Source organism: Hesperophylax consimilis, chromosome 23 (assembly GCF_061612785.1).
Source record: "Hesperophylax consimilis isolate HC1 chromosome 23, BYU_Hcon_1.0, whole genome shotgun sequence".
NCBI lineage: Eukaryota > Metazoa > Arthropoda > Insecta > Trichoptera > Limnephilidae > Hesperophylax > Hesperophylax consimilis.
In genome coordinates, this window is record NC_142858.1 from 21,027,296 (window position 1) to 21,154,964 (window position 127,669).

At 34.1% G+C, this 127,669-nt stretch overlaps 4 protein-coding genes, 1 long non-coding RNA gene and 1 pseudogene across 5 annotated transcripts; 3 read left to right on the top strand and 3 right to left on the bottom strand.

The window, feature by feature from the left end:
* Positions 1-5,161: 5,161 nt before the first annotated feature.
* Positions 5,162-5,902, bottom strand: LOC149412439 (uncharacterized). Its single transcript, XR_016304576.1, has 3 exons — positions 5,638-5,902; positions 5,368-5,529; positions 5,162-5,246 (listed from the first exon to the last, which is right to left on the bottom strand). It is a non-coding gene; the product is annotated as an uncharacterized LOC149412439 (long non-coding RNA).
* Positions 5,903-29,239: 23,337 nt separating this feature from the next.
* On the top strand, positions 29,240-60,072 carry LOC149412440 (uncharacterized). Its single transcript, XM_089645713.1, has 6 exons — positions 29,240-29,363; positions 32,492-32,644; positions 34,061-34,191; positions 56,343-56,598; positions 58,743-59,093; positions 59,945-60,072. Exons 1-6 carry the CDS (start codon positions 29,240-29,242, stop codon positions 60,070-60,072), a joined length of 1,143 nt encoding a protein of 380 aa, XP_089501839.1.
* Positions 60,073-62,150: 2,078 nt separating this feature from the next.
* On the bottom strand, positions 62,151-67,710 carry LOC149412441 (guanine nucleotide-binding protein subunit beta-1 pseudogene; annotated as a pseudogene).
* Positions 67,711-73,951: 6,241 nt separating this feature from the next.
* Positions 73,952-89,755, top strand: AsnS (asparagine synthetase). The gene is made up of 12 exons (XM_089645924.1): positions 73,952-74,095; positions 74,235-74,363; positions 76,407-76,532; positions 78,616-78,856; positions 80,146-80,319; positions 81,223-81,395; positions 83,429-83,606; positions 83,898-84,042; positions 84,130-84,192; positions 86,220-86,393; positions 87,060-87,203; positions 89,448-89,755. The coding sequence occupies exons 2-12, from the start codon at positions 74,244-74,246 to the stop codon at positions 89,572-89,574; spliced, it is 1,665 nt and encodes a 554-aa protein (XP_089502050.1). The 5' UTR covers positions 73,952-74,095; positions 74,235-74,243; the 3' UTR covers positions 89,575-89,755.
* A 4,839-nt stretch (positions 89,756-94,594) lies between these two features.
* On the top strand, positions 94,595-98,407 carry beta3GalTII (beta-1,3-galactosyltransferase 6). Its single transcript, XM_089646105.1, has 3 exons — positions 94,595-95,258; positions 96,148-96,338; positions 96,898-98,407. Exons 1-3 carry the CDS (start codon positions 94,644-94,646, stop codon positions 97,178-97,180), a joined length of 1,089 nt encoding a protein of 362 aa, XP_089502231.1. The 5' UTR covers positions 94,595-94,643; the 3' UTR covers positions 97,181-98,407.
* A 1,904-nt stretch (positions 98,408-100,311) lies between these two features.
* LOC149412444 (uncharacterized) lies at positions 100,312-113,449 on the bottom strand. The gene is made up of 7 exons (XM_089645799.1): positions 113,013-113,449; positions 110,541-110,665; positions 109,819-109,902; positions 108,798-108,884; positions 107,632-107,781; positions 106,529-107,099; positions 100,312-101,686 (listed from the first exon to the last, which is right to left on the bottom strand). The coding sequence occupies exons 1-7, from the start codon at positions 113,191-113,193 to the stop codon at positions 101,628-101,630; spliced, it is 1,257 nt and encodes a 418-aa protein (XP_089501925.1). The 5' UTR covers positions 113,194-113,449; the 3' UTR covers positions 100,312-101,627.
* Between the last annotated feature and the right edge of the window lie 14,220 nt (positions 113,450-127,669).

The window sequence follows — 127,669 nt, forward strand, 5'->3', positions numbered from 1 at the left end:
GTTTGATGGATGGCAAGGGCGCTTTATTTGTTGAAAATATCATTACTTTGTGCGCAATTTAAAATTACCGGTAAGGATAAGGCGGCACTTTTAGACGTTTGCCTGTTCATAGTAACATCCTTTGTCAAGCCATGGCTACAATAATAATAATAGCAGTTAAAGCACCTTGCCAGGACTTGTGCTTTTTGAAATCGATGAAAGCTTACGAAAAAATTGATGAAAACATCTCAATGGCAGCTTTACAGAAGTTCATTTAGCATTTATGGTATTTGACCGATGAAATATCTATTTTATCGCTGTTTGACGACGCTGTGAATCAAACAACTAAAATAAAAATGATCGAAAATATCAAAAAGAAAAAATTATCAACCCATGACAAACGTTAAATCCCACCGAAGGAAGATATTGATGGTAAATTGTATGGTAAGTTTAATAAGTAGTTGCATTTATGTTTTGTATTGAAATTTTTGTTCATATCATAATTTAGTGAATTGTTTTTTTCAGAGAAAAATATTTACGACTTCAGTCAAAAGCAAGTCTTCGTTTGATCGTCTGAAAATAGATGCCAGTTTTCTTAACGAATGCCCTTCGATGTGATCAAATAATGCTTCGTATCAAGAAGCCAGAAAGAAGGTGTCGTCGCTGAGGGTAGTGAATGATACAGCTGAAAGAGCTGTTAAGTTAATGCAAGATGTCCATGGCCTTATCACGGTCGAAGAGGAACAAAAACAATTTTTGTTACGATGCGTTCAGGAACACCGGAAGATTTATCCTGACTGTAAAAAACAAACTTTGAAGAGAAAATTTAATCAATAAACTACTTTTAAATATAAAATTCTCCATAATTGAACATTTGTGCATTTTTAAATTTTATTTATCCGACAAAAATGAAAGTTTAAAATCCTTCCATATTAACCCTATACAAATTTTTGGACCATATGTTTGGCATCAAATCGGCACGGGTTTCCGGTGTTTAATCAAAATGCTATTTATTATATGAGTTATTGGAATCAAATGGAATAAAATAAGAGGGTATGCATATTTAAATTCATGAAAAAAAAATCTCCCTTATGTCCTGGGACACCCTAATATATATATATATATTTTTTTTTTAATTCCCGACAGCAAACATGAATCTATCCATCGATATACGTATTCGATAAGAAAAATATATTAAATTGTGAAAATGTTAAATTAATATACTTTTTGTGAAAAGACTCACCTTAATGGCTAACGTACTTCTAGAATCTAGATCATTCTAGGAGGGAAAGTGGGATCCCGCACCCTGCCGACCGGCGCTGCGTGCTCCGTTTCCGGGCGCGTTACATGCGCAATCGAATTGCGCACAAGCATTTTGTTCTAGCTTACGTTTTAAAATATTTATGTATTTATTAATTGACGACGTTCTGATGTGCTTTTATGAGATTTTTTTTACTATTTACCTATTTAGTGTGATTAATTGAAGATATTTAACTCCACCAATATTACAGGTTTCGCGGATGACTACTTTATTAAAGAAAATAAATATCGGCCTCAATGAAATCCAGAATTCAATTGATCTAGAATATTCTTTACTGGCCTAAACGAAATCGGGCGAGATTTAATATCAACGCATTTAAATGTGAGATATGTATATGTCATATTTGATAAACCGTATTTAAATGTTGTAAGAGGACAAAAGCAAACAAAATTGTTCAATTACTTTCAGAAAAAGTAGCATGATGAAACAAAATGGCGTCGTACAAGCGGTCGCGTAGCTGCCGGAAATCCATCAGAATCAGTCAAGAATCTATCCATCCATGAGGATGAATTCTACTTAAAAATGATTTTAATCTAATAAATGTAACGACAAAAAAAGACTCACCGAATAGCGAACTCTTTCACTCTCAACACTCTCATTCGTGTTATGTTCCGACGCGATCGGGTATTTGGATTGGCACCCTTCAAAGTAATCGTTGGTCTGATACGTGGCACAAAATCACAGAATATATATATATATTTTATTAAAACAATTCTCGACAGCAAACTTGTAAAACTTTGAATAAACTTTCACTATAATTAAAACGATGGACTTGCACTAAGTAATGCGCGGAGAGATGCGCGGGCGACCTGCAGCGGGTTGCGAGAGTAAATGGGAGGAAGTGGGCGCTTTCCACGGCCACCATGCTAGTTTTCCCTTTCCTTACATTCCCTAGTTTTCCCTAGATTTGAGAATGATTTTATTCAAAATTTTCCCCGAATATATTGAAATTTCCATAGAATATTGGAAATTCGTCCGAATTTTGTGTCCTTTGATCCGATCACTATGTGATTTCATTATTTAATTTTATTGAAAAGACAATTAACTTAGTTTGCATGACTTTATTTTTATATACACAATCTACATGTTCCGCGAACAATGTTCTTATCATCGGTATTAATATATTTAGCACAATAAATAAATAGTTTTAACATCGAACACCTTTGGAGAGGGATTAGAAGTGGGGGAGGGAAGAGCGGCAGAGAGAGGAGAAAGTTTATTTGAATTAAAAATTATATTGTCAGTAGAAGGGAAAGATTGTTTAAGACGAAAAAATATTTAAAAGTGGGTTAATATTTTTTTACTTATTAATTATGTCTGCAATGATCTATACATTTTTTGTAATTTTTAGTATTTCAAAATTATTAATCTGCTATGCTCTGCGAGAAGTATTGCTAACCCCGTATTTAACTCGAATGTGTGATCATTTTCTAATAAATGATCAGCAAACTAACAATCACTATTGTTAAGGCGATGCACTACGTCGTGTAATATTTTGAATCCAGCCGCTATCAATAACACACCTTACTTAGATAGCGATAAGGCTTAAATTCCCGCTTAACACCATCCATCTATTTTGATTTATGCAAAAAAAAAACATGGACAAAAAGTGCCTTTTATTTTATTTTGTGGATATTCAGGTACAAATATTTAAATGTTTTTCCATCATTTTATAAATAACTTAATTCGCCACATTATACAATAAAACCATAACCGAAAATGGGTTCGTAAGTAGGAGATTTTGAACTTTAAAGCAGTTTTCATAGGCCTTATACATTATTTTTTTATGGGCTCATAAAAAGACTTATCTAAAAAATACTCGATTACTTCAAAGGCCAGAATGTATTCTACTCCCAGTATTTAATTAAAGCATCTGAAACATTTCTAAGCGACAAAATTTTCAAACCAAAAACTCATGATTTGGCATTACTACGTATTGCATCGCCTTAACTAGAAAACAAACGTCGAATAAATTAAGAAAATTTAGTCGTTGATCTGCAGTCATGCTTGGGAACGATGACAAGTTACCGACATTTTACAATATTTATCTATCTTCCGTGCTATATACCCTGAGTCCTTACGATAACGGTTTATTCAATTCACTCAAAAACAGAACAAAATGAAGCTAGTATAACTTAATAAAAAACTAAAGATATAAAGGTCTTAATTGCTAAAACCATCAAAATAAAATTGTTATTTTATTTCTTTTTCGTTAATGTAAATTTTTAAGTTCCTCAGTAACATTTTGTGGAAAAGTGATAGATTAAAGCTTAATGATTTTTTTTAAATACAATCGTAGAAATTAATTATAAGTTATGGTAATATGTATGCATATTATATGTATGCAATATTGTAGTGAAAAGTGAAATAAAAAAGGTGTTGCAGAATCTAAATCAATCGGATATAGTTTGAATATTTTATAAAGTACCTATAACATTTTTGTTGTTTTTTTCTGTAAAGCGAAAATTTGGAAACAAAGTTCGATGAAAATAAGATTACATGTACATTTTTTATTCAAAATAATATCACCGAGTCACTGGCAGAACTGTGAGTAAAGTCAGTCACTAGATTCGGAGATGCGTATCTTAACAGCCGATACATAATCTAAATTACTGTACTTAAGTTGTGAAAGTATTGCAAAAATAATATTTAAAAAAAAAAACAAACAAAAAATATTAAATTTTTTTACAAAAGGGACGTTAATATGAACTGTTATTATTATTATCAAGAAGTTTATAATATGAAAAAAGTTAGGTTTTTTCAATATTTTGAGGCTAAATATTGAAATAATATTAATAATGATGAGATTTTATCTACGGTTTATTCGAATTCAATTTAAAGTTTTTAATATGTTAGTAATTTGTAAAATAAAAATTATTTCAAAATTTAAATAATGAAATAATTCTATATTCACATTAAAGACAAACAAACTGTAGTACAGTAATGGGGTACAACTGACCTTGAAAAGACATTCGATCACCTCCTGTGACTTTGTCGCAGACTGCACCATATGCCATTTTTGCAGCTTTGTGGGTAGGCAACCTTGGTGTCCTGGTGTCCAAGTTCAGCAGTTTTACATCCCGCGGCCCACTCCACTACTGCTTACTGTCCTAAAAAAATACAACATAGACATTAGGCTAAGGTACATATCATGTTTACAATTATATGATTCTCTTTATTCCCATCATTCCAACGAATATCGTTGTTCTTGCAGATATGGTTTGCAACTGACCTTGCAAAGACGTTTGAGCACCTCCTGTGACTTTGTTGCAGACTGCATCACATGCCACATTTGCGTATCTGGGGGTAGGCAACCTTGGTGTCCTGGTGTCTAAGTTCAGCAGTTTTCCACCCGGCGGCCTTTTCACTCCACACTAACGGTGGCGTAGATGATCTTTACTGTCCTAAAAGCATACAACATAGACATTACACTAAGGTACATATTATGTACATGACAATAATGTAAATCTCTTTATTTTTGTTAAAGTGAAAAACGTTGTTTGCGTAGAGATGAGGGACAATTGACTTTGGAATAACATCCAAGCACCTCCTGTGACTGTTGCAGACTGCACTAAATAGCAAACTTGCAGCTCCGTGGATTAACAACGTGCCTTTATTCCGCAGTTTATCATCCCTCACAGTAGCGTAGATGATCTTTACTGTCCTAAAGTATACGAGATGAATACGTATAAAAGTTCCACGTGTTATGTGCAAAACAATAATTAATTTATATGTATTCCTATTATTATAACGAAAACGATAATTTGTGAGAGACGGGGTACAACTAGCCTTGGAAAGATGTTCGAGCACCTCCTATGACTTCGTTGCAGGCTTAACCACCTGCCATTTTCGAGGTTCCATGGAAACACAACCTCTTCTGGTGTCTATATTCCGCAATTTGCAATCCCTTGCACCATCATCAGTAGCGTAGTTGTCCTTTACCGTCCTAAAACATAAGAGATAAACATAAGTAATAATATATACTATGTGGATTACAAAAAAAATTGTATTTATTCTCATTATTACAACGAAAATTGTTGTTCGTGCAGTGATGGCATTCAAATGACCTTGGAAAGACGTTCGAACACCTCATGCGATTTTGTTGCAGACAACATGCCACTTTCGCAGCTCCATGAGTAGGTAATTTGGTGTCCTGGTCTCCTTATTGAGCAGTTTGCCACCCCGCAGTCCACGCCACAATGACAGTGGCGTGGATGTCCTTTATTATCCTAAAATAACACAAAATGGAATGAATATTAGGTACAAACGTAAAAATATAATTGTCGTTATTCCCATAGCGAAAAACGTTGTTCGTGCAGTGATGGGATTCAACTGACCTTGGAATAACGTCCAAGCACCTCCTGGGACATTGTTGAAGCATACACAACATGCCACATTTGCTTCTCCGTGCGTAGGCAACCATGGTGTCCTGGTGTCTATATTCAGCAGTTTCCTATCTTGCGGCCCAGCATAGATGATCTTTACTGTTATAAAGCATAGGACAGGTACAGTGATGGGGGAGAACTGACCTCGGTTTCTTTAGTATTACCGATACCTCTAACAACAATGATCCAAACCTGAAGCCCATATTCAGTAGTTACACGTTATATGTCCCCCCTGATAGCTCTCTGCGTAGACGTGTGAGTCTTCCCTGATCTCCAGGTTCAGCAGTTCGCAGTATTACTGTCTGCACTAACAGTTTCGTGTGAAAATGTGAGAGGCAGCCCTGATGCTGATGTTCAGCAGTTCTACGTTCTACTTTCCAAATAGCTCCGTTTATACACGTATCAGTCAATCCTGATGTCCAGGTTCAGCAGTTCGCAGTATTACCTCCTGCACTAACAGCTCCGTGTAAAGACGTATGAGGCAGTTCTGATACCAATGTTCAGCAGCTCCACGTACTACGGCCTCCCCTGATGGCTCCGTTTATACACGTGTCAGTCAATCCTGATGTCCAGGTTCAGCAGTTCGCAGTATTACCTCCTGCACTGACAGCTGCGTGTAAAGACGTGTGAGGCAGTTCTGATGCCAATTTTCAGCAGCTCCACGTACTACGGCCTCCCCTGATGGCTCCGTTTATACACGTGTCAGTCAATCCTGATGTCCAGGTTCAGCAGTTCGCAGTATTACCTCCTGCACTGACAGCTGCGTGTAAAGACGTGTGAGGCAGTTCTGATACCAATGTTCAGCAGCTCCACGTACTACGGCCTCCCCTGATGGCTCCGTTTATACACGTGTCAGTCAATCCTGATGTCCAGGTTCAGCAGTTCGCAGTATTACCTCCTGCACTGACAGCTGCGTGTAAAGACGTGTGAGGCAGTTCTGATGCCAATTTTCAGCAGCTCCACGTACTACGGCCTCCCCTGATGGCTCCGTTTATACACGTGTCAGTCAATCCTGATGTCCAGGTTCAGCAGTTCGCAGTATTACCTCCTGCACTGACAGCAGCGTGTAAAGACGTGTGAGGCAGTTCTGATGCCAATTTTCAGCAGCTCCACGTACTACGGCCTCCCCTGATGGCTCCGTTTATACACGTGTCAGTCAATCCTGATGTCCAGGTTCAGCAGTTCGCAGTATTACCTCCTGCACTAACAGCTCCGGGTAAAAACGTATGAGGCAGTTCTGATGCCAATGTTCAGCAGCTCCACGTACTACGGCCTCCCCTGATGGCTCCGTTTATACACGTGTCAGTCAATCCTGATGTCCAGGTTCAGCAGTTCGCAGTATTACCTCCTGCACTAACAGCTCCGTGTAAAGACGTATAAGGCAGTTCTGATGCCAATGTTCAGCAGCTCCACGTACTACGGCCTCCCCTGATGGCTCCGTTTATACACGTGTCAGTCAATCCTGTTGTCCAGGTTCAGCAGTTCGCAGTATTACCTCCTGCACTGAGAGCTGCGTGTAAAGACGTGTGAGGCAGTTCTGATGCCAATGTTCAGCAGTTTGTTGTACTACGGCCTGCACCGTGTGTAGACGTGTGAGGCAACCCCAATACCCGTATTAGTTGTTCGAGCTGGTATAGTCCACGCTGTCTTCTCAGTGTCTAGCCCTGATCTCCATCTTCAGCAGTTCGCAGTAATACCGCTCGTATTGACTGGTCCGTGTGTAGATGTGATAGGCCACCCTGATGCCCACGTTCAGCAGTTCGTTGTACTACGGCCTGCACGGACAGCACCGTGTGAGGCAACCCTAATGCCTGTATTAGTTGTACATGGTCCGGTCCGCGCTGTCATCTCCGTGTGTAGCCCTGATCTCCATCTTCAGCAGTTCGCAGTAATGCGGCCGACACCAACAGTTCCGCAGATCTTCTCTGTTCTGAAAACATACGACTTGGATATGAGAATTACATTGTATTATTATGTATAGTATATAACGAAATTATAATGCACTTTTTTGAAAACATTAAATGGTAAAGTCAGAATATAATATTATAGTCACAATTGATTTCAAACACTTGATTTTGTATTTTACTGCAAAAATTTTTTTGTTGGGTATATGAAAATATAAGAAGACGCGTAGATTCGTTGCATTCATTTCATTAAAACCAATAGAAAATTATATTCAGTATTTCATAATAATGATTTTATAATTGGATTATTATGGGTTATTATGTATTCTGCTGTCGTAATTAAAAACACGGTAATTTATACTTACTTAAATTTAAATACCATTTTTTTTAGTAAAAACATTTTTTTTTTATACACATTTCCTACGGTGAAATTATTGCGTATACTGTGTATTACTGCGTTACACGTACTAACTACGAACACATGTTTTCATCTACCAATTTGAAATACTGTACGGTTAAATAATTTATGGTTTTTCGCATAATTAATTAATTATGAACACTAGATTGTTCAGCTTACAACAACCATACCTCCAAAAGAACCACCACAACACCATAAATCACAATCACCATAATAACCACCACCACAACCACCGCAAACACCACCATAATCTCCTAATAACTGCCACCACAATATCACCACCAGGTGGTTATTGTGGGGGATATTGTTTAAACACGCCTAGTATAAATTTGCTAAAAGGTTAACCAAAACTGCAAAACCTTGACCCATGATTCCGGAGAATGATTCCCATGTTTACTATGTATTTACTTACAACGGCAGTATTATTCCAAAAATGCAGATGTAAGTAGTAGGTATACAGTTAAGAAACAGTCAACCTTTTTATTTTAACACAAGGCAATGTTTGTAGCGCGTTTATTCTATTATTCTGCAAGGTATTCTACATAGTTCCAGAACATGCTGCGAGGAGGGAGCAGGCCCGTACTTACCGAGTCACGGGTGTAACGGAAATCAGTGATGGTACACAAACTACCCGAGACCGATGGGGAAACAATTCCTTATACAGTTAGTTTAGTAAGAGGTAGCTAGATAAATTTAGTAATTATTCGGTTCTTGAGATAATTATAATTATTCATTTTTCTTTACTTCATTTTTTTTAATCCAACTGGAATCGGTTTCTGAGAATAATAATGAAGTAACAGTGACAACAAAGTCACCGGATATGAATATTAACCATATTTAACGGAAATACGTAGGCAAATTAAAGCTCTTTTGAAACTACCAATTTCCGCTTTTTCTCGAATTTGAATTGAATTAAAATGAGCATTTGCGTTAGCTAAACCCGTGCAGAAATTCTCGATCTGACACTATAAATAGTCATATTATAAACAGTTAAAATGATTTTAGGTAGTTCTAGAAGGAAGAACATTCATGATGAAACAAAATGGCGTCGTGGCCACATCATACACGCGATCGCGACGCAAACTGGAATCTATCAGAATCAGGCACGAATCTATCCATCGATAGGCGTATTCGATAAGAAAAATATATTAAATTGTAAAGATGTTAAATTAATACATACTTTTTGTGAAAAGACTCACCTTAGTGGCTAACGTACTTTTAGAATCTAGAACATTCTAGGAGGGAAAGAGAGTAGTCCCGCACCCTGCCGACCGGCGCTGTGTGCTCCGTTTCCGGACGCGTTACATGCGCAATCGAATTGCGCAGCAACATTTTATTCTAGCTCACGTTTTAAAATATTTATGTATTTATTAATTAACGACGTTCTGATGGGCTTTTATGTGATTTTTTTTTACTATTTACTGGAATTTGTGCAATTAATTAAAGTTATTTAATTCCAGTGAAAATATAAAATTTTGAACAATTTTACAGTTTCTAATAAATATAGGCTATAACGCAAGACAGATTTCTACTGTTCTAGAATTTTCTTTAGGAAATCGAAAAATAAATCGGACGTCATTTAATATCAACGCATTTAAATATTAAAGATTTATTTGTCTAATTTGATTAAACATGAATTATATCAATATTTTTTTTTCTGAGAGGACTCACCTGAATGGCTAACGTATTTCTAGAATCTAGAACATTCTAGGAGGGAAAGTGGGAAGTCCCGCAACCTGCCGACCAGCGCTGTATGTACCATTTCCGGGCGCGTTACATGCGTAATAGAATGCGCAGAAACATTTTATGCAAGCGCGCGTTTTGTAATGTATTTATTTTCAACTCTCTGAGGGGTTTTTACATGATTTTTACATTTTACATGGGGCGCAATTGATTAAAGATATTAATAATGCCGAAAAATTGCAATTACTTTGAAAAAAAATGGTTTACGAAACAAAATGGCGTCGTAAAAAAGCGGTCGCGACGCTGCCGGAAAACCATCAGAATCAGCCAAGAATCTCTCCACCCATGGGGATGGATTCGACTAAAAATGATTTTAATTGTACAAATTTTACGACAGTAAAACAATATGCAAAAAGACTCACCAACAGCAATTTCTTAGTTCGTATGATGTTCCGATGCCATCGGAAAAATAAATTTGCAGCCATCACAGCAATCGTTGGTCTCATCTTTATGCGTGGCACAAATTCACAGAATATATTATTTTACTAAAAACAATTCCCGACAGAACACTTGAAAAACTTTAAATAAACTTTCTTAACTATAATTACAATGGCGGATTTTCACAAGGTAATGCGCGGCAAGATGCGCAGGCGACCTGCAGCGGGTTCCGAAAGTGAATGAGAGGAGGTAGGCGCTTTCCACGGTTCCTCGGCTGCCTTGCGCCCTCTACAGCCTCGCGTAGTATCAAGACGATAGGGAAGGGGTTTTCATATTGCAAAGAATACTCCTTCATTAATTTCATGTATGGGTCATCTTTTTAAATCACTGTCTTGGTGTCTATGGTTTTCGCATAAATGGAAGCACAAATGCAAATGCAAAGACGAAATTCAATGGTGGATTATATAAAACAACACATAAAAAATTACCATTTTGGTTCGTAGAAAATTGTTATAAAGGCAAGTACGAAAACTTTTTTTAGATGTATATAATTAAAAATATCACAGCTAAATATGAAATTCTCGGTGGAACCAACTTTCTTTGTTCAAGTAATTATTTTATTTATTTATTCAAGTGTTTAACCTAGCAGGACTGGTAGGACAGTGAAATATCAGTCATATTACATGAAATATTTATTTAATTATTATGGTTTTTGAATAGATACTATAGATTAGTAATTTTGCATTTTTATTTGCTCTGGTATGTAATTCGCAGTATCTTCACTGCTCCATACATCAATTACAATTTTGGGAGGCGGGTATGGGTACCGCCACACCGGGAATCATTTATTGGATATTTCTAAAAGCTACAGAAGACATAAATAATCTAAAAATATGGTTTGACAATAACCTCTTGTCGTTAAATAGTGATAAAACATATGTCATTCCTTTCGAAATTAACACTAACATTGTACCTCCAAATCTTCAAATATTCTTACATAATCATTCTCTCGCACAACACGATACTAATCACTGCCAACAAAAATGTTCACTTCTGAAAATAGCGGATAAAATTACATATCTTGGAATAATCATAGATAAAAACCTAAAATGGAAAGATCACATCGACCATACAATAAAAATAGTTAGGAAGTTAATTCATATATTCTTACGGATACGAAACTTTTTATCAACGAAAAACCTATACTCAATATACTACGCATTAGTACAGTCTATTCTTCAGTATGCCATTATCAGTTGGGGAGCAGCTTACAAAACTAATCTGACCCCCATAGAAATTGTTCAAAAACTAATAATAAAAATTATACTAAAAAAACCTCCAGACTTCCCAACTGACAGCATATTCGAAGAATTCAAAGTTCCAACATTTAAAAACTTATTTATCAAAAATTCAATTATACAAATTATAAAAGAAAAAGATAAATACGCATTCATAACTGAAAATCGTACTAGACTTAAACATGTATTTGTGTGCCCCAAATTAAACACTTCTTTTGCACAACACCATTATACTCACCAAGGAAAATTCTTTTTCAATAACCTACCAATAGAAATCAGAAGCATTAGGAACAAAATTCAATTGTTGAACTCCATCAAAAAGTATTTTAGAGAATGTCACACTAAAAATCTTACTTGTTTTTCTTCTTACTGAATACATATATGTTTACATATTTTAGTTAACGGGTCTGATTGCCATGTGTCTATATTACCTACACATACATATATATTGAAATACATGATTATAGTAAATAGTAATTATAATTATATGAAATGTATTAACTGTATTAACTGCATTGTATTAACTGTACACGTGACTTTATTTGTACATAATATGTGAAATATCTTAGCGACAGATGCGTCTGCCCACAAACAGCGTGGCTGTATTGGGAGAGTCTGGTTGAGGAAGACCTTTTGACCTCTCCATAAACATAAACACATATTACATGTACAGAGAAAAAATGAAATAATAATTATAAAAGAAAATTAAAACACACGAAGTAAGTAATGACAACGTAAAATAAAAAAATAAAAAAATTGAAGAATCTCCTGTTTGATAAGAGTGAATATCATTCACCAAAAGGCGAACAAAGTGAAATAAATACATATAACCCAAAATAAGTCTAACACTAACGTCTAACGTCCTCATTTTAAAAGTTATTATCTATAATTATTAGAATTTTGTAAATAAATAATTAATATAATAATAATTATAAGAATTGGAGAAAAATAGTATTTTTAAATTATCATGCTTCACATTTAATAATAAAAATATCCCAAAGACAACCTACAAGCTTTTTATACTAATAACAATTTTTTTAAATATATGTATATATAACAAGATAATGCCGATATTAAATCGTTCTCTATAAATTCAATTGTAAGGATTGTACCTTTCTTATATAGGTAAGACATCTAGAAATTTTAATATAAGAGTTCAGGAGCACGTAAGGTGTTTTAATAATAATTATTATTCTGTATTTGCCAACATTTTGAAAACAAATCATTCTTTTGATCTTAGCAAATAGTTAAAAAAATTACGTAGCAATACAATGGGTTTACAAAATATATTACTTTTAAATTTTAGAAACTAGAAAAAGTGTTATTAGTCAATTTAACGATATTTTTTTTAAATTGCCAATTCTTAAATTTATTTTCACATTGATAACTATGCCTAGTAATACCCGTAGTGAGCCGACAATTTTGTACCGATAGTGTCCGGAATATCGGTTGATTTAAAGCTCGGCTTGGTTGGAATGTGGTCTGTATATTGGTCGGAAGCCAAGATATTAGAAATACTTCACTATTGTCTATGGTTTCGTTAAAGGAAAGTACTGGATTTAATTTCTGCGTGATTGGTGAATATCTATGCTCATACGTCGTCGGGAGATCGAGATCTTTTAAAATGTCAAATGTTTTTGGCGGGCTAATTTACAAGATGATTTCTGATAAAGTTCCTCACTTTAATCAACATGAAGTTGTTACGCGAGGATACTAAATACACATTTTAAATAGTATTTGCATTGCTATATTCAATGCACTATTCATGTAGGTAATTCTGACAAACACTGTCCTGACGTTTAAAAATCCCTCGTATAATACCTTACTAGACTATTTGTCTATTTTAGATTGATTTTCAATTAATAACATCGGTTCCTTGATATTTAAACAAGAAAACAAACAAAATTATCTTTTATGTAATACTGTATACAGTCCATATTGCAGTATTGCATTACTGGGTGGGGCGCCTTTAAAGCTACCTTATAGACCTTAATAACAATTTAAAGAATAATTAATAAATATAACGCCAGGAAACCATATGAAATCACAACTTAAGAGATATTTAGGGAATTTAATGATTCAGCAATCACAGAATTGTATAAAATAAACGCATTATGTAAAATTAAAAAAAATATATTTCATGAATTAAATAATAATAATCACCCCAAATTCAAAATGCATATTAACTCGCTGAGATTGGATAATGATATATTGTACCCTTAATATACGTTTACTTAATTTAAACTATCTGGCATTTAAAAAAACTTTTAATATTGTTGTATTATTAATTCTCTTAAATTGTGTTAATGGAATTATGTTAACAAATTATTATATGCAATCTCTTGTAATATCTATTTATTGAATATCAACGGTATAAATATAACATACACCATAATTCATGTCACAGAATAACAATTAACTATGGCATTTGATCATAAAATGACCACAGAAAGTATAAAATTAATACTAGAAGGAGATACGAGTACATACAAAATATTATCAACAAGCATGAGTAGACTATATAATTTAAGTAATGATTTAGAAGATATGATAGTAAAGCCTTTTTGTACCTAGCTTCTGTGCAGTTAAACAGATCCGCTACATCTGCGTACCTATTACTAATTTCATGTAATCTAGGTACAAGCTAGTCTTTGAAATGCTCAGTCATGAAATTGTTACAATTAAACAGGGTTTTGGAACGAGTAGCTCCAATGGGGACATGAAATTCAGTGAGGTTAATTAAATCAATGCTGTCTACACTACCATTTGCAATATCCATACAAATTGAAAATATCTCCTCAATTTGTATGGATATTTCAAGCGACTAATTATTGCTTATAATAATTTGTTATCCTTTGTGCTATGCATAAAAAACATTTTCTTATAAACATAGGTTTATCATTAAAAAAATAATTAATTATGTTTGTATGTTTATTTATTTATTTAACGCCCAGAGGGCTTTTACATGTAGGTGGTACAATTTTGATGACAGACAATTTTGAAAACATGAGAAAGAAATAATAAAATAAAATTACATTAAAAAATATATGCAAGAAACAAAAATAAATAGAACAAGAAAATAAATTAAAAAATAATACGATTTGACTGGTGTACAAAAATACAACTTCCATTTATTTATTTAATATCAACGATATAAATATACCATAAACAATGATAACATGTCACAGTTAAAATCGTAGAAATATTTTTAAAAAAGAATTACAAATATATGTGGCATTTGATTGTGAAATGACATTAGAGAGTAAGTAAGTAAGTAAGTAAACAAGAGATACAAGTACATAAGTTTCTATAGTGCAAATAAGGTAGAATTAGATTAAATTAATATTGAATGAAAAAAACATACACTTAGTAAGACACCACTTTATTTTTGAATTAATAACAATAGCCAACCGGGTTTCGCTTGTCCCAAGCTTCATCAGGACTACATATCAACTAAAGCAAATTAGATACAGGCACATATAAATATAGGTAAATGAAAACAATGAGTGAAAGAGATACAAAACAGATAGAAAGAGATGCAAATAGAAAATGTGGACCCGGTAACCCGGTTGGCTATTGTTATTAATTCAAAAATAAAGTGGTGTCTTACTAAGTGTATGTTTTTTTCATTCAATATGTCACACCCCAAAGTATTTGCTTCCTTCGAAAAACCCGGAAACCCGGTTGGCTATTGTTATTAATTCAAAAATAAAGTGGTGTCTTACTAAGTGTATGTTTTTTTCATTCAATATGTCACACCCCAAAGTATTTGCTTCCTTCGAAAAAAAAAAAAAAAAAAAAAATTAATATTGATTGAAAAGATTTGATAGCATAACCCTCTTGTACCTACCTTGCGTGCAGTTAAATAGATCTGCCACATCTGCGTATCTATTACTAACTTCATGCAACCTAGGTACAAGCGAGTGTTTGGAATACTCAGTCCTGATATTGTTGCATTTAAACAAAATTTTAGAACGAGTAGCTCTCGTGGGTATATGAAATTCAATGAGGTTAATTAAATCAGGACTGTCTATACTACCATTTACAATTTTGAACATAAATATTAAGTCGGATATTATTCTTCGATCTGAGAGTTTTAATAAATTTAGATTTTTCATCTAGTAATTATAATTTATATTTTCAATGGGAATACCGAGTTTAAAATTAATGTGTCTTAGGAATTTATGTTGAATTTTTTCGATTGAATCTGAATGTAATTTGTAGTGGGGGGACCAGATCGAGGAGTTATATTCGACTTGACTACGAACCAGGGATGTATACAAAATTTTTAATGTTGAAATATTCATGAAACAATTTAGGAATAGTGTTGAAATAAATCTTTTACGTAATCCACAAAATTCGCAAAGTTAACATTAAATATATCGACATCGCCTAAGTATTGGTTTCCCATAGTGTGAAACCGTTGTATTGGGGAGTTCGCAATGTAATTGCGCTTATGTGTGTTGCAGTGGAATAGTGTATTTTGTCGTGTTGTTATTGTAGGTAAGTTTATGAGTTGCAGAAGTTCGCAACAGTAGAATTAAGAGTTTAGAATTTTGAATAAAAAAGTTAAGTCGTTTATGTTACGCCTGTCTTCCAATGTGTGTATTTTTCGAGTATTTATGTTGTATGTTATTTTTTTATTTTTATTTATTTTTTTAAAGAAAGACAAACATTCCCGGGTTACGAATAACCTGACAATATTTGAAAATCTCCTACTACCACCACAGTAAGCTGAAAATGTTGCTTGTGTTGTGATGGAGGACTTAGCCAGCCAAGGAATTGAACACACTACGCCTGGGTGGGACCCAAACGCGATGTCAACTCGGCCACCGACCGGTCATCATCATTTAACTTTGAATATTGTTTACGCCTTTTAAGCATTATTTTATTTTTGTATATACCTACTTATCCTTCCCATAAACACGATCTCTTGGAGCTCACCTTGCGGAGTAGTAGAATAATTAGGAAAAAAATATATTTTGCACAATATTATAACTTGAAATGTTGTATTATTTTATAATAAATAAAAATGGTGTCAGCCGGCGTATGGCCGGCATTTAATCTCTGGCTCACTAAGGAGTGCTAGGTCGCGGGACTACGACATTCCAAGGGTTAAGGGTTACGACGACACAATACTAATAAGTTAAGTGAAGAAGTTAAAAAATATTTAATTACGTTCGAATTTGCCTTAGCAGGACCATGAAATTGATCACTCCGCAGGGTTTATTTTATATTATTCTGATAAGTGTATTACTAAAATCTCAGATGTTTCTAAACGAATACCTCCGGGAGTTACTAATTCATCGTCTAGATAAATAAAATCTGATGCTTACCGCTAATTTTTAAACCGTTTTACGTGAAATATTTTGGTAAGGTATTGTTTTTACTAATATTAAATATAAATAAATTACATCCGTGGATATGGATCTGAAAAATGAAATTATGATAACGAATTTGTCAGAATGAATTAAAATGTGAGCCTAGAGCAAACCCCCATTATTAGATCCCGAGACAATAACTACATTGTCTGAGCACACAGCACATGAGTAGTTCTATCATTAGAGAATAGCAGCGATTGACGTGATACATAATTATTATTTTGTTATGTTTCAAATATATATTACTATTTTTATAAATTTTGATATTTTTTGATATGTGCGTATTTATTAAATATTTTTTGGGACGTGTGGAATAACCTATCCTTCCCGTATTCGGGATAAAGGACAAAATAATGGTGATTGGAATCGTAATATTGTATGCGAATCAGTGTATGGTTTTATTGTGGAACTATTGGGGTAGCCGTGGCTAACAGTTAGAATTGGAAAGGATTCTGACTTACCATTTGTCTTTTCGATTAATATTATGGACTTGAAAGGCACAAGGAACCTTCCGTAATAGACTCGCGGTTTTTTTAACAGACTGGTAATGAATAAATAAATTATTGCAACGTCACTGAATGTGGGTACTCCACACTGTCAGACAGGGACAGGTAGTTTGTTGGAGGAATTCAGGAACATGTGCTAAAGGGATAAGCATTTAGTTGAGTCAACAATAATGTTTATATAATTCTGTTATGAATTGAATTTGTGACCATAGAGTGAGTTTTTGTAGTTGTTTTGTATAATTCTGTATTGAACTTAATTGATGTTATATCCCGTCTTTTTATCCACCAGCTGACGTGTTCCCCGCGTTGCTCCATTTTTCTCTACTTTCTATAAATATAATATGCATGTATTATATGTTTAAGCCTTTTGGGAGAAATTCTCTAAATGATAGTGAAAACCCTATCAAAATCAGTTGCGTGGTTTAGAAGTACTAAGCGCACACACAGACAGACGCGGATGGCCACTTTATTTTAGTATAACAGAGTGTTAATATGACACCTCCAATTTCTACCAGAATAAGCTACAAATCTACTTGACAAGAAGGATTTTTGTTTATTAATATAATTTTATTACAAATTTCATTGCTTTTATTTGTTTATTTATTGTCGTTTTAGACGTTAAGTCATAAGGAAAAAATTCTTATTTATCGGTTTTATTTGGTTCTCGTACATACTGCACATGTACAAATTGAAGAAAAATAAAAAATAATTGATGAAATCAAAATTTATAATATTTTTGTGTCACCAAACACCCTGTAGTACATTGGTAATCATTTTGCAGGGGAAACAATGTTATATGTTTTGGCTACGACGCGCGACGCTTTGTTAGTTATAACTTCTAACCTGTACACAATGAAACTCTTTATGCATCCAAAGACCAAGAGAAATATTAATATTAGCAGGACCCGAGGTCAGACAAATAACACTCGAATTCCTGGCTTTCCAATTGCTAGGTTAACTTCCACGTGCTTAAAGAATGTATTAACTTCACCAAGAAATTAATGAACCGCGAGTAGTCAACCTCCAATTCGAATACTTTTGATGTATTATGAATTTATATTTTTATTGATTTATTCAACTGTTTTTTTTAAACTCATAATGTACAATTTATTTGTGTCTTCTTGACCACCATAGAAGACTCCGTACGATTACCGTATCACGGTATTCGTACACACTCGTAGATTATAATAATGCAATAACTTCAATACATTATGTACATCGACACAATATATATATTTATGTTTATTTTACCTGTACAAATCATGGTAAAAAATTATCCCGTTTTAAATATAATACATCTGTTTTTATTAATACATATATTTAAAGATTCTTATTTTTTTGGTTTGGCTGAGGATTGAATCTACCTCCATGACGACTGACTCATAACTGCTGTGAACTTTTAAAATGTCTTCAAAAAAATATGTATATAAATATTACATGTATATATACATACTTTTTTAATGACATTTTAAAAGTTCACAGCACTTATGAGGCAGTTCTCATGGAGGAAGATAGTACCGAAGATACCGTAAAATATGTATGCATATATGTTGTATACATTATATGCATATGCATACATATTATTCATTTTATATATATAAATATATTTCGGTTTAACCGCGTTGACACATGAGCCAAATCCCGATTTGGAGGACAGGCATTTATTTTGTATATAATCTGCTATAATGTCATCCAATTTCAGAGAAATGCGTGTATGTCCACGTGTGGTGCGTAATAGCCACTAAAAGTTGATAGAATGCATTGTCATTTTTGAAGTCGAGAAGCCCGAAGAAGACTTAATGCAGTATCTCTGCATTGGAATGAGACGCGGAGATGAATAAAAGTCGATACAGTCACATAGTCACATGTGGCATACAGTATAGAATGGTTGTAGTCGGGGAAGCACGAGGAAGACGTGGTAGTATCAAGTGAAACAAAACTTATTAAAAGTAAACTTTTTCAATTCTTTAGAATAATCTTTTCATCTTAAAATATTTTTTAAGTCTTAAAATATCAATTTTTCTGGTTCACTAGAATTCACCAACGCTGAAAATTTCAAATTTTATTCTTATTAGTGTGAGGTTTTTAGAGAGTGGTTTGAATGATAGGAGTCGGGGACGCCCGGGGAAAATTTAACGCATTTTCTCTGCTCTAGAATCAGATACGGAGTCGAATAAAATGGTAACAATGTGGTACACAGTAACTTTTTATATTAGCTTACCACAGGAGGCCCCGAGGAAGCAAATTACCCTCAATGCATATGTCATCTTTGGAGATAATGTGGGGAGAGTCTTTATTTTTCGGAAAAAGAAAATTCTGGGAAGGAAAACTCCCATCTTCAAGAATGGTAAAAAAAAATGTTAAAAACTATAGGCCATTATTTGCAACGTTTGAATATGTATTGCAAAGCCCACTGTCTGGAAATAAACGTCTCTAAATTTTTTATCGTCCGTTTTACCAGAAATAAAAAAGTGAAAAGAATTGGTTTCTTCATCCGTGCCTTAGCACTTTCAAAACATCATGGAAAGGCAAAGAAGAGCGATATCCGTTAGAGCAGATATGCTGTCAAGGCGTTTTCACTATTGCAGTACAAACGTGAAAAATATACTTTTCAACGCATTTTGCATTTCGTTGTACACGTCAAAACTGTGGGTGGATTACACTGCATCCTAATGGTATAGGCTAAAAGTCGCTTACAATAATGCTTATCGCCAACTATTCCGCCTACCGAGATACTGCAGCGCCACGGAAATGTTCCTGGGGGGACGAGTACACTCTTTCAGAGCACTTCTCCGCCATCACATGGAAAGCTTATGGCGCAGACTACGCCAATCAAGTAATAAAATCATCACTGCCATGGTTGCCTGGATGGAGTCCCCTCTGATGGCCCTCTAGAGAAGGAAGATCTGCAAATATCCCCATAAACGGCTGTTCACACGTATTTTTGTGTTTATATTTTAATTTTTTCACTTAAACTCCGCTTTTTTGTGCCTGTCGGAATCACCTATGTTATTACCTACCTTATTATTATTTTGATTACTTATTATGTATATTATTTCAAATATGGAATGTATTGCATTGCACTACCCCTTAGAATGTGTGCAGGGGTAGTGCAATGCAATATGCAATTTTATTTCAAATATGGAATGTATTGCATTGCACTACCCCTGGATACATTCTGGAATAAATTTTTTGTCTTTTCCGATTTTATGTCCGGGTTAAATCTTCCCCATAGAAAAAACTAAACCCTTCCACACACTTTTCCACAAATGATCATCTAGTCGATCAACATTATGCAAGTGCATTATATAAGCAAAATAAATACAAAACAATACAAGAACAACACGTCAACTCACCAGAGATCAAATGGGAAAATAATTCACCGACTCCAGATATTTTCATATCAGAGGGTTCGGCTCGGTAGAACTCCTAACAGGGCCTATAAATCCTACTGATCCCTCAACATAAATATTTAAAAAATCTTTCATTATCCTACAGGTATTTAAAATGACTGATTTTTGCATTTTTATATATGAATTCTTTGACAGATCTAATACGCCTACATTATTAATGAGAGATCTAGGTATAAAGCCAGTAGCCCAAATAACAAATGGTAATATTTTTATAGTCTGAGAATGCCAAATTCTTTCATTTCCTAAATCTGTATATTTTCTTATTTTTTCAGAAACAAATTTTTGAATATTACATGAATTTGGAATAGCGGCATCAATGATATAAGTTATTTTTTAAATTTTGTCATGTAAAACTATTTTCGGTTTATTATGACTAATCATTCAGTCTGTTAGTATAGTTTTATCATCATATATCTTATAAAATTCATTTTCTATAAATGAATTTGGTTCGTATTTATAATATGGTACTGTATTACGGCAGTCAATCAAGTTATGTTTAATTACCAAACTTTGGTGAATTATTTTCAAACCTTGGTTGTGCCAACAGATTTTTTAATATTACAGGATAATAATAATAATAATTATTATTATTAAAACGCAGTATTTTTCATATGATGCAGTATTTTGGATTGTGAATCTCAGGTGTGGAATCCAGGCTATGCATTGTTTTTAAAAGATTTTTAAACTACTTTGACCTCCGCTTTTTTCCATCTTGTATTATCAATGATGATTCAACAAAGTTCTTTCACATTAACAACACTGCCGAAGAAATACAGCGGATTCAATAATATTATTATTTAAAATCGCAAATAACATTCTTTGTGAATCGTGATATTCTTCAACGCTTATCATTTCATGTTCCAAATCGCAATAGCAGACAATCGTTTACCTTTAATCTCCCTCTTTGCAAAACAACTCTAAACCTAATTCTTTATCTACCGATTTCCACATTAATTTAATATAAATGACATCTTTAACTCGACTTTGACATTGACATCTTTAATTCGACTCACGGGACTTAAGACGAAAATTCATTACACAAGTTCAAGGTATAAAGTATACAGCATAAAATTTACGGTGTAAAGTGTTAAGTTAAATATAAAGTCAAGTTAATTATAAGGAATAAATTATAAAAATCTAGTATAAAAGGTAAGAAAAATAAAATATTGTTAATAATGACTAATGACTGTAGAATTTGACCGGTCGGTGGTCGAGTTGACATCGCGTTTGGGTCCCACTCAAGCGTAGTGTGTTCAATTCCTCGACTGGCTAAGTCCTCCATCACAACACAAGCAACATTTTCCTCTTACTGTGGTGGTAGTAGGAGATTTTCAAATATTGTCAGGTTATTCGTAACCCGGGAATGTTTGTCTTTCTTTAAAAAAAATATATTATTTGCCAACTATGCCAAACATAAATGATTATCAAAGTACTATTTTTTATATTTTCTATGATATTAGACTTCCTTCATCATTGATATCAAAGTATTCATTTCTTAATCTGTGCAGGCGATATATTAAAGAAATTTGTTCTTATTGAAAACATTTTAGAAAAAGCCTACAAACAAATGGGCTTCATTCTACGAGTCACAAAACCATTCAATAAACCTTTTACACTTGAACTTCTTTATATGGCATACGTAAGATCTCATCTCGAATTTGCATCTGTCATTTGGAATCCACAATACCAAACTTATATTAACTGAATTGAAAATATTCAAACAAAATTCCTGAAACACCTGTCGTATCGTTTTGAAAATCATCAATGTAATCCTATTACTCTTTACAAACGAAGAAAAAAATTTGACGTACTGTTTCTGTACAAAATTGTGAACTCCCTTATTGACTCCCCAGCCCTGTTAGAAAGGATTGCATTTCATTGTCCTGAACGCAATACCAGATCAAATACCTTATTTTATATACAACATTTCAAATCGAAATACGCACAAAACTCCTTGCTCGGGCGTATCTGCAAATCTTATAATGCCTTAAGCGTTATTGACATTTTCCACTGTACCCTTAAATCGTTTAAAATCAAATTAACCTTACTATGTAGGTACCTAAGTTAAAAATATTACTTCTGTATTGTTTACTATGATCTTTTTAATCATTTTTCACACACACTATGTACTTTATTACTTTTAATTAATTTCTAGCTTTTATAAATATTACAAATGGAACTTAACTGGTTTAAATCATGTTCTATATTTTATGTTCAATTATTTTTTTTTGTAAAACTGTATGTTTCCTAAATAAACTAAAATAAAAAATTAGTGGTAATAATGTTACGTTAATCGAGTTGGTCTACTAAGTACATGATAATTTATCAGCGAGACTAGTTCAGGGGAGTCAAACCAGTTACTTTTTTATTTTAAATAACCAAATTAAATCATATTTATTCGTCATCATCTAACTAATCATTCATATTTTAACGACAAGAGTCGCAATGTTTGTAATAGACATTCATAATTAATGTCATCCGCAGGAATACCTTTTGGTAATTAGAAGCGGCACAGTGCGTTGTGCGGGCTTTGGCTGGACAGAACCATTGAGATAATTTTCGTTAGTTGTAGACTGTCACGAAATGGATTAGAGATACTGGCTGCAGTACGCCAGGCGGCCAGGGGGTTTGCCAAGTGCAATGGGGTATGCGGGTGTTCTTACAGAGATATTGTGCAGTGAGCGGGTGGGTGGATGGTCGGCCACCCCAGTCGATTGTCTGGCGGTTGTGCACGAATCAGGGGGGTAGCGGGGGCGAACGCGGATCGATGCCACGCAAGCGCTGCACGCAGCGTCTGTTGCCGAGGTTGTTGTCATCGGGCGTAGGTGACCCCTATCCAAGGAACGACTGAGGGTGGGGCCCGGGCGTCACAGTTCAACGTAAAAATGGGTTAATAAAAAAATGAAATAAATTGATGACCTAATGAGATCTATACCAACTTAAAACAACCCATAGTAACCAATTTATTTACCTGTGACTTTTCTACTCACAGCAGACTTTTCGTAAGTACTAAATTGATGAAAATGTCTTCAATAAGGGATTAAGTAAGTAATAACTAATTTGTTTTATTTAATTGGAATTGACTGATTACGTAATAAAAATATGTTATCTTAATATTATTTTACTTAATTACTATTATTTTAAAAAAGATCTGAAACGGTTCAAACTGGCTACAACTGATAGATTAAGCCACTGTCTGGTAAGATGGCTGTCACCAATTTCTCCCGGCGTGACGTCAACACCGCCGAATCAAGAATTAATAGAACATGCTGTTTTGGTGTCAAATCGAAAATGGCACGTTTTAAATCTTTACAGAAATATTTGAAACGTGCCATTTTCGATTTCACCAATTTATTTACGTGTGACTTTTCTACTCATAGCAGAATTTTTGTAAGTACTGAATTGATGAAAATGTCATCAATAAGGGATTAAGTAAGTAATAACTTATTAGTTTTATTTAATTGGAATTGACTGATTACGTAGTAAAAATTTGTTATCTTTATATTATTTTACTTAATTATTATTATTTCAAAAAAGATCTGAAACGGTTCAAACTGGCTACAACTGATAGATTAAGCCAATAAGTAAGCCAAGTAAGACGGCTGTCACCAACTTCTCAAACATACAATTCCAATTTTTGAAAAACAGACTTATATTTAAAGAAAATCCGAATCTTACGCTGGGTTGTTTCATAAAATTTGAACAATTCATCAAATTTCAACGTTAATTTTTTATGTTATATAACCATTTTGCGTAACCCCTGTAGGTGCTTTAGCCATCATTACCTACATAAAATTTAACGTACTTGATGTACGTCAAAATTACAAAAAAGGGTTATTATTCACGTACACAAAAATCTAGAAAAATCTTGATAAAATTGATCATAAATATATCACATGAAGTCACACCCAAAAGGATCTCGTGGTTCTAGGGAGAAATACGGCAAAGTATCAAAAGTCATATACATATCTGGGACCGAAATTATATAATAAAATCCCCCCAAGAATTAAATATGAAAACATGCAAAACGTTCTTCATCGGTACAATAATAACTAAATGGTTGATTGGCTTGGGGAGGGTGGAGTCTGAAAAACTATTAAATAATGTCACTTAAAATTTTACATGGTTACCTATTAATGGCTCATTTAGTAAAAACTTAATAAATATTCAATTTTGATAAAAAAAACAACAACACTTTAATTTTACAGAATAAATTTTTAGCAATTTTAACAGCATTTGGTTCCTTAGAACGGGCAATCTGCCTAGCCAGGAACTAATATCGACCTACAACAATTCATAACAGTTGTACTTATTTTTAATATACTTATACAGTTGTTGCAAGATTATTATCTTGTCATTTTTGATATATACGTGTATCTTATGTAATGTAATAAATAAATAAAATAAAACCAGGACAAAATTTTTTGTGAATGAATAAATATGTAGAAACCACTTTTTTAATTTTTCTATTGTGACCTATTTATTAAATGTCCCGGTAAGACAAGAGATCCTGGGGGTGCGATTCCTAGTTGAGACCGTTATATTTTTTTTTATTTTTCTGTGTCTTGTTCTTCTGTTTCGTTTAGATTTATTAATATTATCTTCTTCTTCAATGATATATTACATAAGTTAAAACGAAAAAGTTGTTCCTTCATATTAATGCTTTTACAATTTTTTTGTATTATGGAAACATAATATTACGAAAGCGAGTAGGGTAAAATGAGATGTTCTACCTATCTCTCTCTCTCTCTCTCTCTATCTCGTCCAGCTGTTTTTGATGACTTGTGTATACTCAAGGCAAAGCAGAGAAAATCTGGGAAAATCCTCCCACCACCTCCCCCTCCCCCATCACACGCCCCGTCGACCAATCGGCGCGGACCATCTGGATCAGAGCGTCAGACATCCTAACAAATATGTACCTTGGATATAGGACCCCAAATCGTCCCATTAATCCATGATTATTTTACGAAAATATTTAAAAATAAGGTAGGTAGGTACCTACTATAATAGGTACGGAAAAACGTACGGGGGGACAATAAAACACTTGAAAGAGAATTTGAACAATTCTTCAAATTTCAAAGTTAATTTTCAAGTTATGTGAAAGTTCTTTTATTTATTTATATAATTTGTACATTTATTTATAACAATTACAGGTAATATAGCCTAAGACGTTATAATTGTACCATTTATGCAGTGTATATGCAATGCCAAAAATCTCGCAAATGCGCTATAGGACACAAACAAAAAATCTATTTTTTTTATCTACCGCATTCAAAAAGCACGTAGCTCTCCCCACAGGTGAGTTTATAAATAAATTAGTGCGGCTTGCTCTACTATATAGAAGATTGTGATGACGTCCTCGAGAGTGAGACTCTGGTACAAAAAAAATTAATTGGACCAGTATCTCATTATTAGATAAGTGACCGTTTATTAGTTGAAAAAAATATTTAAGCAAAGCAATACCTCTACGTGTCTCTAGGCAGTGGTAATTGGTCATGCCTAATATATAAATCGATGGGTAAAGCCAAGGGTAACGTCTATTTTCAATTTCCAATAAGAATACATGCATAGGTAATCACTAAACTTGAACTAAATCTTCGAAAATAGGCAATAAAGCTTTTGGGATTAATTTTCATAAAATAAGTTAACTGTTTGAAGCAAAAGTGTTCTCGTGCGACAAGGGATTCAGAAAAAATTCTAGTTATATTTTTTTTGTATTGAAAATATCTACCACTCCGGAGACTTACATTTCAGATGAAATTCCTGGTGAGTTAGAAAGAATATATTTAATTAATTTTTTATTTAATTATCATTTTACTAAATTAATTTGTGCAGTTCATGTTTAATGTTGATCTATTATTACACCAATATATGTTAAATGGTTATATATGTTAATGGTTATATGTTAAGTAGTAACTTGCAAGTATTTTTTCAGAAAATTTGAACACACACATTTTTTAATACTAATTCTTTATTTTTATATATGAAGGGGGGGATTAAATAGACTGCACCCTTTGTAGGGAATGGACTGTCGTATCAGTCGTGTGGTATCGTAATGGAATTTGTAGAAAATTAAATAACATATCAATAAAGATAAATATGAGTAGATCAGTTTGCGAAAATGACGTTAGGGTGTCACTCCAAACAGGTAATAGTACTCGTATCACAGCATAACATAGCACGATAACATGGAACTAGTTGAACAAATATTAAAACATGAATTTCGTGCTAAAACTTAACTACGCACTCCTTCATCAAAGAAGCCCTCCAATTTGGGTCAAGGAAAAGACAATTTTTGTAATGTTCTAAAAATGATAAAAGAATATAAAAAATTAGATGGAGGTAATCAAAGTATTTTACTCTAAATTTTGCTCTATACTCAAATACATCAACATGTTATTTATCTCAAGCAGCTTTTCTGAATTTATCATATATTTTTTTAAATGCCGGAATGGCCTGTGAAACTGAACAGAAGCTGGTACCTAAGTACCTGCCCGTGGCGAATTTCTGGCAATACTAACATATATGTATGACGGTTTGTTTAAAAAAACATATGTGCGAATTACCAAAAATAAAATGTGGGTCAAATGTAGGAAAAATTCTCCTTCAGTAGTATGTAACTTAGCAAATAATCGTATGTAAAAATAGGTTTTTTATGATATTTTGGTAGATACATAAATACAAATTGTACGATAGTACAACTCAAGCGAGTAGCTATAGCATTCACATGGGTGTGTTCGATCCTATGGAGAAGGGCAACGGTGAAATGTGTGTTGAAAAATATTTAGAAAGATTTTTGGGACTTCTACTAATTACAACTTATTATTTCCCATATATCAAATTGGTAAAGAGATGGTGCAAATAATATTGTGAAATTTAGTACTATTCTCCCTTTTTATATACGCCCTTTGTACAACCTGAATTAGGATATTTATTGATGCAAATTACTAAGACTTAGCGTAACGTTGATTATTCTCCACATTCCCAAAGGTGTTGTAAACAAGGTACTATCAAACACGGCTAACATATCGACAAGATTGACCAGACAGGGAACACCCATCAAGTTTACAGACAGACGAAATGCAAAGTGGTCGATCAAAACAGGACTAAGAATAATAATTATTATCTTTTATTTTGTATGAAATCATTCATATTTGGTAGGTTTTCTAGGTAGTTCAATCATTAAGTAGGTCATTATTTTTCCGTGTACTCGATGACCTGGTCCAATACGGTAACATCTTATTTAACCGACTTGTGGCATAACTTCCAGGCGCTACTTAAGGCGACACAAGACTCTAATAACGGGGGCTTGCTCGAGGCTCACACTTCAATTAATTCTGAATTCCGAATTCGTAACTATAAAATATTTACTCTTATAGGTATCCCTACGGATGCAAGATAATATTTGAGATTAATAAAAACAGAACCTTGACATTAATTTTTTTTGTAAAACAGTTTGAAAATTTCAAAACCATTTTCCAACACTATAAAATTAGCGGTAAGCACCAGATTTACTAGATTTTTCTAGACGATAAATTAGTAACTTGACGAGGGATCTCTCTAGAAACATCATCGATTTTGATAATGCGTTCGTCAAAAATAATTAAAATAAACCTCGGAAAGCTCCATTTTCTAAGCCTGTTATGGCAAATGCGACCATAGGTCCGTCCGTTACGATGTGCCGCAAGCCGAAAATTGTTTTTACACGACTTCATCATTTGTGTCGTTAAGATTGCCACTTTATTTTAGAGATTTGCTACGGCAAATACCGTGGGTCTGTCCAATACACCAGGGCCGCGCGTCGCATTTGGCTGTGCATGGCTTTTCACTTAAGTCGTTAAGATTTATTTATTTATTTATTTTATATATATATAAATTACAAACAATACATAACAAAATGAACCTTTGTCTGTCCAACTGGGAAGGATTCCCGTTTCAGAAATGGAATAGCGATGCTGTCAAAACAAATTTTGGGAACATAGTTGATTGCATTCGAAGTGACACGATGGTTTCTTTATCCTTGAAAGAATCGCAAAGATGTAATTTATTACCAGGGTCAATTTGGATAACATTAGTATTTGCATTCAGAATAGATGAATGGTTTCTTTCGGGACATCACAAGTCTGAGATTCTTTCCAGGGCATTTTGGAGAACATTTACAATTGTATAGTTAGAATTTCCACATTTATAAATGAGTATAAGACGTATGAATCCTATAGTACTTTTTTAAAGAATTTCTTAGGTGATAGAAATTACACATTACTAGTCCAGATTCCGACGTTATTTTAGGGTATCGTCTCGTCTGTTAACAACAACAAGTTAGCACCCCGAGCAAATAGCGGCCGCGACGAGCGTAGGATATAACATTTAGTGTCATTATTGTAAATCGAACATTTAACACATTACCACATCTGTCTTTCTCGACGGCCATCCCGTTAGACCACCTAAACAAGAGCATAAAAGGGGAACTGGGACGAGACGATGCACAGTAAAGTGTAGTTCAGTTTCCAAACATGCGGTGTTTTAAAGTAAAGATTTTCTTGCTGGTCTGCGCGCTGAGCAGCATTGGCGCCTCAGAAGAAATAGACTCAGAAGACGAGCTAAGCGCAGTGGAGGGCCACAGCAGAAATCCTAAATGTGAGTTTTGCTATATACTTATTTGGTTCCATGATAACTCAACACAGTGACAATTCAACCCACTTTTAAAAAGTGATATAAAGTCATTAGAAACGACGAAAAAAAAGATTTTTTTTCACCTAACCTAACCTAACCTACTTAACCCAGTTAATAAAGTTTTTATTTCATAACTTTCCATAACTTTATATAACTTTTTTAAGATGTGATGAATTATAATTGTGATGATTTATCCGGTCACCATTTATTTATGTCAAAACAAAACAGTGAACCTAACTTAACCTAACCCACTATTTTTTCGTTTTCTGTTTTGTCACTGTTCTGTAATATTCGCGGTTAATATTTCAGAGAAACCGCTGAAACTCCGAAAAAGCTCCGTTGAAACCTCTCCCTCTCTCTCTTAATATAGTCATGTAACTGAAAGAGAGGTTAGAGTGGCAGCACCTTAAGCGTTTTAATTGTCCCTTTTAATGCTACCCTTGTTTTGCGACGTTCTATTGTAATATTGGCTAAATGATAATGTGTAATACAGATACTTACATTATAAGTGACTTGTTGTGAATACATTGAAAAATGTTCTATTGTTGTTCCTTAACAAAGTAAAAAATGTTCTATTATTGTTCCTTAACAAAGTGAAAAAATTCTATTGTGGTTCCTTAACAAAGTAAAAAATGTGTTCCTCATTTGTTATAAGCGCTGCGGAGATTAATCGATATAAGTACGTTGTCGGTGTGTCTGTCTGTTCCAAGTAAGCTTAACTTAAACTTACTTCGCGTGAAATTTGGCGACATCAGTTTTTTTTTCAAATTGATTAAATTCGCACTTTTAGGGTTTTTCCTCACAGTGGTTATAAGTTAACAGCTAAAAATGGGTTACGTTAAAAGCATTGCACTAAAACAATATTAAACTTTGTTGATACTACTTATCAATAACAAAAGTTATCTTCGCAAGGATTATTTTGATTTGTAATAATTTTCTACCGAAAGGTTCATTTAATCATTGAAGAAGAAGATAATAGTTTTTCTTTTTAAAAAATCGATTTTTTGTATGAAGATTTCAAACTGAAATTTCCTGAAAATCTTCATACAAATAATCGAATTTTCGAAAAAAAAAATCGTTTTCGGCTACAGCAACATCAATAATGCCATTTTTGCAATATTATCAATCTAGTACACACAAAAGTCACGAGCCGCCACTGCTACTGAGATTTAGTTATATTTAACGATCTCACTACATATCAATTTAAGAATTACTCGTGATATATTCAATTAATTCACATATTTTGCTGCCATATATAAATCATTTATTTAGTTATACATTACAAAATAATAACAATACTTTTTTAATATATTATTCCCAGTGAGTTTCAAAAATACTCATTTCGGGAGAGACAATATTAATTAACATTAATTAAATAAATAAAACAGTGTACATAGAATTTAGAACAAACAGACATAACACAGTTAAATGGAAAATATTTAAGAAGTACATTAAAAGAAAAAAATACAGAAGTTATTTTGGGGTTCCAAAGAAAGAATGTGTTCTTCATTAATAAAACTGGTGAGAAAATAGCTTTTAAGAGCTAATGCCAATGTTTTTTGGTTCGTTGCTTGAAGTTTTCGGTTATTAGGTAAAGCGTTGTATTGCTTATGTGCGATTTAATGTAAGGAATTAATTCCAAATTTATTCGTGTAAGTAGATGACGATAAGTGTATTTGATTTTCTTTGTCTCTTGATTTGAAAATTAATTGATAAAATATATAATCTCTTAAAAATGTGGTAAACTGCATGTTTTCGTGATCTTACATATCTAGGTATTTGATATCGCGGCATCTTGAGCAAGTGCATAATAAGTGCTAACAATAAGATTACATTGAAACGTCCACAACATTATGACCGAGATCACACAGTTACTATGTCACTGAGGCAGGATATCACTTAGTATTTGCATTCTTATGGTCAGTAAATTAGGTTAATGGACGCTAAGTGAAAAGTCTCATGCTATTTCTTGTAACGTGATTTTGAATTTGAGATGTATACTGATGACAAGGGAGATGACTAATTTACTGTAATGCGTGCCACCGATATGATGATTCCTTTTGTCAACATTCTCAATATTGAACTTTTTAACTGACCCAGTTTATGTCGAACCTGCGACTTTGTGTTTTTATAACAAAGCGAATACGATATTATCCAACGTATCAAAATGTACCAGACAGATAGAGCATAAGACAACATTGTTACATATTTCTGTAATACTGTACACAACCAACTATTAGACAAACTCACTAACAATGATCTAGGCAACAAGTTTGGGAGTACCATTGATATATTTAATGACACCATTTTAAGCTTAATCTATACCAGCACTTTATTGAATTCTACAAATTATAGTAACGTTGGTAATGTACGTTTAGGGATTTTTCCCATATATATAGTATTGTTCTAGTTTATATTTTATATTAATATAATGTTACGTTTTTCTAATATTGTTTCATATTTAGTTTTATTTTGTATTATTTTTAATTTCATTCTCATTATACTTGTAATCATAGTAATACTAAAAAAACATAGACTGACTGATACAGAACAAATATTCAACAGCTGTGACGTACTAGATATACGCCAATTATACGTTAAAACACTACTAAACTACATTTTCGACAACAAAAATAAATTTCAACATACACAAAATAACACTAACAGACCAGTTAGACAAGCGTACAAAGAAAACATAAAAACTCCATACATAATATGGATTTCATACAAGGTCAGTAAGGTCACACATTCTTTTTTTTAACGTTAGCTCCACACAGGAGGCCCTCGGGAAAAGAATTGCTCTTGGTTCAATTTCTCTGTCATATTTGTGATGCCGTGTAGAGGGTCTTTTTGAGGAAAGTAAAAAGGTATGAAGGGTGGGTAGGAATCTGGGGAAGTGTGTCTAGAATTGATGGACAGACGCATTCGCCGTCAAGACCTGGACAAACCTCACACCACGAACCCGGCACCACAAACGTAGCGAACAACTTGAGGAGTCCTATTACAGAGGTGTTGCGGCGGTGGTATCCGGAGGTGCGTTTGTTTGGTTTATTGTGGAGGATTTTGAAAATAGGTTTTCTTCTTGTTTGCAGTCTTTCCCTTCTTCAGCATCATCCGGTTCGAGAACACGGAATGCGGAGGCTCCAATAGCTTTAACGGAACGTGCTTCACGCGGCGTGAGTGCAACGACTTGGGCGGTTCCTACTCCGGCACGTGCGCCAACCGCCGCGGGGTCTGCTGCATCAGTGAGTCACCCACCACCCGACCTAACCTAACCCAACCACCCAGACACCTGAGCAATCCACTATATTCAAAACTACCCGAGCAAATACTCAAAATCCGAAACAAATAAATAGAATACCCGGCAACTTTAAGGCGATGCACTATATACGTTGTGTAATATTTTAAATTGAGCCGCTATCGATAACAACCCTTACGTAGATGGCGATAAGGTTTAAATTTCCGCTTAACACCATCCGCCTGTTTTGATTTATGCAAGAAAAAAACATGGCCAAAAAGTGCCTTTTATTTTATTTTGTGGATGTTCAGGCATAAATATTTTTTTTTTTTCAGATGATTTTATAAATAACTTAATTTGCCACATTATGCAATAAAAATCATAACCGAAAATGGGTTCGTAAGTAGGAGATTTTGAACTTTAAAGCAGTTTTTATAGGCCTAATACATTATTTTTTTCTGGGCTTATAAAAAGACTTATCTAAAAAATACTCGATTATTTCAAAGGCAAAGATGTATTCTACTCGCAGTATTTAATTAAAACATCTGCAACATTTCTAGGCGACCATATTTTCAAACCAAAAACACATGATTTTGCATTACTACGTATGGCATCGCCTTAATAACTCTTACATAAGTGTACTTACATTCTTTTAAGTTTCCAGTAATAAATTTTCCAGAGGGTCAGCATACTAAAACAATTCGCGCTATATAGGTTGGGTTCTTTTAAACTCTGAAGGTACTTGAGGACTATCAAATCAGCGCCAATTTGAATATTTGACCTTTGAACGGTCCCCGATGAATATGTTACCGTTTATGCTTTTGATCATTTCTTAAGGCGATGCCACGTGGTAATGCAAAATCGTGTGTTTTTGGTTTGAAAATTTGGTCGCCTAAAAACGTTTCAGATGCTTTAATTAAATACTGCAAGTAGAATACATCTTGGCCTTTGAAATAATCGAGTATTTTTTAGATAAGTCTTTTTATAAGCCCAGAAAAAAAATAATGTAAAAGGCCTATGAAAACTGCTTTAAAGTTCAAAATCTCCTACTTACGAACCCATTTTTGGTTATGATTTTATTGTATAATATGGCAAATTAAGTTATTTATAAAATGATCGAAAAAAATATAAATATTTATGCCTGAACATCCACAAAATAAAATAAAAGGCACTTTTTGGCCATGTTTTTTTCTTGCATAAATCAAAGCAGGCGGATGGTGTTAAGCGGGAATTTAAACCTTATCGCCATCTACGTAAAGGTTATTATTGATATTGGCTCAATTTAAAATATTACACGACGTAGTGCATCGCCTTAAATTATTATAATTTTGTATGTGCCTAATTTAAAGATAGGCAATAAAATAATTGGAGAAAAAAACATCTATTTTTCGAATGTTTGGTAAATCTTGTATTAATTTTCCAGTACAAAAGAGTTGTGGGGGTACGACCAACGTCAATAACACGTACTTCACCAATGTGGGCTACCCGGGTTCCTTCTCCGGCGGCTCACGCTGTTCCACGGCCGTGACGCGCTGCAACTCAGACATCTGTCAGGTAAGTCTCCATCTTTTAAATATATCTGCTTGAATTTCGATTTTGTTTTCTTAAATAATTAATAAATATATTAATGAATGAAGTGAAATTAATCCACTTCCCGAAGTGTATTCATTTCCTCAAAACTTAGCAGATAGACTCGTTGTCGATGACAGTGCAATATATCAACTTTTGGTGTCACTCACGCATACACACGCACACATACAATTGGATGACATTATAAGAAACTTACAGCAGTTAATATACGAAATAAATCTCGGTACCATCCAATTGACGGCCTCCGCGGTCGAGGGGTAAGGCTCTTGACTACAAGCAGCAGGTCCCAGGTTCAAACCCCGGGGTGCGCAAGTAAATTTTATTTGATTAATTTTACGTTATTGCAAAAATTATTAATTTAAAATAATATATGTGCGAAACGTTGCTTGAAATGGCATTGGCCGTTTTTGGTGACCAGATCAGAATAGCTCGGTACTTCCCCAACTTCCTCTTTCACATATTCTTCCCCTCACTCACTACTGTTAGCCTCACAATACATCAATGGTAACAGCGGTTCCATGATAACTCAACACAGTGACAATTCAACACACTTTTAAAGAGTGATATAAAGTCATTAAAAACGATGAAAAAATTTTTTTTAACCTAACCTAATCTAACCTAACCTACTTAACCCAGTTAATAATGTTTTTGTTTCATCACTTTCCATGACTTTATATAACTTTTTAAAGATGTGATGATTTATCCGGTCACCGGTCACAGCATACCCCGATTGGGGATGCTATAGTCTCACTGGCTCCTGATGGTTGGGTTAGGTTAGGTTAGGTTATTATTATAAATAATAATAAAAGCTAATAATAATTAAAGCAAACTCCTCATAAATGCACAAAATAATTTGCAAGGCAGATAGAAACATTACACCTTTAAATTTATACGACGAGAATGCCAACATTTTTATAAATCCCAACCAGGAATTATTAAATTCCTGTTCAAAAAAAATTATTCACGCAATACTTCAATTATCTCAACCAAACGTATGTTGACAAATTTTCTTCAAACAAATGGTTGATTATTGGAGAGTTAAGCACAGAAATAGAAGGATTTATGCTTGCCATTCAGGATAGAGTCATTAATACTAAACATTATAGGAAGCATATAATCAAAGATACAAATCAAATTGATGATTTGTGTAGAAAATGTTTGGCTTTTCCGGAAACTATAGAACATATTATATCGGGATGTTCTGTATTGGCGCCGTACGAGTATACATTTAAGCATAGTCGAGTTTTAAAAATAATTCACCAAAGTTTGGTAATTAAACATTACTTGATTGACTACCGTAATTTAGTACCATATTATGAATACGATCCAAATTCATTTATAGAAAATGAATTTTATAAAATATATTATTATAAAACTATACTAACAGACCGAACGGGTCATAATAGACCCGATATTGTTTTACATTTAAAAACTTATATCATTGATGTCGCTATTCCAAATTCCTGTAATATTCAAAAATCTGTTTCTGAAAAAATAAGAAATACACAGATTTAGGAAATGAGATTAAAAGAATTTGGCTCAGACTATAAAAATATTACCATTTGTTATTTCGGCTACTGGCATTCAGCTAGCTATTCGGCTAGCTCTCTCATTCAAAATTTAGGCGTATTAGATCTGTCAAAGAATTTATAAATGCAAAAATCAGTCATTTTAAATACATGAGGGATCAGTAGGTTTTATAGGTCCAGTTAGAAGTTCTACCGAGCCGAACCCTCTGATATGAAAATATCTGGAGTCGGTGAATTATTTTCCCATTTGATCTCAGGTGAGTTGACGTGTTGTTCTTGTATTGTTTTGTATTTTTTATGCTTATATAATGCACTTGCATAATGTGGATTGACTAAATGATCATTTGAGGAAAAATGAGTGGAAGGGTTAAGTTTTTCCTGTGGGGAAGATTTAACCCGAACATAAAGTCGAAATATATAAAAAAATATGTACATATTATAATTATTTATTATTATATTTTATAATTTTTATAACTGTCCCGATGATGTTACGGAGGTACCGAAACCGGTAGACAATAAAGTTAATTAAAACCAAGTATATTCATTTCATTTTTTTTAAATGTCAAGTCACAGTGGGTTTGCTTCTTTTAAAAATCAAGAAAAATAAATAAAGTAAATATAAACATCAACAGTTTTAGTTTGGCGACACATTACGGTATACGCGTTATGGATTAGCCTATTTCAGTACATCGCTCGCCATACACAACCAATGATATGCTGAAATAGGCCAAGCCACGAAAATATAGCGCGCTCATAGCGTCGTCTGTCACCGGCTTTAGAGGAAACAAATAATGTGGATTTCTCATGTAGAGATAAGTTTTTAATGGTTCCATGATAAATCAACACATCGACAATTCAACACACCTTCAAAAAGTGATATAAAGTCTTTAAAAAAAAATTAAACCTCACCTAAACCTAACCTAACCTACTTAACCCAGTTAATAAAGTTTTTGTTTCAGCACTTTCCATGACTTTATATAACTCTTTAAAGATGTGATTAATTATCATTTTGATGATTTATCCGGTCACCGTTTTTCACGACTGTTGAGAGAGAAGTCAAAGAGACTGTTTTTCACACAAAACTTAAATTTGGAGTTGGGGACAAAATACTTAACTAAATTGTATAATTATGTTTTTAATCAAATATCTTGTACAGATATGTACAACATTATTTTTTTGTTTTTCAAATTACATGACCGATGAATTCAAATCCTCCATTAATAATAATGGATCTGGGACAAAGGGAGATAATATCTCTTTATTCGTAGCATGATATTGACAAAATGAACAGAACAAAGACTGAAATACGAAACCTACATCGTTATCTTATAAATTCGAGCCAATGTATTCTTGAGCACGGAAAATCCCAGTGAGGAAGACGTTAGAATAACAAAAGTTATTTACTTATATTATAATTCAAAAAAAAATATTCGCCATCAGTGTGTGTTCTAGAATATTCCAGACGAGTTATTAGATTTTTAGAGTTGTGTCTATTTGCATTCAAAAATCAATACTACAGCGAAACTTTTTGAGCTAGATTCACATGCGCAAGTGATGCCACTCTTCCCGGTCAGGGCCGTCATAACCCAAAAAATGTCTCATGGGCACAAGGAGTTTGGGGCTCCCTTTAAAAGCCAAAAGCATTCAGGAAAACGATAAAAACATTTGTTTATTAAATTCTAAAAAATACAAGTACGGAACTATGAATCTTTGACTGTCCAACTGGGAAAGTTTCCTGTTTCAGTGCAATCAAATTGATAGGTTTAGTTCGGTGACCGGATAAATCATCAAAATGATAATTCTTCACATCTTTAAAAAGTTATATAAAGTCATGGAAAGTGATGAAACCAAATTTTTTAACTGGGTTAAGTAGGTTAGGTTAGGTTAGGTTAATTTTAATTTTTTTTTTCATAGTTTTTAATGACATTATATCACTTTTTAAAGGTGTGTTGAATAGTCACTATGCTGAGTGTTGAGTTATCATGGAACCGTTTAGTTCATATGAAGTAGTTAATGTAACACAAAATACATTTCAATTAAATGTAAATTACTTTCTTGTTTATAATATAAAAGATAGTTAGGTAATAATTTAGTTTAGATAATAATTAACATAAACAGCTTGTTTTCTTAGGTTATATGAGCATGAGTTCTGGGGCTCCCTCAGGCTCGTGCCCCGCGTGCCCTCGTGGTAAGGACGAAACTGGTTTTAGTTTATATAACATATAATATTTTATTACTCATTTGATTGTTTTATTATAGCTTAAATTCCCTCACCAAACGCAATAAACTTGTCCGTATGGTGAGGAATAGCTGTAGACTGCTCACTGTGAGCATGTAATATTTATATAACATATATTATTTTATTACTTATTTGATTGTTATTACTGTGAGCATGTACTAATTATTACATGCTCACAGTAATAACAATCATCACAAGTTTTTGTCTCTATGGTGAGGAATAGCTGTAGACTGCTCACTGTGAGCATTTAATAATTATTGTTAAAATAATACAATAATGTATAAAACTTTGCGACGAGCACTCACACCCCTTCGTCTTTCTCTTCAGTCTAAACTTCTGAGTGAACTATTACATCCTCTATTGGGGCAATTGTGAGGCTGAAGGGAGAGGGGAAGGGAAGGAGATGGGAAAAAAGAAGGTTTGTAAGTAACTGGCTATTCAGACTTGAATGAATTAACAATTTAACAGCCGTAATTTGACAGCCAACTGAAATATGTGACGTGGAAACAATTTAAAGTAGCTGTTCAAAAACACGTGTATAACTTAAAGAATACGTTTATTTTTATACCAAATTTGCTTTCTTATCATTTAGCCAACGTTTGTCGTTTGGTCGTGAAAATCTCAAATGAACACATGTATCTGAAAACGTGTTGCGCTACCTCTTCAACACGCCATAATACCCCAAAAATAAATTACCATAATACTTTTAAAATCTCTAATCATCTTTTGTGTTTATTTAGTGATAAATTTTAAGATGTCCACTGACATAATTTTATTTCCCTCCATTTATTCCAACACTGATGTTACAAATGGCAATACTTTCTTAATCTGCTTGCCATGTTGCTTATTGTGATCATATTTCATCTCAACGAACAACGATAATTGTTTAAAAATAATTTATCCATTGTTGTATTGGAATGCACCGCGCAGCAATAACACCATATTAACACTGGAAAGACGAAAGTCAAATTTAGTTAAAAGTTAAATTTAGTCAAAAATTAGCTACTGTGTGTTTAACTCATTTTTGACATAATTTTCGCTTGCGCTTGATAAATTACTTTTATGAGACGTAGCTTATAATGATACTCTTGCAGATCCGTAAAAATCATGAAATGTAATATTATATAAATAAATACCTACATGTATTATTTTTATGAGGGTTCCATGATAACTCAATACAGTGACAATTCAACACACTTAAAGAGTGATATAAAGTCATTAGAAACGATGAAATTTTTTTTTTAACCTAACCTAACCTAACCTACTTAAACCAGTTAATAAAGTTTTTGTTTCATCGCTTTCCATGACTTTATATAACTTTTTAAAGATGTGATGAATTATCATTGTGATGATTTATCCGGTCACCTTTTATAAGTGTTATAATTTTTTTAATTGGCACCGCAGAGTACCGAACCCTGATTGACTGTTTGGAAGGCAAATACGCTTACCATTACACCACCAACTATTGTAAGAACGGCGGCATATATTCATTATAAGTATTGAAAATATTTAAATAAATATATATTTTTTTAAATTTTAGAATGTTACCTAGCTACTCACATCCGAAATTACAATATTTTATTGTATGTCTATAGGTAGGTACTTAAAATACTAAAAAAGTAACATAAAAGAAATCTGAAAAAAATTAGGTGCCTATCGGTTTACCGTTATACAATCAGTTCCGATTTGGAAAAAGATGTTCTAGAGTTCATCGAACCGGAGTTACAGACATACACACAATCGAAATAAGCATTTTCATGTTTTCTCTTTTTATTAGTACGTAGATCTATACTATATTTTAAAGGTTAGTTTGAATGTTTATTTTTAATGTTTTTTATTAAGGCGATACTACGTAGTGATGCAAAACCATGTGTTTTTGGTTTGAAAATTTGGTCCCCTAGAAATGTGTCAGATGCTTTAATTAAATACTGCGAATAGAATACATCCTGGCCTTTGAAATAATCGAGTATTTTTTTACATAAATCTTTTTATAAGCCCAGAAAAAATGATGTATAAGGCCTATGAAAACTGTTTTAACGTTCAAAATCTCCTACTTACGAACCCATTTTCGGTTATGATTTTATTGTATAACGTGGCAAATTAAGTTATTTATAAAATGATCGAAAAACATTTAAATATTTGTGCCTGAACATCCACAAAATAAAATAAAAGGCACTTTTTAGCCATGTTTTTTCTTGTATAAATCAAAACATGTGGTGGTGTTAAGCGGGAATTTAAGCCTTATCGCCATCTACGCAAGGTGTGTTATTGAAAATATTACACGACTTAGTGAATCGCCTTAAACAAAAATTTGATATATTATAATTTATTTGTATTCTCTCGACTTCGATACTAGGTAAGTGTAAGAAGAATATGTGACGCAAACGCGAATGCCCGATCAAGTGAATCAGATACTTGAGTCGGGCTATGTCAGGAGTCAGACTAATAGAATAGTATGTTTGAGACGATGTACGAATGTGGATGAGGCAAGGAGTGTGTGCCAAGAACGAGTTGTTTGATGTTTGGTCCTCTGTGGAAACAAAAATAATGTTTATAAAAAAATTAAAATTAAACTGAACGAAAATTATAGACATTTTAATGAAAGTAGAACTAAATAAATTTAAAAACATTTAAAAATTACATGCGAAAGACTAACTATTATAAGACTTCGCATTCGAAAGAAGTGAAGATTACAGAACTCAGTAGGTACGAAGATAGGAGCAGTGATGATCTTCCTAGAAATACCGATCAATACAAAAGAAGAGAAAAATGTATCAAAAAGAATAACTTTTGGTTCCAAGGTAGTTTGAAAAAATTTTTTGTATCTTTAGATAGTATGTTTAAAATATATAAAATCAAAGGTATTCATTGTAAAAGGAAACCTGACTTGGAAATAATAATTATAACGACAGATAAATACAGGGTTTTCCAATAAGAGGTGTTATTTTGAATAGCTCGCTTTTTCGGTAGATGTTACTTTTGAAGCTGTTTTTTTAAACATTTGACAAGTAAAAAGTACGTCATTAATAAAAATGGAACGATAGACGTTTCAACAATGCATTGAAATTATTAAAATTCACTTGAGTGAATCAAATGCAAATCATTTTGAGTGATGAAGCCCATTTCCACCTTAGTGGCTTCGTCAACAAGCAAAATTGTCGCATCAGGGGGTTCGGAAAACCCAAGAATTATTGTTGAAAAGCCTCTCTATCCTCAACGTGTTACTGTTTGGTGCGGTTTATGGTCCGGCGGAGTCATTGGACCTTACTTTTTCGAAAATGAGGCTAGAGCAACAGTTACGGTGAATGGAATGCGCTATCAAGAAATGATTAATGATTTTTTATGGCCAGAATTGGATGGTATTGATCTGGACAACGTTTACTTTCAACAAGACGGCGCTACGTGCCACACAAGCAACGAAATCATTGATCTTTTACGATTGAATATCAAAATAACACCTCTTATTGGAAAATCCTATATTAAGTCCCTGAGGGACTATATTAAGTCCAATAAATAAATAAGTTTGTGGGAGTTTCATAAAACATTTAGGTTGCATGAAGTTAGTAATAGATACGCAGATGTGGCAGATCTATTTAACTGCACGCAAGGTAGGTACAAGAGGGCTATGCTATCAAATCTTTTCAATCAATATTAATTTAATCTAATTCTACCTTATTTGCACTATACAAACTTATGTACTTGTATCTCTTGTTTACTTACTTACCTACTTACTCTCTAATGTCATTTCACAATCAAATGCCACATATATTTGTAATTCTTTTTTTTAAATATTTTAACTGTGACATTTTATCATTGTTTATGGTATATTTATACCGTTGATATTAAATAAATAAATAACTGCATATTAGATATTACGTACAGGTATTAACAATTAATGTTAATGTTTTTACAATACACGGTTTTTATGCAAAGCACAAAGGATAACAAAATATTATAAGCAATAACTATTAGCCTGAAACACAAATATATACTTAAAAAAACATCCGAGAGAAAAAAATGAATGCCGCCTACGGGAATTGAACCTGCACATTCTGATTACCGGTCAGATGCACGGTACCACTGTTCTACGTCGGCTTATTTTTAACCGCCAAATAATTCAATAAATACTAGTATTTCATTCAACAATTATTGCCTTTTTTCACCTGAAAACAGTGAACTTTGTGTTTGTTGGAAGGGTATGTTTAAATACTTAATTTCTCACTAGATGGCGTCGAGATATATTATATCTTCATTTAATGGTGAAAAAAATTTTACTTGTCAAATAATATTATTTTTTATTAAATTTAAAATTATTTTTTTACAAGATAGGGTTTTTTATAAGCACAAGAGCATTTCTTTTTTCTCATAAGAATTTTTCAATTATATTTGTGTTTCAGGCTAATAATCATGTATTGTTTCATAGTGCTTTCACACAAACAAAGTATTGAATTCCGTAAGTCTAAACATAAACTTTAGGGTGCACAGTTTACACCCGTTCTGTGCAAGCGGGTTCCCTACAGAGCATCGGACCATCTTGTATTGTATTATTTATTATTGTATTATTGCTTGTAATAACAATTAAACTCATTAGACACGTAAAAACTCATCCACGGAGCTTCGGATACTAGATTTTAGATAATGGGGCTATTCTTCACAAAAATGAAGTCATTTAGGTACTTATTAATAATGGAGTATTTTAACAAAATATAAATATTATTAAAAATATGTGAAGGATTTAATGTTTATTCTTATGAATATGATTAATGTACTAAAAATATGTAACTTTCATTCATAATTATTGATTTCAAAAACGATCTAAGACCGCACATTCTGGAACGGTTTCAACTGGCTACAGCGTCATAGTAACATGGAAACGTCAATGTCTGGTAAGACGACTGTCACCAACGTCGTTCGGCGTGACGTCATAGCCACTGAATTCACGAATAAAAACGAACACATTCTTTGGAGGCAAATCAAAATGGCACATTTTAAATCGTTGTAGAAAAATTATTTGTCAATACTGAAATAAATATAATAATAACAGTATGATTATCGTAATTCTTTAAATACTTGATTAAATTTAGTCAACATAATTAAATTTAGTCGACATAATTAAATTTAGTCGACATAATTAAATTTAGTCGACATAATTAAATTTAGTATTGACAAATTTAATCGACATAATTAAAGGTCGACTAAATTTAATTATGTCGACTAAATTTAAGACTTTTTTTTGATTTAGTCGACATAATTAAATTAAGTCGACATAATTTAAGACTTTTTTTTGATTTAGTCGACATAATTAAATTAAGTCGACATAATTAAATTTAGTCGACATAATTAGTGCCTGAGTAAGGTATTCCTTAACTCTCGATTTAAAAAAGTCTTGCTAGACGGATTACGTTTCCCATACAATTTTTTTAAATGTTTTTTTAGGTACGCACGGTTTTATCGTCGTGTTTATTTAGTTCTAGAATTTTTCGGCATGTAAACCAAAATGAAATATTTTGTAAAACAAATGCCGGCCGATTCTAACCACGCTGCCTAACTGCTAACTATTATGGGTACCATGTGGAAACAAAATGGAAACCTCATAAACATAACAAAACTGGAATTTAACAAATATTGGAAATCAAAGGCGGTATGTTTTGGCGACGTAACAGGAACCACAGAAGTATTCATGGATGTTTTTAAATATGACGTTGCAATTATTATTGTTTCCTGCTTAAATAATTTAGGATATTTAAATATTGAAGACAATATTAGTGATTTCTAAACGAAAATCTGAAACAGAAAAATCAGAAAAGGAAACGGTCACATCTGGGACTCGAACCCAGGACCCTTGTCTTTCCGGGACAGTGCTCTACCAACTGAGCTAATGGGACCCTATTCCCCTCGGTCACTTTTAACTGTATCATATTCGAATAAGAACTACTAAAATTGTCTTCATTTTTTCACCGCACATTTTTACTGGCAACTATCTTTATGTGTGATCGCAAGATTCAACCCGAACTAAATGCAATCCAGACAGCGTCTTTTTAAATAAACCTATCTTATTTTTTTTTATTTTTAATGTGCGACATCTGTTGACTTTTCTGCAAGTCTAGAATGAATATTTATTTTTCTGAATAACTTTATTGAGTAAAACCTCAAATTGTAATATAAAGTGACCGAGGGGAATAGGGTCCCATTAGCTCAGTTGGTAGAGCACTGTCCCGGAAAGACAAGGGTCCTGGGTTCGAGTCCCAGATGTGACCGTTTCCTTTTCTGATTTTTCTGTTTCAGATTTTTGTTTAGAAATCACTAATATTGTCTTCAATATTTAAATATTACAATTTGAGGTTTTACTCAATAAAGTTATTCCGAAAAATAAAAATTTAGGATATATTCTTATATTCGAAATCTGTCCCATACCGAAAGACGAATCACATTTAGGAAGATAAATTCTGACCAAAACCTTGTGCTGTTGTACCGCCCAACATGAAATTTGATTTTCCTCTGAACACGCTCATTAAATAACATAAATACATATATTATCAAAATAAATACTGGAATTAATAATGGCATTTCCAATTACATGTGCTCCGATTATATCATTTGCTTGCAAACCGTATCTAAATTACACTAATAAACAATAAACAGTGTTAATCTCAAGTGTACCAGATAGGTATGGTACTGTATATTATGTGGCTGTAAAAAATATAAATAATAATAATATATGTACATTCTAGCATCACGTTCATTCATCAAATGTATTGTACATATAGTTTTGTATTAGTGATCGATGAACCGGTGGATAAAATCTGCCATAAATTGATAATAGTTTGACTGGTCTGTAGTTATTAATAACATAGATCATTAGTGATCGATGAACCTGTGGATGAAATCTGCCATAAATTGATAATAGTTTGACTAGTCTATAGTTAGTAATAAGATAGATCATTAGTGATCGATGAACCTGTGGATGAAATCTGCCATAAATTGATAATAGTTTGACTAGTCTATAGTTAGTAACAAGGTAGATCATTAGTGATCGATGAACCTGTGGATGAAATCTGCCATAAATTGATAATAGTTTGACTAGTCTATAGTTAGTAACAAGGTAGATCATTAGTGATCGATGAACCTGTGGATGAAATCTGCCATAAATTGATAATAGTTTGACTAGTCTATAGTTAGTAACAAGGTAGATCATTAGTGATCGATGAACCTGTGGATGAAATCTGCCATAAATTGATAATAGTTTGACTAGTCTATAGTTAGTAATAAGATAAATGATTATAGAAATGTATTTTAACCCTTCGATACTTTCATCCCATTTGTTGAGTTTGTAAAGTTTTCTGTGTATTTCAAATGCGCTATTATAGAACTTATTTTTTAATTTTTCGTTAAAACGTATACCGTTTTAGAAACTAGATAAAATTATCTTTCTGGTGTTTGAATTTAAAATAAACATTACTATTTCTAAATAATAAAATTTTAATATCGCTAACAACATTTTTAATATTTTTTTTGCTCCAATCATAGAAAAAATTCAGAGAACTCGATATTTCGAAAACACAATCGTTTTATTGGAAAATTTGTTCATTTGAGGCAAACTGGAAAGAATTATTATTTTTCTTTCTAACGTCAAAAAATTAAGTATTTCTGCATTTATTGAAAGATAAAAATACTTTTATAAAATGTGGACGCCCGGTCATATATATTATGTCCCTCAAACGCTGGAGGCGCTCAAATAGCACCCTTGAGATGATTTTGCACAAAAACGGCGCTGTACAAATCATTATATAAGTTATTAAATACGTCATTAAATAGTGGATTACGGGGTTGAGTTCCGCACTCCCAGGTTCTATGTTCTGCAGTGCCCATCTTTCAAATAAGTTGTGATACTGACTTGGAATTAGGTTTACCAAAATCGGAATCATCACCGCGAAGCGTGAAACCTATGACCTAGACGAGTGCGAGCAAAGGTCCGAAATATTATTAGTCACAATTGTTTTCGTTCTTTAGACAGCATTATGTTTGGACAGGGCTTTCAGTTTTGATTCCTATCGCTTAAAGATTTTCACACAAGAAATATACTAATATTCTGTCTAGAATTTTAAGGTCAAAGTTACTATTATCATAACACATTGTCATTTTCACGGTGAAATGAGGAAGTTTGGAATATCCTTTTTTGTGTTTTTCTATTGTTAAGGCGATGCCATACGTAGTAATGAAAAATCATGTGTTTTGGGTTAGAAAATTTGGTCGCTCTAGAAATGTTTCAGATGCTTTAATTGAATACTGCGAGTAGAATACATCTTGGCCTGTGAAATAATCGAGTATTTTTTAGACAAGTCTCTTCATAAGCCCAGAAAAAAATAATTTGTAAGGCCTATGAAAACTGCTTTAAAGTTCAAAATCTCTAACTTATTTTCGGTTATAATTTTATTGTATTATGTGGCAAATTAAGTTATTTATAAAATAATCAAAAAAAAATATTTATGCCTGAACATCCACAAAATAAAATAAAAGGGCCTTTTTGGCCATGTTTTTTTCTTGCATAAATCAAAACAGGCGGATGGTGTTAAGCGGGAATTTAAACATTATCGCCATCTGCGTAAGGGTTGTTATTGATAGCGGCTCAATTTAACATATTACACGACGTAGTGCATCGCCTTAATATATTTTGTTTAAGTGATCACACTTTAGCGAAGCCGGACAGCAACTACTAGTAAAAATAAACATACATTTATCTTATTAAATTCAACAGCCTCTGACAAATTGACCGGTCAGTGGCTGAGTTGGCATCGCGTCTACTTCCCACCGGGGCAACGTGAGTTCAATTCCACTGCTGGCTAAGTCCTCCATCACGATACAAGTAACATTTTCCGTTTGTTATGATGGTAGTAGAACATTTTTAAACATTGTCAGGTTATTCTTAGCCCGTGAATGTTTGTTTCTCTTTTAATAATTTAGCAAAACAATTGAGATTGCTGCCAGATCGGGAAAGGCTTGTTTGGGAGACCCTTTGACCGCTCCAACTGTTCTCTTGACCCATTGCCTTGCGCCCCAGTGGAAATACTATATTCATATGTCTGTCACTCCTGGACTGGAAACACTTATCACTACATTCTTACCAAACGGCCGGCATAGTCCAGTGGTAACGCATTGGACTGCCATTCCGAAGGTCGCGGGTTCGAACCCGGCGTGCGCAAATAAATTTTATTTGATTAATTTGTGTTATTTCACAATTAATTAATTAAAATAATATAAAGTATATTTGCGGCACGTTCCAGAGTGGAAGATACTACCAGTATCGCCCTGGCTAAGCTATCTGCAAATGGCTTTAGCCGTGTTTAGTGACTAGATCTGAATAGCCAGGTACTTCCCCACCTTCCTCTTTCCCTTCCCCACTTACCTTCAGCCTCACAACATCCCCCAATTGGGGATGCCATAGTCTCACTGGCTCCAGACGGGAGCAGTTGGGACTCTTGTGAGGTATTCACTATAAAAAAAAACCCTCATACCATTTTCCTTCCCAAAACTTCCTCTCCTTCCTTTCCCTAAAAAAAACCCTCCAAACAGTGTCCCCAAAGATGACACGGCCTCTAAGGATTTTTTCCCGCAGAGACTACTGTGTGGAGCTGACGTAGAAAAACGTTTTCGTGTAAATCACGAATGTTTTCTTAGTTACTATGTTTTCTAAATCTTAAAGCGAAATGTTTCGGACAGGTCTAATGCGTTGTAAAATTACCTTTTGTCTAATGTGTTTGATCTTTGTGGGTACATTTGGTTTCCATTTTGCGAAGGTCACCTTTAGCCAACTTCTACTGCGTTAGCCGGCTTCAGCTGCAGCGTAATCAGTAAACACACCGATCAATCGATACCGGTGCAGGCGGCGACAGGTCGCTCGTTACCAGTTACCACTCCTCAACAACCACCTTCTCCACCTACCCCTGCGCGCGCACCGCTGCCACGCCGCGCCGCATCGATCTTAGGGTGGCGCCACCCACCGACAACACCCAACACCCCATGGCTCAACAAGTCCCCTAGTAATGCGTGGCACACAGACACGGACATGCGAGATTGACCCTTCAAACAGTATTGCTACCTGTGGCCGATTCGACTGTCTGATGAACTGTTTTAAATCCATTTTTAATCAGAAAAAATAGCCGACACGGGACGCCTGGCAGATGCGGAAAATCGAAATAGATTTTTATTGAAAGAAGTGAAAATTGATAATCAATATCATTATAATATATTTGTAACTAATAAAAGTTTTGGGGAAGCCTGTTAATTCATTCGTAAGACCTGCAATCCCGTTTTTACCTGGAATTACCAATAATTTGAACATATTCTTAATAATTTATTAATAGCCAATTTCAAAGATGAATTTATTTGCACTCGGAATCTGAATTGATTGAAGAAAATGTGACCTGGCAACAAGTCCGCCCTGGTGCTATTAACAACCATTAGTTGAACCCCCTCCCCCCCATACTTAAAGTGACCATTCATCCCAGGATTTTAACGGGGCTGTTCCGTTTTTAACAAACCTGTCCCGTTTTCCCGAAGGAAAGCGTCAGGACACAGAAACGTCCCGTTTTCAGAAAGCGGGTCACTCACTACATGAAATTGATAACAAACGAATACAAATAGTGTTAGAGGTATTATCTATACCGATTTGAAAGCAAACACTCTCACAAATATAACTTAAATTGAATTTTTTTTTTTAATTTTTACATTAATTACATACAATATTATATAAATCAATACGAATAATGGGAACCCACTAAGGCGCAACCTGTGCGTGGGTAATATATTTAAGTTATTATATTATTGTACCAAGAAATAAACAAACTGTGGGCATATAAAACAAAAACAAGATTACATTTTGTCTAAGCGGTTTGTATAAAAAGTGTTTACAATAGTGTATAGTGAAGTTATAAGTGTGAATTAGGTAGGTATATCTGCTATTAGTTTTCAGCTTACCTGAAATTTACATCGCATGAAACAATACACAGAATAATAATAAATTATTTAATAACATTTGAAAACAGTGACCGGATATATCATCGAAATGACAATTCAACAAAAAGTTATATAAAGTCACGATAAGTAGGATAGGTTACCTGGGTTAAATGTATACAATAGTTTTTCTTTTTAACTCTTTTATTAACTTTATATCACTTTTTAAGGGTTTGTCGAGTTATGGTGGAACCCTAAAAAACATATTGATTTAAATTTTATGTAGCTGCTGACAAACTGCTTTGGCAGATTAGCGGGTATTTATAGTGATGAAAAAATTTTAAAAGCAATTTTAATTTCAATTTTTCACACGCCTTCAAATTATGAATCCTGTAAAGATAAATAGTAAAACTTGGTTAATAAATGTCTTTTTTCGAACATACTATTGATTTTCTTTTATTGTACACTGGGGAGACTTTGACAATATTAATATTCTGTTTAGAAAACATCTGCTAGAGCACACCTTTAAGATTTTCAAAATAATAATTATCCTCCATGGACGTAGTAGGTATGTATTGTATGCACGTTTTGTCTAAGACAAACACGTAGGTACATGGAAATTAGTTCTCAATAAAATATTAGTCTTTCAGAATATATCTGAACACGTACTTTTTTTACTTAAAAACCGCCTTAAAACATTTAAAAAAATACAGACAGACGAAATGCAAAGCGGTCTCGTTAAAACAGGACTTCGTTACGTTTAGTCAACAATCTCGATTCCTTAATTTCCCTAAAAAATATATGTGTTCACGCAGATGCCCTTGTTCAAATAAATATAATAGACAAGATGCGACACTCTTATTATTTTGAAGAACACGTGTTCCAACTTCTATATATATAACGTGTTCGTGCTTTACTGATAGTTTGTTATGAAAATTGTCAAATCTTTACTTATAGGTCTCCAGTCCCATTTTTAACAAGAAAACGAATAATTTGACCAGTTTTATATCAGTTAGTTTTCTTCGTGTATTTATTCTATTCCACCAACAATTTTTATAATTTCTTTTTTTGTTTTTTTTTCATTTCGGTTCTTCTGTGTTGTCAATCCGTTGTTCCAAATAAAATAACAATCTTTTCTCAGTAAAAAAACTTCAATAATATTTTATGAAACTATACATCAGGCGATCCATTGTTCAAAAATTCAGATGTTAATGATGAAGCATTCTTCGAATTAAACTAAATTTATATTATTGCAGCTGGTTGGTATTTTGCTAATAATCTCGAGTCCGTCAACCAATTACTTACACATTATTCTTGTTATTTCCTCGCTAAGCATAACAAATGATCCGTCTGGAACCTTCTGATGTAGGCCAGAAGCCAATAAATTGTAAAGCTGGTTTTACACGTTCATTATTTTCATACCTACTATTTCATGTAGATTTGTACAAAGTCTCTCCACCTTTAATATTTTTAACAATATTTTCCGAAATAAACACGTAACATTTCCACATAATATTTAAAAGAATAGTTACATAAAACATTGACAGCTGAAAAACAACGTATCATAATAGAACAAGACCTATTTTCCAAAACATATCACATAGGACGACGACCTGTGTGGAATGTGTATGAAAAAGTATCGTGTAAAACGCCCTTATTATTCTTAGCCCGCTCCCTCACGGCCCGGTAAGGAACCGTCATAAATCGAGTACTGTAAGACCCTAAGCAGAAACATTCCACGATGGACTGCGCTGCAAATAAATTTTAATCCCACAATCCTGCGAGATGTCAGCAATATTTGATGCAGTATTTGCAGGATTAAAAAAATGAGTAAATTTACAACAAAAACATGCCATTTAAGGATGACAGTCCCACCATCTAGTGTAGAAGCACAGAGCCTTTTACACTGCTGAGCTTTTGTGGACAAATCATGTCGGCAATATGATGGTCTATATTTTTTTACAATCTTATTTTTCTTATTAGTCTTTTTGAAATACTCATAACGTTAAGTTTTAATTTTTTTTATAATAATACGAGTAGGTGCCTGGAATAGATGGTTGATCTCAAATGACGATGGAGGGTCCTGTCAGTGACATTTATATTTTTTACGATAAAAATATTTTAGTTCAAGGTACTTTAAAAAAAATTATAACAAATGTTTTTTTATGATATTAAAGATGATTTATTAGGAACAAACGTATTTAAAAAATTGATTCTGATAACCCTCTTAAAATAAATTTAGATATTACATTACATTTTAAATGGCGTTTTTACTAACTTGTTTCCAAGATAATATATTTTATTATTTTTTTATTAATCTTAAGTTACCTCCCATTTTTGTGTGTGCTTATAGTTTTAGAAACATAAAAAAATTACAGTAATTGGCAAACAATGGATCTTTCAATCTTTAAATAATTATTGACACACAATATTAAAAAAATGTGAAATGTTTTTTTTTTTTTTTTTTATTATTGTACAACAGAACATTCGTTCCAGTTACAGTACAATTTTACAAACAGTATAATTTAAAACAAATTCAATACAATTTTACAAACAATTCAATACAATTTTACAAACAGTATAATTTTACATCATATCAGCATTTGGGTAAGTGACTCTTCAAAAATTGTTTTAGGTCGTTTAAAGAACAGTCATTTACATCCAAATTCTTTGCTAGTTCGTTCAACAGCACCACTCCCCTCGTCATGCTATGCTTTGCCAAGACGTCGGTTTTGCCATTTGGTACTCTAAATAAGTCATGGTATCGACTTCGGCTGTAGTGGTCTGGTACATAATTATTGTCAACATAATAGTTGTCATTAAACAATTTACCGCCGCTCCAGGAACCATTTATTGGATAACCAACACTTCTGCCATTGTTCACCCCAGGCGGTTTTTTTACGTTTGGTGATTTAGTAGGGGTGCCCGGGTTCATCGAGTGAAGTGTGTTCAGGTGCGCCTGCCCACTTGCTGCGTGGCGTGCTGGATCGGGAGAGACTGGTTTGGGGAGACCCATTGACCTCTCCAACTGGTCTCGCTTTACCCATCGCCTTGCACCGCCGCGCGAGGGATAGATCATACGTCCATTACTCCTAGACACACTGATTCCTAGATTCCTACCCGTCTCTCAAACCTTTTTCCTCACCTTCCGTTTCTTAAGAAAACCCTCCAAACAGCATCTCCAAAGATGACCTAGGCCCTGAGGGAAATTATTTTCCTTGGTGTGGGGTTAATTTAAAAAAATATATGCATTTCTAAAATCTTGAAAAGGGTGCAGGATTCCTTCGTTTTATGTTGAGTCTTTAGCGACCCGTAGCGACGCGTCGGGGAGCGGGCTTAGAGAGTAAACATTACATCCTCCAAGGCAGAGCTATGACCTACCTCCACTAAAGAGATACAACTGTAAAAGTGTTTTGTGTACCCGAAGTAAGCTTCATTTTCTCTTACTTCTGGTGAAACAGATTGAACATGCATCTTTCTTGAAACGATAATATAATCAGTTTCATTGGCATGTCTGGGACCAAAATTCTTATGTTAATTGGCGACAACAGTTTTCTTTAAAATTGTAAAGATCACACTTTTAGACATTTCTGTCCAAAGCCGGCCTTTGTGAAGAGGTAACACGAAGCCTGTTCTGAGCGATACGAATGTGTTGCATAATGTTTAGTTTGTTAATAATAAAAATAATAAATTATCTTCCTGATTTGGAACAAATAGAGATAGTGATATCTCCCGTGCTGAGGATTTCGTTTGCATATTATTAAAATTTTGTAGTATTATGAAATAATTATAATATGGTGTTTTTAGTGCTGTTTGTATTTGGTGTATATTTTCTATGTCCGATCTCCCTATGTTTTGTATTCAGCTTTTTATTTGAAATTTGAACGTTATGTTGCTACGGGTTTTGAATAAACAATCGAACGCAGCATTGGTTCCGATTTCAAACAATAACATTAGAAGCCGTAGACGGTGATTTTCAAGTTGTTTCTGAGAACCTCAGCAAAAACGTGTTTTTTTTCACAATAAAACGGAAAAAAATACAATTACTTATTTTCTAAAATTAATCGAGATAGTTAAATAACTGGATTGTAAAAGAGTACAAACATACAGGTGCCTGTTATAGTAGGTATATGAAAACATCAGGGTTTAAAAATATTTTTTATGTTCTTTTTAAACGGTTTCGATTACCTAACCGTTTATTTTGAGAAACCGAAACGGTTTCGGCTATTTGGAAAAAAAACTGAAACGCCCACCTCTATCATAGAGATGAAAGTTGCAAAGACAACTACTCAATAAACCCATACATGCAACGCTTCAACACCGATCGATAGAAGCTCTCGCGTCTCGCGTCGCCGATAACGCCCCCTCTCCACTCAACCTCATCGCCCACCCCCACTTTTCAATACTAGATTTTTTTAAACTTAATGTGTAATCTTTCGACCGGTAAAATAACATACATACCATCGCGTAAATTTAATTTATTTCTTTGTTTTTTTTTTTTACGTAGGGGTGCAATGTATTTTAACATATATTTATTTTGTATCGGTTAAAATTGAATACCAAGATGTATAGAATAATAGATCGGGTAAATTTAACTTATTCCTGTATTGTTTTTATATTAGACTATTTTTTTTGTTTATTGGGAAACCCTGCGCATTTAAGGAAAGGTTAATATTATTATTGTAATTGAAATAATATAACTGTAAAATATTTATCTATCATTTATTGGATAACCAAAACCTCTGCCATAAGTCACCCCAAATGGTTCGCTATCTTTGATTATTTATCAGGGGTACCCTGATTCATTGGGTGAGGTGTGTTCAGAATAATCTGCGTGGCATGCCAGATGGGAAGAGGCTGGTTTGGAAAGACCCTTTGACCTCTCCAACTTGTCTCTCGACCCATCGCCTTGTGCCGCAGTATGAGGGATATATTTATTTTTCCATCACTCCTTAACACACTTATCCCTAACTTCCAGAACTTCCTCTCCTTCCTTTCCATAAAAAAACTCTCCACACAGCTTTACAAAAGATGACATAGGCACTAAAGAAAATTATTTTCCTCAAGGCCTCTTATTTTTGTATGCTTTTATTTAGTTATAAAAAATTACATTTTTATGACATGTTGTTTCCATGACATCATGGACACTTTACAATACATCTAAAACTTTAGTATTTAGGCATAACTCACGAAAATCAGCAAGGCTTTTAGCTTCTTTAACATCTGTCAGAAATACATTAAAAATCTTAATTCCTTTAAAACAGGGATTATTTTGGGTTGCCGTTGAAATCTTCACAGTTTTCCACATGTATTACGAAATATTATGTATCTAATTTAGTAACAGCTATTGTAGTCTATTTTCATTATCTATACTTTTGATATCATGCTTTATACATTTCGTTTATTTCTTACTTTGTAAATAAAAACTTTCTTTCTTTTCTTTACCCAATATAATATATTGTAATGGCACTACTCCCCAAATCAAACACGAGAAACGTTTTTCTCTATTGAATTGGGTAGTTACGTTAAAAAGAAAACATTTTTATTGTAATTAGTTTTTTTTTAGTTTAACATATTTATGTTTTTATATAAAAGAAATTTTTTTTTAAATAAAAAAAAAAATAAAATTAAAAATTAACATTCTTAAACATGTATTTCGGGAGCATCTCAATTTTGGCTTAAATATAAATATTAGGTTATTGTAAATTATTCGCTGTCTCACACTTAAAATTCCTATTTTTTTTCTGCATAATAATTATCTTAGAATACCTACTACAGTTCAATACTGCTCGCATACGTCTATTTTAATTAATTGCAAATTCTTTATCTGTGTTTGATTGCACAAGAAAAGGACACTAGAACAGTAATTTAAATGAAATGCTACTATACTATTATAAACTAATTTACTTGTATTTACATCTAATTTATTATATAAATAAAAAAAGTTGATGTTCGTTTGTTAACAATTAAATCTCCGAAAGTTATTCACCAATATCGCTGAAAATTTCAAAAATTATTATTATTGGTGCCAGGAGTGTTTAGAGAGTGGTTTTGAATGGTAGAAGTCGGCGACTAGGAATACTTAAGGTGATGCACTACGTCGTGTAATATTTTAAATTGAGCCGCTATCAATAACAACCCTTACGTAGATAGCGATAAGGTTTAAATTCCCGCTTAACACCATCCGCCTGTTTTGATTTATACAAGAAAAAAACATGGCCAAAAGTGCCTTTTATTTTATTTTGTGGATGTTCAGGCATAAATATTTTTTTTAACTTAATTTTCCACATTATACAATAAAATCATAACCGAAAATGGGTTCGTAAGTAGGAGATTTTGAACTTTAAAGCAGTTTTCATAGGCCTTATACATTATTTTTTTTCCTGTTTATAAAAAGACTTATCTAAAAAAACTCGATTATTTCAAAGGCCAAGATGTATTCTACTCGCAATATTTAATTAAAGCATCTGAAACATTTCTAGGCGACCAAATTTTCAAACCAAAAACACATGATTTTGCATTACTACGTATGGCATCGCCTTAACGCACTATCACTGCACCGGAATGAGATATGGAGTAGAATTAAAGTCAATGTAATGTAGTTTTTCAACAGTAACATTGTCGTATACAGTAGTGAATGGTGGAAGAAATCGGAGGCGCCCGAGAAAGAGTTGAGCAATAGCGAAGCATTTTGGGGTCCGCTAAATATACCTATAGAAATAAAAGGGGCTAGAACCAAAAAGACAGCCCCTGTGCAGATGCAATCGGAACGCCTTTTTGTTCAGGCGCCAAGGAGATATTAATTCATCAATTTGTGTTATTTCCTAATTAACTCATATAAATAATAGTATGTAGTATATTTGCAGCAGTTCCTCTGAGTAGACGATACTCTGAGTATCACCCTGGTGTAAGACCAACATTCAGAATTGAAATGGCTTTGCACGTGTTTGTTGACCAGGTACTTACCCCTTTCCTTTTCCCTACCTTTAGCCTCACAACATACACAGTTACACAGTTCGCACTCTAGTGCGATTTCACAATTTTAAAAAGGCAAGGAGCCAAGGCACTTTAGCACCTAACAGAGCGCCCTAGAGGTTTTTACTAGCACTGGGGGGTGTTTGGTTCTGCAAAGGTAGGCAGAGAATGGACCGCCATACAACTCCATTCGTATTCATTCATCATTTCATATAAACTCTCGTGTTATACCCAATCACACTGATTTCCTTGGATGTCTCTGATTTCTTATTCCTTTGGCTCAGGGCCGGCCCTGCAAAAGGTACAAGTACAAACCCAGTTTCAATTCATATCTACATGGTAGGCATTTCAAGGATGCATTATCTATTCTGATTATAACTAAATTCTGATTATAACTAAATTCTTATTGTTAATTGTTCCAGCTACGGTTGGAGTTCCTGGACTTGCAGCTCGGCCAGCCCAACGGAGATGGCAGCTGTCTGACAGATGCGCTAACAGTGACGGGCGGTTCCTCGTCCGTACCGCGCATCTGCGGCGAGAACTCGGGCCAGCACGTCTACATCGACTTCGACCAAGACAACCCCATTACGATCAGCATCGACGCCAGCGCGGCCGTCAGCTCCCGCCGCCGATGGAACATTAAACTCATGCAGATCGCGTGCAACTGCCCCACACTGGGTGAGACTCATCTTCTACCCAGGGCCTTAACTATAGCACTCTCATCAGGGAACTAGGTGGGGGGAGGGATGGGAAACATTTTAAAGAAAAAAAATTGAAACCCTACTCTTCCATCAATTTGGGAGGTAAATATGGATACCGCCACCCCGTGAACCATTGATTGGATAACCAACGCCTCTGCCATAAGCCACTCCAAGTGGTTCGCTACCATTGATGACTTCGCAGGGGTGCTAGGGTTCATGTAGTGAGATTTGTTCAGTTAGACCAGAGGTTCCCAAAGTGGTCTATATGGACCCCCAGGGGTCGATATCGGTTTGCTGGGGGTCTATGTCAGCGAGAAAAAAATTTGGGGGTCCACGAGATTCAAATGGAGGTACATACGAGCGGACCCCCATTTACCTCAACTCAATATTTAGGAGTTCTGTAAATGACACAATACACCTAACACAAATATCACAGTTTACGTAATACTAATAATACACTGAGAAATTACTTATTTGATATTTGTATGTTTATATATCGTAAAGTTGTTTATTGAGGTATATAAATAGAGTCTACGTTCCTTTTATCGTCAGAATTAATATATTGAACCAAAACATTGCAAATTAAAAGATGCGAATTTTCCTAGTTCCCCAACTTTGAAAAACGTCCAGGGTAATAATGAATTCAACATTTAGATGTAAGTTTGAGGACATTTTGACACAAGAAGAACTGATCGGAATAAGCACTCACAAAGAACTTAAGGGGCAGTTCTGTAGGGCCAGCTACAAAAAGAAATTCCTGTTGCTTATCCTGCTCCATTTTCATTAGGTGTAATACCTCACAAGGGCGTCCTGTCTGCACAATGCAAAAATAGAGGAACTATATCACCACCCGGTTGTAGGGCAAGCAAGGGAAGGGAATCTTTTTACGAAAAAAATAAATGATTATCACATGGGACGTTAATAGTTTTAGGAAAATTTAATATTCGGCAGGCAGGGGATCTACGGAAAAAAAAATATATTTGGCAAGTGGTCTACGGGGCAAAAAAGTTTGGGAACCTCTGAGTTAGACTGTTTGCAGTAGAAACCCAAAGGAAGTGGGACATGTGTGGTAAAATGTTAATCTGCATTTCTCTGCAAAGGTAGGCAGAGAGAATGGACCGCCATTCAACTCCATTCGCATCCATACATCATTTAATACAAAATCTCGTGTTATACCGACCCTTGTCATGACCCAACTCAAGTATGTATTTGATTTACCCAATCACACTGGATTTCCTTGGACGTCCCTGATTTCTTATTTCTTTCGCTGCCTCATCGTATAATATACTTTTGAAACACTTTTCTACGTGCCTTGGCTCACAAAGCACCAACAAGAAATATCTTTTATTTATTGTTTTAGTGTGTATTTTGTGTAACACCAATAAAATTATTTATTTAATTATTGAAGACAATATTAGCGATTTCTAAACGAAAATATGAAACAGAAAAGGATACGGTCACATCTAGGACTCGAACCCAGGACCCTTGCCTTGCCGGGGCACGCTCTACCAACTGAGCTAATGGGACCCTATCCGCTTCGGTCACTTTTAACAGCATCATACTAATAAATAGAATAAGAACTACCAACAGAATAAGAACTACCAACAATGTCTTCATTTTTTCACCGCACATTATTTATTGGCAACTAATGTGCCCCGGCAAGGCAAGGGTACTGGGTTCGAGTCCTAGATGTGACCGTATCCTTTTCTGTTTCAGATTTTCGTTTAGAAATCGCTAATATTGTCTTCAATAATTAAATATTACAATTTTAGGTTTAACTCAATAAAGTTATTCCAAAAAATAAAATTATTTATATTTAAAAATTAACAAAAAAAAATAACAACTTAATACGTACTACCTGGTTTAATTTTTTTTTTCATCCAAAAAATTTTTATTTATTATGAAAATATAAACATAAAAGAAATTGTTTTATTAACATTCATGTGTTAATAACGTAACGTTGGCGATACTCTTACCCTGTAAAAGACCACAGAAATGGCTTTGTTATTTCCACCCCCTCCCCACTTACCTCAACCACAAAAAAATGAAATGCCTGTTTGTACCCACAGTTGAGACTCTAGTGCTGTTCTAACATACTAAAAAATATATTTATATGTCCAGCTCCCAGCGGTTGTCTGATGTACCACACCGGCTCGTCTGGCGTGGTGAACAGCTTCAATTATGGCACCATGCAGAACCAGGCATTGTCGGTCATCAATCAGCCAGGCACGCGTGAGATCGCCAACCTCAACTACGGGGTCTGCATCCGCATGGCGGCCGACAACTGCGCCATCCGGTGGTCGCAGGCCGACGGCAGCTTTTCCTTCACGGTGACCGGCGACGTGCCTGGCACGGACCTGCCTGCCACTGGCGTCAACGGACCGATGTGTCTCACGGACTACGTCATCATACCCAACGCAGATATCGCCGGGGTGGATAGATATTGTGGCCTCGGCTTTACCACCGTTACAAGTAAGTTATATAAGTAATAAAATGTAAAAATATTACATTATATGAACAAACTTTCACAGGGAATCCAAACCTAGTTAACCTTGCATGGAAAATCCAAAATTATTTGTATTTTGAGATTAAGATTTAAAAATCTAATAATCATGATATAGTGTCTTCAAGTAATGCTTGAATTACACCTGCCAAGTGCTCGGCCGATGTAATCAGTACTTGGCTTAGTAGCGGGAGAGTGATTCAGGCGATTGAAGCAAGCAAGCTGGATAGAAGCAAGGCCCAATGACTTGGTCGAGTAAGTACCCCCTCCACCTGCATACTCATCTCTGCGCTTCATTCGATCAGTGCGATCAGCCAAGTCAGTCAGTGGAACAAAAAAAAACAAATTAAAAAAAATGTTGAGTGTGTAACGTTTGTTGTTGAAAACTCTCTTAATTTTTTCTCCTTTGCGAAATCATGTTAACAGCACTTTAAACTAATCAATGAAGTAACTTGCCCACTGTCTCTACATGTGAACACCTCTACTCTCCAATGCTTGCTTGGCTCAGTAACAAAGCGAGTGACTTGGCGGAGCACTCGGCAGGTGTAATACGGCCTTAACGATGGTCGTTATCTTTTTTTATTTTTGGTGTATTATTCTATTTTCGATGATAAAATGTTACAATGAGGTTAAAACTTCAATATTAATCCAAATAATGACATATTTTAATTCCTATAATAAAAATATTATGTTTTTTTGGTTTTGACATTTAACCTCAATGTTTTTTGTGCAATCATTTATTTCAGTCCTTACAAATATAATTAAAAAGACAAACAAAGGGTTTTAAATTAAGTATTAATGTTTTTTGTTCATTTTGTAGCGTTTACGAAACCGTTTGTCCTGTACGTAATAACAAATGAAAATGAAGGATTGGTGACGGACCCAAGCCCTGACATAGCCAACCGCGGGTTCAGCCTGAGATATGAGCAGCTGCCCTGCACACCTTAAAACCCCCGCAACCAACCTAAGCTATTCAAACTATGTTCTGCTATCATTCTTGTTTTAAACATGTTAAATGAGTGCCTATATTGTGAAGGTCATTCTTGGATGAGATAACAACCAACAATATGATGTTCATAACAGATGTAAGATCAATAAAATAATAAACCAAATGATCTAAAACCATGGTCAGAGAAAAGCCAAGACTTTTATTAATTATTAAATAGAAATATTTCTGCTAAAATACTCTAAAGAGTGAAGGGAAACTGTTTTGAGATTTCTTCATTATCAAATATCATAATGGTAAGAATAACCAAGAAATTGAACTAAGCCATAAGCATAGATTGGCAAACTGTAAAAATGCATTGTATAATAATGATTTTTGTTACTTCTACTTCAGAAATGTATTTACTTCAAACAAAATCAATACATTTGACATATCAACGATTCTCGATGACTTACCTAAAAATTCCTGTCAATTTGATAAGAAGATTGTTTAACTAAATACTTTAAACAGAAAATCATTGTTCTAAGTCAGAAATAAAGGTAAACCTTACTTTCCTTCCAAGGAGTTAAATAAATGATAACCTCTTTAACCTAACCTATATTTTTAAATTAACAATTTGGCAAAAAATAAGCTCATGAAATTAACAAACAACATATAATATGATGAAATCGCTTATCATTTGAAACATAAAAATTACGTTTTAGGTAGGTACCCCAAGGTTCACGAATCAAATCAATTAATGTTATTTCTTAGCTTTTGACATTCATTGGAGAAAACCGTTTTTCAAATTTATTTTAAAAAATAAAACACAACATTCCTACTACATCATTATAGTGCAATTTCTGTTATGGTCTAATGATGGAGGACTTATCTAGCAGAGGAATTGAAACCTGGGCGGGAAACCCGACACATTTGACAACTCAACTACTAACCGCTTCTAGGTAATCATCTTTAATCGTCAGAAATCCAGACAACTCACTTATTGACATTTCAATTAATAAACGCTCGCAAATTAATGCCGAAATCTTTCTACAATAACTGACAATATTCAACAAATCAAGCATTAGAACCATTTCATTATAGCATTTTTTCCTGTGAAAATTAAAAGGCGGGAATAAAATAGTGAAGGAAATGAGGAAGAATAATGATGCTTAAAGGCAATGCACCACGTCATCTAACATTTGCAATCGGGCCGCTAACAATAACACTCCTTATGTAGATGGCGATAAGGTTTAAATTCCCGCTTAACACCAGCCGCCTGTTTCGATTTATGCAAGAAAAAAGCATTGCCAAAAATTGTTTTATTTTATTTTGCGAAGGTTAAGCATAAATATTTAAAGGTTATACAATCACTTTCTAAATAACTTAATTTGCCACATTATAAAATAAAATAGAACCAAAAGTGGGTTCCTAAGTAGGAGATTTTGAACTTTAAAACAGTTTTTATAGGCCTGATGTTTTTTTTTTTCAGGGCTTATAAAACGACTTAATATTTTCAAAGGCCAAAATATGTTCAACTCGCAGTATTTCATTAAGGCATCTAAAATGTATTTAAGCAATAAATTGTCAAACCAAGAACATATGATTTAGCATTACTTCATATCGCTTCGCCTTAACCGCAGAGGTCGGGATCGCCACAATCGCTATATTTTAACTGCCTTAAGCATGAATATTTCTTTCTTTTAATTTTGAGTTCAACTTATTGGAGAAATGGGTCCTTCATGATGCTTTAAAGTTTAATTTACTTACCTTTTAAAAGACAATTATAATATCTAACATGATACCCTTTGTACATCATTTAGCGTCGTTTTTTACCTTTGGTTTCCAGTGTCCTCCAAAGTGTCACTAATTTCCAATGGCATTGATCTCGTTGTGGTGTTCATTTGAGGTTAATTCTAAGAAAACTACTCCCATGGTTTGAGTATGGTTCAATGCTTAGATAATAACACATTTCCAATAGATTTTTATCTAGGATTCAAACCTTTTTCCACACCTATGAGAAATACTGCAAAAGAAACGCAAAAAATGTTCGCCCAAAGTTGCAAATAAATAATAAAACATATTAAAGATTACGAATAATTTTATTATTAAATGGTTACACGTTGCTAGCAAACAACAAAAGCATCAAATATATCGCTCGAGGGTATCGGATCCAAATACATGCTGCAACGTAACTAATGAAATAATTTAGACACAATAACTGGAGATGTTTTGCTAATAAATTACATTATTTCAGTGATCGTCCGGTAGTCCACAAACCATGGGTCACTAAATTCCCACTTGTTCTGTGTTAGGTTTGTAAAAATAATACTTAATATTATGCTAAAATACCTTAACATTATGTAAAAGATACATACAAATTACAAATCAAAAACAGCAAACATTCGCAAAATTGTATATAATTTATTAACATACCGGCTGGTAAACAAAACTCTATTTGTAAATCCATTCTCCTGTGAAGGTATTTACCACAATATTTTATTTCTTCTGCTTCTCTCCTTCCATAGGATAATATTATTAGTATAAAAACAGTTGAAAGTTGTACAATTTTACGCACAAGTTGTCAGGAAGGTATTCCAATGGTGACTGAGCATCGGGGACCATGTACGCAGCTCGAAACATAATCTTACGATATTCTAAAAGGTTTGGAGAACAGTTTGCTATTAACAACGTAAGGGTTAATCGCACAAAAATATACAGCAAATTGCATAAGACAACATATTCGCATTGACTAAAATAGTGGGTAACGCAAAATAGTTGGACAATTCAACATTGTAGCAATAATAGATGATGATACTGAGGGATTCCTAAATAATGAATACAGTAATATTTTTAAATAATATATTATAGTTTGAACATCGAGAGGCTAAATAATAATTCAATGTAGTGGTCATACTTCGAGAATTGAGTAACAGAATATTGTATTTCCAGGGACCACATGCACCCAGAAATTTGAACAACTCTCCTACCAACTAAGAGGTGTTCACAAAACTTGTTATAACATAACCTATTTCCTACTTTCATAATATTGTCATCAGAAAATGTTTGTACTTTGCACATTACTTATTATGACTCGGGCATCGGGTTGTTCTGTCAGGTTTAATCTGGCTCGCGACTCAATCTCCGGTATGTTTGTTTACTGCTAATCGATATTGCTATGAATACACTTCGGTCATCGGTCTCTATTACCAGATACATTACAAAAAAACAGAATACACATGGGAAGACAGAAAAATACACACACATTTGTAAAAGGGCCTCTTTATGATAATATAATGTTTTAACAATGCGTAAAAAATGTTTGAACTGTAGCACTTGTAAATGACGTTTGAAATATACATGGTTTTAGAATTTATATTGCTATGTTTATTTCATAGAAACCAAATCAATTGGCATTTTAAAAAATTTAGTGAAAGTTCTACAGAATAGTACGTATTAAACAATGTGTAATCTTTACATACAACGAACTACACAAGACATTATTATATATATTCAGGCTTACCAACTATTACACATAAATGCACTGACAAATAAATTATTTAGAAATAGTATAAATTGATCAAACACAAAAATAGTATTTGGAATTACAGTAAGAACACAGTTTGTCTATCAAAATGCATAGTAGTACTTATTAACATTATTTGCAATTGGGAATAATTAGTATTAACAGGTATCTCGGAAAACAGAGGTACCGAACATTTGATGGCTCTTGCCAGATATACAGATAATGTAGCATATAAGTTACTAAATATACAAATATTTTAAAAAGCTTAAAAACCAGAAGCACAGTGACAAACCCCGGCAAGCTCTTCCCTTTCACAGCCAACTTGTCTATGGTGGTTGCTTGGTGTAGAGCCATTCATCGTTCATGATGACGGACATTATAATGCTGCGATATTGTGTGTTTGGCTCAACCTCTCAAAAGCCAAATTGGCTTATGCTAATACATATTAATTAAATTAATATGCAGGATGAATAACAATGCGACCTCGGGGCCGCAGACAAAATGATGATGATGGTTAATTCAAGTAATTTGTTGCATGCCTATAGAATGCAACCATCCCACTTTTAACATATTTTAATCCATGAATTTGACTCGGGGCAAGTTTATTGCCAGGGTGGTCACTATGTCCCTCTTTGGAACAAATATACTCAAGTTAGAAGTTAATTGCTACTCTGGACATACAATAATTAGAATAGAGTACTTAAATTTATAATATCAAATAATTGTACGATTGATTATTCCCATTTGCTTCATAATCTCCATCTCTAATACAATTCAAATAAAACACTACCGGCTTGAACTAAAATATTTTTGTAGAAATTCATTTAAAAACAATGTTGTTTATTCTAAATTATTATTAGTGCAAAAAAAACTTATTTTATATTTCATTTAGTTATGGCCCAATGACGGCCATCCAGCCCTAATTAAAATTAATAGCAATTTAGAATAAATTGTAAATTAACTTTGATTATAACAAAAATTTCAGATATAGGGAAATTTTCTATAATTTAATCACCAGCGCTGCATGTATACCTTTAGCACTGTTGTGGAGAATTTTACTCTACTTGCCAAAAAGTGATGGCGCTATTTTCAAAGGACTACAGCACCTCTCCTCCTGGGGGCGGTCTGTATATTTTGCGTTAGCCAAACTTTGCATTTTACGAGAGTCAAGTCGATACGAAAGCGATTTCATTGCTTTTCTAGGAACAAATTCAATCAAATTGGAGTTGCATTCGCATGGACTTTGCCCGTGTAAAACGCAGCGTTAGGCTAATGCAAAAGATACAGACTCATCCCCCCGATCCCCCAGGAGCTGGACCGGCCCAAGCAGTGGACGTAGCTAATCGCCCAAAACTCTTCAACCTCTCTGCACCTCTCTAAACCTTTGTGACACTTTGTAAAAAAGAGACCAAACTTAGCCCAGTATCTTTTCACAGACCTAAGTACTTAAATTGATAGATTATTAATAAATAATGATTAAATAATAATAGCATAGGTTTTGAAAGCCGAGTGTAATAAAAGCTTCTATCGGCATATTGTCACAAATCCTTACAAAAAGAGTTAATATTTTCATAGCCATATTAATTTGTGAATCTTATATATTGGTTTTGTACTTCACCGACTCTTAATCCGAACATCCGTTTATAGTTTGTAAAACAGGACACTGGTATATATGAAATAGTACTAAACGCATGAAGATGGATATACATATTACAGATTCTCCTGAGAGAGGCTTGTAGGGGAGTGTCCAGCAACACAGTAGTACAAATCTCAGGGGAAAGCAAAGCTGGTTTCCTGAGCGATGGATTGTTCAACTGGTAAATAACTTTAGGAATAATTCTAGTTAAATGGAGTCAAAGCTATACATATTCATAAATTCTCCATAAAATATCCAAGTCGTTTACATTTAAATATAAAAAATGACTAGATTTAATTATTATTCTATTTAGTTTGCGAGATAAATAACACCCTCGAATAATACAAAAGGGCAACACACACACACCATTAGTTCCTTACCCCAAGAAAAGCAGCCAACATTATATATTTTGTGTAACACAAAATATATAATGCCCCCTCTTTTGGACTAATACTAGAGTAAATAGCCTACATAATATTGGTGTGTTAGTTTTCCCCTTGTGGTTGGTACACAAGAAATTTAGAATGTTTTTTAATGATCGTGTAAATACAAGTGAGAATATAAAGCCATCTCACAATTACTGAGATCTTAAAACTAGGGATTGTAAGGTAGGCAGTGGTTGGATTAGCTAAAGTGGTATTTGATACACAGCTAGACAGATTCCGCCTGGCTAACGAACTAGCTTCATAAGTCATAACACTATACAGCATGTGTGTTGCCGTAATGCATTCAACGGGGGGATGGTTCCGATGACGTGCTAGACATGTTGGGAGAAAAACATTACAAATAAGAGAAAATAATTGTTAAAAATGTGTATCCATGATCCAGGTTACACCCCTTTCCAGTAAATTCAAGTCGCAGATCAATCTCAACGACTCGGTGGAGCTGATCAGTACGAACCCTCGGATGGTGACCCGGGGACATTGCGCTAGTTCCAGATGCGCAGGAAGGAGTCCCATGAACCAGTGGCGATGGCCATTCCGTCATCAGTCACGCCAAGGCACGACACGCGGTTGTCGTGGCCTGCCAGGATGCCCGACCTCTCTGTCTTCATCGAGTCCCACACGTTGCAGTTGAAGTCATCGTAGCCGGCGAGCAGCAATCTCCCGCTCTTGCTGAAAGCCACACTGGTTATTCCACAGATGATGTTGTCATGTGAGTACAGAGCCAGTTCTTGGTCGGACCTGATATCGAACAGTCGACACGTTGCGTCGTCCGAGCCCGTGGCAAAGGAGTAGCCACTGGGGAAGAAGGTGATGGCGTTGATGTCAGACTCGTGGCCTGGGAAGGTCTGCTTGCACACACCCTCGCGAATGTCCCACAGCTTGGCCGTGGCGTCACAGGCAGCTGAAACAAAGCTGCGCATGTCAGGCGCCAGCGACAGCGACATGACGTCCCCGGTGTGACCTGTGAAGGAGGTGCACTGCTGCCCCGTCTCAATGTCCCACAGCGCGCAGGACATGTCTCCAGAGCTTGTGACGATCTGGCTGTCATCAATGAAGCGGCAGCAGGACAGATAGCCGGTGTGGCCTGGCAGCTCACGGGACACGCGCACGTTGCCCTCGCGTGTCTTCAGGCTGTAGATGCTGCAGATGTTGTCCAGCCCGCCGCACGCCACGTAGGCGCCTGATGAGGCATATGCGCAGGTCATGACCCAGGACGAGCGCAGCGGGATGGCGTGCACCTTGTTGGTGGTGTGCGAGTCCCACACGATGAGCTTGCCGTCCTGTGAGGCGGACACCAGGTTTCGCGAGTCAGTGCCCCAGTGCATGGCGTAGATCTTGGCCAGGTGACCGCGCAGCGTGCGGCGCGTGCGCATCTGGATGCGGCCGATGGGCTCCAGGCTGGTGGTGGCCGTCACCATATTGGTGTCACAGGCCGCTTTGCGTGCATCGCGAATCGCATTCTTCAGCGACTCCGCCTCCTGCCTCAGGCTGTCGTATTCATTCATTCTGCTAACTTTCCTATTTCACTCGCGCTTCTCTAAAATATTATTTGTACTTTGATGCTGAACAGTATTATTAATACTAAGTAATAGTCTATCGATGTAACTTCTTAGAATTTGATTTCATTATTGCGAATGTCCACCATTTTGCCACGGTATTTAAACATAACACATTGGTTACTGAACACTGTTCAACTGCGCGCACTGAACCTAGAAATTCGCTAATAATTCAATGTTAGCGATAGAATAGTCTTAAAGGGTTAAGTAAGAAGTTACAGGACCAAACCTAGGAAAAGGACCAAATCGATTTTAGTACAATTTGAGATGTCACAAAATGGATACACGGCAGCCTATTTCACTGGACACCGATACCATGAATCTGAATCCATAGATATACCACTCACAATGAAGCCGAGAGCAATTCACCGGGTATTAAGTTTAGTATAACGGAGCTTTCTCCGCCCGGGGAAATACAATTTATCAGTTGATTTGTTATTATAATTATCAGTCTTTACAAAAAACCCACAACCAAAAATCGAATGGGCCGACCCCGATATTCAGGCAGGATCACGATTTTTTTTTTAGCATAGACTAAAAAGTATCCCATAAACTTTTCACCGGCTGGACCTGTCGTGGTGCGAGAAAACGGGGTGTTTTGTAACATTCTCAAATTGATTACAGCCCACTCTCGCTGTAATATCTTGCTGGCCTATTTATAAATATCTTACAACATACACCACCGAAAACGTTTCTCCGTTTTATTAATTTTTTTTTTAATTTCATATTCATAAAACAAGAACAATCGTTTCTTTTTCAAAAGCATAATGAATCAACTTTGTTGTCCTCGATATAATTAGCAGAGATGTGCAAAATGGGTACCCAAAACCATTTGAAATGCAAAATGGTTTTTAGAAAAGCATTTCAAATGCAAAATGCAAAATACCTATTTTCAAAATGCAAAATGGTTTCTCAGGTCAAACAATTAAAATAATTATAAAATTCTTAAACAATTTTGTCATTTAATAATGGACATCAATGTAGAACAAACACATTACATGATGGTAAATCCAAAAACACCAAAAACTACAGATTATGAAACCACAAAAAATTTGCGCGGGACTAATGTTGCCAACGTAAAAACATAGAAACTGCTATCTAACATTTAATATTACAGCGTCATGGCCCCATGTTCAGTAGGTATTTGAATCAGTATTTTTTGTAATGGTATCACTCAATTGCCAGGGCTCGTACCAGGGAGCAACTTGACAAATGTAAATTATCTAGCGAGGTTGAGGACCGACTGATATTTGGGGCTTATGAAATGATGAGTGGAGATAGTAGGAAGAATGTTGCAAAAAAGCATTTAAAATGTAAAAATGCATTGAGAAAAGCTTTTAAAATGCAAAATGGATTTTAGAAAAGCATTTAAAATGCAACATGGAAAATACCCATTTTGCATTTTGCATTTCCATTTGAAATGGATTTATTTGAAATAACTCACATCTTTAATAATTAGGTAGGTATATAACTGGGCAGGCCTGAACATAGATGAGAGCAAAAGAGACATCTGCCATAGCGTCGCATTAGTACTTAATTGTCTAAACAACTAATTAGCAAAATGTCAATAAAGTACCAAAATCATAATTAGTCAAGTTATTTGGAATTACTTAAACTAATGCAGCCTTTACCTTATTGAAAAAAGGATCATCTTAAACACCTATCTTATTGTTTCATTTAATTAAACAAAGAAAACCTCCTTTCCTCCAAATTTTGCTGATTGGTCGTTTGGACAATTAGGCACTAAATAGGTCTAACTATGAAATGAACAGTGGCGGTTCGTGCAAAGAGGCAGGGGCAGATGAGCTTCCTCTAAAAAAATATAGAAGAAAATAAAAAAATTCTTCCAAAATATATCAAAAGGAAGCCTCAGTTACTTCAATTTAAATATTACCAATTAATAAATTGAAGAAGCCTTATTAAAGCTACTTCAATTTAAATAGTACCACCCCATTTGTTTTTTCGAAATTCACTAGGACTGAGTTGTCATTATAACATATTATCTACCTGTGCGCGGTGGTTGCCAGATAATGGTTTCCCTCATGCGAATGCCGCTCGAGCTACTACCTAGTAAGCGGTTCCACGATAACTGAACACAGTCAAAAAGCGATAGAAAAAATAACATATAAAAGCAACCTTCCTAACATGTATACATGAAGGCGAACCCAGTCCATGGTTTCAAGGATCGAACGGAGTAGATAGAGGTATTTCATAGAAGAGGACAAAATTGTCCAAGACGCAGGTGATAATGGGAATCATCATTGGAGGAGATCCACCATTTTCTACGACGGTATAAGGAAACTGATTGTTGACCTCCTGCATCGTACACGTCAAGACTATTTTTTTTCTTGCACGTCGTATATCGTCGTAAAACACTAATAATTATTGACAAATATGCCTAAGCATGGTAAATTAAATATTTGCTCCTGATGAGGTGAACTTTGTTCATGAAACATGTAGAGGTTATATGTATATTAAAGTGATGTAAACAAAGTTATTTGTGTTTTAATATAGGAAATTATCGTTAAACATTGAAAATTATTTATTTATTTCACGCCTATTAAGGCTTTATACATATATATAAAAAATATTTATGAAATTATAAACGAAAATAGTGCAGGAAACGACTATTTAAAACAATTGCAGAAAAATAAATATAAAGTCAAAATATCACTGAACTTGATCTATACAGCATGTTGGCACAAAACATAAAAAATCCAAAATATTTTTTTCTGTTTCAGTTGATAAAATTATTATGTGTTAGTCAAATTAAATACCTTTATTAAAATATTCCACTACTTGATGAAAAAACTTCAATAGGGTATGCTTATATATTGAAATTGATGTACTAAATATATCAACAACATCGTAGTATTTATTTCCTAGCTGTTGAATCCGTCGCATAGGAGTGTGATATCGGGACTTTGATGTAGAATTGCTACAATAATATGGTAGGTACTGTCTTGAAACCGACCTGCTTGGAGTATAAAAAAATAAATGAAATAAAATAAAATATTATGAAAAAAAAACTTGCAAATACATCGTAAATCACTGACGTTTATTGAAAAATACAAAACGAAGCTACATTTAATTATTACGAACAGACCCTCAAGTGTCCCTATACAGCGTTTGTTAGGACATTTACATATTTACACTAAATAACAAATTTACAGTACATAAATAAATATGCAATACATAAACCATTTAAAACAATTTCTTCTCGCTATTGCCGGATCTAAGAAACAAAGCTAAAAAAGTTTATAATTAAATTTATACACACATTTTGAAAATAATAAGAAGATAGCTAGGCCAGTTTAACTCATTATTTCTGGGTTGTCCCATCATTGATAAAAAGCTTACCCCTTAATATCAGTTCAGTTCAGAGCGTTCACGAAGAAATCTGAAATAATGATGGCAATCATCAGAAGCAGGATATAGACTTTAAACCCGTTCGACTTACAATGACGTTGAGATAAGTATATTATTTATAAATGGTCAATTTTATATAGCGCTATTTAGCGAGCCAATCACCACAAAGTAAAACAATAATATTGTTTAATTATTATCACGGTCCTTGCGTATTAGGTCCTACTTGACGCAATTTTAAGGTACGATCTTATCAGATTACGTGTTTGGTGATCTAAGATAATATATGAAGTAGTCAGATTCTCGGATCAGAGTTCAACAAATTATTATTATCTATTAAGTGTGTTGTATTTAAATTGATATTTGCTTTATTACTATTACAATATTGATCCTTGCACCTGGTTTTCCACCAATTATGCAATAATTATGATGATGGATTGTATGCCACCAGAAAAATACAATACTTACGTTTTATGAAATCTATTCTGGTAGGTGATAGGATCGATTATAGGTCTTAAAGTCACGTTTATACCTGCACAAGATTGATTGGTGCATTACACAAATCGTTTATCATTTCCATCATTTTACTTAGGTGAGAAGTGAATCCTGGCGACAAAGAGAACCTGTGAAGGGTAGGTTACAATTTCTAAGTCAGAATTAAAGCAATGACAACAAATGTCGACGGCCTCGGTGGTCGAAGGGTAAAGCTCTCACGGTAAGAGACACATTCCTACGAATTGAAACGTTACTTTAAATGGCTTTAGCCGTATTTATACACCAAGCTGGTGTACACACAATAAGGTACAGCTGGATCAATCGATCGTTTTACCCGACCCGGGTCGCTCACGACCCACTAGCGGCGTGAGCGGGTTGCAAAAACCCGTTATTTGATTTAAGTTTCCAGGTCATACACGACCCGAAACCCAAAACACAATTACCCGTCTCCTAGCTACTTTTACTTTCGTTTGACGTACGCATATTCGTGGTATAAATTTATATTTTTTTATCAAACCTATTATCGATCAACCTTCCCGTCAGTAAGAACCGGTTCCAAAATTATCTGGAAGAAGGTACGGTTCTATGCACTGTGAAGGTCTCCGGTATCTGGAAACTAGAACCACAATGATAGCCTATTTTAGATTTCAGGAATCTACCATCTCTAATACACCGGCATCCGGGTCACGAGAGTGGGTCGCAACACAAGGGTGCTGACGATCTATGGACGTTCGCCTCGCCATACGGGTCGCGGGAGAAGGTTGCTGGTCGCTGGTAGTAGGTGCTGACGAAAAAATAACCCGCTCGCTCTTTTGAAGCTCGTGAGCGGGTTTAAACGATTGAGCCAGGACTACTACCTGTTCGAAAGCCAAAATAATTATTTAGGCTTAGGCTGTTTGTTAAGCTGGGATCAAGAATCTAAAAGTCCTGGACCGAGCCATTCGAGACCAATTTAAAGCCGCGGTGTGAGGGGTAAGACGTATGAAAAAATTCCGTTTTTACTTAATTTTTTTACAGGCAAAATCCATTGCTCGTCTCATCAAATACCCACAAAACGTAAGCCGTTATAACTCCACTAACAACACAACAAATAAAATGATAAAATTTCATTATGCATGACTTTGCACACAAACCATTTCAAAAGTTCGTCCCCTCACAATTTCCCAGGCAATTTCCCCTCACCCTATATTTGGCTTCAATGCCATTCATACTAAGTCGCACTAATGCTCTGTCTAAAGATTTGGGTTTGCTCGCCTGCCCAGCCATGGACATAAAAATCTTTGGAAAAACATGGCATTTTAACTAACAAAATAGAGTAGATATTACTAACAAGTTACTAATACGCAGCACTTGCATACTGCGAATAACATTGTAGGCATGGACATTTTGGAGGTCTTGTTTTGAAATTTTAAATGTAGACTCGTTGTATCAAAAAAATTTGCGTCCTTGCGAGAGCTCTGAAGGGGTACCATCAGTACCTAAAACAGGGCGGGGAAGTGGTGGGCCTCCTCCAGAATGTCCATGGCTGGGATGCCAACATCTATTATGTGATCTATTCCGTGGAAAGATCAGTGACAGTGAGATCAGGCTTTCTATGCAATAAAAACCCAAATTTGGACCGATTTTTAGTGTCGTTCTATGAAAAATCCATAGAATAGCGATTCTAAATAGGTTAAACACTTATACACTTATAAATATGATAGTGATTATCAGCCTTACTAAAAAAGGTCAGAACAATGAAAAAAATTACATATTACCATGGCGTTTGTTTGGTTAAAACGGTCTTAAACCAGGTTCAAGGCTGACTTTACCACACCATCGTTGAACGGCGTGTAAGAATCTAATTAGAATCTGTTAGTGTTTTTTCAAAATATTATATAATTATATTATAACTCTTTTAATAATTAAGAGAGATTTGAGGATTGGGTAATTTCATCTACGGTTGTCTAGAAATAACTTAAAAAAACAGTACTCATAAATTTATTTTTAGTAAGTAATAAAATTGCCTTACAATATTACTTTACGATACTATTACGATATTTAACACGATATTGCACTTTGAAGGCTTTTCTATATGAAACCATTCACAAGTAACATTCCCCAAAAATGAAGTTAGGGTTTTAACAATTTACAGTCGAAAAAGAAGATTCCCGGGAACAATTCCAGCTTTATTTAGAGTCCGAGTGTTGTATTTCAGACCAACATGTATTTAAATAAGAATAGAATAGGTAACACATTATGAGAGTAAATTATTAAAAACTAACGTTATTGAAAAGAGGCCATCAAATAATTTTTAACCAAACTAAACATAGTTACATTGTTATAGCTATGATGTTTTAAGCGTTTCAATTCTAGGTACTGAATTAAGTACCCTCTCTGTTACTTCAACATTGTACTATATACTTACTAGGTACTTGATAACCTACAAAAGCGTTATATTATTATTATTTTTTAGTTCGCGTTTTATTTTCCACACCTCTCGCCTGTTGCCACCCAATTCTTATAAACACGTTTCAACAGGGTGAAGAAAACAATTCTTCACCAATCGAATATTATCAGAAAAAAATGTGCCCATTTTTCCTCTATACGTAATAGGTCGAAAGCAAGAAATTTCTTTAATTTTTACTTAGATAAAAAGCAGTAATTTGAATAAATTAGAGAAATTAAACGGCGAAGTAGCTGTAAAAATATCGATAATGGATGGGATCACCCCTCGTTCCCAGTTCCGCCCTTATGTTGTTAACAACGTGTAAAGGTTGGCGATACTGGATTTTGACAAGCATTTGACAGTTCTACCTTTTAGTACGAAGTTTGAAAATATCGTAATCAGCGAAATGGTCGAGAGTTCTTGCGTCACCCCAGTCCCGAAACGCACGGCTGTGTGTGTGTGTGCGAATTTACGACAATCAGATTTGAATCGTGATAGAGCTACAGTGACTAGCTTTATAAACCGCGCGCAATCATTTAAGAGTAGTCCGTCTGCTGTCAGCTACATCGCTAGTTTCACGTGGCGCGCTATTGGTAAGTTCGGCAATTCGAATTTCTATATGAAAATTGAATGGCAAGTGGGCGAAGTTTTCCGATGTCAACATTTAGCGAAGCGGAAAAATGATGTCATATATGTTAGCAATTAAATGTACGCAGTGTTTTCTTTTCGCAGACAATCACCATGTGCGGAATTTGGGCACTCTTTGGCATCACCTGCCCCGAGCAGAGGATGTCCAGCTTCGAGAGGATCAAGCACCGCGGCCCTGATGCGTGGCGCATGGAATACGATGACAACGTCAAGGTATTTCCCTAAACTTTCATATTTTACTGATTATTAATAAAATATGTATGTATGTTTAAAACAATAAATGCCTACCAAAAGGGTAATTGCACAATTTCCCTTGGACACGTTATTAATTAAGCCTCCCTTGAGTATCATTAATCCAGTCAAAAAATAACAATATAAATAATCCACATAATATTATCATATATCCAAATGATAAGAAGCGCAAATATCAAATTAGAGATAGTAATTTAGATGTGAGAGATTATTATTATCCCTTTTATTATTACTCGCCAAATACTTTATTTGCATAAGATAAACATTTGCATAATTTTTACTGCTTATATACATACTACTTTTTCATGGTCAGCAAATAAATTTTTTTAAATTCCACATTCTTTTCACCAATTTTGCTATTAAATAATATCAGCTAGAATAACAAAAATTTAATTTAATATTATGCAGATTCATAATATTTACTATGTTCTTTTAATATAAGCGTACAGAATACAAATATCTGATTATAGAACCAATTTATTGATTCGTAAACCTATTCAGTGTAATTTGGAATAATAGTTTTAATTTCAAAACTTTACACAAGTTATATATAAATATCTTCATACTTGCCTGTTTTCTCTTTTACTGTTTTCTTTTATCTCTCTTGTATGTTTATTTTCATTATAATAATAAAAAGAGTAATAAACAGATGATATAACAATCCTCTTCAAGATTTTATGTCATGATTTTGAATAGGTTTTATTTTATTTAGTAGGGCTCATCATACCTAACCCTTTAAGGACGTTCCGGTGTGACGACACTAATGCATGGCGTTATTTACACCGTAGGTGTAATTTTGTACTACGGTGCCGTCGCACATGGTGAGACGTTTGCGTACAAGGCTTGTATTTCACCATCAACTGTGTTGAGACGGTATCCCAGAAAGAGTTAATAACAGTCAATGCTACCATAACTCACAAAGGTGGTGGGGGCTATAATAATAATACTAACGCTTTGTTCGAGCTCTGCTCGAATTTGGATTATACAGTAATTTAACTGATTATTTGTTGAAATTATGAAATACCTTAGTTTTATTGGTTCAGGCTATTGAAATGTAGCATCCTTATTGACTAGTATGGAAGTGCAATTCATACTAAGTAGATTTTTGGTAAAACTACCCCATTCCTAGCGTCAAAAAAAAGTTTGGTTTTGAGATATCATATTCTATTGAAGGTTGGTGACACATTACTCTATACGCATCATGGCTTGGCCTATTTTAGTGTATCGCTCGCCATACACTACCAATGGGAATATATGGCGAGCGATATTTATTTATTATTCATTAAAGCCCTATCGGGCTTTTATAGGGTAAATTAATGCTGAAATAGGCCAAGCCACGCAAATAGAGCGCGCTTAAGCGTGGTCTGTCACAGGCTTAACTGTATTTCCAGATATTTTTTTTGAAAGAAAGACAAAAATTCCCAGGTTACACATAACCTGATAATATTTGAAAATCTCCTAGTATCACAACGGTAAGTGGCAAATCTTACCTGTGTCGTGATGGAGGACTTAGCTTGTCGAGTAATTGAAACCACAACGCCTGGGTAGGATCAAGACGAGGTGCTACTGGCCGGTCAATTCTGTTCTATTCTATTCTTTTCAATTCTATTACGTATTTATGATTTGCATTTATTGCATCTCACTATACATAAAATACTTTTTATTTCACATAAAAATATACCTCACTGGGACTAAGCCTGTATCAAGGTTAACAATTTACATTTGAGTGAAGCAAACATAAGAGTATCACAAACATAAAGTAATTCTACATACAAACACAAAATATTTCAAAATTAAAGAAAAAAATTAGTATTTGATGTGTTACCAGATGGGTAATTTCACAGTATATTATATATTGCCTATTTTGCACAAGAAGTTTTAATGTAAAGATATGAAATTAAAAATAATGGCCAATATTTGGAATCAACATAGTAAGGTGAATAGATTTTTATTTGGTGACTCGAAAAGTTACAAAGTATTAGAATCGATAATTGAATATTTCAGAACTGCCACCTGGGCTTCCACCGCCTGGCCATTTTGGACTGCCTGTACGGAATGCAGCCCATGAAGTTGCACCGATACCCCAAGAGCGTTGTCATCTGCAACGGAGAACTCTACAGCTACAAGAGGGTAAGATATTGACTAGATCTGAATAGCTGGGAAAGCCCGATTTTGGCACTGAAACATTTGTGTCTTGCTAACAAATCTTCCATATTAATCCATTCCTCTTCACTTTCAGACCATGTGTTTACATGATTTAGATTTGAAGATGTTATTAATTAGAAGATAAAGTTGACTGATGCTTTTAATACTGGTTCAGAACCAGTTTTTCAATGATACCCTAATCAATTTACACATTGATAATCAGAAAATTCATTCACAAACCCATCTAAATGTATGTATTACTTTTGAATGTCAAATGTGATTGATTTCAATTACGCAACAGATAAAAATAAACTTTTTATCAGTCTTAACCATCTGACATCATACGACTTAAAATTTTTAATCAATTTTTGCCAAATCGATATAATAATCCCTCAGTAAATCACTTCACTCAAATTATTATTTCAAATATTATAAGATATTATTTCTAATACAAGGATGCAACAATTATAATATGTATTTAGAAATGAGTATTACATATCACTTCATATTTTTATTTTAATTGTTGATTTTACATTATTTGTATGAAAGGTCAATAACTTTAAAAAGTAAATTATAATTAAAGAAAAGATTATAATTATCGTAATTTTATATTTGATAAAAAAATGGCTTGAAATTAATGTACCTTGTGAATGATTATATAATTATTTCCATTATGCTCAAACTCCTCTTTGAAACAATTAAGATATGAAGGTACTTATACATTTTTCGCTGAACTTTAGTAATGTGTAAATGTTTCCGAAAGTGACCTGCGATACCATTTTGATAAAATGTATTATTTTTATTGACATGAAAATGAAAACAGCGCAAATTTTCGCATGGATTATATATTTCAGACAATAGCAATACTTTTGTCAACCAACAAAATTTATTTAAACCACTCACCGATGTTGGAAGAACCTTCCCTTTAAAAGGATAAAAATTAAAATAACGACAGATAAAACAGAAAAAAAAAAAAAAAATTGGAGATGGTGTAGGTAAAAGTTATGAAGACGCAAAATGCTAAGAAAGGGACAATACTATACATTTTCAGTAATCCGACAACGACTATAAATAATCCACCAATATTTTTACTGCTTGCATGCACAAAATCAAACTCTATAATTGGCCAGTATTCGTATGTAAAATTCAGGAGTTTGACACGTACCAATACTAGAACTTTGTACTCCGACGTGTTGGGTTATCTTCCACACTTAGTTACAGGTACCGACGTCTAGCTTTCTCTCGCTGACTATTTTACAGTCACCAGTTTCGGTTGTCCTCTGTATAATCTATCAATTGTCGCATGTGTTTCAGTTTGTTTCGACACGTTTTTTCGATTCAATAAGTTCGCAAAGTGGAGTCTTCTCACAAGCGTAAACAAGTCACTTTAACTTTAAATCATGAAATAAAAATTTAACAAAAGATCGATAGCGGTGTTTATTTGTTTTTACGAAATACCTTTTAAATAAGTTATTATAATAGATTATTTATATCTTCTGTGGCTTTTAAATTATTTTTTTCTCATGTTTTTTCTTTAACACCAAAGGCATAAAGGGATAATTTTTCCATGTAATGGATGAACAAATATGTCATTTCACATACAAAATGAAAAGTACCCGTCCCAGAACTGTGCCTTGTGGAATACCAAAATTTGACATTTCTTGGTCGCTAGTCTTGTCATTGATTTTAACGTATTGTGATTTGTGAAATAACTTTCTATCCATTGAACAGCTTTATCGTTGATGTTATTAGATTTTCGTTTTTTTTTAAATAAGCTTTACGTGAGAGATACTATCAAATGCCTTTCTTAGGTCTATAAAAATTCCTGCGCATTTATTGCCTTCATCAAGTGCCGAGTATATAAGTGATGTAACATTTTCTATCGAAATTGAGTATTTTTTCAGAGGAGAATTTTGATACATGAAAAAGTTTTGATCAATTTCACCAAGATTAGATAAAAATCTGCTCACTGCAAGCAGAACATAGATACACCGGAAATAGTCATTAAGTACAAAGCAAATTGAATGTTCTGAGATTCGGTATTTAATTTGACTTGATTTATTTGCAGCTGCAAAAGCAGTACAACTTCCCGTACGAAACCAAGTGCGACATTGAGTGCATCCTGCACTTGTACCACGAGTTTGGAATCGAGAAGACGGTCAAGTCCCTGGATGGAGTGTTTGCATTCTGCCTCGTGGATCTGGAGAAGAATCGTGTATTCCTGGCAAGAGACCCGTATGGAGTTAGGCCGCTGTTCCGAGTGTACGATGAAGAACAATCGTCTCTCGCCATCTGCTCAGAAGTCAAAGGTATTACTTTTATAAGTGACAACTAAATAGATTAACTCACAACTGTGATAAGACCCCTCAACTCAAAGACAGACAAGAAAGAATTTCGATAACTATTTGAAAATGTTAAGATGCTTTGAACACGTAAAGCGTATGAATGAAGACAGGATTGTTAGTAGAATATACGATGGGGAAGTTAATGGTAGAACAAGTTAGGGACTAGAGATGAGTAGGTTCTGCATTTTGCTGGAGGCTTCCGAGGAGTGCTTCCTTTTAAAAGAACTCGAGTTCTTGAAGTTGGTCAGGATTCCGAGTTCTTGCGTACGAACTGTATAACGCACAGTTTGGACGGTTCACTTTCTCGGTGAGTGGTGAGTCACATATGAAGAGTTCTCTGGGAGTAGTTGATTTGAAAAAGGAGTAGGAGTGGGATACTCTTCCCACAAAAGACTCAGGTTCAAGATCTCATTCTGGCTGAACCTACACACTGCTATTAGGGACGCCTGAGAAATACGTGGCATGATCAACTGAATAAAATACATGAGTCAGGTCATGTCAAGAGTTAGGCTGTCTGCTCACACGGATACGCAAGTATCCGATACTTATATTGCATACTTACATCGCAAACAATTTGTCGCGCACAGTCCATTCATATCACTATTGAAATCATGAGACCTGCTCGTCACCAATCATTGTTGAATTCTTGAAACATTAAAACTAGAAAACCATAATCTCGCTCACAACCAAAGGTGACCGGATAACTCAACACAGTGAAAATTCAACACACCCCAAAAGTGATATAAAGTGATGAAACAAAATCTAAGTTAATTCATAGAGCTATACAAGAGGCTATTGGGTACTAATTTCTCATCAATTAGAAAGCGATAAGCGGTACGCATAGACCGAATTCGGTAGTTTTAGTAAATAATGTTGTGTTGGAAGTCAGTTGGATGTAAAAAAGTGGATCCTGTTTTTTTGCTTTATGTCTCTTCAAAATATAATATATCAATGAGGTAAATAAGTTACATAGGTTAGTTTTTTTTCATCACTTTTAATGACTTTGTGTCACTTATTAAAGGTGTGTTGAATTGTCATTGTGTTGAGTTATCATGGAACCGCAGGGAAACAGTGTGATGACTGTTTAGTTTCTTAAAATATTTGATCAATTTCACCAGAAGTAAGGAAATTACTTTAGGCAGGAATACACGCCTTAACACACTTTCATTTCTTTTGCGTAGATGAGAATATTAATAATTAACATTAGTAATCATACATTATAAATAATATTACTTATGTTTTGTGAATTCTAGGAATCCACAACTTTGCCAGGGACTCAAATACCGATGCATCCTTGAGCCAGTTCCAGCCAGGAACCTGGGAGGAGTATAGCATCCTGGACAATGGAATGGTGAAGCTAATCCAGAAGCAGCAGTACTTCACTCCTGGCTGCCCCGTCGCCTTCCTACCAGCCATTGCTCCCAAAGGTAAGTTTTCTATTTTCACATACACAGCCAATCCCACTTAACTGTATGTATGTGATCCATCAGCAGCCATCCCCGTACGCGTATTTTGTATTATGTGATCCATGAAGTTTCATTAAAACACATACATTGTGTAAAAAAGGCCAACATTGAAAAGGTTTAAGAAGTTCGGACGAAACACATTTTATTATTCTGACCGATTTGTAGCCGAGTATGGGTTCAATTCATAATCTAGTTAAGTCCTCCCCATTATTGAAAAAGCAATATTTTCAGCTTTGAAGATGGTAGCAGGATATATTTTTAAATATTTATTTATTTATTCACGCCTTGAAGGCTTTTACACGTATACATTGTTATTGGTAAGTTGCTCAGGAGTATAATGATGAGTGTATAGAACATAACATAATACATAAACTGATGGCTAATATTTGAGTATGAACGTTATTTGTAACTGTCAGTTGTTTATTTGTAACCTGAAAATGTTTGACTTTCTTTTTAATAAAAAAATATGTTTTTCCATGTAAAAGTTATTATTTTCTGCCACAGTGTTGATGTTACAACTTTTATATCCCCGGTATGGTCCAACACCCAGCTTTCAACAATGTTTTCAATAAAATTATAGCAAATTTTTTTTTACTAATAATGAATGACAAATATTCGTAAAATAATTTTACAAATAACTTGACAATATTTGAATTCCTCCTACTACCATCAGGATAGTGGGAAAATATTGCTTACGCAGTGATGACGAATTTAGCAAGCAGGGGATCGAACTCGCGATGCTTGTGTGAGAACCTCTTGCTTTTGACCAGTCATATATTTATAAAACTATTGAAATAACAACCTATAAGTGTATGTTACCTTGTCTGATGTTTCGATAGTTACATATATATTTGGTGTGTGCAGACCTCACCACTGTGAAGATGGCAGTGTCTACCCTGCTAACGGAAGCCTGCAAAAAGAGGCTGATGTCCGACCGTAGGATCGGCTGCTTGCTGTCCGGGGGACTGGACTCTTCTCTAATCGCCGCCCTTGTTACCAAGTTGGCCAAAGAAGATAACGTTCCATACAAAATTCAGGTTAACCTCTTAACTATCAACTTGATCATTAGAGTTTTTACTCTTTTTCCTCAACTGGTCCGTATTTGAAGACATTTGTGACAGTAATTTAATTATATTAAACTTATTGCTTAGGATTAAATAGCATCTCCCATATTATTTATATTATTATATCCTTTGGGTGCAAAACTGTATCCAAAATTCTCCTATAAATAGTGTTACTCTCAAATGGATGTAGTTCTGCCAGCCAAATCCAACCCACAAACACGCCGTTTCTCCGCAGGGGTAGGCAGAGAGGACGGACCGCCAAACAACTCGGTCTTGAAACACACTCCTTGCCTCATTCACATTCATACATCGTCTCAAACATACTCTTCTATTGTTCTGACTCTTGACATGGCCCGACTCAAGTATTTGATTCACTTGGTCGTGCCATGTCTTCCTCGGGCGTCCCCGACTTCTGCTACCATTCACATTTGCATCGTATATTCTCCTTACACTCCTTTCTTCGCTCATTCGCTCTACATGCCCAAACCATCTAAGCGTCCCTTTCTTGATCTTACTCATTACGCTTACATCAGCCAGTGCGCCCTACTGTCGAATTTGGCAGCCATCTCTGGTCCGGAGCCCCTAAATACCTGAAAAAAACCCTTGACTCTGTGCAAAAACGGGCGGTCCGTATGATAGATTCCCCAATCTTAACAAGCAGACTGCAATCTTTAGAGCACAGGCGTCAGGTAGGTATGCTGTCCTTGTTCTATGGGTATTACAATGGACGATGCTCTGAGGAACTAGCGTCATTGATCCCTTTGGCACCGGTGCGTAGTCGGGATACACGCCAAACGCGCGCCCAACATTTGTACACGGTTGACATTTGTCACATGAGAACGGGTCGCTTCTACGATTCGTTCTTAAGTTCAACAGCTCGGCTGTGGAACGAACTGCCGGCCTCTGTGTTTCCTCCCTCATACAACATGGGACTCTTCAAGACCCATGTTCACTCCTTCCTCTCCACAAAAAGACCCTCCACACAGCATCCCCAAAGACAACATAGGCCCTGAGGGAAATTATTTTCTTCAGGGCCTCCTGTGTGGAGATATATATAAAAAAAAAAAAAAAAGCCTTGCACTCTTTGCCGATATCCACATTCCTCACACGATCATACATGGTTTTACCACACATACGCCTCAGGGATCTCATTTCAACAGCATTCAATCTACTTTCATCCTTTCTTTGCCAGTTCCATAAAAAATATTATATATTAATATTATATTAAATATTATATATTCATACTAATTTCAAGAAGCATGAATGTAGTTCCCAAAAATAATTAAAAAGTCACGTTGGGTCCAAAGAAAGAGTTTTCCTGTTGCGTTTGTTAGTGTTTTCCCGGCCAAGTGGATCCTTTTAACACTAGGATGTATCGAATGATTGTTATTTTCTTAATTTTACCAATGAAATCCAATCAGCATAGATCTTAATTGCTAATCTCAAATCTTCTTATTTTTTCTTTACTTATTTTGCCATAAAAGATCCACAGAGAATAGATGTATTTATCAAATTTTAATGATAATCCCGGTATCCAAGTTTTACCAGAGAAGAAAAAAAATACAAAAACATGTGCTAATTTAAAAAATAACAATGAACCTAAATACCTGATGTGCCGGGTAATTATGATCCTGTACATATATTCCTGGATTCACCGTGTAAATAGAGCCATTGGGGTGGTTTTTCTCATAAACGGGGCTGTACAAAATATCCAAATATCATAATTACTATACACATTTGAAATATTGTATTTTTTACCCTGTTCTAAAGTGAGAGTCTCTTAATATTCCCTAAATGTGAACGTCATAGTTCCATTGGCTTCAGGTAGCAATTTTTATACATCATGTTTGTAGTTAGATATACATATTGCTTTGTAGCTGGAATATACCAACAATACGTGTTTGAACAAATTGACACAATAACTATGTTAACCAAATAAATAAAAAATAATGTGTGTCGTGATGTATCTTCTCAACCCTTCAACTAATTAATAATTATTTTTGCAGACCTTCGCTATCGGCATGGATGGCTCCCCTGACCTGATTGCCGCCCGGAAAGTGGCGGACTTTATCGACTCTGAGCACCACGAAGTCAAGTTTGATGAGAAGGATGTTGCTGAGGTTCTCGACGAAGTTATTTATCATTTGGAGTCCTACGACATTACTACCATTCGAGCCAGCGTTGGTGCGTACTATTTAAAAAAAAAAATATTAACTGTTAAAACTCCCTACACATATCTATAAATTGAAATGTTTGGTGAGAAATCTAAAATTAGACACCACAAAGAGATTGATTTAGGACGAGGGTTATCGATCACCAAAGAATAATCACAAAATTTTGAGTAATGTCACCTAGCTAGAAATATCAAATTTTTTGCAGAAGCCTGCAACAAATACAGGTACCTTTTGTTCCTCATACAATTCAATGATTTGCAGTCTTCGGAAACCATAAGGTCCTATTTTTTCTTGTTTTAAGGAATGTACATGCTCGCGAGATACATCAAGCAGAACACAGACACAACTGTCATCTTCAGCGGAGAAGGAGCTGATGAATTGGCTCAAGGATACATTTACTTCCGAGATGCCCCCACCAGTCAAGATGCTCACGATGAAAGTATAAGGTACAGAAAATGAATAATTAACTGCATTCACAATTTTTATATTTTACTGATAAAATAATTCTTATACTTTGTATTTCTTTGCCGTAGGTTGTTGTCCCAAATCTACTTGTACGATGGATTGAGAGCTGACCGTACCACCGCTGCATTCAGGTGAAAATTTCATTATTTTATATTGCTGAATAATCAATCTTATAATGCATAGCGCCCAAACAATGTTATTAACCTTTACAACTCTGGCCTTTTCAACGCAATCCATTCTCACCCGGAATGTTTCGAAACACAGTATGTGTTTTAGTGAAGCTTCACGGTGATCCGTGTGCCACATGTATGGCCACCGATGGATTACATATGCGACAGTCGCGTAGATCAGGTTAAATATTGATGCAACAATATTTTAGAGAACAGATACCGTTATTCAAATATTCCTAATATATGCAAATTATGGTGGGCAGTAAAAATTTGTGTTGATGAACCATTAAAAAATAAAATTTTAAATTCCATTTGTAGAAAAAAATAATCCTCTGCCTTGTGTGTTTCCTAATGCGAATGATTTGATCATTATTATTTTTCATTGATGCAATGTATGTAGGTATGTTATTTTAAACTCATTATTACCGTAAGAAAAAAAAAAAACAAAATAAATTTTAACTTAAATAATCAAATAAACTAAAATTATGTTTTGCTATTTTTTGTGAAATAGGTATTACAAAATATTTCTAGATTGGCTCTTGTTCATACAGTGTATCAACCGATCCAGTATCAATCATAATATGTGTTTGTCATAAATACCCATAACATAAATATTTTTTTATGAGCATGATAATTTCTTGTACACTATTTTTATTTGCGTAGCTAATCTTTACACATTTTCCTTTTAAAAACAACAAAAGTGTTAAAATATTGATTTGAAAATGCTTATGATCATCAAAAATATTTCTTAATTGTATATTGCTCTTATTGATCGTTCTGATACATATTGCGATGATGTAAAATTATATTTAATATCAGTAGCTCAATTTTCGTTTTGGTAACTATTGAAGGATGCAAATTTTTGGAGGCATTTAAAAAATTCTTGATTTTGATACTCATGACCTCAACTGAACAAGGCACCTGTCCCAACATCAATAAGGTGGCTTTAAATACTTGATGCTATGTTTTCAAACTCTTCACTCATGTAACACAACAAACGTTGACACATTTCTATTGCAAATATATTACATAATTAATTAATTGTGAAAATAAAAATGCTGACGCATTTCTCATGTTTTGAGAAAACGGTGTCTGAATTATTATTTGACGATTTTCTAATAATTGTCGAAAATCAAACAACGTACAGATGTTTTTTTGTGTAATCAGTTTATTATTTTTGTAGAAAATACTATTTCCATTAAAAATATTTTAAAGTTGTTATAAAATTGTAAGAAACAAAAACATAGTTTCCTTTTGATTAAATATTCTTCAACATCTGTCTGTTTTTCTTTCTTTCTTAGAAAAAGTATCTAACGATGAAATTAGATATACATATGTGGTCTGTTTACACAACAAAGTTGAAGAATTCACAGACATTTCTACATTTTAACTCAAAATCGCGAATTTCGCACATGTGGTTCTTTTGTATTTTATGAGTGATATAACTATTTACTTTTACTGTATTGAAAGTTTTAATTATCTTCAATAAAAAATAATCATATTGCCTGTGTTAATTAGAAATATGTTATAATAGGTGGTTAAGATCCTCAAATATGACTCCAGAGGTCTGGGTTCGAATCCCGGCATTTGTTTTATCTAAAGAAAATTAAAAAAAAAATATTTAAATTAATTAATTATATATATTTTCAATAGAAGTGTGTTGTGGGCATGACCGTGTGCCCAGGATAAGGTCAATTTTATCTTATCAAAATTCTTGAAGAAACAATCAATTTCATAGGCATGTGTGAGGCATTGGAGTCGAAAAGTATTATGTAAAGCGAAATCAGTTTTCTTTTATGGGTACACATCACAATTCTAGGAATTTTCTGTTCAGTGGTTCTATCATATGTTATGTTTAGTATCTATTATAATGTGTGTAACCCTTGAGAGTCTCAAGGGATAGTGATTGTATTGCGATGTGTAATTATTATCATTTAGTAGAATGTATGAAAGTATTGTTTGATCAACGTCTCGTTATACTCTTTCAGTCTGGAGATGAGGGTTCCGTTCCTTGACATCCAGTTCACGCAGCACTACCTGAGCCAGCCGCTGGAAGACCGGCAGCCAAAAAACGGTTTGGAGAAATTCCTTCTCCGAGATGCCTTTGACGGACACAACTTAATACCTGACGAAATTCTTTGGCGCCACAAGGAAGCATTCAGGTACGTCAATTAGTAGGACATCAGATAACTAGTATAATCAAAGCTACGTACATATTTAACTATTTAACGGTAGTCATACATCACTTTTGTGAGAGTTGCTATAATATGGAGAAGTTTCGCACCCAAAGTTGACATTAACACGGTACTAACACAGATGCTTTGCTTTTATATTGTTTGTTGACATATTATTACACAGTTCCAAAAAACAGTTCCGCTTCCCGTACAAATTATTTTGCAATTATCTTTCCAAAAAAATCTATTTATATTATGTAATTAATTTTAGAGGGTAACAAGCGCATTAATTTGCATAATAACCTGGAATGGTATAATTTTTTTTGTGCTTGCCATTCATAATATTTGGCCAATTCAAACACGTAGCTCTATTTTGGTAGAATGTCGCCTCAGTGGAACATAACAATTGAAGATAAGTGTAAGTGGATAAAATACTAAGCCAAAGCTTTAAGCATTTATCTGAAAATACAGCCTCTATATAATTTAAGTAGGCTTTATACAATATCGAAAATTATTACATTTACATAATACATACAAATATTGCCCCAAACTGATGTTTTTTAAAAAAAATATTTTATCATGTTTCAATGTACATAAAACAATGGTGTTTTTTTTTAAAATTATTTTGTAATAAATAAATTTGTTTTCTTGTAGTGATGGTGTTGCTTCCAAGAAAAGATCTCTGTTCACCATATTAGCTGATATCATTGATGAGAGAGTGACTGATGAAGAGTTTGTCACCAAATCCAAGCTGTACACACATTGCACTCCCAAGACGAAGGAATCATACTATTACAGGTACCTACCTTGACTAAATCATATATTACTAATCATATATATAATCATATAATTGTGCACATCTTCCGGCTGCATAATTCTATTTTATCATGTATGATGTGATAGAACGGGGATAGAACGTCTAGACGTTAGGAGAAATATTGCAATGGTGTTAGTGGCGCACAAGCTGCTAAATGGGCACATTTGCAATCCAGATATTCTGGAACGAATTTCTTTTTATGTCCCTGATAATTTCATCAGAGCTAGACAGCACAGATTATTTATTTTTCCAAGGGGTAGGACCAACCTACCAATGATCATGCCTTTGGGGAGAATAACTACTTTGTTAAATTACATTTCTTCTGTGATTGACATTTTCAATTTGAACCAAAGAGAATTTAAGACGGCAATAAGCATACTATTTAACAAATCTGGTTAATCAGATAGTATTGATGTACTTACCCATGCAAATAAATGTATGTACTTACTTATTATAAACTGTAATTTATAAACTGTTATTTGTGAAATGTAAATGGATTATACTGTTTTTCACAATAAATCAATAAAAAAAAAAAAAAAATTAAAAAAAAACATTGCAATTTTATAACTGTAAAAACTATTTGAATTATCTAATTTGGACAACTTATACACTACATGTACCTAGTCCCTCTTTCGCTAAAAACATTAAGTAGGTGCAAGCAATACGAAAGGCTTTTTCTCAGTGATGTTTGACGAGGACATCTCTGTCGGGATTTTCTGTATTTACATAAACACCAATACAACCCTAACTATGTATTGTTACTTTAATTGTGCGGCCTATAAGTAAAAGTGTTTCTACGTAGCGATGCAATGATGTTAGCGTTAGTAATACACATTCCTAAAGAAATAGTGACTGAAAGTTGCTCGGTGGAAATCTATACTTGTTCCTGACCCTATTCAAGGGGCAGCTTGCATGCAAGTAGTGTCTAAAATGGCCAAATGCTGTAGAGGTAGGAAAGAAGTACAGGGTTTTCTAATAAGAGGTGTTATTTTGATATTCAATCGTAAAAGATCAATGTTTTCGTTTCTTGTGTGGCACGTAGCGCCGTCTTGTTGAAAGTAAACGTTGTCCAGATCAATACCATCAAATTCCGGATATAAAAAATCATTAATCATCTCTCGATAGCGCAATCCATTCACCGTAACTGTTGCTCTAGCCTCATTTTCAAAAAAGTAAGGTCCAATGACTCTGCCGGACCATAAACCTCACCAAACAGTCACACGTTGAGGATAGAGAGGCTTTTCAACAATAACTCTTGGGTTAGCCACCGAGGTGGAAATGGGCCTCATCACTCAAGATGATTTGCATTTGATTCACTCAAGTGAATTTTAATAATTTCAATACGTTTTTGAAGCGTGTATCGTTCCATTTTTATTAATGGCGTAGTTTTCTACTTAAATGACAGCTTCAAAAGTAACATCTCTTATTAGAAAACCCTGTTCAAAAGAGGTTTGCATTAACCGGCATCGTTATCAATACGGTTTTAGTCCTACCATCGTTTCCTGCACAACCAACCACTTCATTTTTTATTTTTTAGATAGAATAACTTTACCTATTCTAAAACATTATTAGATAATGTGGGCCTCACTATACCCATGCAATACCAGTGCTGAGGCCCTCATTTTACAATTTAACAATATCCAATAAAAAGAAATGATAAATGAAAATAAAACTGAAATAAAATAAAATAAAATAAAATACAATAATAAAGGTGGTAATGAAAAAAAAGGTAATTTTACAAGGTGGGACAAAAGTAATCACCCTATTGGAAAACGCTATAACTTTTGCAAATGGCGCCAAATGTCAATTCGATTTTGACATTTGTGAAGTAAACAAACGCAGAATATAAATCGACAAGACATGAATCAATTATGGATTAAATAAACAAATTTCACAAGCAATACCAAAGTTTATCACAAAACAAAAAAATTACAGCGAAAGAACATCGGGTGATTACTTTTGCCCCACCCAGTATCTTCTATGAGATCCGCTTGTACATAATGATGTGTATACTGTAATGGTATAGTGTACTACGTATACATGTTTAATTCTTTTACATTATAACATTTTTATAATATTGCCTTTTTTTTCTTTAATCCATCTCATTTTGTATCTGAAATGTTTTTTTGTTTCCTTCACTTTTTATATGAAAGATTGTTGAATCCTTTTATTACATTACGATACAACGATGTACATATTAATTAATAGAAAAAAAATTGTTTCAGGAAAATATTTGAGCAGAACTACCCCCTTCTCGATCATCTGACTCCATACTTCTGGATGCCCAAATGGACGGATGCCACCGATCCCTCAGCCCGGTACATTAAACACTACGCCGCCAAGGACGAATGAATAACATGACAATAAATAACATATCTCCATTAATTCACATCTTTCTTAGATTTTCCATTATTTTCTAATGCTACAAAATAAATCATAAATTGAACAAGATTTAATGAGATGATGGTTAAGATGCGGGGAAAGTCCTGTACGTAAATTAAGTATATACAATGTAAAATATAATTTATATTGACAAGATTCAATTATTGTTTTAATTTCATCAACTTCCTTTCAATTAACTCATATATATTAAAACTTACTCATAATTCGATGGCCTAAAGTCAAACAACTTCATTTGATTTTAACGCCTAGATTTATTTATATGTTTTTTGAAGATTTTGTTGTTTGACTTTAAATCCTCATAATGCAATCCGTTTGTTAACACACTTCGGAAGGGAAAGGTATTTCTACCCGTTCGGTCGATTGTTGCTTAAGGACGGGAAGGTTATTTTTACCTTTTGCGCCGGCTTCTTTTCAATGAAAAGAATAAATTATCCATATTTTATGTAATTGAATGAATATTTTCTGCCATTCTCTTTCTAAAGGTTCCAACTATACGTACATAATTATCAAATCGCAATACAATTCTTATTTTTATATTTATATTCGAGTCTATCAAACATCTGTATTTCAACAAAGGGACCTTTTATTATTGAATACCTGACACTAATTGATAAACAATGCGTTTGATGATTAACGAAATAAGTAATTTTTCGGTTAGTCATTTTATAGCTTGGGTATATGCTGAGTTAGTATGTAGAAATTTTTATTAAAATATTTTAATTATTTTCGAAGATATAGTGATTTAAAAAAATTAAAATAATTCTCACGGGACCTTTATTTTCGCCAGTCGCCAGCAATCCGCCAGCGCAAAAGATACCCACCTGAAGTGTGTTAATATAGGGGAATCTATCAAACAGACCGCTCGTTTCTGCACAGAGTTTTTTTTTCAGCTTTAGACCAGAGGTGGCTGCCAAATTCACCAGTAGGGTGCACTTGCGATTTGTACAGGTTATATAGGTACTGTGTGCTCCTGTACAGTACGCTCAGCTTCTGAGAGGCCAACAAGGCTACGATGGTGATTTGAGCATGGTGGTTATAAAATTGAAATATGTCAAATTTTTTTCAGAGCTCCAGGTAAAATAAATACGAAGGACCGAAAGGGTAACGTAAATATGAAAGAAACAAAGAAAGACAAAGTACACGCAGTATATGTATATAGATACGATAAGGACGGACAGCAAAAAATGTTTGTTAGTACATAAACAGCAGTTTTGCATTGTACTGTTTTTAAATAAGGACATTTAAGGTTTTGGCAGTGCTGATCAAAGAGTTTGCTAAAAACATAAATGGTTCATTGAAATATACTGTTCTGTATAACATTAATCAGGCTGTCATGAGAAAACTTGTCCAGAATGAATTAGTTGCTTGTTTCAACACTGCAAGTGTTATGGCCTAGTTATAACAAGCGGTAAAGGCAAAATAACCAGAGATGTGCAAAATGGGTACCCAAAACCATTTGAAATGCAAAATGGAAATGGGTCAAAACTTTTCCATTTGAAAATGCAAAAAGCAAAATACCCATTTTCAAAATGCATTGAAAATGCAAAATGGTTTCTCAGGTCAAACAATTAAAATAATTATAGAATTTTTAAACAATTTTGTCATTTAATAATGGACATCAATGTACAACAAACATATTAGAGGATGGTAAATCCAAAAACACCACGACTACAGATTATGAAACCACAAAAAATTTGCGCGGGACTAATGTTGCCAACGTAAAAACATAGAAACTGCTATCTAACATTTAATATTACAGCGCCATGGCCCCATGTTCAGTACCTATTTGAATCAGTATTTTTTGTAATGGTATCACTCAATTGCCAGGGCTCCTATTAGGGAGCAACTAGACAAATGTAAATTATCTCTCATAGCGAGGTTGAGGACCGACTGATATTTGCGGCTTATGAAAAAAAGATGAGTGGAGATAGTAGGAAGAATGTTGCAAAAAAGCATTTAAAATGGAAAATGCATTGAGAAAAGCATTTAAAATGCAAAATGTAAAATGGTTTTTAGAAAAGCATTTAAAATGCAAAATGCAAAATGGTTTTAAGAAAAGCATTTAAAATACAAAATGGAAAATACCCATTTTGCATTTTGCATTTCCATTTGAAATGGATTTATTTGAAATAAAGCACATCTCTGAAAATAACACAGTGTAACTAATAAAGAATTTAGTCAAAAAATGTATAGACTTTTTAAAAATATATTCATGTAGATTAAAAAAACACCGATTCTGAGTATACTTATATATTTTTAATCTTAGAATTAATAAATCGTTGTTTTAATGTGGATGATGATACAAATATATTTTTTAAAGGGACTCAAATTCCTTATTACAACAGTGGCAAACAGTTTCCGTGCACTTTTACATGGAACATTTTACGATTTATGTATATAACACCCAGGATGCGCACTCAGACTAGCTATAACTAGGCCCATAGGATTGCAAATCTATAACAGACACAACAAACCTCCACCGGTTAGGACATTTTCTCCAAAAACATATTGATGTAATATAAATTCAGTCAATTGAATAAAGCCATCAGAGCATGAATAATAATAATAATGCTAAACAAGCTGCAGTTCTAGTTGAGATAGACACATTACAGGTTACCTATTTTTTATTCAAAATTTACTCTAGGCTATACTCCCAATATCGCTTTGTTGAAAGACCACAGTTCAGAAACGAAAAATTACTTGAAATGGCTTTAGCCGTATTTGGTGACCAGATCTGAATAGCCTGATACTTCCCCACCTTTCTCTTCCCGTCTTCTTTCCCTTCGCACTACCCTGAGTATCTCAACACACCCAATTTGGGGACGCCATAGTCCCACTGACCCCAATGCGTTGATGGGTGCAAAGTAAAAAAAAAGTAAATCGAGTGAGTAAATTTAATTATTTTACACTTATAAAATATATATTTCCATGACATTGAAGTATCTTTCATTGATGAATCATTAAAAATATAATGTGATTTGCAAATTTGTATCAATTTGATACAAATGGCTACTCCAACGACTCATATTTTTAAAAGATTAGTATTTCAGAATATAAACAAATGGGTCAGTCCCGAAAAAGAAAAGCAAACCCCCTCCATTGTCATCTGTAATCAATTTATCATATTTCTCATCTTTACATCGTTATTTACATAAAATCCTCTTTTTTTGGTAAAAATTGTAATTTTTTTTTCACCCTTACAAAATAATAGAAAAAACACTCCTTTTTTTATTTTTATTGAAACATATAAACAAGGTTACAATTTTTTAACAATATCAACACCAATATTTCAATCACTCTCCTAATAAAGCAGCTGCTTGTGTTTAGGAGAGGACAACAAAAATATTTTTACATTTGTTTAAATTAAACAAAAAATATTAGAAATAAAACAAAAAATAACAATAAAGGTAATAAAAATATAGGTTAGTTAATAAATGATTCAAAGAATTGAAAAGGCAAAACATATTTCTTAACAATTTCCTTATTTTGTTTTTTCTAGTACTTGGTTTAGTCTTAGGTATCAAGGCGTTATCTCAGGTATTAAGGGTCTGAGATTTATTAGGGAAAAATAAACAATTTACAGGTTAGAAACAGTAGATAAAAAGCCATAATTATTTAAAAGAAGAATAGGTACCTGACGGTGTTGCCAACTCAGATATTTTAGAGTTAGATTTAGTAGTTTAATAGTGGTAATCAGCATTAAAAGAGCAGATTTAAATAGGTTTTCGCTCGAACAGCTCCGTCCAGGGCATTGAAAAAAGCGTTTTAGCTTCTTAGATCCATTTCCAGATATTCTAGCTATTTGTATACTTAACTCTGCAACGTAAAATGGTGATTTAAAAGATGTACTTCTCTGTTCCAACTTTGGTCATATTTTCATGGACAAGATTTTAGCTCTTTTTCGAGTGACATATTAAATTATTTATTTATTTATTTATTTCACGCCTATTAAGGCTTTTACATACATATATATAAAAAATATTTACGAAATTATACATGAAAATAGTGCAGGAAACGACTATTAAAACAATTGCAGAAAAATAAATATAAAGTCAAAATATCACTCAACTTGATTTGATCTACACAGAATGCAGGCACAACATATAAAAAATCCAAAATATTTTTTTCTATTTCAGTTGACAAAATTATTATATGTTAGTCAAATCAAATTAAATACCTTTATTCAAATATTCCACTACTCGATGAAAAAAAAAACTTCAATAGGGTATGCTTATATATTGAAATTGATGTACTAAATATATCAACAACATCTGAGTATTTGTTTCCTAGCTGTTGAATCCGTCGCATAGGAGTATGATATTGGGACGTTGACATAGAATTGCTACAATAATATGGTAGGTACTGTCTTGAAACCGACCTGCTTGGAGTATGAAAAGAGATTACATATAATAAATCAGGGGTATCAAACATTGAATTAATGATTTTATACAAACAGGTTAAATCGGAAATAATTCTGCGTTCAGATAATTTTATTAAATTTAATGAACAAAGTAAGTTATCGTAATTTAGGTTTTCTCTAGGAATGCCCATTTTGAAATTTACATATCTTAAAAATTTATTTTGGATTCTTTCAATCGCATGTGAATGAACCTCATAATTTGGGGACCAAACCGTGGAATTGTATTCTACATGACTCCTTACTAGTGACATATATAATGTTTTTACAGTATTTACATTATTGAAATCACTATGAAATAAATAAATTATATGAAAATCTTAGAGAAATAGTTAGGATGCAGGCGAATTCTATTATTTTTTTATAATAACTTGTTTTACCCTCTCTATCTATGTTTTCTCCACTAAAAATAATGTCTAGTTTGCCTTTTAAAATCACGCAGGCAACACTAGTACTTACACGTCCGTAGAACTCCATAGATAAATAAAACTAGACGGAATTAACCGGCGGAATCTGTGGAAGGAAATGTCAATCTGGCGTTTTGGTGTTTGAATTTCTCCAGGTTCACTTGCTTGTAGTGTGTCATTGTTATTGTTCAGTAATGAGACATCGTAATTCATATTTTCTGTCAGTGTTTTCATTTATTTTAGGCTGCATGCTTACAATGAGCATATTTAATTATGATAGTTGTGACTTTAAACACGAATCGTTGGTTAAACAGCGTTCGGAAGTTAGTATGAACAAAGTTGCACCGTACGTCGGGCTGATACTATCGAACCCCGAAAACTTTGACAGAAGGAAAACAATCAGAAACACTTGGCTGAAGTTGAAGTCTTTTCTTGCGCCGAGCATCTCTCCGATGGTACATGAAAATGTCATGGAAAACAAAGAGTTTGAGCATTACTTTGTCGTCGGCGTGTCTTCCGTTTCAGATAAAACCCGCGCTCAGTTGAGGAATGAGCAGCAGGAGCATGGAGATCTGCTCATCCTCCCTCAGCTGAAGGACAAGTACACCACTCTGAGCGACAAGCTGATACAGTCCATCCGCTGGATTCACCTCAACTATCCTAACTTGCTCTATCTCCTCAAGTGTGATGATGACTCATTCGTCCGCATCGACAAGTTAATCCACGAGTTGAGATCAATCAGGAAAACAGCGCTCGAGTCTTCCAAGGGTTCAGTGATGTATTCAGCATCTGACGGCAAATTTCAAAAGGTATCTTTCTAGTTTGTTAATTCAATTAAATGTTGTCATTCGATACATAATCGATAGATGATTTGCAACCAGAGAGAGCTCACAAACATCACCAAAATGTTTACCTACACCTTCCCTCACAAAAATGAATTATCACTCATTTTAGAAGGTAGATTTTTTTTCTCTCTTTTTATATGAATATGTCACAAGAGTCTCAACTGCTGTCAACCGTCTTGAGCCAGTGAGATTATGGTATCCCCAATTGGGATATGGTTAAAATTTTACTTACAACTATCGTTTTTACTCAAACAAACAAAAAAAAACAAACCTTTGATTCAATTTAATGACAATAAACAAAAAATTTTTGCATTTATGATAATGAAAAATATTGATATTTAATATTATTTACGTAAATAATAATTTACCCGAAAATTTGCTAACTGATGCACCATTTTAAAAGAACACACATATGAAGTTTGCACATAATTCGCGTTAGTTGTAGGCACTCTGGAACTGTGAAACTCTGTCCACTCTGGAACTTGCTGCAAATATGCTATTATTGTTGTATATTTTATATCTCTACGTAAGATACAACAATAAAGACATTTACACAATACGTCTTCAACCAATTGTGCTGTTACACATACATATATCATGATTTTACAACCCTCGGAGAGTGTTTGCCACCTACAATTCTGCTGATCTCTTGCTGTTTAGTCGAGTTCCTTATGCTTGACTTCCACTGCCTTTATACTGCAGGCTTATGGAATAGAAGCATCTTTCTTCCTTGCGTGTCTCTCACAGGGGAGTCATCCCAGGTTCACATAGCTGACAGTTGTACGGAAAATTTCCATGAATTTATGAGCTACAAAAATTAATGTATTCATCAAGATGGTGTGGTTGGTTCCAGGAGGAGAGTGCGGTGCTAACAGGGCTGTACTGGGGCTACTTCAAGGGCACGGCGCATGTACAGCGCGCCGGCCGCTGGGCCGAAGGAGACTTCTTTCTTTGTGACCGCTACCTGCCGTACGCATTGGGCGGCGGTTACGTAATATCAGCGGACATTCTTGAATTCATTGCGAAAAATTCACACTATTTGCAGTATGTATAATATAATATATAATTGTTTACTTTCCTGGTTTATATTATCTTGTTTTGATTTTTGCGACTGTTGGCTTTGAAATCCCTGTACCTATCCAGATTCTGTATCGCCATTATCATCAGTATCGACTAAACATTGATTTATCGATTGCTAGAAGAGGACCCCACGTGTTCCACTTGTACAGTTTCTAGTTCTCAAATTTGCTACAATACGATTCCATGGAACTTGATTTTGCTTGTTCAGTGACTATAAACGTGGCATTGCGTCATCTTAGTTTCTTTCTGGCACTCCATAATGACATCAAAAATATCCTAAATTATGGGCTTTACCCACTTAACAGGAACAGATAAAGAAGTGTGACCTATGCCGATTTTAAATAAAATTGATGTTGCCAGTTAACATAACACCTTTCAACTTCTAGTTGTGAGGAATATCTCGACATTTTTGTTCAATGAAAAATAAAGAACGGGAGTTAAAATTATTTTTTTAATTTCCTGGCATCGGGTAATGCCGTCATGCGGAAAGAAGTTAAGTAAATAATCACTACTCTTTTTTTAGGTTGTACAAATCGGAAGACGTCTCGATGGGGGTGTGGACGGCTCCACTATCCCGCGTGCGCCGCTTACACGACACGAGGTTCGACACGGAATGGAGCTCTCGTGGGTGCAACGACTCATACCTGATCCGCCACAAGCAGAGCACCCGCGACATGGAGGAATCTTACTTCACTCTGTTGCAGTCCCAGAACACGCGGTTGTGCCAGACCATCTCGGTGCTGCGCCTGCCGTACCAGTACAACTGGGCCGTGCCCCCTAGCCAGTGTTGCAAGATTACCGATTGAGTAGCTAAATTAGTCACTTATCTTGTGGCGCTTCAAACTCTGTCGCACTTGATCAAAAAAACATTTGAACAAATGTTATGCTTGTCAGCTGAACACAATTTAATTTGATGCCGAAATGGGGGCAAAAATGGGCAGCTGGTGTTGATTGTCGATTTGATGGTCAACAAATGTGATGGAGTTTGAAACTCCGCGAACTTAGGTGTATAAGAATATTTGCGCACAAACGTGTGGGGTGATTAATTGTTTGTCGGGTATTCCGTACCATGTAAATATTTCATACACAGCCAGTTGTTCTAAATAATTCCAATGTGATTTAACGGGGGCAGGTTCGGAATTACCAGTGTCCGGCTGAGAAACAAGTTTTTTCATCTCTACATATAGGAATTAATATTTATATAGGCAGTTGTTCCAAAGAATTCCCAATCTATATGTCTTCTATTTAGTTTATATGTGTTGCAATACAATAATGCATAGCAAGCTTTCATAAAATTTAGGAACTTAAAAAATCTGTTTTAACCCGATCTGCGCAGCTGTCGTTTATATGTACTGTTGGCGACAATACACGAAACTATAAAACGCATAATGCGGTAAATTGTGTATAGGAAGCTAGTGCTGTAAAGGTTAATATAATTTTATGATTGCATCTTATTAAACAGATACAGTTGGTACTTTATAATTTGGTGGAATGTTGGTAATATTTAATATTTTACCCAAAGTGCCATCCATCTTTGTTTGCGAACACCTCCAATTGAAGAATATTTTACATTCATAAATGGATAATTGAATTCAAGATTATTCTGTTTATAAAGTAGGTTTTACACAATATTGATATATCTGTATATTTTTGTATAATTTTTTATGATACATTTTAACTTTTTGTAAATTTTTATTTCTTTCTGTTCCATAATAGTAATTATTATAATTATAATATGTATATTAAATTTATAGATGGGACAACAAACATTCCATCCTAAACCAGGGTAGTCTGTAGCAATATACAGGGTTTCTCAGAAATAATGTTCCCAGCATTTATTATGTCTCACAAAATCTCTGCTTAGCAGGGTTCCACCTTACAATAGTATAGTAGTTACCTAATCATAAATTATGCATTATATATTTTTTTAAATCGACCAACGCAGAACATAAAACTGAGCGAGATGCTCGATTGTTTATAATAATTGATAACATAGAACAAAGAAGAACACAATAAATAATGAGATGTTGGTGTATTTCGTGAGCCTTAAGTATAACTGATCGATAATTCGTTTAATGATCATAATGAAATTTTCATTTTGATCAAATATATTAGCGATATACTATGTCAGGAAGTGTAACAGAGACAGAGCGTATGCTAAATGGGCTAAAACCAAAAGGTTCTAAGTTAGTGGCGATGTTGGTTTCCATTAAAATCTACATGGATATGAAAGACATTTCTGTGTTATGTATTCAGTGATTGATAAGAATATAATACTGTCCCCATTACAGTATTTTTTCTCCATGTCAATAAGTCGGTGGTTGGTATTGACTGTTTAACTGTAAAGATGTTTATTTAATGTTATCGAGAGGAATATATTGTTATTACTATTGCCAATTAACAACGCAGCCATAACATTGAAATGATGGTTAAGTTAATAACCCTCGGGTATGAAGATTGTCCAATTTATAGATATTAAAGCAACACTCACAATATTAAATTTTATTTCAATTGACCCTGTACGTTCTTATTATTCCAACACCATAAGGGGGGTATTTCATGATTTCTAACTAAACTGTAGTAACTACTTGTCAAATAAGTTTAATCATAAGATTGAAATATGATAGCTGCTTGATGGGTAGAATAACTCAGGTTGTGGAACAGATAATATACGCTATTCAACGAGTAGTGTTAATCGACAGTTTAGTCAGAGGTGGCGAAATACCCCCTTAGATCAATATTACTAATTGTATTCAGCCACGAGCTATAACCGTAACCACTGCGGACACTGTAACCTACTGTGTATGCAATGCCCACACTACTGTAACCGTAACAGTGAGCCGACGTAGAGCTCTCTTTTTATTTTATATATTTATTTATAGGATGGAGACAGTTTACATATTGTTTCCATGACCACATAGGCCATAGGCCCATTGTGCTATCTCCCATTTTACCTCATTCCTCTAACAGTAACCCGGTCCCTTTGATAAAGTTCACCAGGGTTGTCATTGTATATGTGGCTTTATCTTCTGGTTCCAAAATGTGTCTTCCCAGGTTTCATCTCTCCTTTCCAATCCCCCTTCGTTCCCCTAAGGCCCCTAATAGGGAAGAGAGATCTCTCCTCTCCACTTCCCTTTGGTTCCCTGAAGGCCACACTAAGGAAGTGTTCACGGAGGTGGCCTCATCTCTCCTCTCCACTAAGAGCTACGAAGCTACAAGCCAAAAATGTGTATATTCTTGACACACCTTATACTGTAGGTAACAGGCGTTAAAATCGCTTGACAAACGGAGTCTAGAAACGTTCAATTTCAAGCACAAAACTGGTTTTTATTTGTTTTGTAAATAATTTTATAAGAAAGCAAAAAATTTAATCAAGTGAAACCGTCACAAATAATCTTAGCTAAAATACGGTATTTTTTTAAAGTTGTTTCCTTTATGCGTACATACATTTCTATTGAAAAAATATTTTTTTTTACTAGTTTACATTTATATTTTTTATTGAGTAATTTATTATTTTATTTGTATTCTACTCAAGCGAAACGATAGGAAAACCTTCAATTTATCTAAAGCATATTTTTTGGTAATCATAATGTACACCAATTCGTTGTAAAGATTAATCAAAATAGTGATATAGCTTTTAGCTTTGCCTTAAGCTCCCTTTCATTTGCAGCAAAAACTACAGCCGGCTCGCAAGCCACTTACGCATTACGATTTTTGGTAACGGTTACAGCTTACAGATAAGTATGCGATGTCCTAGTCCAGAAGAGGTTTGAAGATGACAAAGTAATCATTAAATTCTTCTGATCTTTACTAAAAGAACTACAAACAGGGAAGATATTATCACAAAGGGCATATGGCCTATGTAATGGTGGGAGCCAAGCTGCTTTAAATATTTAAAAACAAAATTATGTTTTCAGTGTTTAAAATAAATAAACCATTTCAAATCCACACAAGTTTATTAGATGAGTTGGCTAAAGACACCTAGTATTTGAGAAATAAAGTAGATTCACAGCAGTATTATTCTTATTGACTAACAGTAAATTGAAAAGCACATCAGTTGGTCAGCACAGAATTGGCAAGCTCGCAAAATGTTGAGCTAAGATAAGTTTAAAAATGTGATGGTGGTTCAAGTAAAAGTTGAAAAATACTTTGAAATTGGATTGCGCCACTTCTGCGCTGACTCGTATTATCTATAGATTTTTTGTAGTAGGTACTGAAAATATGTACTTAATATTATATTTGAGATGCAGAAGCCTTTATAACATTTTTTTTAATATTCGCCACACTGAATAAAATAGTTTTGTAAAATAATACTAAAATATTCAATAGTCCTCATGCAAAAACTGTCCTTAAAATAACTGCAATAAACAGTGGGTCTTCCATTGGCTAGCACGTCACAAAATGTGATTTTGTCAATTTGAAACTTGACATGTGTGCGCTTGTAACTTGCTTGTACGTAACAATAATTTATTTATTTAAAAAATTCTATTGCATTGTGTGCAACACTTTATTTTTAAGGGTTTTCAGTAACAATGTATTTAACTTTGAGCTGGAGAAAAGGCTAATTTATATACATATATATTTTATTTTGTTTCTTTCCCTTCACTTTAAGGCTGGGTTGTTTGATCTTTTAGCCAAAGTTTCAAGATCACCGTCATCACTATATACATCATAGGGTGGAATTGCTCTCCTTTGGCTGCAGTCCCTTGATATTCACCTCCAGTCCTCACTGTCCTTTCTCTTTCTCAATCTGCATCTGGGTATTTCTATTTTTTAAATCCTGTCATTATTTCAGAGTGTCTAGCCTAGCAGTCTTTGGGATCCACAGAATCTTTCATCTTCGGATAAATGCTAAAATGGCTATAGTACATAATAATATTATGTATGTACTATAGCCAAAACAACCTCTTTTTATATACGGCTCAAAGACGAAGCAACCCGGCCTTAATTAACAATTCCTGGTGAAAGGTTTTTCCTCTATTCGAGTAAGGACTTAAATAACATAAAAGCCTGGCTCATGCAAGTGAAATAAAACTAGTGAGAGTTTATAGGAAACAATACGTTGCAGGTAGGAATATGTATATAGTTATAAATTATTAAAAATGTGATTGTGCTCTTCCAACTTCGGCAAGCAGCCGTAACCTTAACACTAAATGTTTCTTATATTATATTAAGTTACCTTAGAGGTTTTATTATTACTTAATTGTTCTTAGAATTAAATAAAAGTGATTTTTTAAAAGTAACGTATAAACTTCAGTTCCGGTTAGCCGCTTGAAAATCGAGTTTATTATTATCATAGTCTTCATTTTCATCTGTAAAATAAAAACAAAAAATAAATGTTAGCAAATAGAATAATTTTCAATGTGGGACAGAAACACAATTTGTGAACAACTTCAATCCAGCTTAGCAGTGTGCGTCTATGGAATGATATAACTTACTATATAACTAACTAACAAAAGATAGGTAGAGAGGTGTCATGTATTGGTGTGATTAAATATTACAGACGTCCGGAACGTCGATATCAGAACCACAAAGTGTGGAAGAGCCTTGTACATCATAGAAATTGAGAGAGAGGATGGACTGCAAACAATGTTGCAATGCAATCAATCAATGCAAGTTAGTCTATGGTTAACTGTAGTGCTAAGATCTGAAATTTCCGCGTCCCTTATAAACTAGCCGAAAAATTAATAGGAGTTGTTTAAAGCCACAATAAATAGATTTAAATTAAAGTTTAAACCTTCTACGTTTTGTGGGATCAAAAGTTTTAGTTAAGATTTCAAAGTGTGAGTGATTTTTGCGCAAAAACTAATTAAAGTAAAAAAATATTAAATGTCAAGTTGAGTGACTTTGTCTATGCAATAAAACAAATATTAAATAGTGATTGCCACCATCAATTTTTCATCAAGCATAATTAAAGAGGGGCATTTGTGAACTTACTAAAATAGTGATGTCTAGCACACGTAGCAAAACCCCAATAATTTCGGAAGATAAATTGAACATGGATAAGATTATTGAATACATTGATAAAAAATTTGAAACCCTGAAAAAAGATATATTTACAAAAATTGATTTACAAACTACAGAAACTACAAAAAGTATTGATTTTATCAGTGCTCAATACGATGAGATGTTAAAAAAAATTGAGGTCTCAAATAATTTAAATCGAGCGATTCAAACAGATTTTGAAAATATAAAAAAAGACCAAATGGAAAAAAATATGATTATTAAAAAACTTGAAATCCGACTTTCTGATTTGGAAACGTTATCAAAATCTAATAGTTTGGAAATAGCAGGAATTCCACAACAAAACCGCGAACAACCTGTGGAAATTGTTAAAAAAGTTGCTGCCGCAGCAGGAATCCACCTCTTACACACTGATATAACTGACGTCACGAGAGTCTCAGACAGACGAAATGAAGCCCCTCCTAAACTTCTTGTGACCTTTTCCGATAAAAGAAAAAGAGATTCCCTCCTTGATAAGAAAAAGGAAATAAATTATAATGAAATCAAGGATCTGGCGACATCTCGAATCTTCATCGGGGAAGAATTAAGCCCGTATCATAAAGAAATCCTATGGAAAACAAAACAATTATCAAAAGAAAAAAATTACCAATATGTATGGTACAAACAGGGTAAAGTTATGATACGCAAAAAACAAGATGATAAAATTATCTACATTAAGCACCTTGATGATATGGTGAAAATAATTTAGTGAATAATATGAACAACATTACTTAATCCACTTAATAATTTAAATTGAGAAAATGAATAACGCACTAACAACAAACATACCAAACATATCATCCATAAACAATAATTTTAACATAATGCACCAGAATATTAGAAGTATCAATAAAAACTTTGATGAACTACAAATATTGATGAAAAGCTTAAATTTAAAATGGGATATTATTATTCTTACTGAATGTTGGCTAACTGATAAATACTACCCCCTACAAATTGGGAATTATGTCCCTTACTCTACAATAATGAACAACACAAAAAATGATGGTGTCATCGTATATATTAAAGAAGATATAGAAGCTGATGTCAGAGAGATCTGTATCAATAATGCAAACTGTCTAAGTATATCAATCGGTAATGACACAACAATACTCGCAATTTATAGATCTCCTTCTACACAAAATCTAGAACCATTCCTCAACTCCTTATCTAATCAACTAAGTCTACTAAAAAGAACTAAAGATGTATTTATCATCGGTGATATAAATATTGATATTCTTGAAAATGGCCATCCAAAAAAATTTGATTATATGCAAACACTAGCATACCATGGATTTAAAAGCCTAATTGATGAACCAACACGTGTATATAATGAAAGCAAAACTTGCATTGATCATATCTTTTGTAAAACTAATAGAAAAACTCAAGCCATTATTTGTACTACCACACTGACAGACCATTATACAATAATTCTATCAATTACAAAAAAAAATACATATGTAAACCAAAAAAAGAAATCACTCCTAACGAAATCTGAAACAAATTGGGAAAACGTCAAATGCGAGTTAACAGTGAATGACTGGACAAGCCTTCTGGAAAAAGATGATACTGATACTGCTTGGAGTTATTTTATAGAAGTTTTACAGAACATTATCCTATCAAACACCAAAACCATAGAAAAAAAGTTATCTCATAAAAATTTACACATTAAACCTTGGATTAGTCAGAATATTATAAACTCAATCAGAAAAAGAGATGAACTGCACAAAAAAGTCAAAAACAACCCTTATGATATCCTAACACTTCGATTCTACAAAAGATATCGTAATACATGTAAAAATGTAATACGTTATGCTAAAGAAACATTCTATAAAAACAAGATTGATGAATGTCATAATGATTCACGTAAACTCTGGCAGATCATAAATGAAATAACTAATGCTAAAGCCTCACATAATGACAATAGCATTAAGGAATTAAACATTGATGAGATTCCCACATCTTTTACAGAACACCCGGACAAACTTCTTGACTTTATAAACAACTATTTTTGCAATATAGGCTCAAACTTAGCAAATAAAATTAAACAAAATTCAATTAGTACTATCGAAAATACAGTGAGGATTGACGATGTAAATCAAGAAAACAGCCTCAATATTGTCAAGATAACAAGTGATGAAATAAGAAATATTATAGCCTCCCTAAATATAAATACTTCATCGGGAAATGAACTGATATCAAGCAAATCAATTAAATATCTACAAAATGAGTTAATCCACCCACTGACGTATCTTATAAATCTGTCAATATCAAATGGTATTTTTCCTGCTTGTCTTAAAATTGCTACGATCATTCCAATATATAAAAACGGTCCCAAAAATGATGTATCAAACTATCGACCAATTAGTATTTTAACTACACTATCAAAAATATTAGAAAAAGTTATAAAAAAACAAATGCTTACATTTTTGGATTCTAATAAAATATTATCATCTACGCAGTATGGTTTTAGGGAAAACCTGGGTACTGGTGACGCTATAGCTAATGTAACAAATACAATTATTAGAAAATTGGATGAAGGCAAAAAATGCCTAGCAGTTTTCATTGATCTTCAAAAAGCTTTCGATACCATTGACCACGAAATACTGTATTTAAAACTAAAAAAAAATGGAATAACCGAAACAACCCTAAACCTACTTAGAAGTTACTTAACGGGAAGAGAACAATTTGTACAAATTGGTAAAAGAAGGAGCAAAACTCTACCAATTAAGTACGGTGTCCCCCAGGGAAGCGTATTAGGACCTATACTATTTCTAATTTACATAAATGACCTTATGAATCTTCCCATCAAAGGAAACATAATGAGCTTTGCAGATGACACTGTAATTTTATTCCATGAACAAGATTGGACAAGCACATATAAGGAGGCTGAACATGGCCTAACTGTTCTTCAAAACTGGCTTAAAGCAAACTCCCTTACATTAAATGTGAATAAAACCAAATATTTAATTTTCTCCAAAAACAAAAGAGGACAACCAATGAATGAGCATATACTCAAACTACATGAATGTCAAAAAAAATTTCCTCAATGTTCCTGCTCGATTATAACTCAAACCAAAAGCATAAAATATCTTGGTATTGAAATTGACGATAAACTACACTGGGATTCACACATTGATCGTACTTCAAAAAAGTTAACTAAACTCATCTACTTCTTCAAAAAATTACGGAACATTTTGTCAGCTACGGATTTAAAGAGAGTTTACTATGCTTTATGCCACTCCAAATTGGAATATGGAATAATAGGATGGGGCTCAGCAGTATCAAAACATATAAAACAGCTGAAGGTTACTCAGAATTGCATCATAAAGACCATACTAAAGGTTCCCATAAGGACATCAACAACAGAAATTTTTAAACAATTTGACGTTCCAAGCATACAGAAAATCTATGCCAAAAACATTTTGGTACAACACCTCAAAAATAATTCTCAGGAAAACACCTCACATACTCATAATACCAGAGCCAAACAAACAGAGATACTAACTATACCAAAGTGTAACTCTACCTTTGGACAAAGAAGCTCTGAATTTTTAGCAGTAAAGGTATATAACAAACTCCCACTTAGTATCAAACAAATCAAAACAAAAAACAACTGCATTAAGAACATTAAATCTTGGCTTAAGGAATTACCGGAAAAAGAACTTACTAGCATATTTAAAACATCGTCGTAGAAGTTTCTGGAAACCCTTACCCAAAACATGAAGTCGAACCATAGAAGTCGCTGAAAAATTATTCAAAACCTAGTCCCCCTCAGCACAGGATCTCCTAGTGAGGAGGACTATAAAAATCTATATCAATTAATCATATAAATATATATAATTCTTATAAAAATGTTTAAAAAAATGTAATATAGTAACTAAATAAAAAAAAAAAAAAAAAAAAATGCAATCAATCAATGCAATGCAATGCAATCAATCAATGCAATGCAATCGTGCATATTGCCCATGTATTCTATTATACTGACCTTTGAAATGACTCGACTTAAGTATTTGGTTCACTCGACCGTGCTCTATCTTCCTCGGGTGATTTTTTCTACCATTCACATTCACGAAATATTATCCTGGCTCTACATGTCTATATGTTATGTATATGTATGTATTATGAGAAATATAACTGTAAAGATTTACCGTCTTCTTGTTCAAAGTGGTTAGCCATGGCAGGCTCAGCCTGGTCTAGGCTGATGTTTACGTCGTTGAAGTCGGCATTGTCGTTGATATTAGCCCGTTGCTTCTTGGGCCGCTCCTCCACCGGCAGGTTGTTGTTGTTGTTCATCTCTTGGAACACATAGTGGTCATTGTTACTAATTTTGTCCGGGTTGTGGAACTTGTCATCGAGGGGTTGCGCCAATCTCTCCAGAACACTCTCCACTTTCTTCTCAACGTCCAGGTTTTCCAAGACCTTTTCTTCGCCTAATTTAGCTTCGTAACGATTGGGAGGTTTCAACGCCAGCTTCTCAGGCATTCCTTTGTTCATTTTGTCCAATGATTTGTGGTTGTCATGGACAAAGAGTTCTGGTGCAAAGCCGTCAGGCACCATGGGCCGCGCGTTGGGGTCGCCCGACTCACTCGGCTTGAGGGGGGGAGAAACCGGCACGGAGTGGTTCAAACTTTCCCAAGGCATGTTTTGTTTCAAAAAGCCCACATTTGAAGAAGATGGACTCTTTTCGCTGTTGCTTTCTTTCAATTGATTGACCTGCCCCTTGAATAAATAAAATAAAAGAGTCTTTGAAAAATATCACAAATCTAGTTTATTGCTTTGAATGTGCATATAATATTATGTACTTTAAGTTAAGGGCAAAATTCACTAATTTTGAAGTAACTACTGAATTAAGTAAAACTTTACCAAGCTCTTCATGCTCTAAATAATATTTGTCTTAACTCTAACATTGACATTTTTTCGGATTCACTGCCCAAATTCAAACGTGGCATCATGTCAATAATTTAAACTATTCAATGCGCTTACATACAGACACACACAAACAAACACTCACACATACATTACACACGTCACACACACACACACCTATAAACTACACACGTCACCTGGTAATTAAGGAATAAATATACCACTTAGCAGACATTACAAGGAAACATATCATAGGTACCCAACATGAAATATCTTATTCCTGTATATTGTTTCATCTCTGTAAATCATGTACTGTTTGTTTCTATAATATAAAATAAAATTAAAATTAAATAACTTAAATTTAGTATTGATAGTATATAATAACCTGGAGTGACTGAGCTTGGTAGGAATTGGTGTTAATGTTCAAACTGAACACGTCTGGTGCTATTTCAACCTGCTTGCTTATGTTTTTGTTCTCTGTCTGGACTCTTGGATAAGAATGAAACGGCTGAGAATTCGATGTGTACATCAATTTCTGCAATTCAAACAACATTATATTAACATAATAACAAACCACACAACGAATCTTTGTTATTATTGAAGGTAAAAATTATAATTGTATTATATATGAAACATTTGAGTATATGTACATAATTAAATTAAACATATTATAATTCAGTTATTTATGCCAACATCTCTAAATAGCATAAAATAAAGTCGCTACCCGCGTCTGTCTGTTCGCGCGCTTAGTTCTTCTAAACTACGCTATGGATTTTCACTATCATTTAGAGATTTTTTTCAGGAATGTTTATGTATATAATAATGCATATTAAATTTATAGAAAGCAGAGAAAAGTCGATGTTTTGTAATCAAGTTGTAAATAAAATATTTTCAGGCGCCTACATTGCCAACGTCCCAACGTCCCCAACGCCTTATTTCACAGAATCTATCGTCTATTACACTTATTTGCAATATTACAAACACGACGTTAATATCAGAAGAAATGTAGGCGAGCCACGTACGCGAGCCGCTGTACCGAACCAGTCCCCAACAGCGAATGGAGATGGGCGATTGCTGGCTTATTATGGCTAATTATGGCTACTAAATGCGCGCGTAGTGACTGCCTACACTGGCTAAACCTTATAAGATACATCAAAATAATGTATTACGGAATTGTATTTCTTAAAAAGGCTTACAGAAAAGTCCGCGATGGAATATGTCTATCTCCTAAGAATAAACTGCAGCAACGCCGGGTACACGTCAGCTAGTCGTTGGTTAAAAATCTTAAATCTCCGAAAGTTCTTCAACGATTGCTTAGAAATTTTGACACAATGTTTCATTCAAATAAGCATGGGTTTTTTCATATTTATATATTATATAGATGTCACCTGTGACAAGTAAAAATATGTTTTTTTTGAAAAACAGCAACATCTGTTGGACGTAAAAGCAACACGCGCTATTGTTTCTCTATCTCCACAGACATACTGAGCCACAGCAACGCGTGGCGGGGTCCAGCTAGTATAAATATTACTTTGAGCACAATTACTGTACCTGGTTTTTCTCACGCAGAGAGTTATTTTCTTTTTCCAATTCTTTCACCTTCTGATTCAAATTACGTTCAACTTCAGATAATGATTCCTGAAATAGATAAGAAACGAAAGTGTGAATCAAACCTTACTGTTACATCCTGAAAGAGTATGCAGTGCTGATGGACAGGGAATCAACAATTTTGTGTGACTGGTTCTTAAACCCTTTTACACTAGACCTGGTGAAAATAAGCAAAATATTTTATAGACTGACTGACGACGGCTATGAAAAAACAAAGAATCAATGTAGATTGAATCACGCATATGATTCCAATCGGCATTGGTGTGCGGACTAATGGTTAAAGAGCACTGGTCTAGGAAACAATTACTGTTATATTAGGGGGAGTGGGAATACATCTGGTAAAAAATTAAGAACTGTAATAATCGGATATGATTTAAAATTAAGTAAATTCCCGTGAGCACTTAGGCCTTAGGCCCATTGTGCTATCTCCCATTTTACCTCATTGCTTTAACAGTAATCCGGTCCCTTTAATAAAGTTCACCAGGGTTGTCATTGGATATGTGGCTATGTCTTCTGTGTCTACAATGTGTCTTCCCAGGTATCTGAGCCTTGTTCCCAATAGAGCTGGACATTGGGACCAAAGGTGAATTGGAGCCTCTTCATCCTCTTCACATTTCCTGCATCTGTTGGTGTTTTCTACTCCCAACAATTGGATGTGTCTGAGATGGCAGCGTCCCGTTAGTAGTCCTACCAGTTCCCTCAGTGAGTTTCTGTCCATATTGAGTAATTGTTTGGTTTGACTTGGGTCTGGTCCGTTTATAAGTACTTTGGATTGCACCTCCTCTTCCTTTATCCAACATTTCAGACAGCCTTGTGGTGTTCATCACATCTTCTCTGATGATGGACGCTGCTAGGCGGTCTGAAACGTCAGTTAAAGGAGGAGAAAGCGCAGCACGGCTCAATACTGCAAAAATCAATTGCGATAAAGAGACCAAACATAAAAACGTGGTGAAACGTAACATACCCTATATCGGTGAAGGAGGGCTTGTTCTTCCTGGGCCGACTTCTCCACCTTGTTGCATTCTATTTTCAGGGTGTCGAAGAGGTCCTACAAACATCAAGCACAGTCATAAGAACGATACCAACTAAACTCTGAAATATATTTTATAAGCATTTCAGTGAGTAAAAATCTACTTTCAGAGATGTCCTATGTCTACTATTGGGAAAGTGGAAAATCTTTATATTTTCTCTATAAAAATATTTATTAATATGACAAGACAGTCAGACAAGATGCCTTCACATCATTCCACAACCGAGCTGTTGAACGCAACACGCTCATGTTCCAAAAGTCCACCTTGTACAAATGTTGGGAATGCCTTCGGCGTGTCTTCCGACTGTGTACCGGTGCTGAACATGCACCGATCGAGATTTGTTCAGATCAAAAACCATGTTAGTGAATATTTATAATATAACATTAATAGATGGCATAACTCTCAATCTAGTTTCTGGAACCCAGTTTCTTTGTTATTAGACATGAACTAATGGTTTAAGACGTCAGGGACGCTCGTGAAAGACATGGCACGATCAAGTGAATCGAATACTTGAGTTGGGTCATGTCAAGAATCAGAATAACAGAGGAGTATATATGAATGTTAATGAAGCGAGGAGTGTGGTGGTCTGTCTTCTCTGCAGAGAAACGGCGTATTGGTTAGTCAGTTAGTTTGCTTCAATACATGCAATGTTTACCTGCAGGTTTCCTAATCGACTGGTCAGACTTTCCTTCTCTCGCTGGTTGTGATTACGCAGTGCTGATAGCGATTGCTTCTCTGCTGTCAGTGACTGCTCCAAGCGCCCTTTATATTCTACAACAGCTGGATATAAAGTGGAAGGTTAATTATCATTTCAGCAAATTAAATTAATTACACTTTCTTAAAAGAGGAATTAATGTAATTTGTAAGATAAAATATATGCAAATACCGCACACAAGAGTTCCAGCAGCTTGGAGACAGTTGGACTATGGTTGTAATTATAGTACTTCAATTGGGGAGTATTGTGGCTGAAGGGAGGAGTGTGGAGGGGAGAGGGATGCCTGGAAGTATCTAACTATTCAAATCTCGCCACTAAACACCGCTAAACCCATTTCAAGCACTGTTTAAGTATAGAATTGTGGTCTTTCACCAGGGTGATACTGACAGTATCTACCACCTTAAAACATGCAGCAAATAATATACTATATGTCATTTTAATTAAGTACATCATCATTCGGCATTCAATTCTGGGAATGATGCTTTAATGTCATTCGATTTATAATAATTTTTTTTCTGGTATGTTCACTCACAGAAAGCAGAATATTTGCTAAAATTTAGTTTTTTTGGACAATATGTAGTAGAGTGGCAAACAAGAAAATACACTCGATCATCGATTCACCCGACTCTGAACGACGGTCTTCAACCCTCAGCCAAGCAAAAATTGCACACAGAGTGAATTTTATAATTACCATTACCAATCTGAATTAATAAAACAGTATCTACTAAATACATAATATGTATTATAATTTGAAAAAAATTTCTATAAATGCCAACGCCAATACCAACAGTTTATATATAAATAAATATGTAAATGTTTGTTTGTTCAAAATCTTGAATATCCATAAGTTTTTCACCGATTGCTTTGAAATTTTGACACAACTTTTCATTTGAATTCCTTATGTGTTTTTATATACCTATATTATATAGATGTCAACAAACATGTTTTTAAAATAAAAACAGCGCCATCTGTTGGACATAATAGCAACACGCGCTATTGTTTCTCTATCTGCACAGCAATCCGTGGCGGGGTACAGCTAGTAATAAATAAGTAATCAAGTGCTAAAAACAATGCAAAACAACACTTTTATATTCATTTATAACCTTAAACCGTTAGGCCGCTGGCATATTGACCGTTATGTTTTTTAAAGACGCTGTCAGAAGGTCGAAGAATTATTGTATATTTCCATTTCGCAATAAAATCCAAATAAATAGAGTATTTCTGTAAGTATCCGAAAATTAAAAACTATATTTGAAAGGTGAAGAAATACATTTAAAATTTTAGTATTAGAAATAATCATTTAATTTAAAAAATATAAAAAATTTTAATGCAAACTTGAAAAAGTGTTAAAAATGGCTCATCTTACGTTTTTTCATATAAACATTGAACGAAAATTACTGATAACAACAACAAAAAACACACTTCATTAGACAAATCTGCAACAATTTGTAGTTCTTGAATTCGAGTCGTATGGTAACTAAATAGACCATTATTAGGACCTAAATTCGAGCTGCATAGAACCAAGCGAAAATATATAATATTTTAGTGCATGTACGAGTGACAGATGGAGTCCGTGATGGAAGCCATACATCGCAGAGAGTATGGCGGAAGAGGTCAGTCTTGAATACACATCTGATATTTCTTTTAACATTCTTTGCCTTATTTACACACTAATGAGAACAATGCTGTGGTGTGGATCGAGCTGACTATATATTATAGTTGTAGAAATATGCAAATCAATACTCGTAATGTAATAACAATAAATAATTAGCGTGACTTCGAAAACAATGGAACAATAAGCAAGTCATAAAACAATCTCAGAAGGGGCAATAAAATATGGAATCATAACACTGCATCGCTTATCACTCGGGGCGCGATTAGAGTACAGAACTCCTAAGACAAGTAAAGTGAACAAGTCTAATAATTGGATCAAGATTAATATCCTGCCTGGTGAGATAAGGCTGCATAACAATTAGTTCTGGTGAACAGGAAAGTGAGTACCCAATTCTGAATACCTGAAGATCATGTTAGTCACTGGAAAATACATAAGTTTATGCAAATCAAAGGCAGAGCTCAGATGCACATGAATTCACAGTGGAATGTTCAGCTTCATTTCAATGACAAACCTAATTTACAAGGAAAAATGTTGCAAGCTGTGATAGAGTACCTAATAACATACTTTTAATAATACAGTAAAACATAAGTAATTTAAATTTACAGTCGCAACAATCCACAATATTAGTTTATTAGATAAATCCATTGGAAAAAAAACTATTGGACAGTTTTCGCTGCAGCCACGAGTCAGAAAGTGGCACATATGCGATAAAAGATGCAAGGAACAGGTAACAGGGAAGGAGAACGTAATTTGACATGTCTGTCCACGAAGCCGAAGCCGGAGCTTCGAGCACGAACCTTGGAGCTGGGAAGACAGGGAGGTCTGCTCAGCGAGGCAGTTGTGGTGCAGAAGCTTGGCGTTCTCATAGTTCTGGTTGTATGCCTGATAAAGGTAGAACACGCTGATGGTGCACAGCAGTACCGCCAGGTACAGCACGGTGCGGCCCTTCAGCGCCCGTCCGCCGCGCGGAGACGTCATTATCGCGGAAATAATCTACGTGTTTCGTGATTAACGTTGTTCACATCTTACTTGCGTACCATTTATTCAACGAAACATATATATTGATGAACTAAATCTACGTTCGATGGAAGACTCTCGCGTTATCCTATTCGAGTATTTGACAACAGCTATTGACATAGATATGTAAACAAATTCCTATCATTACAATACATAGTAAAGTCGTGTTCACACGCGCCGACCGTTCGGCGTTCACCGACCGTGCCGTTTCAACACTCACTCGGCCCGCGGCCGAACCGAAAGCCGAGACCCGAGACGCCGAGAGCTCTGCGCCTAATCTATAACCTGTCCGACGATCTGAAAGCGTCCATGTTTGTTTACAATTTATTTCGCTGTCATAACAAGGTCTGAGATTTAGCGATAAAATACGTAATTTAGATAAAGTTCAAAATCATTCGATAGAATAAACCAACCTGAACAGCTTCACATCTTCTCATTTGTTATTCTAACTCCCGTTTCTAGTTTTGGTTAAGTCTGGACGAAGACGAGAACTCTACCCCTTACCAATCTTACCTCATAAAAACCGAAACCGTTAGTCCTACAAAAGTTGATTAACGGTCATGATTACTTAAAACTCTCGCAAAAACGAACGGTTTGCTGGTTTGGCGTCGCGTTTGGGTCCCACACAGGTGTCGTGAGATCAATTCTTCGGCTGGCTAAGTCCTCTATCACTACACAAGCAACATTTACTTTGATGGTAGTAGGGATTTTAGTAGGTATTTTAGGAAGTAGTATATATTCAGGGGACAGCTACATAGCCTGACTCTGTCTTCTCACCCAAACTGCTCAAGTGGTGATACAAACCAGTCGACCACATTTTGTGGCACTGCGAGTTTATGAAGGATGCGAGAGAGGAAATGTTGGATAGTTTTGACAACACAATACTGATCTTGTGTCTAACAAAGAAAATTTTGAATGTTTCAAAAAGTTTGTCCGAATTACCGTTGAAAAGTGGCCTGTGCTTAGTTGCTGATTATATAGCCCAGTCAATGAAGGAAAAAAAAGACCCAATGTCGGAACTAATTCCCCGGAAGCTGAATTTTTCACAGATGTTAGAAGACCTTTAGACATGTATTTTTACAAAAGTCCCCGACTTTCCCCCTAGTGCTTCCTTCCCCACCCCCTCTTGAATATATTTTTCAAAGCCTTTCGGAATACGCTAATATCTCCTTAATGGTTTTCAAATCAAGGTATAAAATCAGATTATTTATTTTTTGTTTACTTTTTAATTAGTTATTCTAAAAAATTGTACTCTCTCATTTTTGCGAGAAAAGCTATACAATCTCTACAATTTATTAGTAAAGGAAAAATATCAGTTTTTAAAATAGTATTTCAGAATATATTTGCACATAAGTTTTTTCTGAGCCAGTTAACGAACAAAAATAAATCAACAAAACTTGTAGACAATATGTTTAGCTATAAAATAATGTATATAATGATGGGTTTCAATTTATAATAAGGCACGTAGGCTGTTAATAAGTAATAAGGAGCACGGCGCGCGGCGGCTCGAACGCGCAGCGGTTCGCGGCGCAGCGAGAAATTACAAAAACCTATGGAAAGTAATGATTAATTCATGTGATTGCTTTTTTTACAACAAATTCATTTAACTTCTGTTTCTAATATACATTAACTCGTTATGCAATTTGGATACTGGTGGCACTATAATATCTTTTGCCGATGATACGGTTATCATATTTGCAGATGATAATTTGAATTCAGCATTTGAAAAAGCAAATCATGGTATAAATGAAATAAAACACTGGTTAGATTCCAACCTCCTCACTCTAAATATTGAGAAAACTAAATACTTACTTTTTTCCATACGCAAACCTAATCTCCCTCAAAACTATCATAAACTTACCATACATTCATGTTCACAGAACTTCAACATGGCTACACCACCTCACAAAAATTGTTCATGCGATAACCTTACAATATCAAACGAAATTAAGTACTTGGGGGTCATTATAGACAATCAACTGCGATGGGAGGCCCATATAAATTCTACAACAAAAAGGCTTCGCAAATTATGCTACATTTTCTACTCTCTCAGATCTATCCTTAACCTACAAACACTAAGATGTGTATACTTTGCACTTTTTCAATCAATTACTACATATGGTATAGTGGGATGGGGAGGTTGTGCAAAAACGATTCTTCATCCCATGGTTTTAATTCAAAAACTGTTACTAAGGATAATATTCAAATGTAAGCCAACAAACCCATCAGAACCACTTTTTAGAAAACTCAGAATATTAGATATTCGACAATTATATGTTAAGACCATTCTCATATACATACGGAAAAATGACTTGGTGAATAAAACACAACAAAAAATTAACACCCGTTACTCGTCACACCTAAAATGTAAAATTCCCCAAACGAAAACAGCTTTCGCCCAGCGGCAGTTTTCTTATATTGCTCCCAAAATATTCAACTCGCTGAGTATTGATATCAGAAAATCAAAAACTCACAATTTGTATGTCATAAGTGTTCAAAATTGGTTATTTATAAAGGGAAGGAACTTTTTCAAGGAATGCCTGCCATCATTAAATTAAACTCATTTTCTCTATTAGTCATTTTTGTTTTTCATTCAATTCTGTAAAGAAAAAAGTTTAATAATTAATTAATTAATCGTTATTTTCATTATTTCAACAAGTTCATTTTCATAATTTCTACTTTATTTTCATTATTTTAACAAGTAAAGTAACCTATTTATTTGCTGATTGTGTTCATTTTATCTCATTAATATCAACAGTTTAAAATACGGTTGATGTACACTTGAGCAATCTACTGAACTGGGAACCAGTAAAAGTGTCACCTATTATACACATATATTGCATGTAAGAAAAAAAAATACTTAGATTAACAAGTTATCAAATATTACATTTATATAATTATATAAACCTATGTATATAAATTTCGACTACCATAATACGGGCGTGTGTCTAGTGTGGTAGTCGAAAAGCATGTAAAAAACTGTACACATTAATATTTCATGAATAAAGAAAAAAAAAAAAAAAAAAAAATTTTGAAGAGATTTATTGTTATTTACCAGTTTTAGTTCGGAGGGGAGGGGGGTAATATAAATATTTTCCCCTGCCCAATGAAGCGCTTTCATTATCCACAAACCGCCGTGCCCCGGTCTGGCTAAACAGTCATATTATGTTGTATGATTGTTTGTAACTTATTATTTAAATAAAGGTATGTGAAATAAGCCAAAAATACCTACAACAGCGTGGGACTACCCTTTCACAACATTAAAATATTGCAAACCTTATGTTATGGCGAAGTTTTAAAAAATCTTTTGTTGAAATTCTCACTTGTTTTATTAAGTGCACCTATCAACTAAAAAATACCGAAACAACGAATCACTTAAAATAGTGCATAGATCTAAAATGGTTTACTTTCAAACAAGCTTCTTAAAATATACCTCAAATAATATTATAATGACAAAATGGTTTGTAAATTATATTATATACTTATCAATATTATCTATGACAAAATTAGGCAAATATTTAAATAATTTTCTAGTCAAGGGTCTTCCATTTATTCGTCATACTGGGGTGTGTTCAGACATGATAATCCGTTACGGTTGTAGCACATGGCAGAGCAGGTGAATCCAGATTTTCTGCAGCCACAGTTATTTCCACCTCTAGACTTGCAGGAACAGGACACCAGAGAAAGAAGGTCATCATGAGCAAATGGTTTCAGAAATTTCTTCTTTCCACCATTTTCATTAACATTTTCATACCTCCATCCCCAGTTTATAGGGTTTAGTTTGTTTCCTAACCAAAACTGTACTTGCAAATAAACTCTCAACAAATGTTGATGACACGATTCTGAAGTCGGTGGTAGTTTTGCCAAGCCAAATTTAGATTTAAAAGCTGATTTTGTCGTTAGTCTGGTAAACTTATAGTATCGAGCTTCGTTTCAATTAGAGTAGCTACCAAGACCATACATGGCGACAGCGAATTTTTCTCCATTTCGCAACAAGTTCTCTTCAGTTGCATCTTTTTCCAGAAATGCCTCAGCTGCGCGTTTTGCTTCGGGATTGTTTTTCATCATCTGAACAGCTTTTATCTTTCCTAACCCATATAAAGATGGGGTCGTATCACAGCCTGTAAATAGCATGTGTTTTCGAATATCTTTTAACATTGTAGGTTTCTCTATGGTGTAGAAAGTTCTTGAAGGGACCTTTCCACCAACATCTTTACAGAAAAAAATAGATTTTCCTTCAGGAGCAAGACTTACAAGTAATACCAAAAGATCACGATCAATGTCAATATCGGCATCACCTGCGGCCGTGACTGTTTTCAAACCAGACTCACTAAATTCATGACACAGTTCTTCAATCATTATTTTTGTTGTTTTTCTAATTAGATAAGAAAGCTTCCTTATTAGTCAAACAACGTGTAGTGAAAATTCAATATCGGACGATGAGTTGTTAGCCGACTTTCGTCTTTGCTCTTCATATTTTACAGTTGGTTCTTCAAGGTATCCATCGAAAACGACAATAGAATGTTTGCCAAATTTAGTATGGACGAAACGTGAGTATGATTTAATGATGCCTTCGTAAGTAGTTTAAGTTTGCCAAACAACAGAGTGTAGGAGGTATCTCCCATCGATGACTATTGCAGCATTTTCCAAATCAACTTCGTCATGAATACTTTCGCTAAATACTTTCGCCGTACATGATTTTGTTCCTTTACGAAGGGAGACTTGATCAAAAATAGAAGGAGTCTTGAAGCCAATTCATATCCTAAGTAGGTCTAAAGCTTGCTAGGACTATCACTAATGCACAGTATACTGTTAAATAGCTGCTGGGGGTTTACTGCAACTTGTCTCGTCCTAACAGTTGCGGATTTGAATCTTGCTGGGTAGTCACCATGTCTTTCCTTTTCAGTCGTATATCTCCAAAATTACATCCTTTCATTATTTGCATTGCTGCCAGGCCCATCTAATAAGCGTTATCACAATTGACACTATTATCTGAAATAAACCCTGAAGATAAAGACACCAGCTCCCCCGAGAGCTTGGTGAACGGGCTGTGCTGTCTTAGCCATGATGTATATTTTCCTGTATCTAGCTCAACCCTTTTCTTCCGTGATTCGCGCAGCTCAACATGCTGTTCAGTAAAATTAAATTCTATACCGATGAATTCTTCAATGCTCTTTTGCATTTTCACGCAGTAAGTGGTTCCAAGTTTCCACTTTGACAAAGCGCTGTCAGTGATTCCGCGCCCAAGTGTCAAACCTCATACTGACTTCATTGGTCTCATGAGACACTTCTCGATGATCATGTCCGTCTACGTACCGGACCAATATCTGTCGCTTCTTCTTATTGTAAAGTACCCATTTTCAGTGAATAGTTTATATTCTTCTTTAGTCATTCTTGATTCGAATTGCAACATACTTTGAACTTACATATGTGCTGATTTTGCGTATGGTAAATGTCCTGCCGGGTGGAAAAATGGAAGCATATCAACAATAGTATTTAGGTGCATTTTCCGATTCCCGGACTTTTCTGCAAATATAAATCTACGCATGAGGTCAATGCAATGTAGAAGGTAAAGCCACAACTTGGCAGTCCTTCTCGATGATTCCTTAATCCTGTCTTCACTTGCTTCTGTATATGGAATCGTCTCTTTTAGATTGTCATCATTATTAACCTCCTTCATATTTTTTTCCACGTAACTAAATCTTGATACATATTTTCTATTTGTCTTAATTTCCCATCAATATCTCGGTATTCTTCTCTCATTACGTGGACAAGAGACGCTGCTGTTAAAGTGAAGGCTCTGTTTGCCCGAGAATATTCATGTCCCTGGAGCATGTGGGTTACTGTTGAGGACGCGTAAACTGATTCCCATAAATTTTCCACATACCTTTATTTAAATAATAAGTTACAAACAATGATACAACATAATATGACTGTTTAGCCAGACCGGGGCACGGCGGTTAGTGGATAATGAAAGCGCTTCATTGGGCAGGGGAAAATATTTATATTCCCCCCCTCCCCTCCGAACTATAACTGGTAAATAACAATAAAACTCTTCAACGTTAGATGAATTTGTTATAAAAAAAAAGCAATCACGTGAATTAATCATTACTTTCCTTAGGTTTTTGTAATTTCTCGCTGCGCCGCGAACCGCTGTGCGTTCGAGCCGCCGCGCGCCGTGCTCCTTATTAACAGCCTACGTGCCTTATTATAAATTAAAACCCATAATTATATACATTATTTTATAGCTAAACATATTGTCTACAAGTTTTGTTGATTTATTTTTGTTCGTTAACTGGTTCAGAAAAAACTTATGTGCAAATATATTCTGAAATACTATTTTAAAAACTGATATTTTTCCTTTACTAATAAATTGTAGAGATTGTATAGCTTTCCTCGCAAAAATGAGAGAGTACAATTTTTTAGAATAACTAATTAAAAAGTAAACAAAAAATAAATAATCTGATTTTATAAAACCATTAAGGAGATATTAGCGTATTCCGAAAGGCTTTGAAAAATATATTCAAGAGGGGGTGGGGAAGGAAGCACAAGGGGGAAAGTCGGGGACTTTTGTAAAAATACATGTCTAAAAGTCTTCTAACATCTGTGAAAAATTCAGCTTCCGGGGAATTAGTTACGACACAAAACCTTCATTGACTGGGCTAATAGTAAATTCATCTTTCATTTCAGGTAACAAAAATGTATTTCTTCCTCGGTTGTTCTTGTTTTACGATTTTATTATTTTTAATTTAACTATGTTTCTTATTTATGTTTAGTTTTGTTTACTTTCTTTTATTGGTATTAACTAACACTAACAGGCTTAATGCGTGGTAGCTGTAGTGTTTTACTTTTGTTTTATTTATAATTCTCTAATAAGGGGATGGATAGACCCTGACCCTGCAATTAGTCAGGCTAAGACAATCTGGAGCAGTCATCTCACAAACCACTGGCGCCTCCCCCAACTTTATAAGCGTGCATGAGGAATGTTAACACACGTCTGATACCCCCTTCTAGTAAACCAAGAATCACTATATTTTCCCTTAGAGTTCTCCCCTCTTCGTCAATTCGATTTCTTTACAAAAAATCTTGGTGAACTGGTTTTAATGGGTAAGCGTTTGATCTGTTCACTACCAGGCTAATTATAACTCATATTCATGATGGTATAGCCCTATTAGACTTAAACTGCCCTTCTTATTATTATTTTCAACACCCACATGAGACTACAGACGCTTCAAAATCTCTACATTAAAATCACATACAACACAAGGCTCAGAACGAACTTGAAGAGACTACATGACCAAGAAAAAATACCGACTTTGTACGAATTTACACACAGACTGACTGAACGTTTTTACAAATCACCCAGACTTAGTAAGAATAAACTCATACACTTATACAAGAGTGTGAGAATATAGCTGAAACAAAAAAGATGGAAGAACAAATAATTTCAAAGATGGTAAAACATATGATGTGAATACATCAAAACCTAAGAATCCCAAACTTAAAATTATTGTTTTTTCGAATAAATACACTCCGGAAGAAATTGTATCAAAAATTAAAATGCAAAACGATTATCTAGAAAAAATTAAAACAAAAAATGAAAGAACATTTATTAAATAAATCAAAACCAAACGAGGTGACATTAACTACACCATTTTCATAGAAGTTGACGGAAAAACAAACAATAAAATGTTAAAAAAAGGTGAAGTAAACATTGGATGGGGTAGATGTCGGGTGTTCGACAACATTTCACTGCTAAAATGTTACAAGTGTTACTATAATTATATGTATATGTATATAAGGATTGTATTAGATAACTATGTACCTACTTAAAATACCGCAATAAAACAATAAAACAAGTGCAATGGCTACATGCACAAGGCAAAAGACTGCAAAAGTGAAACAGCGTGCACTCGATGTTCCGAAGCAGACGACAATGAAAACTGTCAAAACGAAATCCAATGCATCAACTGCAAAAAAAAATGATCGACTAAAATTACAATTGCCAAATGACCGTTATGCATGTTCAGTGCACACGAGAAAAATTGAAGCAGAAAAAAAGAATTGATTTTTTTGTCACTAAAGACCTGCTCAAAGGTTAACAATAACAAATTGTTTTCTGAAAAAAAAATTAGATACAGAAGAGATTTTATATAGAAAGTTTGCCGAAATCCTCACATTGTGATGCTCAGTGAAACTCGTGTCAAAGCAGAAATAGAAGAAGTGGAAATAAAATTTAAGAACTATAAGGTTATAAAAGGTGGAGTAATGATATTACTAACAGATAATATCAATTTTTAAACAATTTCCAACGAAAATCACAAAAACTGTATAAAATCTTATCTTAGCAATAAAAATTAAGAAAGGATATACTCGTAAACCAGGAGTATACTGCGTAATTTATCACTCCACAAATCCCGGTAAAAGTGAAAAAAATGGTGTTCTAATTACTTAAAAGAAACTGATATCAATGTAATTATCGGAGACTTTAATATAGACATGAAATGTGAAACAGTTTTTTATTCAAAAAAAAAAAAAAAAACATCATCAACATTATAGGAATCAAACAATTAGTCCAAGAATACACTAGGATAACACAAAAAACTGTAAAATGCAATACGAACGTGATACGGCGTACAAAATAGCAAAAATTACAAAGAATGACGAACATTCGAATAGATTTAGAACAGTTCGAAACGAGTACTCAAAACTTATAAAGGAGACAAAAAAATAATATTACATCAACAAAATTGAGCGGGAAAGAGGATATCCAACGAAAATGTGGAAAACACTTAAGTCACGAATGAAGAACGATTGCAAAAAGGTGGAAAAAGATGTCGTATTCCCAAAAGAATTGGCTGACGAAAAGAATATGGCTAATAAGTTTAGTAAATATTTCGTGACTAGTATAGAAGAAATTAACAAAAATATACCAACCGTAAAATATGATGCTGTTTTTAATTTTGTAGATAAAATTTGCGAATCTAAGTTTAAGAAAATTGATGGTCAGAAACTCCAAAGAATACTGTCCAACATCAAATCGAAACCCAGCCAAGATGGGATTACTATCCAAATTTTAGCAGATTTTACCTGTAATAGGAGAACAGTTTCTTAGTTTAAAAAACTAATTATTAGAAACAGGAAAATTTCCGGAATCATGGAAAACGTCTATGGTGATACCGATTCCAAAGATTTCGAACACAAATAAATGTTAAGGCTTTCGACCTGTCAAAATTTTACCAAAATATGAACAAGTGATGGATTACATAATTAAATCTCAACTTGAAGAATACTTGGAAAATAATAGCATCGTTTGTGACGAACAATCTGGATTTAGGAACAACAATTCATGCGAAACAGCATTAAATTTAGTAATTGATGATTGGAAGGAAGATATACGTAAATAAAATCATGTGTATTGTTGCGGTGTTTTTAGATTTTCAGAGAGCCTTTGAAACAATAGATAGAAAAAAGAGTTATTAAAAAATTAAAGAAATACGGAATAAAAGGAAAGCAATTAGAATGGTTTCAAAATAATTTAAGCAACAGACAACAAACAACTAAGATAAGTAACAATGTATCAAATCCGATTGAAAATAAACTGGGAGTACCGCAAGGATCGGCATTAGGCCCGATATTGTTAATACTCCACATAAATGATATAGTAAGATTATTAAAACATTGCAAAATAAGACTGTTTGCAGACGACGCACTCAAAAAGATAAATATTGACTTGGATACTGTGTCAAAATGGCTCAAACTAAATAAACTAAAATTAAATGTTAGTAAGACCAAATACATGAATTATAGGCAGCAAAAATACGCACGACGAACTAAAGCTTTCTATGAATGAAGAAATTATAAAAAAAGTAAAAGAAATTAAATCTATAGGCGTCATTATAGACAAGAAGATGAACTTATCAAATAATGCAAACTATGCAATTAAAAAAAATTGCAAAAAAAATATCATTCCTTGGCAGAATACGAAACAAAGTAAATAAAGAAACATGTCAGATAATGTATAATACAATTATTTCGCCACATTTTAATTATTGTTTAATTATTATTTTTTTCGCAACGAAGAGAAAATGAAAAAATGCAAATAGTGCAAAATAAAGCAATCGCAACATATACATACGGATAAGAGACATGTTAAATGACCTAATTTTTATGACGGTAAAACAAACTACATATGATGCTACAAACCATGCAATTTTAGTATTGTATTCGGCAACACATTTTCCCTACCGAGAAAATATTAGGCCTCTAAGGACGGGTTGTTTCGGAAAATCTGAACAATTCATCAAATTTCAACGTTCATTTTCAAGTTCTGTGAAAGATTTTTTCAAGTTCTCTTTTTATTTCAGTTTTGTCAAGCAACTAGCCTACAATGATATAACAACAGAACTTGAATAAGTCTTTCACAGAACCCGAAAATGAACGTTGAAATTTGATGAATTGTTCAAATTCTCCGAAACAACCCGTCCTAAGTCTATAATAGCCAGGGAATAATTAAAACACCCATATGATTTAAAAATTGTGAAGCGCAATGACGATGTTCTATTTGTATAAAGAACATTAACTTTAAATTCAGTAAATTTAAATGATTCACCACTTCGTGGAAAATAAGAATCTAGAAAATGGAAAAATACTTATTATTTTCGAAATGTGCACATAAATTTGATAATAAACTTTTTTACTTTTGTTTCTTAGATCCGGCGAGGAGAAATTATTTTTAATTGTTTTAATTTTTTATGGATTGCATAATTGTAATTTTGTGAAAATACATAAATGTACTAACAAACACTGTATGTAAGGACACCGGGGGGACTTGACTTGTATGACGAAGGAGGTAAACAATCATTTTCCTTATACAGTCGTTTGGAAAGTTGTGGGGTCCCTCCAATTATGGAAGGAGATTTTCAAATATTATCAAGCCACCGGTCGGTGGCCGAGATGACATCGCGTTTGGGTCCCACCCAGGCGTAGTGTGTTCAATTCCTCGGTTGGCTAAGTCCTCCATCACAACACAAGCAACATTTTCAGCTTACTGTGGTATGGTAGTAGGAGATTTTCAAATATTGTTAGGTTATTCTTAACCCGGGAATGTTTGCCTTTCTTTAAAAAAAAAAAAAAAAAAATATATATATATATATATATATATTAATCCGAGACGGTTTATTTAAAAAGAAAACTGTGCCAACTAATGATTTTTTAAATATGAAGCCGCACAAGAGTCCCAACTACTCCCAACCATCTACCATTACCATAATGGCCTAGAATACCCTTGAAGTGTGAAAGCCAAAATCATTGAAAAAAAATCTTTACATATTACACAAAAATCTAACTGTAACCTTCATTTATTGATATAATAATTATTTTCCCTTAAAAATAAATGTTTCTACACAATTTCAACAAAAATACAATACGAGTAATCCAGCAATTAGAAAGAACAGCGGCCTAATTGGTCACATACCTATTCTGTTTATCACAAATTCTTTGGGTTGACTTATTTATAAGTTAGTGACTAAGAAGCGATTAGAATGTGTAAGTAAAGTTGTAGTCGTCAAATAATATATGTATGCCAGCAACAAAGATGATAATATTTATAATGATACCACAATATCGTTTGACTATTGACGACGAAGTTTTGTAGACAAACAGCAAACAGGTTTGTCTGAACATGTAATTTCGACATCGCACTTAAGACGATGCACTACGTCGTGTAATATTTTAAATTGAGCCGCTATCAATAACAACCCTTACGTAGATGGCGATAAGGTTTAAATCCCGCTCAACACCATCCGCCTGTTTTGATTTATGCAAGAAAAAAAACATGTCCAAAAAGTGCCTTTTATTTTATTTTGTGGATGTTCAGGCATAATTTTTTTTTTGGATCATTTTATAAATAACTTAATTTTCCACCCTATACAATAAAATCATAACCGAAAATGGGTTCGTAAGTAGGAGATTTTGAACTTGAAAGTAATTTTCATAGGCCTTATACATAATTTTTTTCTGGGCTTATAAAAATACTTATCTAAACAATACTCGATTATTTCAAAGTCCAAGATGTATCTACTCACAGTATTTAATTAGAGCATCTGAAACATTTATAGGCGACAAAATTTTCAAACCAAAAACACATGATTTTGCATTACTGATGCCTTACATTGCGTATGGCATCGCCCTAATAAATTTAAAACTAAACTAACCTGACTACCGAACCATCACACTATCAACCACACTCCTTGCTTCATTCACATTCATACACAAGTACCTACTCTTATGCTATCTATAATTTTACGTGATTGATTCACCGATTCAGCTTCGGGCTATATATTCTCCTTACACTCATTTCTCCGTTCTTCCACTATACATGTTCAAATAAGAATAAAACAGTTTCCTTGTTTATTACCTGCATTATTTTCTTTCTTCATTTTAGAACAAGCGATTAAATCAACCAATTTTATATGTCTTTAATTCGGTTTTAATCGGTATTGTTTTATAATTCAACCTTTTTACAAGGTGGTTTGGTTAATGATAAAATTATTGTAATCTTTTATGTAAAAACGTGGTAGTATCTTTCAGTGGACGTTGCTTGAATTGGCTTTAGCTGTGTTTGGTGAGCCGACATAACATACAGTGAACATACCATAATTGTGGTGCCATATTCTCACTGACTCCAGGCGTTTGGAAGTAGTACTCTACACTCATATAAAACAGTAAGAACAGACTCTTATCAATATACGAGAAGATATAAAATAATAACTTGACTTGCAGGTACCTACCGCTGAGTATAGTTTAAGGCGATGTCATACGTAGTAATGCAAAATCATGTGTTTTTGGTTTGAAAATTTGGTCGCCTAGAAATATTTCAGATGCTTTAATTAAATATTGCGAATAGAATACATCTTGGCCTTTGAAATAATCGAGTATTTTTTAGATAAGTCTTTTTATAAGCCCAGAAAAAAATAATGTATGAGGCCTATGAAAACTGCTATAAAGTTCAAAATCTCCTACTTACGAACCCATTTTCGGTTATGATTTTATTGTATAATGTGGAAAATTAAGTTATTTATAAAATGATCGATAAAAAATAAATATTTATGCCTTAACATCCACAAAATAAATTAAAAGGCACTTTTTGGCCATGTTTTTTTCTTGCATAAATCTAAACAAGAGGATGGTGTTAAGCGGGAATTTAAACCTTATCGCCATCTACGTAAGGATTGTTATTGATAGCGGCTCAATTTAAAATATTACATGACGTAGTGCATCGCCTTAATAAGATCTCTCCAACTCTCCATGTTCGTTGACTTCAACACAGTTTTCAAACAATATACAACCTGTTTCGTTGTATTGTAAAACATCAATTTTTTTTTATTATAGGAAGTGAAAATAAAGGTAAATAAGTCTTTATATTTTTGTTAATAAATTTTACTTTTTATTTTTATTAAAATTACACAAAGAATTATACTACAAATTTGAAAAATATGATTTAAGATTTTCACGGCCAAAAGTATTTTTGTTATTTGTTTTTGGGGTATTATGCCGTGTTGCGCTAACTCCTTCTTTAGCCAACGTTTCGGACAGCATTGCAGTGTCCATCATCAGGGCAGATGTGTTATTTGTTATTTTTAAATTTTTCTGCCCTGATGATGGACACTGCAATGCTGTCCGAAACGTTGGCTAAAGAAGGAGTTAGCGCAACACGGCATAATACCCCAAAAACAAATAACAAAAATACAAATTTGAAATTCATAATTTAGAATAGATCCATTGCCAATTTTAATAAGAATGGAAACAAATTTACCGCACAGAGTTTTGGCAGCCGGGTGCCGCGCTCTAGGCGCGCAAAAACATGTTTTACATCAAACAATATTCAGAGTTTGAAGCAAAATCGTGTTATGGTTGGTTATATGAAACGTATTTTGGCAATTCAAATATTGTTTTATTTCGTTGTTATTAAAGAAATAGCTTATTTAACCATAATTTAATTGATTTTTCAAGACTGAATTCAAATGGGCTTTACCAATGAACAATGACAAGGTACGAGGTCCTTAAACTGGAAAAAATACTATACAAGGTATTCTGTTGATTTTCTAAATAATAAATGAAAGTTGCAACTAACCAATTCCAAACATATTCTTGAACCTTTCGTTGTCTCTTTGTCAACTTATATGATCACTGCAACTTTTAAAATGTTTTGTTTCTTGTATTTCTATTTCATTTAGTATTTAAAATGAATAAAATAAATTGAAAAAAAACGTCATCAAACTTTTAAGAGTAACTTGAATACGTAGTTTAAATAAAATAAAAACATTGTTTTTTTGACATTTAGGAAATTTGATACATTTTGGTACGATGCGATGTTCCGTTTTTGTGAACAATCACCTCAAGTGTGCTGTGCAAATATAATATAAATATATAGATG

What these genes read in the sequence shown, in the direction of transcription:
- beta3GalTII (XM_089646105.1), top strand. Translation starts at nt 94,644, where the DNA reads ATGAGACATCGTAATTCATATTTTCTGTCAGTGTTTTCATTTATTTTA. An exon ending in CTGACGGCAAATTTCAAAAG is followed by an intron (nt 95,259 to 96,147) that starts GTATCTTTCTAG and finishes GGTTGGTTCCAG; the next exon opens with GAGGAGAGTGCGGTGCTAAC. An exon ending in AAAAATTCACACTATTTGCA is followed by an intron (nt 96,339 to 96,897) that starts GTATGTATAATA and finishes CTCTTTTTTTAG; the next exon opens with GTTGTACAAATCGGAAGACG.
- LOC149412440 (XM_089645713.1), top strand. Translation starts at nt 29,240, where the DNA reads ATGCGGTGTTTTAAAGTAAAGATTTTCTTGCTGGTCTGCGCGCTGAGC. An exon ending in CCGCGGGGTCTGCTGCATCA is followed by an intron (nt 32,645 to 34,060) that starts GTGAGTCACCCA and finishes TTAATTTTCCAG; the next exon opens with TACAAAAGAGTTGTGGGGGT. An exon ending in CGGCTTTACCACCGTTACAA is followed by an intron (nt 59,094 to 59,944) that starts GTAAGTTATATA and finishes TTCATTTTGTAG; the next exon opens with CGTTTACGAAACCGTTTGTC.
- AsnS (XM_089645924.1), top strand. Translation starts at nt 74,244, where the DNA reads ATGTGCGGAATTTGGGCACTCTTTGGCATCACCTGCCCCGAGCAGAGG. An exon ending in CATCTGCTCAGAAGTCAAAG is followed by an intron (nt 78,857 to 80,145) that starts GTATTACTTTTA and finishes TGTGAATTCTAG; the next exon opens with GAATCCACAACTTTGCCAGG. An exon ending in CGCCACAAGGAAGCATTCAG is followed by an intron (nt 86,394 to 87,059) that starts GTACGTCAATTA and finishes GTTTTCTTGTAG; the next exon opens with TGATGGTGTTGCTTCCAAGA.
- LOC149412444 (XM_089645799.1), bottom strand. Translation starts at nt 113,193, where the DNA reads ATGACGTCTCCGCGCGGCGGACGGGCGCTGAAGGGCCGCACCGTGCTG. An exon ending in CCCTCCTTCACCGATATAGG is followed by an intron (nt 108,885 to 109,818) that starts GTATGTTACGTT and finishes TATCTATTTCAG; the next exon opens with GAATCATTATCTGAAGTTGA. An exon ending in ACCAAGCTCAGTCACTCCAG is followed by an intron (nt 107,100 to 107,631) that starts GTTATTATATAC and finishes TATTTATTCAAG; the next exon opens with GGGCAGGTCAATCAATTGAA.